General features: G+C 47.2%; 2 protein-coding genes and 4 long non-coding RNA genes across 6 annotated transcripts; 3 read left to right on the top strand and 3 right to left on the bottom strand.

The window, feature by feature from the left end:
- Positions 1-14,336: 14,336 nt before the first annotated feature.
- LOC135812632 (uncharacterized) lies at positions 14,337-16,293 on the top strand. The gene is made up of 3 exons (XR_010552884.1): positions 14,337-14,700; positions 14,793-14,957; positions 15,837-16,293. It is a non-coding gene; the product is annotated as an uncharacterized LOC135812632 (long non-coding RNA).
- Positions 16,294-42,065: 25,772 nt separating this feature from the next.
- Positions 42,066-42,671, top strand: LOC135812971 (uncharacterized). Its single transcript, XM_065326189.1, has one exon. The coding sequence runs from the start codon at positions 42,066-42,068 to the stop codon at positions 42,669-42,671; it is 606 nt and encodes a 201-aa protein (XP_065182261.1).
- Positions 42,672-51,457: 8,786 nt separating this feature from the next.
- Positions 51,458-53,951, bottom strand: LOC135811939 (uncharacterized). Its single transcript, XR_010552724.1, has 2 exons — positions 53,747-53,951; positions 51,458-52,326 (listed from the first exon to the last, which is right to left on the bottom strand). It is a non-coding gene; the product is annotated as an uncharacterized LOC135811939 (long non-coding RNA).
- A 6,277-nt stretch (positions 53,952-60,228) lies between these two features.
- On the top strand, positions 60,229-62,649 carry LOC135812969 (uncharacterized). Its single transcript, XM_065326188.1, has one exon. The coding sequence runs from the start codon at positions 60,229-60,231 to the stop codon at positions 62,647-62,649; it is 2,421 nt and encodes an 806-aa protein (XP_065182260.1).
- Positions 62,650-81,593: 18,944 nt separating this feature from the next.
- LOC135812631 (uncharacterized) lies at positions 81,594-101,795 on the bottom strand. Its single transcript, XR_010552883.1, has 3 exons — positions 101,480-101,795; positions 96,979-97,368; positions 81,594-81,775 (listed from the first exon to the last, which is right to left on the bottom strand). It is a non-coding gene; the product is annotated as an uncharacterized LOC135812631 (long non-coding RNA).
- A 14,975-nt stretch (positions 101,796-116,770) lies between these two features.
- On the bottom strand, positions 116,771-118,701 carry LOC135812630 (uncharacterized). The gene is made up of 2 exons (XR_010552882.1): positions 118,584-118,701; positions 116,771-117,509 (listed from the first exon to the last, which is right to left on the bottom strand). It is a non-coding gene; the product is annotated as an uncharacterized LOC135812630 (long non-coding RNA).
- Positions 118,702-128,688: the final 9,987 nt, after the last annotated feature.

The raw sequence follows: 128,688 nt of genomic DNA, 5'->3' as shown, positions 1-128,688 counted from the left end.
TAATCAGAATACGCTCAAATCTTGTGACTATTCCTAGTTTTGCTTCTCTTTCGTCTGCCATAGCCCATTGATTTCTAATTGGTGAGGTACCACAATGGCGAGTATGTATACCTAGAACGGCAAACCAGTGTCATTTGACACCTGGACTAAAAAAAGCCATTATTGCAGCTAGATGGAAACAATATGAACACATATCGAAGGAGTTGGCCATATTGAGTTGCTCGGATGCCAACGGACCGAAGAAAGGTCCATGGCCAGGAAAATTGCTGAATACAGGACGGAATATATGATCACATACAACCGTCGAGCGAGAATCGCGAATTTGTGGCGGGTAAACATTAGTGCACAGATTACACAAACACTCTTCAGCTAATGTCCTTGATACTGCTCATTCCCTGTCATTTTCCTGCAAATTACCCCAGAGGAGCAATCGCGGTGTGACGGCCAAAGAAACACTAGAATGGATGTAGCCTACTTCAAGTATTACCATGCATGAATCTGATGACCATGACAGCGAAATTGCCCACTTTATCTTCATTTGATAAATGTTCAAGTGTAGTGACCATTGGCAGTGGTGCATCTGTTCTGTCATATGAATGCGAATCGTACGGTCACAACACCTGAGGATCTTTGGATTCAGAATGTATTGAGGTTTACCAGCCTCCAGAGAGCGAACAAGGATCGCGTGATAGTCCAGACAAGGAATTGTCAGAAACAGTTGCAGGAGTGGTGGAGACCCCGAAATGGATAGTGTTGAGGAAGAGGAATCGAAACTCTGCAACCTGGAGATGGTACACCGCATTATCACAAGGATGGTCGTTTGTAGATAATCTTTTCTAACTACTTGACGAGCTAATAAGGTTCTTGAACCAAACCTCTTCCACCCCCACTTCAGGCTAAACGGGTAGGCAGCCACCGGGATTGCGTCTCTCTATCCATTGGCTCCGGATGCTGCAGAAGGTGACACTGATGCCCACAGCACCTCCTGGGGGCCGCAAGCGACATGGGTGAGCTGAGTAACCAAGAGCTCTGATTTAGCCCAAATAGCTACACCACCTCCTGCCTCATTTCTGTCTTTGCGAACTACTGTGTATCCAGTAACAAGTGTATCAGAGTCCAGAGTGCTTTGTCCATACTTCGTTTCCGTCAATACTGCGACATCAATGTTGTGTGTACGGACTGCGTGCTGCAGCTACCCAATTTTGTTGGACATAGTGAAGGCATTGGTGAGGAAAATACGAAGGTGTTTGGCCATTTTAGTGAGAATTCTAAGGCGGCAGTCGTCTCAGCGGTGGCGGCTGCATTGGCAGCTGGGGTTGTTCGCCTGAACTGCCGTTGCCTGTTTCCGAATCATCAGGAACTATGTCAGTGCCAGAGTCCATGGCTTCACCAGTACCGCTTACGCCAGGAGGCTCCCAGTTTGGTCCGTCAGAGGTGGTTGTTGTTGCCAGGGATCCCTCAGAGGCCAAGTTGCTGGTGGGGTGACCCTGTTGTGTGTTGCTGTCATCCTTGCTGTTGCCGCGGGGATTCTCGTCGTTGCCCTGGGAGCGGCTGACAAGATTGTCTCACCATTGGCGGACAGGCGTTATCTTCCCACCGGCTGCAGCATCGTCCGCATACCAGCCCTGTTTCGAATCAGGCACTGCAACTTTCTTGATTAGCGGGAGGACTCCAAGCGCGTATATGGGCTTGGCCGGAGGGTCACCCTGGGTGGTACCCTCGCACAATTGCAAGCACTCTCCATCAACCAATAGGCGGGATGGTTGGCGGTAGGTATTGATTACAGCTGGCACTATAGAGGGACAGAGGTGACGGATGTTCCGTAGGCAGGCTTCACGGTTAAGCCGGTTGAAAGCGTTCGAAGCATCGGCGAGATATTATGGCATCCGCATTCTCCTCACGGTAGACATCTTGCATCGCATGGATGGCAGCTTCAATGCCGCACTCCTGACCGGCACACAGTTGAAGGGTACCCGCTGCATCTTGTATATCTCTCCCAAACTGTCTGTTGATTGGGCAAATCGTACGAATGAATTACATGTAACGTGCGACGCCAATTGCCCGGTAGTGCTGCACACGCTGTATATGACTGGGAACAGGTTTTCCTTCTAAAGCTGATAATCAGCAGGACTGCTGCTGGCTTGGCCTAGCTGAAGCTCACATCTTGCTGCAATGGTGCAGCATATCTGTTAATTGGCTGCATGCATCCTGTTCTGCGGCGCAACATGTCCGGGTGCGGGTGCAGACTGGGACGAGTGCATAGGTTATTTTCATAGATGCTTCATCTACATGGGGTAGATAACTGTAATCTCCTCCTGGTGATGTATTTTCGTAGTAACCGTACTCCAGTCAGCTTCAGCCTGTGAAAGGCTACATCTTTCGCATCCATTCCGACTAATTTGTATGCACTGCTATGGTGGTTGCTATGGGTGTAATTTAAATTTGGCTTTATGGAATACCAAAAGTATTGGTCAAGTGATGGAAGATCTCTATTGGCTATCATCTCTGAAAATTTGAAAGACCCTCAACGAAAATGATTTTCACCTTTTTCTAGTTGGTTTTGAATTTCCCGGTTTTGTGCCCCGGGACTGCGGCAACACTGTTCCAGCAAAAGTGCCAACAAGGGCACTTCAAAAGACCATAACTTTTGAACGTCTGTCGGATTTAGGCAAACCTGATATATTTCCTGGCTAGTTTATCCTACTCCTTCCAATGAGACTAAAATCGAAGGGATCGGAACAACTTTCAAAAACGTCAGAACACCCAACTATGAGCTTATGCTCGTAAAGGAAATCTATAGTTGTCCAACACCTTACACCAGGAAAGCAGCTTCACGACAATCTTGGGAAGCGAGGAATCGATTCCACAACCGTATCTTATTGACATTCACTCCAAGGAAATCAAATTATTGGTGAAGATGCAGAAATTCGCTCCACACGACACCGGCACTCATTTGTTTGTCCGCGAAGTGGAGAAATTCAGGTCAAGTATATTCATATGGTGAAAGAGCGTAACGCATAATGTTTATTATTTTTTGAGCCGTATACTCTCTATTGCCCAGACTCAGATTTGATGGGGTCAGAGTGACGAGTATTCTCCTCATAAACACGCAAAGGGTTGATCATTTCCGGGTTTATGATGAGTACACTCTTTTCTCATCGAGGCAATGGAGAGTTCACGCTTCGCGTCTTTTCAACTTCGAACGTGAGAAAAACATGTTTTAAACTGCATTGTGGAAGCCTCGGAGTTGCTTGAGCTGAATTCTGTGCGTATCTGCTACCATCTACATGTAAGTCGGTATTTCGATTATGCTGAGAATTGACCGAGTTGAAATCCTTTTAACAAAACCTGGATGACAATGAAAGTATTGGTTTCGAGTGGTCGAAACCGAAATGGTAAAAATAGGTTAAAGTCCAGTGTCCAGGTGGATGGTTTGTGGAATGATTCTCTACTGTTAGTAGTGACTGCGCTGTTTACATGTGGAATTCACCAAAACCCTTAGATAGATAATTTGGTGCTAAGCATACTGCGCGCGCGTTACTGGTATTCTCTGGTATAGAGAATTTGTTATCTACATTATAGGGGTTAAAATGCACGTTATTTCCAACGTGACGCGCAGTTTCACGTCAAATTTGGCGTAAAACTTCGACGTGAGCTTCAGGTCACTCGCGTTGTTTTTCGACGCACGAGCTAAATAACGCGAGCTAAACTTTCACATCAAGTCAGAAATACCGAGCATCTTAGCCTCTCCTTAGCCTCTCCGTTGTATGTACCCCAACCGTCATGATTACTAGGCATATGCGGGTAATGCCAGCAGAAAAATTGTCAGAATTAGGTACTTTTTCTGGTAAGTTTCATGCATGTTTGGTATGTGGATAAAGAAATAGAGCAGAATTCGAGGAATTGCCCGCTATAAGGTTTGTATGGTTCTGCCAACTTCACTGATTTTCCAGCAGAATCTGCAACCTTTTCAAGCATTATCCGCACACCACTAATGAGGACAACGTGTCTTACAGTGCACGACTGGGCTGGCAACACTGCTCTCCATAGTAGCAGCTACAGGTTATACATCTGAAATTGTCAGTGTTCACATCACACTTGTTATTCACTCAAACCTAGTAATTCTGAACAAATACCAACCTTGGATTATGACAGAGATAGTGGTAGATATTGCCTGGGTGGCATTTACACATCTGTCAATCACGCTTTGTGGACGTGATGGAGTTGAACCCATTCCAATACAATCAAAGTTTGTAGTGTACGATGTCGTACAGGTTACACTGAAGGTAACACCTGATGTATCACTTTCTGTAAACACAATCTGAGCATCATTCTGTTGGAAGCTGAACGTTGAGTTCACCATAGTGGCAGGCATAGTTGTCTGTATCATCTGTGAGTCCGGAGATAATGTTGAGCTCCAAGATGCGTTGAGAGGAAAGTTTCCACTTGATATACATGGTATGTTGTGAGAAGCACCCGTGTTGGTCAATGTCAGTGATGCAGGGGATGGTTCTGTATGAACTTGTTGAGCTGTGGAAAAAGGACACATGGAAGCAGTAATAAATTGACAGTACAGTCGATTATGGACCTGAGAAAACCAAATACACAACCGGGCGTGCATTGACGGGAAAAACCGCTTCCTGTAGCATTACGGGATGTTTGCAGAAGAAGCCCCAGCCAGCCAGTGGTGCATACAGATGGGGTGAGCATGCAAGCCCTCACGCCTGAAAAACTACTCTCTGAGACAAAAGACTTTGAAGGGCAGAAACTTCGATCAATGATTTGTCGAAGATACTATTTCAAGTAAGGTGGGAAAGAAATTGCATTGCAAATCAGACATTCACGCTTGCCCCGTCACCAGGAAAACATTTTCTGGTACGAAACGTGGAATAGGGTCTTGGTATTTGCACAGGGCAGTACGTGAAGAATCTTTCCTCTAGAAATGCAGTGGAACCACGCTTACACATACACACCTGCACCCGTGGGCGCATACAATAAAAAACAACATACAAACATAATATTATACATTCACTCCAACACACCACCCCACGTCCAAAATCACCTAGACACGTACCCAAGTGCACACTCTCACACACTTATGCTCACAATCATCCTCTCTCTCTCTCACGCACACACCATTGGACCATTGGACGCCTATCGCCGGAGGCGATGATTGCAATGCTTCAGCAGAAGCCATAGCAACTTGTGCTGGAATTGCACAATTGAACAGGTTCCCAGGCTGAAGAATTGACCACCACTATTAAGCCTAGTCTACACCAAACAGCTTTGAAGTGATTTTTCTGGCCAGTGAATCCCTACTTTTTGGTCCTTTTTATATTTTTTACCGCACGCACATCACACCACATACTCCGACATGGACTGGCTGTTGGTAACCACCCAGGAGAATGAAAGAAAAGTCAGTAAGAGTCTAAGAAAGAGAAGAAAGACATCTGTGACCATAATCGTCGGGAATCGAACCCGCAACCTATCGATTGGAAATCGCTGCACATGCCACTGCACCATAAATAGGGGACGCTCACACTCTCTCACACACACACACACAATATATGCAAGTACACAAACTCATACCTCACACCTATAACACCTTCGCGCTGCCCTCTGGGAGACTCAAACACCATACACCCACACTCACCCATACATGCACATGATGTCTGCTCATATTCACGCTGACATACACTTTGAAATCATGCTCTGTCATAGACGCAATGTACAGGTGAACACTTCCACTCGACACACACGTGCACACATAATTATACATACTGTAAACGTCTCACTTAATCAGCTGAGGAATACTCGTCTGTTTCTTAGTAAAGAAAGTTGCACAAGGTGTGCAACTGATAGGCGTGCACAAGCTGTGCAGTGACAGACGCGTACATAGGTGTGCAGTGACAGGCGCATACATAGGTGTGCATTGATAGGAAGGCAGAATAAGGTGTAACGGTTACACCATCCCCCTCCTCTAGATTGTGCAAAACACAAGAGAATGAAATACTTAAGAACACAAGTGGAGCAATGTTTCTTCCGGACTCGTCCTTGAGAACATTCTCTGGCTCCCAGCTTGTCTCATCATAACTCTTCCACTTAACCAAAACTCGCGTGTGCCTTTGCATACTCGGTGATCCAAGATTTCCTCAACAATGTACCCTGTGTTGCCGTCCAAATCGGTTGTAGGCGGCTGAGGCGGCTGGGTGACTCTGGGTGACTGGGTTACTCTGGATGACTCTGGGACTTGGTGACTCCATGACTCTGGGTGACTGGGTGACTGGGTGAATGCATGACTTGGTGACTGCGCGACTCTGGGTGACTTGGTGACTCCATGACTTGGTGACTTGGTGACTCTGTGACTTGGTGACTCAGGGCAACTGGGCAACTGGATAACTGGGTAACTGGGAAACTGGGTAACTGGGCAACTGGGTTACTGGGTCAGAGCAATCAAGCGCCTTACTGGTTGAGATTGGTTTTCCATCGAATGTTACCTGATTGGTACGGAAGTTGACATCGGGGTTATACCTGGTAAGCCAGGGCTTTCCGAGTATTACGTCATACATGTACTTGGCAAGTGAAAACACTCTGAAGGCCTGGTGGTCACTGAAGTCTACAACAACAATATCGAGTGTTTCCGTGACACCTGACATCTGACATGACGTGCCGTTAGCCAGGGAAGCATTCAGGACTTCGGAGCTGGATTTTGTTGGGAGTTGGTGCTGACGAACGAAAGCGTCGGATATCAGATCGTGAGTGGACCCAGAATCGATCAGCATAGTTGCGTCGCGACCGTTAATCATCCCAACAACCCGCAACAGTTCGTGCTCTTTGTCGACGACGACATTGCCGAGGTGTACATTTTCAATAATTCCAGGTTGCAGCGGGTTGCAGTCCAGTTCATCGTCATCAATGTCGCAGTACGCAGGTTCTTCCACGACCAGGCCAGCAAACCTGTTGTGAACGGTGATCGGAGTCGGTTCTGAAGGTACCCTTTGTCGCGCCAGCAAACGCACCGAACTGACTGACGCCCAGCGTTTGGGTGACCTTGTCCTGGGCAGTTCCGTGCAATGTATGGCGAAAGACCACTCCTTTAACCGGTTTGCCTAGCCACCGAACACTGGAGGCTCCTTCGTACTAGGCCCACGTCTCGATGTAGGCCGATTCTGGTTGACCGCGGCTCCGATACCCTTCCAAGGAGTCACAGGTACTGTTGTTAGCGTTGGACCGTTGGCTAATAGCCTAGCAACCCGCAGCAGTTCCCGAATAGCGGCGAAAACCAGTAAACTGAGTACCAGGAACGATAAGACAGCAGACGTCAGAAGGAACCAGTGCAAACGGAAGATAACAATCGAGAACCATCCTCAGCTACCAATGTAAACGTCTCACTTAGTCAGCTGAGGAATAATCGTCTCTTTATTAGTAAAGAAGCAGTTTTATACAGTAAGTAGAATAACAGGTGCCAAGGTTAAGTAAGTGCTAGAAGTTGCACAAGGTGTGCATCTGATAGGCGCGCACAAGCGCGCAAGCTGTGCAGTGATAGGCGAGTTCATAGGTGTGCAGTGACAGTCGCGTACATAGGTGTGCAGTGATAGGCGCGTACATAGGTGTGCAGTGATAGGCGCGTACATAGGTGAGCAGTGATAGGAGCGTACATAGGTGACCAGTGATATGCGAGTACATAGGTGAGCAGTGATAGGAAGGCAGAAGAAGGTGTAACGGTTACACATACTGTACCCCTAACATGTTGTTGGTTGGCAGTATGTAGCAAGGTAGAGAACAAGGTGTTCAGAAACAGTGACCTTTCTACAACCATCCACGGTTTGTAGAGCCCCTGTCGGTTGCGACCATCTGAACCGAATGGGTTTTAGTGTAACAGTGTTACCTGCTGTTCACACTCCTATCCCCTCTATCCACGGCCCTTCGGCCTATCACCTACCATCCCGCCTATCTAGTTGACACCTTTACATCATATATAACCCTGTGCAGTACGAATAAAGATGATTCTTTTCCTCAACCCGCAGTAGCCGGTTACACTGGTAGCAGAGAGGATGATTTCCATCGACCTGACTAGTACTGGCCTTCCGGTCCTGCTGACCGTCATCGCCGTGACAGCGTACCTGGCTCTACAAGAGTTGCGACGGCTCGTGGCCGCCATCACTCCAACTCCTGCGACACCATTTCAAGTCCCATCCAGCCCAGGGCTAAGCACCAGAGAACACCCTCGCGATAATATTACCAAGCGCCATGTCAAGGAGCCCCCAGCATTTCACGGTGAGGCAGATTTGTTTCGGGAGTGGGTATTTAGCATGGACTTAGCTATAAAAGCCATAGGATTTGCGACACAGGAGGAAGAAGTTACTTATGCCTCGAGTTTTCTTGTGGGCAATGCCCGCCTATGGCTTATTTCGAACATGTAGGCTGGGGCCATTTGAGGCGTGAAGTACTCAAGGAGCATCCGACAACACTGTCGAAGGCTATACAAGCAGAACTGACCGTAACGGCCGAGAATCGACACCAACCAGATGGCATAGCTGCAGGATCACCAAATATCCGAAGACCAACCAGACTGTCGCCAGAAGACCGTAATCGCTTGATGAGTGCTGGCAGATGTTTCGCTTGCCGACAGCAGGGACATTTAGCCCGAGATTGCCCGCGAGTTCACCACCACCCAAACTCTGGACGCCAGTGGCAGCGGTGCGATCACTGGCGCTGAGAAGAGCACCACCCTGTCCCACTGCCGCTCCAATCGCCACGAAGAATCGCTTCAGTGACTTATTGGTTGACGAAGTCGATTGCGGAGAAGATGAGCCTGCCGCGGATGTTGCTGCTGCTACCGCTACTAGTTGTGTTGATTCCAAAAAACATGTTAAGAAGAGCCGCGAAGCGCACGTCGGCAGTGTCGTCGCTGAAAAAGAGAACGAGCTACTACGGGTGGAAGCCAAACTGTACGGCCGTGCAGCGACAGTGTTGATCGACTGTGGATCAACCCACGACTTCATTTCTGAGGTGTTCGTCCGAAGACACAAGGTGCCAACAGAGTTGGGATCGGAATTACTGAAAGTCACATTAGCGGATGGAAAAACGAGCTCACACGCTATGGAGACCACGAATGCCATAGATGTTGTTGTCAGCGACTCCAAGGAGAAACAGCAGTTTACCGTCTTTCCCCTCGCCCGCTACGACGCGATATTGGGCAGGCCCTGGTTCACTAGGAACAACCCACGAATCAATTTCCGGACCAACGAAATAATCGTGGACGGGAATGGCCTGCCAAGTGCACCTTCTCAGGACAAGGACGGAGACTCGCAAATCGAAAACATGTTCATTTCTGGCTGTCAGGCTAGTCATGCGCTCAGAAACGGCGAACAAGGTTTCCTAGCATGGGTCACAGCTGAGGATGACTCCGGTCTTGATCCACCTCTGAGTATCCCCAACTCTAACAAGCCCGAAGTTGCTGACTTGCTTCGTGAGTATTCCGATGTCTTTCCTGATGAACTGCCGGAAGCACTTCCACCTGAAAGATCCGTAGATCATGAGATTCGGCTTGAAGAGGGTGCACCGCCGCCGTCACGTCCAGCCTATCGTCTCCCCAAGCCTGAAATGGACGAGTTGAAGTCGCAACTGGAGCAACTACTCGCAAAGGGTTTTGTTGAGCCTAGTAAGTCCCCGTATGGCGCACCCGTGTTCTTCGTAAAAAAGGCAGATGGCAGTTTGCGCATGGTATGCGACTGGAGGGATCTTAACAAAATTACTGTGAAGAATACGGCTTGCCTGCCCAATGTGGATGATCTATTTGACACAGTCCAGGGGAACACGTATTTCACGTATTTCACGAAGCTCGATTTAAGATCAGGGTACAATCAGATCCGTATTCAGAAGAACGATGTCGAGAAAACGGCCATCAATACACCGTTTGGGCAATATCAATTCCGGGTAATGGGTTTCGGCCTGACTAATGCACCGGCCACATTTCAGACTCTGATGAACAGCATCCTCCGCCCGTACTTACGAGATTTTGTAGTTGTGTTTCTGGATGACATTCTCATATTCAGCAGATCGTGGTCAGAGCATCTAAGCCATGTGCGGACGGTGCTGGACGTGCTCAGGAAGAACCAACTGCTCTGCAAGTTATCGAAGTGCGAATTCGGCGCTTCGGAAGTTCTGTTCTTGGGGCATTACATCAACGGCTCTCATATTTCACCTGACCCGAAGAAGGTGAACGCTGTCCGGACGTGGCCCAGTCCATCGAGCATCACTGAGCAACAACGTGATGCATTAGACATTGCCCGTGATGCCTCAGTGGCCGCTCAAGCACGCCAGGCGCTGTACGCAGACCGTGGAAGGGTTCCCAGCCAGTTAAAGGTTGGTGATATGGAGCTTGTTTATAAGGACTTCTTGCTAACGCCAGAGGCCCGTCTTCAACCGTCCCGGAAGCTGCGGCCAAGGTGGTTTGGGCCCTACCGCGTGCAGGCAAAGATTAGCTCAAACGCATATCGTTTGGAGCTTCCTCGCACGATTCGTTGCCATCCCGTCTTCAACATTACTGCCTTGCGGCGGTATGAGGAAAACGCTATTCCTGGCAGAGAGCAACCTCCACCACCATCATTCACTGACCTCGATGGAAACACACGGTTCATGGTCGAAGAAATTCTTGATCACCGAGAACGTAGGGGCAGCGAGAGGACCTGGTCCATTGGCAGGGCTATCCTGTCGACGAAGCTACATGGGAACCCGCAACTAATTTGCGCGATGAGTCTGACAGAGACATTGTGTTTTTAAGACGTTATTCAAATTCAAGGAATCTTCACTGATATTGCAGCTGAGTTAACTTCTGGAATTCCATTGCACTGCATTCTGTGTAATTTTCCTCGCGATTTGACTGTTGGGTTCTCGACTTATTCCGCTTATCCACATGCAGATTTACCTACTTGAGTTGCTCGTAGAACCCAATGCTTCCTTTAGGGGAGTGGGATGGTGTAACAGTGTTACCTGCTGTTCACACTCCTATCCCCTCTATCCACGGCCCTTCGGCCTATCACCTACCATCCCGCCTATCTAGTTGACACCTTTACATCATATATAACCCTGTGCAGTACGAATAAAGATGATTCTTTTCCTAAACCCGCAGTAGCCGGTTACACTTAGACCCGGTTTTGACCCTCTCTGTACTAGACTTCTCCTAACATCAGTCTTGTATTCTATGATCGCTCCCGGATGTCTTCTTGATACTCATAAAAACAGTGGCTATTGCTATCCTCGATAATTGTTAATATAGCTATGAATAGGATGAAGGCCGCAGACATCACGCAACTACGTTATTTGTTTGACATTTATTACTGTGTATTTTATAACAAAAATATTATTGAAAACCCAGAATCGATGATGTCTGCGGCCTTCATCCTATTCATAGCTATATTAAAATTATTATCTCCAAGTAGATTATTTCAATAATTGTTCTTCCTTTGTAACTCTTTTTTCTTCCAACTTCAACATTTTTGAACAAAACAAATTCGCAAGGTCAAATCTAATACCATACTGTACCCTCCACAGAACCCTCACTTTTGCACCGAGGACAGTCACCTTTACTCATACGCATGCGACTCACAGCAGGCAGGAAAAGTGGGTTGGTCTAAGACCATGATTGAGATACGAGAGGTACCAGGTTGAAGTCCTGCTTGGAAGCAGAAGGATTTTTTCCAACCGTGCTGCGACCAACAGTTAAAGGGGAACTACACCCAAAAATCAAAACTTCATGGTCCGTAGAGTTTTGCACGCTGAGTCGAATGGTGAAGGTCCCACTTCGATCCGACCAAGCGTTCTTGAGATATATCAGTTTGCAATTGTCCTTTTCGGGTCCGTGCCGTGACGTCATTGAGACTTGGTGATCCTTTGGCCAGATCCAGAAACACTGGGATTTCGCATCTTCTTTCTGTTTGTCCATGGAAGAAGAGGGTATTTGTGTCATCATGGCTTCTGGCTGTGTTGTTGGCTACTATAATCTTACTGGTAACCCCCCTGGGATGAACCTGCACCAATTTCCGAAGGCTTGTGCCTCGCACAGGCCGAGCAGTGCACCATAGCAGCTATCAAGCGGCATAATTATTTGCTTGACAATTTCGGGACTACAATGTAAATCCTTCGCGTGTGTTCCAGCCATTTGGCAGAGGAGGATTTTCAGGAGGAATATTATGCACTCATCCGATGCGGACGCTGGTGGATGAAACTGTGGTGTGTCCTTTTTCGCACGCCACACTGTGAAGCGTCAGTCGAAAAGCGGAGGTGAGTGCAATATTTCAAAAACACTAGCTACTGTATGTAGTTCTTTCTTTTCCAAAGCATTTGTAGAATTGTTTTGGACTACATCAGTACGAAATGTGAAGCTTTCCGAAACCGGCTTAATGAGGTGGACGGCAGTAGATCTCCTGTTTCCCTAGGCTATTGCGTGCGATCGATGAACCTGTCTGCGATTGCTGTTCTTGATTTTACAGGAAGAAGATCAAGAGCGGCTGTACCATCGGTCGCAGTGACTCACTGTTGAGCTACGACCACTGCCACCGCCCCAAGGTTATATGAAGGACTGTTTACAGCGCCAGCGCCTCTAGCTGGCATGTTTTTTTCCTGTATAAACACACAGTATGTACTGCTGATAAGCTACATCACGCAATGACCCGCAGTTCAAGGAGAGAAGATAGTCCACATACCAGCAACAGTGTACACCTATTCGGGAACTCGTTGGGTTTTCTCAGTATGGATGCAGATGAGAGCCAGACATTATTATTATTGTGTGTATGCGTGCAAGCGCGTGAGTGTGTGTGTATGCGTGCAAGCGCGCGAATGTGTGTGTGCGCGCACGCGCGTGAGTGTTTGCGCGCACGCGCGTGAGTGTGTGCGCGCACGCGCGTGAGTGTGTGCGCGCACGCGCGTGAGTGTGTGCGCGCCCGCGCGTGAGAGTGTGCGTGGGCGCGCCCGTGAGTGTGTTTGCGTGCACGCGCGTAAGAGACAGACATTATTATTATTGTGTGTGTGGGTGCACACGCGTGAGTGTGTGTGTTTGCGCGCACGCGCGTGAGAGACAGACATTATTATTATTGTGTGTGGGGGTGCACGCGCGTGAGTGTGTGCGCGCGCACGCACGTGACACTGAGTGTGTGTGCGCGCACTTGCGTGAGTGTGTGTGTGTGCGCGCACATGCGTGTGCTTTTGTGTAATGTAATATAACATTCCAAAGATATTCATGTCATCTATTCTGTGTTCTCCTTTATGTCATTCTCTCCCCCTTACGGGAGGGACATGGAATGACAAGTAGTAGATGCATTGCCGTTAGTGATCCTGAGGAATGTGTGCGTGTGCAACCAAGTGCATGAGTGCGCGCATGTGTGCGTGCACGAGCATGTGCACAGGCACTTGTATGCTTATGCAGTCGTGTGCGCACGCGCTTGTGAAATTGCGTGTCTGCGTGCGTGAGCATGTGTGACTACTATACTATGTGCCGACCAAGGTGAGCACACGTGCGTGCGTGTGGGGCGCAGGCGGATATGTGCACACATTTTAGAATGATAATCAAGAAGGACAGCTGTTCCGGTAATGCAGTCATGAGACACCACAGTAGGGCAAAACGCACTCAATATGCTACTGTGCTGCTGCTGCTAGAGTGCACAGCGTAATTGTTGGTGCACAGCTACGTGAAATACAAGAGAACGTCTCAGCATTCTGTAAAGACTAAGTGATAATGCAAAAGGTGAGAATGAATTTCGCCACAATACGAATTGAGGTGCAGGCCACTTGTGTGAGATAAAGCACAAGTGAACCGATACACATTGCACGACTGGCACGGAGATAATACTAGCCATGTTACGCAGCAAACTCCATGTACAGGAGTACGAGTGAGGAGACTATTGATCTGAGTACTGTGCGAATACAAAATTTCACACAATTTTCGATATGAAGAGAACGATTCGATTTGTGAGCATTACGTAGGACTATACTGTGAAACACTTACGGATTGTCAGGCTTGTCTGAGCTGCTTTGGCTGCCGCTTCATTTCGAAATAGCCCAGCCAACCGGTTGCCAGATGTTGCTGATGGAGAGCGACTTCTCCAATTGCAGTAATTTCTGCTTCATCCACATTTAGAGTCCGAATGGAAGCCACCGCCATGTCCTTTCCTGAAAATTTCGGCTCATGCCCGAAGCCAAACATTTTCAGCTCAGGCTCTGAGCTTTCAAGCTCGTCTGATACGTCGGAATCGCTCATGGTGAGGACGTCTTTGTCAGAACTATGGGGCTGTTAAGTGATGACGTCACAGTTCCTTCGATACGCATAGCAACGATCCCACTGGGGACAAACAAAAGTAGCGTCGTCTCCACCGAACCAGTTGTCAGTGGCAACATATAGGAATCGTGTACATTTCTTCGTTTCTTCTTTGCTGTTTTCAGTGAGTGTTTTGTTTTCTCTTTGTCCTTGATCTCGACGGCGTTGTCGTGCTTTATTACCTTACTGAGACATCTCTTGTGACTGTAGCCAGTGTCACGGAGGATTTTATAGGCGTGACGAGGTAGATCGCCGAGATCGAGCGTGAAAAACGCTCTGCATTAGTAGCTCCTGTAGAATGTCTTCTGGGATGGCGTATCCATGGTCAACAAAGCCAAGGTGCAAGACAGCATAAGAGATCGTGTAAACGATGTGAACTCCAAAAGGTAAGCTCCTGAACAAGTGGAAAGATATGTGTATTTACAAACTCTCTCTTCATCCATCGATTGCCGCTATGCATTGCATTTTGTCTTCACAGATAATCTGGACAAATAAATTATATTGTAACTGGAGAGTGCAGTCGTGCTTGGGGCCCATCCCAATGTCATCACATGGCTGTGGTGACTAGTGTATACCTGGGAGAAGTTTCCTCAACTGAGACGGAGTGTAGATGGATGGATTATGAGAAATGCGAAGATGTGGAGTAAGTTGTGTCGAAGAAATGTGTAATAAAATAAAATTTACTTTACACTCAAACATACACTGTACATGTACATGTAACATCATGATAATGATTCCATCTTCATTATCTCCGCAACAGGTACGCCATACGCACCGAATACATGGTGTGTGTGCACGTGCGCGCGTACATGCACACACTCTCATGCGTGGCCGAGTTGGCCGGATGAACAGACCACGCATTTGCACGAGGTGTCCGTCATGTTATTGGAGTGCTGTACTTTATGACTCGGGCGTAGGAGGGGTTTTGGAAGTGGTACGACCGAAGGTCGGTGCGGCGGAAGGCCGTGTTGGAGGGGGTCCGCCCCCCCCCCCGGGAAATTTTGTAAAAGACACAAAATCCTGCGTTCTGGGAACTTCTGGCACACTTCTGGCGCAGTGTGCAGTAGAGTCGAGTACAGTACTCAGTACGACTGCAGATGCATAACAGATCTACGAGTACGAGTCTAGAAAAGGTCTGATGCGCATATGCAAATATCGCCGGATCCTGATTTTTTATTACGGTTTTGCACGTTCCAGACGGACCACACTTTTCGAAAAGTGGTGCGGCCATGATAGTACCAGTCGTAGCGGGTGCTACGCCCCTGTGACTTTATTCCAAAATAGTATGTCGTGCCCCTGTCAAATGGAGTTTGTGTCTATGCTCCGCGGGTATCGGGCCATGACGCCACACTGCAGTCAGCGCTGGAATTAACATAGTACTTCATGGATTATTTTAACTAATTTCCTTTGCGTTTACTTTGTTGAGTCCGTGGTTTCATTTCTGTGTTCTGTTATGATTGGCCTCTGGAAATAATCGGAGTGGATGTCATTTTTTGTCATATGTGTGTGCCTTGTGCAACAGGTTCAAGGCTAGATGCACTTCACATTCGGCGTGGGATCTCGGCGTCTGGGACCTGATAACGTCTTGGTTGGATGGGTGATCAAGGATGATACTACTCGGCACACCAATGTACATGTCAATGTAGTTTTTACTTTTTCAGAGCTGCACTATTTACGTCTTGATGCTTACTTCGGTGCTAGTGTCGTGTCCGTGTGTTGCTACAATGTCATTATCTGTATTGTATTCCGTCTGCTTATACATGTGTCTTTATGAAGTGTTTGCCGTGGCGGCGATGTGTCTTGTCGATCAATAGTGTTGTGAAACCTATCACTATTCTTGCTTTGCTGGCTACTCGCTCGCTCCGCGCCGTGCACGCTACTAGGTCTTGTAGTATATAGCTCGATGCTTTGCATCGATCGCTGGTTGTTGTTCTTGTTGCTTCTCTGTTGTTTGAGCTTGGTCCTAGAGTGAAGCTTTGGTCTTCTTGTGTGGTGAGGGTGAGGAATGGGTATCTGGACTCCTGGTATATTTCCGTAAAGAACCTGGAATTATAGAATCCTGAGAGTATGTCTGGCCCACTCCCCGGTCATGACATTAGCGTGTTTCCCCCGGATTATTTCTATCATCCTGCGTGTTCTTGGGCTGAGCGAGCACATGCACGAGTGTGCAGCTATAACCCTGTGTATCTTTGGTTACACTTTGTTCTGCAATGCATGTACCTTGTAACAGTCTGTGCTTGCACTGCTTTGTGTGGCCTGCGTATTTCAGGACTATTCAGTGCATCAGACCCAGGTTGGTTTGGTTTCCGGATGATCTCTTGTTGCGTCGCTCTGTGTTTTGTATTAATCAATTTTTGGGCTTGAGAATTGAGCTGGTGTGTGGTTCCCAATATGAAAACATCATGCTGGTGCTCTGTGTTTCGATTATCGACTGTCCGATCAGTCACGATTCATTACCAGAACGGTCAATACTGTAGTCTCTTCACGTGTTTGTGTTTTCGCCGGGGGAATTAGCGGTGACGTTGCACATAGAACGGCAGTGTTGCATCACTGGACGACCCTGCCTCTGCATCTGACTTCACTTCCCCAGGATCTGGTGCAGATACACCAGACAGTCAATTCCTGTAAACACGCAAACAGCAAAAGAAGAGATCCCGCAAATCAGGAAAAACCATTGCGGAAAATATCGAGTAGATCATACACCATTCAATAATCTGGAGTAATTACAGTGAGACAAACACTTCAAAACAGTGCTCTCTCTCTCTCTCTCTCTCTCCATCCTTCCAAAATACCCTGTAACAATTCCCTGGAATTATTTTATTTTATATTCTCAGGACATCATTCTGAACAACTTCTTCCATGGGTCTTCAATCACCACGGAGGGCGAGAATACAGCTAAGTCAGGGCAGTCTACGAGAGGTACTTAGGTGCGGGCTGTCATGGATATCGAGGCTGATATTGTGCCAGCGTGAGGGCAGAGACAGAAAGAAGACACTGATTTCTTGAACAACTCACCTTCATATAATCGAATCCACAGGGAGCGCTCGTACTTTGATCCATCAGGAGGCGAAGAATCTTCAAAGCACTCTCAAACAGGGAGTTTTACAGTGGGCAGCCAATTTCACAGCCATTATGAAGGCCCTCGACGACTACAGGAGATTTGTAGAGGAAAGAACAAGGAGTAAAGAGCGACAACAATCGTTTGGCGAAAAAGCAAAGAAAAACTACTCTCTCTCCAGTCATTTAGATGCTGTTGCCCTTCACAACTGGTTCCATCCAGAGGACGCGACTTTTGTTTGTCCCCAGTGCTCTCCGTTGCTATGCGTATCGAAGGGGCCGTGACGTCACACTTAACAGCCCCATTCCTTTCACATACCAAAATACCTGTACTTCTGAGCTTGGCCCAAGCAAGCGAGTCTCAATGACGTAGAAGGGCGTGTTGGGGGTGTGTCGCGGCCGCATGACGTCATGGCGCGTCCCCCGGAAGTACAATTTAAACCGAAGATATCTCAGGAACGCTTGATCGGATCGAAGTGGGACCTTCACCATTCGACTCAGCGTCCAAAACTCTACGGACCATGAAGTTTTGATTTTTGGGTGTAGTTCCCCTTTAATTGGGAACTCGTGGCCTGGCATGAGTAATACATGGATGTGGCAAATGGGATCGAGGCCTTTGGCCTCTGGTTGGTGGATCTGATCTATCCTCCCCCACCGTTTAGGAGCCGCATCTGACGCCTGATCATGGGGTGTTGGCGTCCCACGGAAGCGGAAAGGTGGTTCTTGACCAGGGAAGCGTAAGACTCCTTGTTCTAGACCTGCCCGGTACGCGAATCCCGTCGAATTTATTTTTTTAATGCACACCACACATTCACCTATACTCACTGCACACTCAACTACGCACGCACACAGTGGCACATGCATGCACATGCTTCACCACGCACCTACACGGATAAATAATTATGCAAACACAAACAAACAAACACCCACACAAACACACCCACAACGCCACAAGCATACACACATGCACAGACGCCCAAATATGGCATGGTAGAGATGTGCTCTGCAATCATGCTCGTACATTAGTTTTGTAGCTATGTGACTACTCCGTCAGCGTGAATGTGAGCAGGCATCATGTGCATGTATGGATGAGTGTCACTGTTAATGTATGGTGTCTGGGTCACCCAGTGGGCGGCATGAAGGTGTTCAGTGTACGTGTGAGTTTGTGTGCGTGTGTGTGTGTTTGGGAGGGATGTGATGGTGAATATATGTAGGACTCAGTGAGCAGTCACGTCTCGATGACCGATCACGATCCCCGTGACCAATCAAACAGTCACAAATCCCCGAAGAGCAGTCATAAAGTCACACACCAGTTTGAATCCCGATGACCAGTCAGAAACAGCCGCGACTTTCTCTGTGAACGGTCACAGGATCCACGTCAAAATATTACGACTCAACTGTAGGCATTCACGCGTACTTTTTTTTCCTTCACAGGTTTCACAAGTGAGCAAGAAAGATTTCGATCAACTCTCGATCTCCGCGTAGTTTACTTGTAGCTCGAGTCTGGTGTGTGTGGGCTCCTCTCCAAAACGAAGGGTGGTCGAAAATCTTGCAGGCTTCAGATAGAATCTCTTTTGAGAGGACGTTCTGGCTAGTAGGTTGTGCTATTCATCATATTTGAAGAACAAACTTCGTCGTTCAGAAAATCTATTTCGGAATATTTTCAGTCATGTAATTTTTGCATGCCGATCTTGCTAGAGCAGAGACTGACTTCAACTGATCCAGCATGCAAGCAGCACTCGATTTGTGTTTTTGGAGAGGATGGGTGACAAGATTACGGAGTCAGAAGTGGACATCGTCGACGATGCAGAGACGAAAATATAATGAAGATGGAAATGAAAATATGTTCATTTCCAAGAAGGTACTGAGTACATCAAGCACTTTCGTGTGTGTAGCTCTGTCTTTCTTGTGGAAGACTCCACAGAAAAACAATGTCCAGCTTGTTGAAACTGAAACTGCCTCTCAGTTGAAGTCGTTCAGGAAGACATCTATTCAAGACATCATTGATCCATTCTCAAGAACCATCGTAAGAAATTAAATCAAGTCAAGTTTATCGATAAGAATGGCGAACTAGACCAGAGAAGTGTGAGTGTCTTGTTTTGACTGCAGGAAACTGTATTTCAATATTCTGGCTCAACGTAGTGCTTACGCAGTTTACTGCTTCGAACACATCTTCATTTCTACTCCCAAAATAACTCTGTAAAATTTATTGATGCAACATTAATCATCATGCACCATGGTCTTTATCGTTGTGCTGCTATAACGTGTATAAGTACAGTTGCGCTCGGTGAAATCCGGCCCGAAGTGCATAACTGGCGCCCAGTACTGATGCGGCCCTTGACGCCCTCAAGTAGTTGTACAAGACTGTCAAGTGCTATGCTATTGTAGTGTGCGCGTGTGCCGTATGAACTGGGCATGTGCTGTACTAATACGCATGCACGCTTACACCAAAGTGTAAACAACCGCGCCAAACAAAGACAAGTGTAACATTCATTTCAGTTCAGCACAAGTAAAGAAGACGGAGATCGTTTCGAAGCAGTTTATTTCATACACAGAACAGCAGGGCTTCAATATTTTGTGTGGCCACCGTCAGCTTCGATTAGGGCTTCAACACGACGTGACATTGACTCCACGTATGGGGAAACCGTGTCAGGACCCAAAGAGTCCCACTCCAGTTGCAGTGCCTGCACCAGCTGGTCAGCATTCTCGCAGCAATGTGGAATTATTCTCTTCTTGAGAAGAGTGCACACATTCTCCATTGGATTCATGTCCGGCGAGCAGGGAGGTTGAAACAGGATGTTGGGTACTCCGCTATCGATATATCAAGAAGATCCTGCTGTGCTTGAGTGAAGTGAATGAAAGAAATAATATATTTTGAACTGTTTTTAGCATGCAACACGTGCACTCCGAACTTTTACACGAGGTGCGTACAGTTGAGTTCATACACACAAATCGCCAGTGATGTAATGGGAGCTGGCTTTGCGGCGCCGGCTTTGCACTTCGGGCCGGATTTCACCGAGCGCAACTGTACATGCATACGAGTACTGTGTACCGTTTACTGTCTCCTTGTCAGTGTTTTTGGGCGATCCTCCACACCTTCATTTGTCTTCCAATTATTAATTTTATGGAAATATTCACTCACTTCAACTTCTTTTGATTGCTGGTGCGAATGTAGCCTGCGATGCCTGCTTGTTAGTGAGAGTGCACCAGACATGTATCGATATGTATGTCTGACGAGATGTTCTTGAACTGGCATGCTGCGTTGCTTAGATAAGGTTTAGAATTGGGTGCTCAATGGCCTGGAGGAATTAATCATGTTTGCGGTCAGTATCACCAAGAGTACGGTTCTTCCGTCTACGCATCTCTTCTTGGCTTGTGGATTGGTTGAAAAGAGATAAAATAATAATACAGAAGTACTTGTGTCCAAGTGTCGTCATGAAAACTAGTTCTACTTCCGTAACTTTGTCCGCAAGGTCACGTGAATCTAGCTGGTAGTCCCGCTGCCTATTTGTGTGTGTGTGTGTGTGTGTGTGTGTGTGTGTGTGTGTGTGTGTGTGTGTGTGTGTGTGTGAGTGTGTCCCATATGGTGCAGTGGTATGTGCAGCGATTTCCAATCGATAGGTTGCGGGTTCGATTCCCGACGATTATGGTCACACACGTCTTTCTTCTCTTTCTCAGACTCTTCCTGACTTTTCTTTCATTCTCCTGGGTGGTTACCAACAGCCAGTGTATGCCGGAGTATGTGGTGTGGTGTGTGTGTAGAAAAAGAAAAAAAGAAAAAAAGAAAAAAATGGAAAAATGAAAAATAGGGATTCACTGGCCAGAAAAAGTCACTTCAAACAGCTGTGTGGTGGATACCAGGCTAAAAATAGTGGCGGTCAATTCATCAGCCTTGCAAGCTGTTGGATGGTGTAATCCCAGCACAAGTTGCTATGTCTAAAACATAGCTGTTCGCTATCATCGCTCCCGCGATGGGCATGTCTGAGGTCTGAGGTGTGTGAGTAAGTCTGCGCGCGCATGTGTGTGTGTGTGTGTGTGCATGCGTGAGAAAGAGAGTGTGTGTGTGTGTGCGAGAGAGAGGGAGAGAGAGAATGTGTGTGTGTGTGTGTGTGTGTGTGTGTGTGTGTGTGTGTGTGTGGATGTGTGTGTGTGTGGATGTGTGTGTGTGTGTGTGTGTGTGGATGTGTGTGTGTGGATGTGTGTGTGTGTCTCAAACTCTCTCTTCTACTCTTCCCCTGTCTCGGGGGGCGCCGTGGCCAAGCATTTGGCAGCTGTACACCAGGCCAGGTGTGTGTGTGTGTGTGTGTGTGTGTGTGTGTGTGTGTGTGTGTGTGTGTGTGTGTGTGTGTGTGTGTGTGTGTGTGTGTGTGTGGATGTTTGTGTGTGTGTATGTGTGTGTGTGTGTGGATGTGTGTTTGTGTGTCTCAAACTCTCTCTTCTACTCTCCCCCTGTCTCGGGGGCGGCGTGGCTAAGCATTTGGCAGCTGTACACCAGGCCAGGTGTGTGTGTGTGTGTGTGATGTGGAGAATGAATGACATAATTATGTGCGTGTGTGTGTGAGAGAGAGATTTAGAGAATGAGTGTGTGTGTGTGTGTGTGCGCGCGCGTGTGAGTGTATGTGAGAAAAGGGAGAGAGTGTGGGTGTATGTGGGTGTAATGGTGTGGGCATGTGTGGTCCCCAGCTCTATTCTATGTCATTCACGCTGGAACTGCTGCTGCTGCATAGCCCCAAGTCTGAAGACTTGGCAACTTCACGCCTGCACCTGACTCTTGCACTATAATACCCGTCGCCTATGATACCCCTTAGAATTTCCCACCTAACCCCTTGCACCCCCTTATGTTCAGGCTGCCCGTTTAGGAGCCATCAGTTGCCTGACGATCGTAGTAATACGTGAAACTCAGAGTTGTGACAAAGCCTCCAATCTCTCTTGTAATACAGATATACCTATATTCTGCCTGTGACTACTCACAGAGAAATGTCTCATTTCTTGTTGGATGAGAGCAACGAAGTAAACAAGAAATGCTGTTCTTTTCGAAACGCGAGTGCACAGTCCAGAGTTCACGGACTGTGCTGGGAGTGTGGTACGCACTGGCTGCACAGTGCGGAGTTGCAGCATGCACATGAAGGTGCATGCTGGTCTGAAGACAGTGTTCTTTTTGTTCTTGCACTGCTGCTGTACAGTTGCGAATTTTCGCTGCGTGTGCTTTTCTCTTCGTTTCTTTAGTGTAATCTGTCTGATCATGCCTGGACGTGGACGATCCTCCACCCCAAGAGGCCGGAGCAGGTCCTCCAGGGGAGGTAGTTTGCCTGCCTCAGCAAGCAGACCTGAAGTAAGCAGCTCCGACAGTGGAGCCGAACCGAACGCCCAACTGCAGGAGCAGCAGTTGAGGATCGGCGCCCTAGAATCGGCGCTGGCCAAGGAACGGTCAAGCCGCCGTCGTCGTCGGTCCCCATCGTCGTCGGCATCATCCTCATCATCATCCTCATCTTCCCCCTGTTCGTCTCCGTCGTCATCCCCGTCTTCATCGTCATCTCCCGAGTCTCGCCGTCGTCGCAAAAAATCAAAAAAGGCCAAAAACTCGAGAAGTCGTTCCGCGTGTCCCCAGTCAACCTCGTCGAGGTGGTGGAAGAACCCCTCGTACGAGAGACAGTACGAGACAAACGCTGCTGTGCTGGAAGAGCTCGGCGAAGTGCGTGCTGCTCTAGGGAAGAGGAAGGTGGACAGGGCAAGGCGAGCCACCAAGCAAGGTGAGAACTTGTTGCGGGATAGGCAAGAGTGGCTGGTCATTGCAGATGCACACGGGCACGAGGCAGCCAAAACGTTTGCAGAGGGTGGCGAGATGCTGGGGATTGTCGGGTGCCCGCAGAAAAGGAAAAGGCTAATGGCAGCCATCCAATCCCCCCCTGCGCCAAAAGCCAAGCAGCCCTTTCTCCCCCGCACTGCGTCCCAGTCGGCCAAGGGGTGGGGTGCCCACAATGCAAACTTGCATGCCACCATTGCGGCGAAACAGGCCACTACATTCGCGTGTGTCCCCGCCGGCAAGCAGCTAGCCAGCCGCGAAATGCCTGAACCCTGTGCAGCTGACGACTATGATATGTCATTTCAAAGCAATGAATTAGATGCTGAAACCTATTCTATGTTGCATAGCGTGGATGGGGAGTTCGGAGGGGACCGGGACAGGGTGGTCATTGGCAGTCTAAAGAAAAACGTGCAGTTCTGGGAAGAAATCGGAGCACCAAAGTTAGTACTTGAAGTAATCAATAATGGATACACGCTGCCGTTTGTTAGATTGCCAAGGCCCAGGTGGTCAGACAACCACAAAAGTACACATGAGTTTCCAGATTTTGTCGGGGAGGCCATTTCAGATATGCGTTCTCGCGGTTGTATTAAAGAGGTTAACAGAGACCAAGTGTCAGTGTGTAGCCCGTTGGGAGTGGTGGATAATGGGAAGAAGCTGAGGCTTATTCTGGACCTAAGGTACCTCAACAAACACCTGGCTAAATTCAAGTTCAAACTGGAAGATTTGAAGGTGGTGGCAGATGTATATGAGAAGAACGATTTCTTGGTTACATTCGACTTGAAGAGTGGCTACCACCACATTGCTATAGCAGAAAGCCACTGGAGGTATCTTGGTTTCAGTTGGGTAACCCCCCAGGGAAAAGCAGCATACTATACGTTTTGCGTCTTGCCGTTTGGTTTGTCAACCGCCCCTTACATTTTTACAAAGGTAACCAGGGTGCTAGTGCGTCGTTGGAGGGCAATGGGTATACGTTGCCAACTGTACATGGACGATGGGTCGGGAGGACATGCTTCCAAAGCAGGTGCTCACAAGGTAGCAAATCAAATGAAGAAAGATCTCCAAAACGCAGGATTTGTAGCTAATGAAAAGAAATGCCGTTGGGAGCCCTCTCAGGTTGTAGAGATGTTGGGTATGGTGGTTGACCTACGCGTTGGAGCCATCCGAGCCTCCGAAAAGCGTGTTAAAAAGCTTAAGTCGATGCTCAGCACAATGTCAGGTAGCAGGCAACCATCAGCTAAGCTGGTAGCAAGGATGACTGGAATGATAATGTCCATGTCGCTGGCCCTGGGCCAGATTTGCAGGCTGAGGACTAGAGCATTCTACCACATGATCCTATTGAGGAAGTCATGGGCAGCTCAAACAGTTTGGTCAAAGGAGGCAATTGATGACCTGAAGTTCTGGAAAGAATCTTTTGACAAATTGCATGGCCAGCCTTTCTGGAAGAAGGACCCACGTGTTGTAGTTATCTGTTGGTCAGATGCCAGCGACACTGGCTGGGGAGGTTTCATGGAGGGGAGGTTGGGTGTGCATGTTGCGAAGGGTGAATGGCCAGGTGAAATCAAAGAAAAGAGACTAAGTTCTACTTGGCGTGAGCTTAGGGCTGTTAAGCTTGTTCTGGAGTCATTGGCACCAAAGATTGCTGGGAAGGCTTGCATACATCGCACAGACAACCAGGCAGCGGCACACATTATCGAAAACGGTAGCCGCAAAGAGCATTTGCAAGAGAAAGCTATGGCAATACACAAATTGTGCAGGCGTTTTAGCGTGAGGATTAGGGCAGAATGGGTACCTCGGGAAGAGAACGAGCTGGCTGATTATTATTCGAAGGTTGTTGACCAAGACGATTGGCAATTGAACCCTGCATTATTCCGCGAAATGGAGGGGAGATGGGGCCCCTACAGCCTAGATTGTTTTGCCAGTTTTAAGACTAAGCAGCTCAGTAAGTACTGCTCCCGGTGGTGGAACCCAGAGTGCTTTGCGATTGATGCGTTCACAGTGGATTGGTCCATTGAAAGGGTGTGGATGGTTCCCCCTATCTACCTTATTTCACGTACAATCGATATGCTGCTAGCATGCAGAACCCATGGCACTCTTGTTGTACCAGAGTGGCGGTCAGCCCCATGGTGGCCAAAATTGCATGACGGAGCTGCGTGGTACGGATTTGTGAAAGAGTGCGTGTGGTTGCCAAAGGATGAGAATACATTCTTGCAGGGGTCATGCCCATGGAATTTGTTTGGTTACGGCATGCCGAAGTCCGAGATCATTGCTTTGAAATTGTGCGCAGTTAGTGGCTGTGATTGCTGACAGCATACCTGGCGCGTGTTTGTATGCGGGAGAGCCTGAGTATGTCTGACGGTGCATGAAATGAGAGCTTGCGGAAGTTTGCCTCCATGCTACAGGTGCGGTAGGGCAAGTGCTATAGGCACACATACAGCTATAAGCTCCCCGGTTAACACGTACAGATGTATCAACTAGAAGTTGCACCCAGAGCACTAGCTTCGCAAAGAGGTGAGTCCATGAGTTAAGTGTGCTAGCCAGAATTTAGAGAACACCATAGGTACGCACGTAATGTTGCACGGGCGAGCGGCCTCCAGGCGCTTTGTAATCGTTGTTATGAGAGAGGTGTAGAAGAGCGATTGGAGCACTTGCCGAGGATGTCACTACAGCTATGATGACAGGCAATGTTGAAGTATCGTTGTATTCGTTTTCATGTTCGTCACCGTGGTCTGGGTGGCCACACATTGAATTTAATATTTTGTCGATGGTTACATGTGACATTAAGCGTCCGTTTGCATTGTTTCTGTGTGGTGTGTATGTTGCGAGTGGTGCATACGGTCATGCACGGAGTTGTGCTACAGGCATACATGGACACTACAGGTGTTAACCCGAGCAGCAGGCATGATAAGGGTGAAAGCTACAGGCTTACAATTATGACTCAAGGTGCTGCGGCAGAGCCAGCCGAGCGCGGACGCTACAAGCAATCGAGCTAAGGGGGAGGAGGCAGTCAGTGGCGCAGAAGTGATCATGCTGTTCTCCGACTGTGTGCTACAGGCAAGTCAAGTCAACAGCCAGAACGCATGTCTCGCTGCTTGGCAGTCTATATGCCGCCAGCTATGCTTTGTGCTTCTTGGAGCAGCTGTTGCTGCGACCCTGCAGTTCTATTGTTGTTGTTGTGGTGTGTACGAGAGAGTCGAAAAGAAATGTCTCATTTCTTGTTGGATGAGAGCAACGAAGTAAACAAGAAATGCTGTTCTTTTCGAAACGCGAGTGCACAGTCCAGAGTTCACGGACTGTGCTGGGAGTGTGGTACGCACTGGCTGCACAGTGCGGAGTTGCAGCATGCACATGAAGGTGCATGCTGGTCTGAAGACAGTGTTCTTTTTGTTCTTGCACTGCTGCTGTACAGTTGCGAATCCCACCCGCCCACCCAATTGGATAGCCATTGCTAGATATGTATGTGCATATGGATTTATTGGCTGAGTAAGCAGTAGTGCGTGTATGTGGCGAGCATGTTTCCGTGTGTGGGCCAATTTCAGATAATTCTGTATTAAGGTAGCACATTGGCTTTTTTTTTTAGACTGGCCCATTTGGGGTTATTCAGCATCTCCACCATTGTCGCTGGCGGCAATTCCCATTAATCAGTGCACTAGGCCGTGGTGAACGCATTTCGATCGGAAGTTCATGTATCCATTGTCCCATGGCTTGGATCGCTTGCTGTCTTGCGTTGTTTTCCTTTTGTTATGCTAAAGTGATGTGTACCAGGCTGCCATGATTATGTTTAAATGCTGTGTGCCTGTGGCATAGTAATATTAATACACATGCGGTGCAAGAATTGGAGCAGCTGTTGCTGCGACCCTGCAGTTCTATTGTTGTTGTTGTGGTGTGTACGAGAGAGTCGAAAAGAAAGAGTGGTCACAACTGTACATTCCGCATGGAATTATAGTGGTTACAACTGTATTCTGTGACCGCTCATAGGGTATTATAGTTTCCACAACAAATCCTGCAGTACGAAGCACCCTGCGAGCAGTCACGAACTGTGTACTTTACACATGTACATGTATGGTGATTTGTGACTGGTCATGGGGCATTGTGACTGGTAAACTATTTTGTGACTGGTCATGGGGGGTTTGTGACTGCTTGACTGGTCACGGGGACCGTGATTGGTCACGGGGCCTTGACTGGTCACTGAGTCCTACATATATTTTGTGTGCGTAGGAGTATGTGCGTGTGTGAGTGTGTGCCTATTTTGGGCTTGTGGGTGTTGGAGTGAGTGTAAGTATTATTGTTTTTGTTTTGTCATTCATTGCACGCGCACGCGCGCGTGCGTGTATGTGCATGTGTGGGAGTGTGTGTGCGTGTGAGTACACAGATATACGAGGTCCCCACTGTATTCCTCAGGCAATGATTCTTCACTTACTTTCCTGTGCATATACATTTGTAACAAGGCATTAATCCCCGTTTCAGACCGGAAAAAGTATAGCCTGATGAAGCGTGAAACTCTGAGTTGAAAAAAACGTTGCACCTTACTTGTAAGGAAGTTCTGCCCTTCCGGGTACTTTGTGTGTGGAGGGGAATTATCCTGTTTTGTTAAATGTTATTATGTCGTTGTGCTACTTACAATAGTGTGTTTTCTGTAACCAGGAGCTATTTCAAACTGTTCTCTGTTGTAGTCGAGGGACTTGTCTACAGTAACGATTACCGTGACTAGGCGTCATTGCAATGAGGGTTTCTTTCGAATTGCAGTCTTTGTATTTGTGTGTTAAAGAAAAAGTCACCTGTTTACCATAAGCATTATACAAATTGAACAAGACCTCACGTGGCTCACATATTGAGCTAAGCATTCCTTTGGTTTGTATCTGGACACACCACCATTCCTGTCGCTGGACTGCCTATCCAATCGAACAAGGAAAACGATTGCTACGAAATGTGAATGCCACTATAGAGATCTACTAGCACAAAATGGAACCTGGCATTTGTAGTGCATGGCTCACATTCCCATGGTATTAAAAATATCAGGAACTGGGAGATCACGCTTTTTATGCCGACTTGCGCTCCTCACTTGAAATGAAAACGACATCCAGTGTGCACGAAAATTCTATCAAACCGTCCACTCCACAAACCTGCAAGAAAGTACCACTCGTGCTCAACACGCAGTGTTTCGGGGAACTAATCAGCTGAGTTTTAGTAGACTAAGGACATTTGTGCTCCAAGAGCACTGCATTATCATGACTGTATTGCTCCACGAGCCTAAACACGGTAAGAGATTTATTGAGACTTCTGTGATTTTGTGTGTGTTGTAATTTTATGAATTAACATTACATGTACTCCTTGTTTTGAATGTATGTTGCGGATTTGGAGCATACCTGTACTTCCTATACTTACCGATGCCATTTGCTGTTGTCCTTAGTCATCTGCGTTGTTCCTGACTATCTGGCTCTCTCTCTTCCTTTGGTTGTTGCTGCTGGTTGGCTCTCTAATCCTTGGTGTATGCGTCGAGTGTTCGTTCATTCTTTTACTTGTTTATTAGAGAGTTTACCCTTCACGTTTTTTCCATTTTTGAACGTGATGTCTCATGGTGAAAAGGCGCATCTCACGTTGCAAAGTGAGCTTTCAACGTGACAGAAGTCCAACTCTCGGGAAAAATGCGATTCAACGCATTTTTTCTCACTTTCCAAACTTAAACCACGTGAAGCGTAAACTCTCTAATGTCCATCTCTACGCCAAACCATTCTGCGCTCTGTGTCCTGGTGTTAATTTCCTTGATTATTCGGATAATATCCGAATAATCAAGGATTATTTCGGATATTTAAGGATTAAGGATTATTTCGAACAATCCGTGCATCGCATGCGGTCTTTGCTCAAAATGGCAATTGACAACAATGATCTCAGGAGAGGAAAATCAGTTCGAAAACTGTTCATTGTTGACGTCAGCATGGATAAATGGTGTGCAGCATGCTTTGAAAATGTACTCCTTGCGTCTTATTGCAACCAAGAGTGCCGCAACTCGTCTGGTACATTGATTGCGTCATATGCAACCTCGTGCTCATGGAGGAGGCTTTCTGTTGCTCGGGCGCCTGGTACACCTTGCATGCATTAGAAAAAAGAAGCCGGTTTGTACTTACCTACAATGTTGAGTTGATATGTCTGTTGAGAGTTCTGTGTAGCTGTTCTGCAATGGTACAGTCCAGTGTATGACGTGTTCAGTATAGGATGTGCTGTGGCGTTCACTGGTACACCAGCAAATCCTGAGAAAGTACCTGTCTCAGCCAACACTAGACTACGATCAGTCTTCTCCAGTCGAATGAATGGTCCTGATCCACTGGTCACAATACACGTAGGTAAGTAGTCTGTAACATTGACTGTAGGTTGTCCATCACCAAATGTCACTAGGTATGCTGCTGTTGATTGTCCTGTACCACTAGCAGTGAGAATGACAACTTGACCTGCATGAGGATACACAACAGTACAGTGTTACAATACTAGCTCATTACATCACTAACACTGGGACTAGGTACTGGGAAAACAATACTTTATATGCCACTATATATGAATATATCTGTAAAAAATCAAGTAAATCCTTAGGAATTCTCTCCCCCCACCGCTCCTACCTCCCACGTTCTTGCAAGCTTCTTTTTTATTTAGCCTACCTTCGCCCAATATTTGATTCTGCAGACACGTCTTGGGTTGGGTTATCCTCTTCCGTTGCTGCAAAGCTTGAAATACATCACAAGAAAATCCTTAAAATTCTCTTCCGTCAACCCCGCATGCTCTCATCATCCGCCCTTTATAAAATCGCTCACACAACCCCGTTATCACATGGACGCAGTGCACACCTGGCTTCTCTTGTCCATTCTATTAAGCTTGAGTTGTGCCCACCTCTTCTCATGTGTTTGAATTGGTTCTATTCTCTAAGAACTAGAAACTCGCTCTTACTCCCTAAGTGTAACTCATCCACTCTTTTGCGCTCCCCTCTCTTTATTGCTTATTCTGTTTGGCTCACTCTACCCAGAGAAGTTAAGGACCTGACCTCACTCCGCCTGTTTAAGATCCGTGCCGCCCCTTATTTACTACGACATACATACCCACAGTCAACTGGGAACTTGTGGCCAGGCACAAGGGGTACATGGATGCAGCTAATGGGGTCGCTTTCGGCACTTGTGCCAGTGGTTGTGAGACTTACCCACTCACCCCCACCGTTAGGCGCTGCATCTGCCGCTAGGGTTTATCGGGTGTTAGCGGCCGTCGTGAGTTCCCTTCGGGAACGGATACGATAATTTACTTTTTTACTTTCATAGCTCATTATCCACATGTCCTTTGTGTCTCTGTGTTTTTCACTGTTTTTATTTGACATTATCTTTCTTTACGGAGTTGTTGTTGCTGTTCGTTTTGCTACTCTTTCTTTTCCCCTCCCCTTATTTCTATTTATCGCCGTGGTTGGCAATCACCCACTCTCGTAACATTGGCCGGTGTTTCCGCCGAGTCTTGAGATGTTCTAATAAATAATAATAATATTATAACCATTGGGGAAGGAAATGAAAGATACTAAGTCTTTATAAACAAAAAAGTGAGATCTGGTGCTTAAACCACACCTAACTGTCGAAACGGCGTATACGCGTATACGCCCTCCTAGAAACCATTCTCAGAGAGCGGAAATTTAGGAAAAAGATTGATTTTTCATTCCCCATGTGTATGTATCTGTATGGCGCATAGCCCATGTACGCCAAACGATATCCATAATATAGCCATTTAGTATAATTATAAGTTAGTGCCTGGCACATAGGCTATGTCACAGCGACTGTTCTCACCATCACATCTCCAATGTACGTGATGCTGCTCTGGACCTTTTACATCATCAACACATCTTTGAGGTTCTTAAGAACCTGAACAGTATATTCCTTCTTAGTGAGTGAATAGTTTGTGTAACAATTCATATGTTTTCTTTTAGGTATAAGGGAGATTCCACCGTCCTATCAAGTACATTGCCAGAGGCGCAATAGCCACGTTTGCTACATTTAATCACCTTACAGCGAGGCCGCTGCTATGAGGGAATCGACAAGCATTTGCGTTCCTGGAGAGAATACCTGGACAAATTTCAGCTCGCCTCCACTATGATTTGCGTCAGCTCTGACACAACGGAATAGAAGGAAAGCCCATTTGCACCGAAACTGGCTCAAAGACCGTACAAATGAGTCTGCGCATCAAGCCTTCCGCAGCCCACCGTGCGTATTCCCTTCTGAATCGTCGGTTGAAGGAAACCCACTTTGTTCACCAGTTTGCTGCAACTCGACATGATGTCCGTGCTTAGTTGAAGATCATTTTAAAACCGTCTTCTTGGCCGCCAGAAGCCAACTGGCACCCTGCCAGTGGACGTACCTGCTCTGACGTAACTTTTAAAGGCCAAGTCTGTGAAATATCGTCTGCCCTTGCTTCAACATACCAGATCCCGAGTAGACCATGTAGGGAATCTGCAGTAGTCACATTCCGACCCGTCACAGGGATTGTGCAGAAGCTCCTGGAAAGAGTTAATGTTTGGAAGGCAACAGGCTCAGATGGTGTACCAGCTGCTATCCTCAAAGCCAATCACAACTACCTCGCAGCAACCCTGAGAGATATCTTTAATGAGTCGCTAACTACTGGAGTATTTCCCAGCCCTTACAAACTTGCTAACATCGGCTCTGTATTTAAGACAGGAGACCGAAGTGATCCAACCAAGTATCGTCCCATCTAACTCCTTCCGATAGCCTCCTAGCTACTGGACCGAATTTTATATGACCAGCTTCACCAATATATCAGGACACCTCGTGGTAACAATGAGCAATTCGTGTACCGTCAATCGTACCCATGTGAAGACGCACTGGATGTTTGCATTGACAGTTGGCAACATTCTCTAGACAATAGTAATGTTGTAGCGGTGGCGATGTTGGACCTCAGTAAAGGTTTTGACTGTGTTCAGCATGACAAACTTCTCCTAGACCCCCACGCGTGTGGTATAGGTGGTAAAGCCCTGGCCTGGCTTTGCAGCGTCCTGAACTTAATCAGCGAGTTTCTGCACTCCAGGGAACTCAAATTAAACACGCCAAAGACTCAGTTTCTTGTCCTGCGGAGGCCTACGGTGCAGCATCCCGTCAGTTGCAATTCTGTAGCACTGTGGTTGAAAAATCATCTTGTGCTAAGTATCTTGGCATCATGATTTATAATAGATTGACATTCCATCAGCAAGTTGATGCACTTCGAAAGTAGGTCAGTGCAAAAGTGAATGCATTTCGGCGTTGCCGCACCATGTTGACCAATGCAGCAGTCTACACTGGAATATGCAAGCAATGCTTAGGTACACAGTCTGCGACAACATGAAACGGCAGTGGTGGTGAGGCCTGGGCAGATCGACCGACTGTGGGTCTCGGGGTCAGCTCTGGGCAGACGCAACGGAAGGGAGGGGGGTGGGGGTGGGGGGGTGGTAGCTTAGGAGATAAGTGGATGAAGCCAGCCTGATCATAGTATGTAAATCTTAAACAATAGTGCGGTGCACCTGTGCAGAGGAAAGGCATCAAGGAAACGATCTTCGTGCATAACTTATAATTTTGTGAGCTAGGGCACATCATACACACACACACATATGCGCAGGTTCAAATAGGAGATCCCCCTGATAAGCGTTTGCGGGCGTTGGGTGATCCTGAAATAAAGATTAAATAGAGACTTAGTCAGAGGGAAACATATTAGCGCACGAACAGACTACAACAACGCCAAGTTGCACAGGCACCGACCAGGAGCCCATCGGATCAGGTAGCGCAGAATAACCATATCCCCAGTACTAGTAAGTGTGAACCCAACCAGCGTGATTCACACAACCCATCAGCTGTGAAAATTGATTCTGCAATAACTACACATCTGATCATGTCTCCTTCTGGCCTGAAGGGGACATGATCAGATTTTAAACTAGCTTCGTCTCTTCGTGTGCTAATAATATTACTAAAGATATTATTATCATACACTCACATAAACGCCACATAACAACGACGCCCACACACAATTTGACCATTTGACGCCCATCGCCGGAGGCAATGATAGCGATGCTACAGCAGACGCCATGGCAGCTTGTGCTGGGATTGCACCATTCAACAGCTTGCAAGGCTGAAGAATTGACCACCATTAACCCTTATCCGTCCGACAAAATCGCTGCGCAGGCCCAAATTGCAATCCGCCTGGTCTACACCACACAGCTATAAAGTGGTTCTTTCTGGCCAGTGAATCCCGACTTTTGGTCCTTTTCATTTTTTACCCGCACACACATCACACCACATACTCCGGCATGCACTAGCTGTTGGTAATCGCCCGGGAGAATGAAAGAAAAGTCAGGAAGAGTCTGAGAAAGAGAAAAAGACGTGTGTGCCCATAATCGTCGGGAATCAAATCCGCAACCTTTAGATTGGAAATCGCTGCACATACCACTGCACTATATTCGTATTTGTATTCTATCATATTTAAGGATTTCCCAAAGGCTTTGGGCCTGTCGAGGGGATCTCCTGCAAGAAGAATGAAATGACAACTTTATGTAGAGGGAGCAGTTATTCGAGGATAGGCTAAGGAAATAGATCGAGGCATACAAAATCTGGTAATTAAGGAGTTGGGATACCGTCAGTGTAATGACTATATCGGCGAAATGCTGATAGAGAGAATGCTTGAATTTGGGGAGGCTGGTTATAGAGGTAAGAGGAGGCGGCAGGCAATTCCATAGCATTGCAGCTTTGTTGGAAAAGAGGGAAGAAAAACGCACACCGTGAAAATTGATGTTAAGTTTGTTAGGTATATGACACACACACACACACACGCACACGCACACACACATAATTATACACACACACAAACACATACACACACACCCGTATGCGCTTGCACACAAACGCATACTCATTCATAATACTTGCGCGCGGACTCCGTCTCTCACATTAACGTCCACAAACAACCACGCCGAATCCTTACAGCCGGTCGGTCGCCCCATCCCAGTGGCTCGAGTGGACGCTGCACTTAAAGGACTACAATCTTATCTGGTTGGGATGATCCAGGAGGTGTTGGCGAAGTAACTGGTTCCAGGTTTCCAACACTCCTTCAGGGAACGACCGGCGGATCTTGTTGCGTGAATTGGCTGGGATATCAGACTGCAGCTGGTAGTGGTGGCCCGCTGCCACGTGCGCCTGCTGCCTGGTGTTGGCAAGATGTTGGTCGTGGTCTAGTACGGCTTGGGAGGGGGGCATTCGGGTAAGCATCAGTGGGTCTCTAAGGCAATAGATTTTATTAAGATAGCAGAGACCATTCACTTTGCGCCGGAGTTCGAAGCTTGGCAGATATGCGCCTTCACCGATAAGATGCAGGGCTCTCCGCTGTACAGCATTGAGTTGGACCAGCACCGTCTGAGAAGCACCTATCCAGATTAGCATGCCATGCTCTAAGATTCTAACATTGGGCAAAGCCGTTGTAGACCGTGAGTCAGCAGCCAGGGTCAGGCACTGCTGAGGCCTTCTTCAGGAAGCCCAGTCGTTGTGTAGCGCGCCGGATTGACTGTCGAATTTGCTGGCAGAATGTCAGTTGTTTGGCTATCCCGGGTAGCTTCAGGCACTGAGTTTCAGGAACCGTTTTACCTACACAGGAATGTAACTGGAGGGCAATCCCAGGGCCGGCGGTGGTGGCTGACGTGGAATATGAAGTGCTGTGTGTTTTACAATCAGTGCGCTCAGGTGCAGAACAGTTCTATCAACTTACTGGCTAGCACAATGCCGGCATTCAACATAGTATGCAAGATGACTGAGTTGGTGGGTTGGTAGAACGTCCTTCGGCCCCGTGAACGCACGCATCGTTGTGTAGACGGGGTCGAAGTTTACTGCATAGAAGTTTTGTTTTACAACTGAGGGGATTTCACGCGACACGTTGATTGACTCCTTTCCATTCCATGGCAAACATAAACAATACCGGACATCGAGTAGGTCCGATCGTCATTTCGTTAGGTGTTGGACTTGTTCACCAATACTTGTGCAAAATATGGTCCGTGTCGCCATTCTTTGTAAACACCGAGCTGAGAAATTCAAGGTCAGCCGCAAGTTTGCTAGGGGAGTAAATGCGCTTGGCTCAGTCGTCGAGGCTCAGGACTAAGTTTACTTTGTACTGCCAGGAGCAATACGAGTTCGAATGCGATATACTGTCCAGTGAACGTGGGTTTTCGATAAACAGAAGTCACCGTTTCACAGTCAGTTTCCTCGACAAGTAATAATAATAAAAATAATAATAATAATAACACCATTGCGCGTAATGGAACATTAATATTGTGCAACACTAATGTTCGGTCCGCTGCTGTCTCTTGATGAATCATTCCGTTTTTCTAGTTCAGTATCATTAGTTGTACAAGTACCTCACGAAATGACAATTGATTGGACTGCGCATGTTTGCAAGTGAACAGTGTAGAAGAATGGAGATTATTCAACATGTCGAGAAAGACTTCACTATCATGCTTGGTGTTGAAATATGTAAACGAGTCATCAACAAAACGAACATAGAGATCTGGCCACATCGATGCACCCATTTTGGCTCCACAAAAGCCATCCAAAATATTCGCCAGTACAGGACCGAGCGGGGAACCCATAGCGACACCGTCCGTCTCCTTGTACATAATGTTGTTGAATGAGATCCCGACGCTTGTAGTAATCTACTGGTGATCAGTAGAATGTTGTGTTAGTCTTGCCTTCTCGGGCCAGACGTTTTGTCACTAGCGTTGTTTCATACTTGAATTTTGACTCCTGGAAGTGTTTCATTGTCATCTGCATATAAACCCGCTATTCTCTGCTTCCCTCCTCGTCCCAATAGTGACTTGTCTGTATTAAGTCCCTCGCCTTTCACGTTCCCTGATGACCGTACCTGTCTCTCAATAGCCGATCAGCACAAACCCCTTGGGATTATCCTGGATCAGCATCTGTCCTTTGATCCCCACATTACGTACCTGGAGAAACGTGCAAGTACTATTGTTGGCTTTCTCTCCTCTCACTTATCTCATTTCCCCGTGATTGACGTTTAATGCTTTATAAATGCTATGTTCTGCTTGTATTTGACTACTGTTCCTCCATTTGGGCTGGCATCAGCACATCGTTCACGAATCGTCTCGAAGTCACACATCGTCGCTTAATTCGTGCTGTCTTTGCTATTCCCCGTTCGACGCCCTCTCATATTGTCTATACTATCGCATCCAGCTGCCCTCTCTCTAACAGGCTCAGACTTTCGCCATGTAAACTTATTCGTACAATTCGTCTTGGTCTTGCTCCACCTCATGTTTTGTCCAAGCTCAACTTGTATCATCAGTCCTCAGCTACCCGAAACTCTCTCTGCTTCCCTAACTCTCGCACAGCCACTCTTCTTAAGTCCCCTCTATTTTTGGCATGATTATACACATTGGTCGTTGCTGTCACAAGACCTCAAGACTTGCCAAAGACTTTTCATCTTCTTTCTTATACATTTACATGTATGTTGGACTCAGAAGAGCGTCCAGCCCCTATATAGAGTCCATTGGTCCAAAATCCACTGTACAGAGTCCAAACTTGGAATCAACTGTGAGCTCAAAGTTTAGATGGACATCACTCCCTGTATAGAGTCCATTGGCTTCACCCCTATATAGAGTCCATTGGTCCAAAATCAACTGAATGGAGTCCAAACTTTGAAATCAACTATAAGGAGTCGTTATGTGGACAACATTCCCTGTAAAAAGTTCAGCCAATTAGGCATCCCCTATCCAGAGTTCGAAATTAGACATAGGATCTGCTGTAAGCAGTGAATATTAACCAGAAAACGGCCTCTCCCTTTAATCCTTTACATCATTCACTTCTCAAGATAAAAAATAAGTATTAAGGTGCCACTGCAGCCACTTCATTACATGAAAAACCCTTCGAACACCATCCTCAAATCAAGTGGTCTCTTCGCAGACGCTGCAGATTACAATATCTCAATCATGCAGTGTTGCCAAATTATTGTGCACGCACACACACATGCACACACCCACACAACGCCAAGAAAATACCTATAAAAAAAACAAGAATCAAAAGAGAATAATGGAGAGCCCAGGATTAATTATTTGTTTTCAAATTATTGCGCGCCCGCACACACACACACACAAACTTATACAACGCAAAGAAAACACCAAGAAAAGAGAAGAGACACAATACACACGCAACTCCAACAGCCATGCAAACGTCCACCCATTTACACGTAAAGTCAAGAGGGATAACAAATAATTATACGAAACGAATGCATAGGGGGACGGGTACACGCACGTTTACATACACGTAATAGTGTAAGAGAGTAACATAGTGCAGTGGTCACTGAGCATAATACTAGCACATGCTGAGAGCGCAATAGCAAGCTTCACCATTGCTCATGGCCATGCAAATGTTCAGCAGCACTCAGTTCCGCAAACGTCTGAAGATCAGCACACCTGCAACAAATAGATAGCGCAAGGATACGCTTATTACCGTAATGATGCATGGGAGCACACAACTACCAAGTTCTCAACGAATGTGATGCTCAATGAAAATCAATCCACTCAAAGACCTGTGAACAGGTGACGGTGGGGACAATAATCTATTAGTAATACTGTAGCGTATAGCGTATTCCCGTACGTTAGTATATTCCCGTACGTTACTGTATTCCCGTACGTTCGCATATCCCCGTACGTTTAACTGTATTCCCATACGTTAGCGTATTCCCGTACATTAGCGTACAGAGTCTGCCTTTGCATAAAAGCTACTGCTCACGATTCTTTTATTGCCAGTTAGTTAATTTAGTAGCCAGTCAGCTAATTTAGTAGCCAGTTAGTTAATTTAGTTACCAATCAGTTAATTTCGTTGCCAGTACATTTCAATTGCCAATTACAGTGTGTTCACTGAGACCCTTGTGCATTCTTGCCTCCGAGAGACTGCGGCCCGCTACAATACGAGGAATACGATCGTTTGTACACACTCAAGACGCACAGACACACCAACATACATGTAGTGTACACAGTGTTTCACTTCACTGCAACTAAATTGAAATTAGATGATTTGAACAATCTGTACAGCGTTGGCGTCAGTCAGTCTTCTCCAAGATGGAAATGCAATGATTTGTTGTCACGAGGCAGTTTCACGGACACAATGTCATGTTCGTTAATTCAAAACGGATACTTCAGGGAATACGAGTATTAGCTTGAGAAGCTTTTTCTTGTCATTGGCATACAAGCAATTCTCCTCCTACTACTAGTACACTGGCACTGCGTTTGTGGATCCCATTGTATTTGACATCATACTAGAGGAAGAGTGTCGTGGAGTTTCACATAATTATCGCAGGGATAAAAATACATTTCGCATGAAATAATTATAATAATATTAAATGATAGCTAGACGATCGTATACGATTGATGCAAAGTCCTTGCAGTCCTTGAGGACTATTACGAAGTGGTTACTTTTAGGGCATTCATTCAAGCAACATCAAACAAACGCGATACGCTCCTTGAAAACGGAAAAAATTCAAGCATAACAACAGAAAAGCAGACCAATCGAAACGAGTAAAAGCTTCCTTACCTCAGTCATCGTCCTGCCATGTAGTTGGACAGCCTTTTGACACGGTGGTACAGGCAGCGCTTGCCCAGTCAAACAGGGGTAGACTTTTGGCGTCGAACGAACGAGAGTGTCAGTGTATGTGACTCGTAAGATTGGAAATGTGCTGAACTTTTCTCTTTCTCCGCTTTCTGCTTTCATCCCTCGCTCTGATGAAACCGTTCAAACGTCTTACTGGCAGCAATGGCCAGCCAAACAGGGGATCCTTGTGGCGTCGAACGAAAGAGAGTGTCAGTGTACCTGACTCGTCAGATTTGAACTGTGCTGAACTTTTCTTGTTCTGCAATTTCTGCTTTCATCCCGCGCACTGATGAAACGTCTTCAGAGTACCACAAGACGCTTTCCAGATTTGATTTTGAACGTCTCCTTATCCTCCGTGGTTACCTCGAGACAGATTACTGTCAGCAACTGCACAGCAGAACTGGCAGCCATGGCTGAAGTGAAGAAAGGAATGCGCTGCCACGAGGCAAGCAAAACTGAAGATGTGTTTGTTCTCTTTCGGGAACAACACACAGGACGGCGTGACTGGATAAACTGGACTCCTGGACTGTGAATAGGGGACTTGTAGAAAAGTGTACTCCTTATAGAGGATTGCGCGGCAGGATGAAGCTGATCGAAACTGAGTGGACTCCTGGACTCTGTATAGTGGATTGTGGACCAATGGACTCTATATAGGATGCTGGACATCATATAGTGCATGGACTCTATACTGAGTCCTACATGTATGTCTACACCTTTTCTTTTGTTGATTTGGCCATGGTTGGGTATCACCCCTCTCTCAGTCAATATTGGCATTGCTTGCCACGAGATGATGATGCAATAATAATAATAATAATCTTTCACGCACATGGTATCCTGCAATAATGCCCTATGTTACTTATTTGGGCGTTGGTTAGGTGTTATTTATCACTATAATAATAATTTATACCCTTAGCTATGCAGAAGACGTTACTTCAGTAACGTCTGGCGCTAGCTAGGGTCCACACAGCTTTAATTTGGTGTTTGTTTGTTTGTGTGTTTGTGTCATGCCTGGCGCTATCCCGTATCTGTCCCGTACCGTACCATACCATCAAACACAGCTGGCCACATACAGCTGGTCGCAATATTTAAATAGGGCTTTCAAACGCAAGATCATAACGTGAAGCAACTTGGAAGAATGAGTATGAATGCGAAGTGTATGGCGGAATGCATGTAGGGCGATAGTGCGGGTTCGAATCCCATGTAATGCCGAAAAAATAGGTGAATTGAAAAATTTATAACATCCTTTTTCTTTTTTTGCCGTCATCAAGGCGGTAGACATCAGCAGCATCTTTGTATCCTTGTGCAAAAAATCTTCCTAGCCCAAGTCCCGAAACATATTGCCAAGTACAACTGGTTTGTTACCACTAGACCAACACGCAATGCCTTATCACTGCCCCGAGCTAGTTCCTCTCTGTTTTTGAAATCCCCTTTCTTCTCAGCATACTCCCTTTGGTCTAACCTGCCTACTAGCATTAAGACATGCCAGGATATCAGGAAATTCAAAGTCCAGCTTTCCACACTGTCTCATCCGAAGTGATCCCATGTATTACTAATGTGCCTCCCTTTCTTTTTCTCTCCCTATCTCCTTTCCCTCTCTGACAGCATCTTTCTTTTTCTCCCTTTTAGCTTGCCGTGGTTGGCTATCACCTGACCTCTCATGTTTATTGGCAGTCTTCGGAGGGGCCAGGAGATGTTGAATAAATAAATAAATAAATAGACGGTGTCTTATTACCCTCGACCATACCTGTCCCGTACATGTCCAGTGCCTGTCCCGTACCTATCCCTACCGTACCGTACAATCAAAGACGGCTGGCCACAATGCATGTTCAAATAGGGCTTTCAAATACAAGATCATAACGTAAAGCAACTTGGAAGAATTAGTATGTATGCGAAGTGTATCGGGGGATGCATGCAGGGCGATAGTGCGGGTTCGAATCCCAGGTTATGTCTAAAAACAAAAAGTAGAAACTTATAAGGATTTATAACATCCCTATGCTTTTTTTGTCTAGGTCATCAAGGCAAAAAAGCATATCGTAGGGCCCTGAGCTTCCAAGCTCTCTCGTTAAAGTATGTGTTGCATGTGTTGTATGTTCAGTAGTAGAACGATGCTTCCTGATGATCGTTGTGTGAAAGCTAGTTCGATGCATTTTTCATCGTTCCTATTTTTGTTCTGCATATTCTATTTACTTCATAGTTATTTCTTTGCCTATCACCACTTTCTCCAGAATCCGTTTGTGACATATCAATAGAGCCCTCGTAATATGAAACTTCAGCTGATTCTGTTTCTTGCCATCCTTAAACCTTTGTCACCTCGCCGAGTGTTCAAATTACCAGCTGTTTTGTGATTATTAGTAAAAGTATAAAATTAATGAATAAGTTATTACCTTCCGCAGCTTGGTTCTCCAACCAAATACATACTACCATGAGGCAGCACGCTGTACAGTGAGTAAATCGAAAAATAGGAACATTCAAAAGTAATTAGTAACATTCAGTATTCCATGCTATATGTGTTGCCGTCACCTGACAGCGAACCGTGAATGCCTGAACTTATTGTTATACATGTCCAGTATGAGCAGGTGGGAAAGATGTGACACACAGAGTCTAGGTCCTAGTAGTAGGACAAACTACTTCCAGGGCGGTATTATGACAATGTAAACGTGTCTTCAGCGCATCACCCAGGTTATCTACCTGTGTCTGTGTAAAGGTATTTGTATTGTATTGTATTATTTTACTTGGGCATTCCCAACAGACCCTTACGTCTTCTTATAGGGTGCCCAAGATGAATGAATTTGCTAAGTTTCTGGCGAAATGAATTGGGGATATGACTTGTTCGAAGGGATTCGGTAAGCGCATTGAAGCGGCCAGCACCAAAGAATGAAATTAAAGTAATCAATACTAATCAAAACTGTCGATACATCTTATTCTTCTGACACGCAGAACTCACTGGCTTGTCTGTTTGAGCACTCCAGCAAGTTAGATTCAGACCTTTTATAAATCTGGGTGTGGAAACATTATTTGCAATGTCATTGTTCTCAAGTTTGGCCTCATTGTCTCTGTGATGCTCTGATCAATGTGTTCGTGAATCATTTTTTTAAATTACTGTATGTGCGAGTATACCGGTAATGTTAGTGAAAATGTGCTGGAGAGGATACAGCCAGCGGTTGATCAGTACATGGCTACATCCCAAAGTGCTTTTCGCCGTGGCCGCAGCAAAAGTGATGTGGTGCGGTGCCATAGATGGCTATGCAGTATGACGCAGCGATTCAATACGTCCATCCACATATTGGGAATTGACACTGTCCGCCGCGATGTCCTGATGAGGATCCTTGAATCCTTCCTCCAAGAAAGTGAGCTCCGAATGATCCGTATACTGTTGACTGAAACCTGGCTTGAACCTCGTGTGAAAGGTGCATCGAAACGCTCCTTCAAGACAAATGTCGGAGTCTCTCAAGGGGACAGTCTCTCTCCAGTGCTTTTCACCATTTACCTGGAGGCTGCTCTCCGGGACCTACGACAGGAGCTGCCTTCTCGCCCTGCTGTGGACAATGACCTGCCGCTGGATATCGCATACTCGGACGATGTTGATTTTGTGAGCCGGGTTGAGACGTTTCTCAGTGAAGTTGAACAACAGGGTCCAGCAGTTCTTGCGAGATGGAACCTGAACGTTAATCCCTCCAAGACAGAGCATACCACCGTCGCCCGATTTCCCGAAAGGAACCAAGAAACGTGGCGTACTGTCCGCAAACTAGGCTCCCTCCTGGGTGACGCCGAAGATGCTGCTCGGAGGCGTCAACTGGCCGCCGCCGCCTTCAACTCACTCCTCAAGATCTGGACCCGGAGGAAGGTCTTCGGCTGAGGCTCTACAACGCCTACGTCATCCCAGTCCTTACCTACAACTGCGGCACTTGGGGCCTACCGATGTCGGAGCTCGCGCGAATGGATTCGTTCCACTGGACCCAGCTGAGGAGCATCATCGACATGCGGTACCCTAAACGAATTAGCAATGACACTCTGTATAAGCGCTGCGGAGCTGTCCCCATCAGCGAGATTTTTTTAATTTATTTTTTTACAAGATAACCACAAACCATCTTGGTGCAAACGCCGGCAAAAACGCACAGAGATGCGCATAGCGATGGCAGCCGAAGGAGTGGAGGCGGGGCAAGAGCAACTAAACCGACCAGGGGTCTCGGCCTCAGCACTGCTCATGCGCGCCAAACAGAAAAATACGAAAATAGAAAAATGAGCAGGAGCACTGCAGAGCAAATGTGAAGTAAGGGTGGCAGCACGGTTACGGAATGTTGTTCAATGAGAGGAAAAAAGTTGAGGTTCAGGTACACCATACAATGACTGCATACGCCCAGCAGCAGGTATCCGAAATCATACACACACATACGCGCGCGTTCACACACACACGCACAGCCACGCACACACACACGGAAGTATTACACACGTACTATACACACACACAAACACACACTGTGACACATACAAGTACTATACACACAAACACACACAAACACACGCACACACATACACACACATACAAACTATACACACACGCACACACACACGCATGCATACGAATGCATGCACACACACAGCCACACACACACACACACACACACACACACACAAACACACACACACACACACACACAGATAATCACAGGTGCGTAGAGGCGCAATGCCAGTCAGCAGATCGCAGATACTTATGAACGTCTTCTTTGAACTACTGGAGGTAAGGTAGAGTAGGTGGTGCTGTGATGAGCTCTGGAGGAAGGCGATTCCACTCCTCAATGATGGCGGACGGAAATGATCGCTGTACGCTGTTGCGTGAGATGATCACAAGGCAGCGCTACAGTCGCGCTGGCCATATCTTTCGTTTGGCCCCAACTGCTCCTCCACAGTTGGCAGTTGGTTTGGTAACGGTCTTGCAGACGGAACTGTTATCATGGCATGGAATTACCCACCACCAGCCGCTAGATGTTGACGCAGTCCGCACAATGGCAGCGGACCGACAGGCATGGCGTGGAGCCCGCCCCACCTAACAGGACTGACCAGACATGTTGTATGCATATTCTATACTTTGGATGAAGTTTTCCATTAGTCATATTGGTGTTGTTGCTAACGGCTTTTGTTGACGTCACTTCTGTCATTTCATTGTATCGTATTACTCTTCAGACATCAATCCTGAATGGCATAAGCGATAGTGGCACCCCGCCACCTACGCGGACATGCTTTTAATAAGATTAATAATTATTGGAAACTCGTGGCCTGGCACGAGAAGAACATGGATGCAGTGAATGGGATTTTTGGTCTTTGACCACTTTCTGGTCAGCTGATCTATTCACCTCCCACCGCTTTAGAAGCTGCATCTGCGCCTTGATCCTTGATGGGTGGTGGCGTTCCTACGGATGCGGATAACTCGGCTTCCAGCCGAGACTCACGCGAACCGTGAATTTTTTATATTTTTTATACCGGTATCATCATTATTTTTCGATTCTCGAAACAAATTCTGTCCCTTCACCTAAATGTACATGCAGGAACGCATGCTCATGTGATGTCACATATCCTGAGGCATATTTCATCACACGAATATGTCCCATAATAGTTTTTGATGAGACCAGGATAGGTAAGTTAGCAAAATGCATTGTCCACCTCCCCAATCTATGCCCGTCAGTTGTTCAGCGGCATCCAACAAATCGTCCAATCGCACCGCCAGGAAATAATGACTCACCTCTAAAACCCGTATGCACGCCAATGGCTTTGCGTCTCCATTCCACTCTGTACGCACTATATACAACAAAGCTAATACGAGTTACAAGCAGCTGCAAGTCATCACAGAAATATGGTTCTTACTAAATTTCATTCTCCGGCAACGCATTTCTTTCCAAGGCGTCCAGGAACCGTCGGGCGATTTGCCAAACACATCGAACGCCAGTCAAAGTCTACCTGAGTACAGTGTATGCTCATGTCAGCTGGTTGGCAACTGGATTCCATCTGTCCCTGACACCCCCCTGGGTCTAATGAGCTTCTGCCTGACAGATTTGTGTGAGGCACGGGCAGCCGCGCAGGTACATTCCAAACAAATCTCTTATAGTATAGAGATAGTACTATTAGTACAGAAGGAGTTTGAAAGCTGTCCAGCACTACTGGTGTACTTGAGTATATATTCGATATGAAAAGGAGTAGTATACATCACTTGGATGATGCGAGTAGCTCAATAGGACGCTCGTGCTGATTACCCATACATGGCGACAGTAACAGCAGCGAGCAAGTCTGCTGTGGCGAACAGTACTGCCCCGATTGAATCGAAACTCTGAATGGCAGATCACTAGCCACAGGGAAGTCCATATGTATAATTATACTCTCGTAAGATGTTCATGATCCTTAGCTCACTCCACTGAGTACACTCCACTCAGATCACCTGATGAGCCTGTATATTGACGACGTAGTTGGCTGTCCGCACATTGGACATGAACATTTAGATTTTCGTGTAGTGTTGCAGCGATGTAATGTTGCTAGCATTTACGCATACCTGGATCGTGTCTAATGCCTAATGGCAGATATACGCAACGTTGACGGCAGGTCTGGAACTCAACTTTTTCCAAGTCTAGAACTACATGTAGATTTGAGAAGCTGGTGGAACCACATGACAGATAGTTCACACCCCTGTTGTCAGTTGTTCACACACAAGTCGTGAACAACTACGATTCCATCCCGCGACAGCGCGTGCACTACAGCGCGAGGCATTTCAGCGCGACCACTTCAGCATACCACTTCCCATAATTATGAGGGTGCGAGCCTGCACCTAGGTTAGGTGAAGAGACGGAATTTGTTTCGAGAGTCGAAAAAATAATGAGGATACCGGGTATATACTCGCACATAATAAAAAGAAATGATTCAAGAACACATCGATTAGAGCATCACACAGACGATGAGGCCGAATTTGATATCAATGACATTGACAATAATGGTTCCTAACCCAGATTTATATTAGGCCTGAATCTAACTTGCTGGAGTGCTCAAACAGACAAGCCAGTGAGTTCTGCGTGTCAGAAGAACAAGATGTATCGACATTTTTATTAGTATTGATTACCTTTTCACAGACACGGCATTTCAGCGCGAGGAGGTGTGTCACTATCGCTATAATTATAATGCGTTTTGCCAAACACGAAAATCAGCACCATCTGACAACGATGGAGAAGGAATCATGAAAATTAATATGGATCTCCGTTATGTTACCTATATTTCCGTGCCACTAGGTTTCATATGCACGTACTTACAGGTGGGAAGGTTTTGAAAAAAGCATGTCGCCTGGTACAAACACATAAAATACAGCTCCGGATAATGAGCGCTTGACGTGAACATAGTACACAAGCCAAGAATGCAAGAGTGTATTGTTTTGTCGGGTACTATCTCTTACTACTGTGCGTGCTGGTATCAAAGTGAGAATTCCACCCGATTTTCCGTTATGCCCAGAAAACGCTCCACAAACGTTTCCACCACAATGTTTAATAGTAGCTCCTGCTCTTTCTCAACTCGCAGGCTTTTTACTTTTTTTAGCTGGGGAAGTTCACCCTAAAGTCAAAATCAGATAATAATTATTATGCTATTGAGAAACATCAGCCGAGTCAAATGGTGTATGTCTCATCTTCATCCTGTGACTATAACCCGAGAAGTACGCAGCTGAAAGATCACTTAGATCCCCTGTTTTTGGCGCCACCAAGGCGTCACGGAACCGTGACATCAAAGAGATAGAGGAGCTCCTGGAGCTCGGAAGTTTTACATGGAGTTGGACGGAGAAAAAAGTGAAGACGTGAATGTCCAAGGCAGAAACAGTATGAGCGGAGACGATTCAGGGTAGGTCTAGCTCCTTGTCAGGAGATGACAGTGAATCCGAGGAGAGCGAGTTGGAAGCCAGTGATGTCCTCGCATACGCGAAGAAACCTGAATATTCCGAGGATGAGATCATGGAGATGGCGAGTGCGGAGAAAGTTGGTGTAAATGCTGCCGAAGCTGCAGCGGCTGCTGCCGACACTGACCTTGCTGTTTGCTTAGAGGAATGCTGGACAACTGCCGATCGCGTAGGCACTATGTCCTGGTGTCAATGTGGCAAATGCGCCGTTCAGTGATTGTGGAACGACTGCATTTTCTGCAAAGATGTTCAGGAATCGACAGCGATTGGTGAGTGTGGCTGCAGTACTTGCACCTCACAGTTCGAGGAAGGCTGCAGCAACCAGCATGCATTGTATACTGCGCTGCGCGGCTATTTGAACACGATCCATCAGCCGGCTGGATCGAAGCCATCCGAATTTGAAAACCTGTAGGTGCTAATAGTTTAATACTGTCAAGAATGTTGTATTGCAGAAATATATTTTCTCATCAACAAAATGCTGTTCCCTAGGGCAAAGATATAGCCAGGTTATTTTTCGTCAAAAATAATTGTGTTGTAGTGTTCTGCTGTTGCACTGAAATTACGCTGACATGTGAGACTAACAACAGGAAGTTCTACTCTTTTGTTCCCCACTGCAGCTCGTACCGTTATGCAGCATACTGACAATACATATGGCTGGTATTCGGGAAACTAGGGCGAGGTGTCCGATAATGAACACCATCATGTGCAGTTTCAGCTATAAGGCAGAAGTACCCTAATGCTGAATGAATTCTCTTCGTACATGTAATTGGTTATTGTGTGCAAATACTAGCCGGAAATGCTGTACATCTTTTCTAAGAATTTGTATATTATCTTGTCATAATAAAAAATAATAAAAATAACAGTTTAGCACACGGAGAAGCACTATCAAATAAATCTGCAAGACAAAAGTTCTTTCAAATCCTGAATTTCGTACATCGAGTCATTTCATATTTTAATATGGCCCGGGTTGTTATTGAATTAATATACAGATGCCATGCAAATTACATTGGCGAAAGCTCATTGCTACAAATCTCAGTGGGTTTATATTTTCAGGTGAACCATACCATGGATTGGCAGAAGCAACAGATGATGGCCAGACACACTGGCCTGAATAAGGGATGCAGCAGAGGAGAGACTAGAACGTACCAAAATCATACTCCCACCGTACTTTATTATATACATACACTTGAAGTAGTCTGTCTGTCAAATAAGGATAAATTCGGTCAAACTGCGACATATGCGTTGCAAACAGGGGGCTTTCCCATCGTGGTGTTCGTGTGGATTTTACTTGGTGCTCAATGCAGGCTTGTGTTCCGCATTCTGCCGTGGCAATACAGCTACTGGCAGTTTGCGCGTCTCCAATAAAGGCTGAGGCGTTTGCGTGCTTGAGGCCATCCTACCATACGACCAAGGTCTGTGTGCATGCATTAGGAGATGTCATACCATCGTGTGGACTCACTGCGCAGGCAACTGGAGACAGAAATGCTGCGGCGTACGGCTCAGCATAGGCTTAAGCTAGGATCTTACTCGCAGAATACAAACAGCCCACAGTGACAATGCAATACAATAAAGACCCTCTTGAAATCGAATCTTACCAAGCGTAGAACAGTAGTAGTGACATGTAAAGAGAAAAGCGCCTATAAGTTACTAGTTATGACTAGTAGTCCACCAAGGTAACGAGAAAACGTACAGTCAGATAGTACGACAACAAGGCTTGAAGGAAAGTCGGGAAACACTGAGCAAAATATTCTACAGAACTGCTAATAAGGCTCTATGCAAAAAGGTGAAGAAGTGACGACAGTTAAAGGATTGCAAAAAGCAGAACCAGCTGAAGCATTATCTTCACGAAGGTTTTATTGAAATATCACGAAAAAAGAAATACCTGTGATGAAAATGCAATGTGAATAACAATAGCAGGAACATGTAAAGGTTTTTTAAAAATCACTATTAGTCACTAGTTATGACTAACAGTTCACCATGGTAACGAGGTAATATACAGTCAGATAGTGGGACAACAAGGCACAAAACTGACAAGGATATTGAAACATTCGACGACCTGACACCTAGCTCCAACACATCTATGAATCTACATCACATCACATCACAATAATTATACCGTGTCGCAGCTCCGTTCTTCGCATGTTTCCACATCCTTGTCAGTCATAATTTCTCATTAGTAGTAACGCATAGGACGTTTTCTCTTTAAAAAATGATAGTCGAAGTAGGAGCGACGGGAATATAAGAATGCATCGAACAAGCCTTCGCACGACGCTCTTAAGAGAGCATGTCTGAGAATACCAAAGTATGTGTGCAAGTGGATCTCTCCGATTTCGCTCATAATTTGCAGGTAGGTTGCCTTTGGGGTGTGGATCGACTGTGCAAAGCCCTTGAAAAAGTTTCTGAAGGGAACCTTGAAATTTGCATACCCCTCAAAAATGGCCGAAATATCACATTATTTATGGGTCAAGAAACGAGTCACGCCACAGCGTATACGAACAAGCTATGAACAAAACTCCATCAAGCCAACATTGCCTCACCTTAGAAGAGTTCCTGGAGCAGTACCGCTTAGCCACGCCAGCATCCCAGAAGACGAGGTCCATCACCCCCTGACGCCACAAATGATCGTCTTGAAAATAGCCAATTTACAAGCGCTGGCAAAACAGCCAGCTACGTCCTCAATTGGCCAGAACTATACACCGGCAGATAGTAGAACACCTCTTCTAGCGCTGAGGACATGTCTCCCATCTTCCTTTTGGGGTTTTCTTGAAATAAACGTTTTTGAATTTTTCCACTCGACCATGCTGAAATACGGCCAAAGTCATACCTGCGCAGGAAAGCTCGCCCCTCCGCGACGTCTCCTCAGCAATTTCTACTCCAACACTACTCCCAAGGCCGCAGAACAAAGTATAGTGTTGACTCTGACAAGGAAAAGCAGCGGTGATCACTTGTCACTCCAAACGACAAGCTTCTCCTTGCGCCACGAATAATTTTTTGTGCGACTGTTGATGCAAAAGTGACTGAAGGCCTGAGCGCAGTTTTTGAATTTTGTTGCAAGATGCACGGTGAGATCGCTTGCTCTGTGACGTAGGATGACGCTTCCTGCATCACGATACGCGGCCAATGATCGTGAAAGTGCCTGGAACGCTACTCGGAACAGACCATGATGGCAGAGGTAACTGGATGAGCTTCATTTCCTGCGTGAACTGCTGAGTACCCCAACAAACTGTCCTAGGAGTGTTGCAATGGCAGCAAGCCGTTGAAATATGCCCTGTACAGCATGGAGAGTTATTCATCTTTCACACTTACCTCCTGCAATCCCGAACATAGTCCAACAGTAAAAGTCCCTTGTTTTCATGTCGATGCTCGACAAAAGCGGCTAGCTCGGTTCCTGTGTTGACTGGCACGCGAGTAGCACTGACTGCACGCACTTGTCGCGTGAACTGCATGAGAGATTTCTTACGTCATAAAGAATGTGATTTCATCATCATTTCACTGGTCTTCGACCTACATGGTCAGGGAAAGTCCCGGTCCGTAGGCCTACAACACTCCCAGCGTGTTCTTGAGCGCAGAAACAACACAAGTGGGATCACTTCCAGACCAGGGAGTCGTATAGACCCGGGAGGCGACACGCGCATCACTTGTGCACAACCATGATCGACTCAACGATTCAAAATATTACGACCTGCTCGGTGTGGGACAAGTCCGTACATAGGTCATAGCGCGCGGGAAATCCGTACATAGCGCGTCGTCTTCGTCCTTTCGCTGAACAATTGTGGTCAGACTTTCGATCTCCATTGCCGAAATACAGCCATCTGTGGCCATCGCTGAGGAGTTCACTAATAAAGGGTCTTGTTCACTGGCTTACTCACCGGCTTTGCACTGCCACTCGAACTCTGAGGCACTTTGACCACCTAAGATGAGGTAATCCTTTCTTTACAAATTGCCTCAATATTTTCTCACCTTTAGGGCAATGAAGTAATTTTTTTCCTCTTGACTAACTTCGACCGACCAAGTTGCCCTGTCCCAGTGATCTACAATACTTATATTGCACATTTGTGAAATATTGGACCTATCCAGATAAACGAAATGACTTATATTCGAAATTACATTTTCCAAAGTTTTCCTTCACAAATAGTCTCAATTTGTTCTCACCTTTAGGGCAATGAAGTAATTTTTTTCCTCGTGACTAACTTCGACAGACCAAGTTGCCCTGTCCCAGTGATCTACAATACTTATATTGCACATTTGTGAAATATTGGACCTATCCAGATAAACGAAATGACTTTTATTCGAAATTACATTTTCCAAAGTTTTCCTTCACAAATAGTCCCAATTTCTTCTCACCTTTAGGGCAATGAAGTCAATTTTTCTTCAGGACTAACATCGGCTAACAAAGTGGCGCTGTCCCAGTGATCTACAATACTTATAATCATTGCACATGTGAAATATTGGGAGTCACAGAGTGAGGAAATGGCCTAAATTGAAACTTGAACTGTTCTGCCAAGTTTTATGCAGTGAACGCAGGGCTGAGAGCCCGCAAGAGCCATCCCGGAAGATCTTGTGCGCCACCAACCGAACCTTCGGTGAATGTTCACAAGGTTAGAAGCTCGCACAGATAACACACATTGGATGCTAGTAGTAATACAATGTACTCAGGAATGTGTGCAAATACGACAGAATTAATTCCAAATAAAGTCAACAATAGCTGCCTCAACACAGTGCTATCAACCTTCCGTATTTTCCATATTTGTACGGAAAATCACTACTTCGTCCGCGCTATGGATTTTGAGAAAAATGTACGGAAAATTGAACGGGATTGATCAGTATGTATAAGCATTGTAAGTGCAAGCTGAGCGATGAAAAGAAGAGAACCGAGTGGAAAGAAAACGCTGCAGTGGAGAGTCCTTAGAAAAGACTTAAAAAATATCAATAATATCGCTGCACGAGATCATCCTTATAAGTTATAATGTCAGCTGATCGTACTGTGGTTGATTCATACGGCGGTAAATACACACCTGCCTACACACGCTTTCTAAACTGAAAAGTTATTCTGGCACAGAGCTCTCCTTCCCGCCACCACCACCATCATCAGTTCGCGTCTGGCGCCTAGTCGATGCAGGGTGAGTGGTGTCCGACATAGCAGGCTGGTACATCAGGTAGCGTATGGCGCATAGCAGATGACACAGCAACAACATAGCTTGATTGCGACGTACCTTTCGTCCCGGCTGGACTCATCACGCAATCTTCTTCTTAGATGTCTTCACAAGGAGCTTGACTCGGGAGAATGAAGTTGAAGACTCCACTGCAACTGCACTTATGGTTGGTTCATATGGTGGTAAATACACACCTGGCAATATGGGGGTAAATACACGCCTGCCCAGACACCCTCTCTAAACTGCAAAGTTATTCTGGCACAGAGCTCTCCTTCTCACCACCACCACCACCATCAGTTCGCGCCTGGCGCCTAGTCGGTGCATGGTTAGCGGTATCCGACATAGCAGGCTGGCACATCAGGTAACGCATGGCACATAGAAGATGGCAACGACATAGCTTGATTGCGACGTACATTTCGTTCTCTTGGTTGTACTGTAGCCTGAAAAAGGAAATAAGACAATGCATCCACATGACACAGACAAGTAATTACTGTTACAAATAATGCATACTGCTTGATAACAGAGAAAGAAAGTCAGTGGTCACACAAGTTTTTGGTCGTCCCTGAAACGAAGATCGTTCCGGGGGGGGGGGGGGGGGGGGGGGGGGAGCTAAAATCTCAGTCGACTGACGCTATGCATACACATGTACATGCATGCGATTTTCGTCGTCCATTCATTTCGGAGGGTGGAGAGGAGGTCCGAGTACGAAATGAATGTTTTTTTCAGGGATGACCCCTTATTGCTTTCGCGATGACCCCTTATTGCATCAATTTATCGTCTGACCTGCGCAAATGAGTCCCACTTTTATTATGTTGGGTCCAGATTTCAAGACTCGTGAAGTTCGAGGCGAAAAGCAGGCCGATGAAGGGACGCCAGTAATTCAGTCTAGTCCGGTGTCATGGAGAGGGGCCGATGAACCGGCAACAAGAGAATTCAATACGCATGCTACTCTTCAGTTCATTGCTGGGGAAGACTACTCAAGCCCACGTCACTCCGGCAATTCAACGTACAAATCACCAGCAACACTTGCAAACGTATTCCTACCAGCTGACCAGCAAGTTACCAACCATCAGCTCTTCAAATAATTTCAACTTAACAAAGAGAGGAGATGGACAGATCGGAAAGTATCGTGGCAAGCTCAGGACAACACACTTCCGGCCCTATGTAACAACAGTGGAAAGTGCGTGCCATGGTATATTTTCGAAGGCATATCAAGAACCAGCTAATGTGGACTGGGAGTCCATTTGCATCGTCCGATCAGCTGCTACAAGTGCCGTGAGCCAATGGCAAACACGTTTGACAGAGACTACTACCTCTACTGAATGCAACTTTGGCATGGCAGAGATCTACAAGCACGTTATCTTATCTATCAATAGAGTTGTATCCTCGTATGACTATGTGAAGTGTGAGGTCGTACTGTACTGCAGACGCGTCTACGACCTGGTTGGAAATGTACGCAACAGTTCCCACCCTCTTGACCAGAGATCGCACACACCCAAGGGTTTTGATGGGTTTGTACGACTCCCAGCTCTTGACTTTTGTTGGGTGTACGAGACGCACGCACAGTTTTCTTAGGGTGAGTACTTTTTCATGTAGTACTGAATGCGGCAAGCAGGATTCGCCCATCCGCCCCTCCCCAAATGGATCTACTCGAATGGTTCCGGAGGTAGGGGTGCTCTGGCGGCATTTAACGACATACACAAGCGCGCACACACGCCCACAATATACACACGCACGCACACACATACACACGAACGCACGCTATGTCGCACGTCTTGGGCATGGCTTCGTGAATACAAATAATAATTTAATGTTATAATTTATAGGATCCAAATGTTAGAGCAGCTTTACAAAACCTACCGCTCAATACCGGATCATCTTGTGATAGCTTCCTTGCAACACCCATGACTTGACCCCACTTCGTCTTGACGTCGGGAAATCGTTCACACCGGAGTTGGGACACGACTCATTGAAATCCAGGCCTATCTGCAGCTGGGAGCAGGACAGAGCTGATGGACGTCAGCAGCGGCTGTAGAACAACCATAAACGAGTCTTCTTTCTCCGCAGTCAGCTTCTTGCCTTCTGTGGGTTTTTAGCGGCTGGGATTCGGAACGCTCTGTAGAAACCATTGAACAAGTACTGCACTCTATCAACCCACAAGTATTTCTTCCAATTCATGATTATTCGCAACTTTTTATGCAGTACGCGCACCAGATCAGAAGCCGCTAAGTAGCAAGGTTGAAAGTTTCAAGACAAATTGAAAAATATAATATTAGAAAATTAGAATTCAAACCATACCTGTGGCCCAAGCCAATACAGACTGAGCGTTCACGCGAAGAGAACGTAGATCTACGTCAGGTGAGGTTTCCTTAGGATCAGGAGGTGATTCTTGACCCGGATCTGGATCGCGATCAGCAGCACTCTCTGCCTCAATCACGATCATCAGATGCAACTAATTACTTGGAAAAGTAGTTCATTCTTCTTCTTCTTTTCGAGCTACGATTTCCCACGATCCTATCGATCCTGCACGTGTCCGTTCCCCAAGGAGTGCACTCCCAAAGTCCCATGGCATAAGTACGCGGAGTAGTTGGTTTATAACTCAGGGCATGCACCGGGGATATCTGAGGGAAAAGTGGGAGAAAGTGCCGCGAGTCAATCATAGTCGGCCCGGAAGGCCTCGTGTCGCCTCCCGGGTCTATACGGCTCCCTGTTCCAGACCAACGGGCGTTCAAGGCGAGTAACAAGCGCACTTGACGAAGGTGACTCTGAAATCTCGTGAGCCGTGGGCCACGCGACTTGGCATTCTTGCGTCACAAGGCACGTGGTTTCACCGTGCATCTTGCAATAAAATTCAAAAACTGCGCTCAGGCCTTCAGTCACTTTTGCATCAACAGTCGCACAAAAAATTATTCGTGGCGCAAGGAGAAGCTTGTCGTTTGGAGTGACAAGTGATCACCGCTGCTTTTCCTTGTCAGAGTCAAAACTACACTTTGTTCTGCGGCCTTGGGAGTAGTTTTGGAGTAGAAATTGCTGAGGAGACGTCGCGACGGGGCGAGCTTTCCTGCGCAGGTATGACTTTGGCCGTATTTCAGCATGGTCGAGTGGAAAAATTCAAAAAAGTTTATTTCAAGAAAACCCCAAAAGGAAGATGGGAGACATGTCCTCAGCGCTAGAAGAGGTGTTCTACTATCTGCCGGTGTATAGTTCTGGCCAATTGAGGACGTAGCTGGCTGTTTTGCCAGCGCTTGTAAATTGGCTATTTTCAAGACGATCATTTGTGGCGTCAGGGGGTGATGGACCTCGTCTTCTGGGATGCTGGCGTGGCTAAGCGGTACTGCTCCAGGAACTCTTCTAAGGTGAGGCAATGTTGGCTTGATGGAGTTTTGTTCATAGCTTGTTCGTATACGCTGTGGCGTGACTCGTTTCTAGACCCATAAATAATGTGATATTTCGGCCATTTTTGAGGGGTATGCAAATTTCAAGGTTCCCTTCAGAAACTTTTTCAAGGGCTTTGCACAGTCGATCCACACCCCAAAGGCAACCTACCTGCAAATTTTGAGCGAAATCAGAGAGATCCACTTGCACACATACTTTGGTATTCTCAGACATGCTCTCTTAAGAAGCAACGTTGTACTGATTAACAATTGCAAAACTGACCATTATAAAGAATGTATAGCGAAAATTGCAAATGAACAATACTAAAAAAGAATCACAACGTATTCTTGCGAGATACTTCTATACGTCTGTTATATAATTCTTATACAGATACGATAGACTATGGTGGAGAGCCATGAACTAATTTATAAGGCGAAAAGAGGACCCAAGAGCTACATATAACGCTATAATATCCACCACCACCAGTTACTTCAATCAGATCGAACACATTGCACGACACTGACCAACGATACTGACTATCAGCTCTCGTATGTCTTGGATGTACCCTCCAACAGTCTTTATGTTTGAAAGGTTCTAAGTAATAATAAAGTTTGCACGTCCGCGTTACCACTGGCAATACAATTCCGTTCAGAAACACAACCACTGTCAACCAGCTTAGGAATTTTCGCATGTGCCAGGCCACCACCATGCCTGTGATACCAGGGTGGTAGATGCAGCGCCTAGCGGCGAGGTTGAGGTGGTAAGTCTCACAACCAATGCCCGACAAGGGGGCTAACCTCGTTAGCTGCATCCATGTTACCCTCACTCCGAGTAATGAGTACCCAGTTGACGGTGGGTGTCGGCGCAGTTGACTGCATGTAAAGTGGTTCACGAATGCATCAGCGCATTTGCTAGCACAGTACATGCTTCCTGCTTCCAGCGCGGGTCTCGAACTCGGGACCTTGTGATTCGCAGGCAAGCCCACAACCACTCGGCCAAAGCGCTGGTTTGAAAGGTTATAAGTCATTTTTTTAATATATATTTATATTGGGAACACAGCCCTACAAAGAGACATGTGGAGACAAACATAAGGAAAGGAAGGTGACCGCAACCAAGACAAGCACATGCTGAAAGTCTCAACTGTGAAGGATCTATCTTTGAATCTTTAGAACCGCCCAAGTTGTGTGGTATGTTGCTATGCGTCCTTGAATTGTGGTTTGACCGTTTAGTCTGATGGTCTTGCCAGTATCGTTTTCAACCTACATGTACATCCGCCAATGTCTTAGGAGTCTTATTGGATATAAAAGCGTAACTTGTAGGTCTTTAGTCCTGTTTCTCCTTACATAGACCAAATATATCAGATGAAGAAAAAACTACAAACTCAAGCTATTCCTCGCCAATATCATCCATAAGGATTATGAAATTCATGAACCAGTTGTCGGGCATTCCGAATACAAATGAATTACAAGCAACCAGACCAAATGAAACATAGGTAGCATCACAGGGGTGATAATCATTACATCTAGGTGACGAACTAAGCGAAGACTGTATTCACAAGAACAGGTAAGGAAAAGTGAAAGAGAAAAAGAGAAGGTAAGAAGTGAGACAAGAAGACCACACACTGTGTAAAAAAACACCAAATGGACTCTACACTAACTAGTGGGGTCAGGAGTGTTAGTAAACAACTTACTTGAGAGATACACACAGGGAAAGCTGGGTGTGGTCCTCGAAAGAGTGATCAAGCTTCATACAAAAGAAAAGAATGGGATACGGAGCTTGGGTTGGCTGTGACTCAGATCATCAGACAGCAAAGATTACAAAACCTCAATGAATGTTCTTGATATAGTGTTGTAAGGTGCTAGTGGTATCAGAGAACTTAAGGGCAAATAAAGTCAAGCGCTGATTCTATGCATATACCTGCAAGATCCGCGCCAGACATCAGGTGTAATCCTGGTTTATGTAACTGGAGATGTGAAGTTAGATAGGTAGAATTTGTTCTCATGTCTGCACTTGGCTACTAGCTCCAATCGCTTGTTGATGTTCACCCTTCTGTTAGCATGCATGATCTCCAGCTTCTCACGCAGACAGCGAAGGCAGCGCTTGGTGGCATTGGAGTATGCTGGGGCTTGGGTGACAACTGACCAACTGATGCTGTACCCGGCATTCCTGCGCTTCAGGTCCCAGATGTGCTTCGACAACTCGGTACTCTTCGCCATTCGCTTATGCCTCATTGACGTCATGTGTCCGTCGTATCGCTTCTTTAACGTCATTTTCGTTAGGCCGATGTACTCTTTTCTAACTTGAGATATATTACATTTTTCTCGCTCCACATACACCGACATAACGACATGGACCCAGACACTAGAGGCAGGAGCACACAGAGTGAGGGTAGTAGGCCGCAGCCAGATGGGAACCGGAATATAGAAGAAAACTAGGAGCAATCACAGGGGACAGACGCCAGGAGGAAGGAATTAGTACATTCATCTAATAAAAATAAGCCAGGACAAGCACCACTTGGGACCGTCAGATTAATTTCTCTGGACCGAGCCCGCCGGAAAAAAACCCTCGCGCCGACTAACGCACGAATGGGGGAAAAAACCGGGTGTATAACCCCAAGTGGCAAGATGCCAGCATAAAAACAGGCACAACATATCTACAGCCAAGAAAGAAATGGAAAAGATGGGCAGACATGAAGGGTGGGAGAGTGTGGACACTGGTGAGACACAAAAACTGACTGAAGGCGCCAAGCAAAAAAAACAACAACAAAAAGAGAAAGCATCAGATTCCATATTCGCAAGAAAAATAATTTTGTTGCGCGAGAAATCATTTCTCCCCTCCCTCGCTCCACTCGGCCGGCGAGAAATAAAACTTCTTTTGTTTACGCAAAGGTGGCTGGGTAGTTTAAACATTATAAATAGCTTCAAACACGTTCAGATGGAAGAGACCTCGAGAACGATCTCGTCCATAGCTTGAGATTTGTAGTTTATATTTCCCTCGTAAGTTTCCTGCCTCCAAGAAAGTTGTACTTCATATGTGATAATATACCGTACTCGCCTGAATACTACCCATGGGGGACAATGTGTTCAATTTGCATCACAGATTGTGCTCCATGAGAGGACACTATTCAAGAGAGGGCACTGTTCAAGAGAGGGCACTTTTCAAGAGAGGGTACAATTCAAGAGAGGGTACAATTCTACAGAGGGCACTATTCAACAGAGGGCACTATTCAAGAGAGTTCACTTTTTAAGAGTGGGTACGATTCAAGAGAGGGCACTATTCAAGAGAGGACACTATTCAAGACAGGGCACAATTCAAGAGATGGCATTTTTTCAATGCTGGTAAATGTGGGCCATCCAGCATCAAAACAAAGACAGGAAAGAAATAAACGAGCCCAACGTTTACTATATACAATCCCGACTCTCATCGTTCCTATTATTGTAGCTAAGAATAGGATGAAGGCCGAAGACATCAAACAACAACGTTACTTGTTCGACATGAACGTGTATTTTTATGACAATAATATTGAAACGCAGAATCGATTTTCTCGTTCCTATCATCAGTGGGGAAAACACGGAACTAAAGGGTACAAACCAATGAAACTGAAGTTAAGTAGTGGAAAGGTGATAAAGAAAAGTAAATTATCGTATCCGTTCCCGAAGTGAATTCACGACGGCCGCTAACACCTGATAAACCCTAGCGGCAGATGCAGCGCCTAACAGTGGGGGTGAGTGGGCAAGTCTTACAACCACTGGCACAAGTGCCGAAAACGACCCCATTAGCTGCATCCATGTCACGGCTGTTTTTTTGCGCGATTTTGGCCCATTTAATATGGCGGCCGAGAACGCGTAAAAATTCATGATTTTCGTCCAGGAATTGCTTTAGACAGCTAAGTATTCCACAGACTTCGCCACTTTTCGTCTCCAATCAGCTTGGTTTGCCCTGAGTTTTCGATTTTTCGGCTTTGCCTTTCCCTCAGCTCTGCGTACATGCCGCGCGACCACTGCTTCGATTTGTTTCCTTGTCTCTGGAGGACGTTTGTTTTCCTCTCCTGGGACGTTCGTCGTGCAGAATTTGAGCCAACGTTTGTGCCCCAAATAGTATCCCCAGAATTGAGTATCGTTTAGATAATTTGGAATCGGGTAGGTAAGTGTCCGTTCTGGTGCTGTAGAAAATTTCGTTCCGTGACGTGCATCAATTCCGTGTGACTTGCGTTTGCAATATTCCCACACTTTTGGTATTTCCCACACTTACTGGATCGTAACTGCAATTGTGTTACTCTCCAGTTGTTGTGAGGACGTAGAGTGATCATGGATGAGCATAAATCGCTGCTGCAAGAAGTCTGCCGAGTCGGTGGCAGAAAGTTTTCCTGTTTCAAGCAGTCTACTAGATATAGTGTGGAAAAATATAGTGATCTGCTGAAATCTGTACATGGCATTGATATCTCGAAAGATTTCCCAGACATCCACCCACCATACATCTGTATTTTGTGCGAGCGAGCCCTAAAGAGAGCCAGTAGAAAGGCAGAACATTGTGGAGGTGGCTGTGGACCTGTCACCAAATGGGAGCCACACCATCGCACAAACTGCTCTGTGTGTGCAAGCCAGAAAAAAAGGGGCGCAAGCGCGCACCATGCAAAACCAAAAACAGCATTGCGAGGTGCCGCACTCCTGACAGCACCCAGCCACCAGAGTGATGATGGATCACCTACACACGCAGCCGGCAGCAGTGTAAGTGGTCTAGATATCAGTGCAGAATGCATACAATCCAGAGCAGCGCGACAACATCGTGCAATACTGCCGCTTGACAGGGACAGATTTTTGGACAGAAATGCGGTGCAAATTTGCATCATTTGTCAGAATGCCGCAGACGGTATCCTGGAAACAGCATGCTGCAATGAGCTGAGTTGTGCAGAGTGCATAAGCGAATGGCTCAGCACGAATAACACATGCAAGTCTTGCAGCGCTGACATGGCTGCATCATCGATGCGCACGCCCAGCATTAGTCTAGCCAGGGTTGTCAGCAGCCAGTCCATACACTGCGACCTCCACGAGCCATCGCTACGTGGATGTCCTGAAGTCGTGCCGCTGCATGACTTGCAACGTCATTGCAACATGTGCCCGTTCAATCCCGCAGAGACGCCATCATGTAGCACAGCACGTAGCCCGCCGCCGAGCACGACACCTATCCGCTCAGTGCGCCCATCGTCAACAGTGGCTGAGGTTCTAAGTGCTTCTCCGTCGAAGTTGAAGGGCAATGTGGCAACCAACCTCACTGCACGTCTGGCCAGGGCTAGGGCAGAGGGTGGCAGGCTGGAGGTGAAAACTGGCGAGGGAGGCAGGGGCAAACCGCAAGTTTACAAGCTAACACCAGAGTGCAGTGTACCGTCAACCGATGCGTATGCCTCAACACTCAAACGCCGCGCTGCTGAGCTGACCCGAATTGCTGAGTCCGTTTGTGGTGGATCGGATGGAGCTCGAGTGCAAATGATTGCTGGGCTGAAGCGGCTCTCATCAGCTGCACAGGAGGAGCTCTTGCAGGAAGCTGGCTTGAAGTGTAGTTCACCTTCGCCTGGCACCGCGCTGGCCATCAAGGCAGACCTCCGACTGCCATGGAGCCAATTGAGGAAGCTGCGGCAGTGGCTCAAGGTCTTCGGAGTAAAGTTGGAGTCTGAGCGTTCTATACGAGAGTTCATCGCGAAGACGCTGCCCAGCTACACCGCTACAGAGCTGCCGATGTCGAAGCGGAATGGCGATGTCTCCATGGCTGCCACTGTATTTTTTCCGGACCTTGTCGCTGTTGTCATGCACTTCCTCGACATCCTCAATGAGAGTGACAGCTTGACATGGCATTCAGGCACGATTCCACAGTCCGAAGTATGGCTCAAGATTGGCGGTGATCACGGAGGAGGCAACTTTAAGTTAAGTTTGCAGATCGCCAACGTACTAGCACCGAACGCAACGCACAACACCATTCCACTGTGCATATTCGAGGAGAAAGACACTCCGGCCAATTTGAAGACTGCTCTTGGACAGTATGCTCTACAGATGGAGCATTTGCAAAGCACGGTATGGAACGGCAGGCAGCTGAGAGTGTACATGTTCGGCGACTACGAATTTCAGACTATGAACTACGGGCTGTCAGGTTCTGGCGGACTGCGTCCATGCTTGCACTGTTTGTGTCCGAAGAAGGAGATGGCCAATCCAAGTGATGAAAGAACAGATGCGCATAGACAGGCACGCACACTGACTACATTGGCTGATGATTACGGCAGATTTTCTGAAGCTGGCTCGCAGATATCACAGGCAAAGCACTATAACAATGTCATTCGTCCGTGCATATTGCCAGTGCGCGTCGAAAATGCAATCATCCCGGTGCTGCATCTCGACTTGGGCATCTACACATGGATGTTTGAAGCCCTTGTGAAGGACCTGCAGGAACTGGATTCGAAGCTTGCTTCGAAATGCAATGCTGACACCAACGATGCTGGTACATTCACCAAGTTGTGTTCCCTCCACGAGAAACTCCGCTGCGCACAGTTGCAACTTGACCAAGCCGTCAACGAACAGCAAATGGTCCAACAACAGATGCAATTTGTAGCTCTCCACATCCAGAACCAAGCGGAACAGGCGTTACTGGAATTGGTGACTACTCTACAGCAAACATGTCAGGCAGCAGTTACGAAGACCCAGCAACACACTTCGACTGTCGACGCCTTGAAGGACGAAATTGCCAAGCTATGCCGCAGTAAGGACTTCAGTGGCCCATGCGTAGCCTCTGCGGAGCCTGTTCTCCAACACCACAAGATTGAACGTCAAGTGTACCACGGTGGTGCTTTCATCGGCAATCACGTCCACCAAGCCTTGAAGCCCACCGTGGTCGCTGCCATCAGCCATGCTCACGTACCAGTCATCACGTCCAGGTGTCCAGTCCTGGCGGAGGAGGCCCAAACAATAGCATCTTTACACGAGAATCTGATGAACAGCTACGCTTCTTGTCGAGCTACCTTCAGTCACAGCCAGGCAGTTTCAGCAGACGAGATGGATAAGCTGGAGTCTGAAGTTCGGCGCTTCTTGAGTATGTGCAGAAGACACGTTGTGGCACGGCGACTTGGAAACATCACGCCGAAACTTCACCTGTTAGAGAATCATACGGTGCCGCTCATCAGGAAACTTGGCGTTGGTCTGGGCCTGCTCGCGGAGCAAGGGGCAGAGAGCTTGCACGCCAGTCTCAACACCCTCAATGCCATCTATAAAAACATACCAGGAGACCTCGCCAGGCTGAAAGTTGTCGCCGAGCAGCATCTGCTAACAACCACCAAAGAAGCCAGTACGCTGGCTCCTCGTCCACAGAAGAGGAAAGCCGAGGACCAAGGTCCGGTCTCCTCGTAAACAGGTAAGAAGACAGCGTGGTGACAGCAATGTCTGTCTTCGTGTTTTGTATTTCCAACGCTCCAAAGAAAAACATTTGGAGCACCAGATCATGCTCCTCTTTCAAATTTTCAAACGATCTTCAACTGTTTGCGTTTTTTGTGTCGAATCATACTGAAAACCAACTTGGTTTTGTCACTATTCACAAGAATTTACCGATTCGCATCGAGTTTCCAAAACTTCTCTAAAACCCGGTGGAACGACGCCATATTGTAATCTGGTCAGCCGCGGACAGCCGTGATGTACCCCTTGTGCCTGGCCACAAGAAAGGTGATAGAATAACCACATAACATCGTGATACAAGTGCAGTAAAACCAAGTTTCACGACTAAACTTCCATTTCATTGTTTTATATCCTTTTGTTACTTATTTTTCCCCACTGATGATAGGAACGAGAAAAACCATTCTGGGTTTCATTATTATAGTTATGAAAATACACATACATGTCGAACAAGTAACGTAGTTGCGTGATATCTACGGCCATCATCGTATTCATAACTATATTAAAAAATAATTATGTTCTCCTCGTAGATTATTTGTATGTTCCCATTATGGTTATTGACATTACATTCCCATCACATTCGTTTTATTTCTTTGTCCATCATCACTTTCTCAAGACTATGTTCAGGACATCTCAATAAAACATTCATGAGATTGCGCTTGAGGTTGTTCTGTTTATTGCAATCCCAAAAGCCCTATGCAACAATCATATTCTTTTTTACGTGTATTTGGAAAAACACATCTGGAAAAAGGATAGAATTATGAACCAGTTGTACACGAGAAACGTGAGAAATAATGGCGGGATAAAAATTGAGAGGAAAGGACGAGGTAAAGTGTGTGTATGCATATGAAGTAGATCTCAGAATATTGGAAAAGAAGAAACAACATTACAAGTTACTTGATGGAGAACAATCTACATTATAAGTACTACTAATAACCCTGGAAAGGTGCTAACGCGATTAATTGCAAATTTAGTTTGGGGGTAGTCATGGGAGTGTGCTGAGCCTAGCTATGAATGAGTTGTGTGCTGCGCTGAGAACAACATGAGTTGAAGGCATACATTAGAATAGATAGATTAGCGTTTGAGCAGCAAGGAAAAAAGCCACGGTTGAAAGTCGATCGCTGACTGCTTTGGGAGCACGCCCCCAGAGCAACATAATACAAAGATTGAATGAGAATAAAGGAGGCGTTGGAGAATACGTTGTGGTTACTAACACCCCTGCAATCGCCACGCAAAGTGCTCATTCGCTACCCCAGCCATGTTTTGCTTGGAATAAAACTATCAAAAACTAAATACCAAACTGAGGAATTGCAAAAAAAACCGATTGAGAAAATCGGTGCGACTGGGTAGAAATTCAAGAATGTATACTGAGATGAATTGTGCTGAGGCAAAACAATAGGCACAGAACACAGAGAAGCACACCCAACTACAGAAAATGTTGAAAATGCGCGGAATCAGTGAGTTACTGTGGGCAAACCAATTCATACTGTGGTTGCGGGGAGGATTCTACAACACCATAAGCATCACTTTTAGTGAGGGAACTCTCCGCAATGTCAGCGTCTTCATATGCTGTATTTTGTGTCTGACCTGGATCTTCGGTCTTGACCGGTTTGCTTAGTATCTTACGATGGACTATTATGGCCACCATCATCATTGCTATCATCCCAAATAACATTCCGCCAACAACACCGCCGATCACAGTGCCAAGTGTGTATAACATCTGGGTTTGATTTTCCGCTGTAGGTGAGAGAACACAGCACATTTTACGTTCCAACATCTACAGATACTGTACGTGCATTCTATCCTAAATGGTTGTTTGCCTGGACACAGTTCTATGATCTATGGTTTTGCATTACTTGCTGAGAAACTGGAGATCCTGGAAGCAGACAAAACGGTCAACATCAATAAAAGGTCGGAGTTGGTGTCGAAATGCAGACACGAGAACAAGTATTACTTGTCCAGATTCTCACCATCAGTTACGTGAGTTTTTTGACATGGCGCAACCTGCACCAGGTTTGGCGCCATGGTGCTTTCTCTCTCCCTCTTCACTCTTGCTGTGGTCTTGCGCTACCGTCGCTATCGCCTTTAATGACTCGGTAACACTGCCCTGTTATCGCCTCTATTCTCACCTTTATCCGTTAACTCTCACAAAACAACTCAATACCATTGTCCCAATGCCACGTCTTCACTTCGCACATATGCACTAACTTCCACACTAGCATCAAATATCTAGGCCTGCTCGTAGAGAATTCGATAGTGAATGCTGCTGTCTGATGATCGCTCGATGCGTGAAACTTTAAGTTACAGCTAACACAGCCTTTCGCCTCTGTTATGTGTGTATACTGCTCTGTACATTCGTACATTGAGCACTCTACCTCGAGCTTCCAGGACCGGCCTTGTTTGTGCCTAGCTCCCCTTTGGGTTGAGCACTCTTCTTGGTTGCTCGTGCCCTAACGGAGAATGGATCGACCAAGGTTGTTCAGCATTGACTACTCGATGAAGAACATCCCTCTGCCTACTGAGCGGACCTACAAGCTGAAACTGGTAGAGATGACTGAAAAGCTCATCAAGCGAATGAGATGGAGGGCGTTTTTCTTTATCAAGGGCAAAGATGAACAGGACAGTTGCCAGGAGGAAACCTATGGATTCAAGACCAGAAACTGCCCGCCGCAGATAGACGACATGATCGAGTTCGAGAAGGACCTATGGAGTATGGTAGAAAACGTCAAGTTCCGCCGCGTTAACGACTCGCTGCAAGAAAGGATGAGAGAGGACCTGTCAAGGATCCGGAGATCCGATGACATGCTAGTCGCGGCGGATAAAACAAGGAATCTGTACTCGGTGGACACAGATCTTTACAGTAAGCTACTGACAGATAACGTGACCAAGCACTATCGGCATGCACCTGACCACATCTACGACGACGTCAATGCCGAAGCCAAGCAGATCGCAGAGGATCTCAACATAGCTCACCGGTCCGAAACAATGGCGAGGAAAGATGCTTACATCACATTAAAAGACCACAAAGAAAACTTTCAGCAAAGCACTCCATGCCGGCTGATCAACCCTGCAAAAAGCGACATTGGCCGAGTCAGTAAAAGCATCATGGAGAGAATTGTCCAGACAGTACGATCAGAACTCAACATCAATTCGTGGAAAAATACAACAGCAGTGATCGAGTGGTTCCGAAGATTAGAAAACAAATCCACATGCTCGTTTATCTGTTTTGATATTGCAGAATTTTACCCATCCATATCCGAGGACCTACTCGGACAAGCGCTCACTTTCGCCACACAGTACACGGACATTACGCAGCAGGATAAGGAAATCGTCATGCACTCGCGGAAGTCCCTGCTTTTCAACAGTGATCGGGAGTGGATGAAGAAAGACGGGAGAGGACTTTTCGACGTGACCATGGGCTGCTTCGACGGTGCAGAAGTCTGCGAACTGGTCGGCACATATGCTCTGTCAAAGCTATCGGAGGAGTTCGACAGCGCAGACATCGGATTGTACCGCGATGATGGACTAGCGGTGATCAGAGATGCGACGGGCAGTACAGCAGACCACGCCAGAAAAACCATATGCCAGATTTTCACGAATCTCGGTTTGAAACTGACCATCAGCGCTGGCATGAAGACGGTAGATTTCCTGGATGTGACACTGGATTTGTCAACAGGGAAATACCAACCATACCGGAAGCCGAACAACAAGCCCGTCTATGTCCACCAACTTTCCAATCACCCACCGGCCATCATCCAACAATTGCCAAAGACAATCAGCAGACGACTAACAGACATATCAAGTGACCGACACATATTTGAGGAATCGGCACCAGCGTACAACGATGCCCTCAGAGAGAGTGGATACGTGGAACGAGTCGAGTACATGGAAGAGAGGAAGGAGGAGACAGGACGAAGAAAGAGAAATAGGCGGCGCAACATCACTTGGTACAACCCACCCTTTAGCAAGAACGTGGCCACAGACATCGCACACAAATTCCTCCGACTCCTCGACACACACTTTCCTCACGGCTGCCGATTGCGTCAGATATTTAACCGCAACAACGTCAAAGTTAGCTATTCATGTATGCCGAATATGTCCGCAATAGTCAAATCCCACAACAACCATGTTCAAAGGAAGAGACAAACACAGGACAAGAACGTCCCCGACAAACGATGCAACTGCCGAGACAAAAGCACCTGCCCAATGGACGGCGACTGCCAAGTACGATGCATCGTGTACAAGGCAACAGTCCAGCACACCGGAAGAGAGCAGCGGCACGAGTACCTCGGCCTAACGGAACCACCCTTTAAACAGAGATACAACAACCACATGAGCACGACGAGGCATGAGAGGATGGAAAAAAGCACGGAGCTGTCCAAGTGCATATGGAAGCTCAAGCGGAAGAACACTCCGCACTCTGTGAAATGGGCCGTCGTCACCAAGGCCCAGGCCTACTCGAACGCGACCAAGCGGTGTCCCCTATGCCTTGCTGAGAAACTGGAGATCCTGGAAGCAGACAAAACGGTCAACATCAATAAAAGGTCGGAGTTGGTGTCGAAATGCAGACACGAGAACAAGTATTACTTGTCCAGATTCTCACCGTCAGTTACGTGAGTTTTTCGACATGGCGCAACCTGCACCAGGTTTGGCGCCATGGTGCTTTCTCTCTCCCTCTTCACTCTTGCTGTGGTCTTGCGCTACCGTCGCTATCGCCTTTAATGACTCGGTAACACTGCCCTGTTATCGCCTCTATTCTCACCTTTATCCGTTAACTCTCACAAAACAACTCAATACCATTGTCCCAATGCCACGTCTTCACTTCGCACATATGCACTAACTTCCACACTAGCATCAAATATCTAGGCCTGCTCGTAGAGAATTCGATAGTGAATGCTGCTGTCTGATGATCGCTCGATGCGTGAAACTTTAAGTTACAGCTAACACAGCCTTTCGCCTCTGTTGTGTGTGTATACTGCTCTGTACATTCGTACATTGAGCACTCTACCTCGAGCTTCCAGGACCGGCCTTGTTTGTGCATTACAAAGTATATCTTTCGAAGTGAAAAACATGTCATGGGAACTGGATGGAAGATCTGAACATGCTGCGTTCATGTTTTGCGCTCGAATTGTAGAGAACACACCTAGCAAAATGGTGATGCATACACGCCTTCCGCCACCTTATTAAATTAATATAGTACTCTATATTTCCACGATAGCCCAAGGCCAATAAGCAACATAATATTATTACGATCGGTTCCTCGGGATGTTCACCAATATCTGACAACCACACCAAAAATGGCAGTGGATGCGCTCTGCCTGATGTTGAATGTTCCCGGCTGCCTCTGTGTGTAGACTTAGGGCATAGTTAATGCCCTGCTGAAGGGTCGGATAATGCACCTGTCTCAATGCCATCAAAGGAAGGTACATCCTCCAACCTTACCATGCGATACTGCCATCCATGCCTATAATAAGGTCATTCGATGGCGACAAAATCTTCATGATCTGCGCCCAATGAGACTTTTGTTCGGGTGCTCTCTACGGAACTACGAAAATTCAATTGGTTGTGATTCCTGGTATAGGTTCTCCATACTGCCCTCTTTATCACTACAACGCGTAGGGCGTTCCCCTGCAGCCAAGAATTGCGGCAAACACTTGGAGTGCTCCCTTGGGTTATGGAAAGATGGACATTTTAACGAGCTCCTCGACGAGAGCGACACGATCCAGCGCGGCTTAAAGGGCAGAACTGGTCATAGGGTTCGCTTTGATGAGGGTCGACCACGCCAGTTTTGTAAACATATGTCTGAGAGCAGAGTTACATAAGCCGTTCATATGCTCAGCTTGGAACCGTTGAGCACGCACAGAATGACAGTGTCAGATTTGACATTTTTCTCAGAACAAAAAAAGTTTTTTGTAGATGAATTGCGCGCAGGCTGTGAGCATAATAACTGTGTTACAGCGATCACACTCACATTGTTACACCATCCCCATCTCCCATAGCATGGCTACTTAAACGTACTTGAAGTACATGTATCTGAGAATATATCAGAAAACTCTAACTGCAGCAAAATGTGTAAACCTGCCAAATTATGCTCCAAATTTGCAACCAACATATTACGTCACTGTGCAGCATACTCCGCCTCAGCCTAGGTGTCACATACAGTATTCACAGAGCTCTCGTCCTGTAGGCTGTCCGAGCGTACAACGTCATTAGCTATTTCCTCACGTTTCATTCCATGTACGTCGCATCGTTACGTTGCTCTTCTCCTGCCCGGCTTGGGTCACCTCCGTTGCTGGTCCTTGTTACCCAGCTTGAGGCTCTTCACTTCTGGTGATTCATGACGCGTCAGGTGGTTGGAGCTGCGGAGGTTGAACCATCCTCTGCTACCAGTGTAACCGTTCAGCATGCACAGAAGAATGGTGTTGTTAAATTTGGCATTGTTCTTGGAACAAAAAATGTTATTAATTTTATAGATGTATTGCGCTAACAGTCCGTAGTCGAACAGTAAGCGGGCGCATAACAGCTGTGACGCAGCACTCGCAGTCACACCGTTGCATAGCTATTGCGGGCAGGAGCAGTCTGATTCGCCAGTGAGCGGCACTGATTAAGTGGTTGGTGATATTCTGCGTCAGACACACGCTGCGCCTGCTGTGCCAAGTCTGGATGTGTTGCTTGCAGGACTTGATAAAGTAAACAGTCCTGGCGGGCCGCGGATCGGCTGGCCGTCTAGTTTGGACTCTGGCGCATGTCGCAGAATGTGTACTTGCTATAAAGGTGCTTAGACCCACTTACATATAGGTGCCGTTACTTCCAGCGAGATCCAGTTGTGGTGGTTGTTGCGGAGACACGTCCCCACACTTCACGTACAACCTAAGACGGGGGTGGGGGAGCCCCAAGTTAAAGTGAGGGCTTCATCCCACCGGCATGTGTGGATGAACAGGAAGTGTGAGTTACGAAGTCAGAAGAAAGTGTTCAACCGTCTCTGATGGGATGATTGCTACACCTTAGCTCTGTGGTTAGAGAATCGCTGGCCTCAAGCGAAGATCCCTGGTTCGAGTCCTGGTGGCGAGTTTGGTTACAGTCAATGTTTTCTTCAGACTTTTCCCATTTGTGTCTTTTCCTCAAAGCATCGAATACTAGTAGTTGATTTTCAAAACTTGTTTTCATTTCAATACTACGGGTTTTGTGTCTCCTCGACGATGTTTTAAAACAATCGAGTACTACTTCTACAACATGCTATCCTCAATTCATTTGAGATTGTACATACCGCTAGTTGTCGTGCAGCATTCACGTGTTGATCCAGTTGTTGATCCAGGTGTAGATCCAGGTGTTGATTCAGGTGTTGATCCAGGTGTTGATCCAGGTGTTGATCCAGGTGTAGATCCAGGTGTTGATGCAGGTGTTGATCCAGGTGTTGATGCAGGTGTTGATCCAGGTGTTGATTGTGGTGTTGAACTGACTGAAAAATAAAAAACGACCATGTACAGTAACACACGACAATGGCATAAACATTAGATATTCAGAGAAATAATCACCGTCCACAACACAGCCAGAGAGACTAACAGGTCCACCATTGGTTTTAAAGCTGTTCCTAAGTCCTTCAGTATGCATGTCCATGAATTTGCCCTCTGAACCATCGACAAAGTTATTGGCCAGTCAAAGTCGTATCAAGAACCACAGGCATCGCTTCACCACCTCAGCAATACGTCAGGCGAAGTCGTGACTGACGTTCGGCGTCCACATGTCCTCTCACCTCACCACGGGCGACACGCCGAGTCCAGTCTTTTTTGCTTGAAACCATTTTCCCCAACCCAAGTGACGAAGCTGCTCGCCCAGTTTGACGCAAACAAAGCTACGAGAGAGTGACGGTGTACCGGGATTAGTCCTTTAAATGACCTGTTCCACGCTTGCCCTTTCCTTGAGTGACTTATTTAACGAGTTCTTGAGATCAGGGAATATGCCAGCTGCATTCAAGCACTGTTATGTTTCTCCCCTTTTCAAAGTGGGGACACCGACCGTCGCCAGTACTTATAGTCCGATACCTCTCATTCCGTTCGTGTCTCGCCTACAGTCCATTAACTTTAACCGTCATATAAATTTCACCCATTGAAACGCCGAACGAAATTTCAACTTTGCGAGGTCATAACTTTAGTTGTACTCACTCGATTGTTATAATCCTGGGCTCGTTGGAACGCTCTGGACGAGACCAGCACGATTATACCACATTCTTCGCCTCAGCAGTCACACAACCAGCGCTGAAACGCAGCGACGTCGTCTCAACGCAAGGCATGCAAATGACAAGTTCAAAACTCCGCCATGGCCGTCTCCTTCATCGAAGAGTGTTCCAATTTTTTTGAGAGCATTTCGTGAGGAATACGTTGGTCGCGAGCAACAGTCACAGAGCGCGTGAAGAAATGGGAAATCCCGTTACGAAGTCAACCGCGCGCCCAGCGCAGCGGAAGTGACAAGCATGCAGTACTCAGCGCTTGATAACTCTGCTCCACTACATCGTAGCTCAACGCGGATTTCTGCAACAGAAAGCCTGGACAATTCGCGACCGAATCGATAGTAAATTTTCTATCGTGGGTAAAAAATCATTCCAGTGCGAGTATTTCAAATGATGGGTCGAATTCGACCGACAAATGTATTGTCTGACGGTTAAAGGGTTTAAGAAAAAGATGTACTTCTAGCTTTCGGCCATAAATGGGTCAAACTTTGAGTTTTTTTAGGATTTTTCTGCAATCCTCTATGTAATCCTCTTCAAATTATGTTTCTGAAGTTGTTTTGTCCAAAAACCAAGCCATAACAAGAATAGGAGTTCGGCCAGGTTTTGTCCCAAAAGCACTGAATTGGGGAAAGCCATAACAAAATCCAGGCTGTTTGACCCCGCCTGCAACAGTTCATCGTGCAGTTCAGGTACCCTTTTTGGACCCTTTTTCAAATTTAAAATTTCGAAGCACTGCCCTGTATACGATGAAATCAAGAAATATCCTCAAGTATGGGAGCTCACCAGAGCCAGGGCCCATCTTTTTATGAATGAACTGTAGTTCACATTCAACGGGGGGGGGGGGGGGGGGGACTGGACGCCACAAAAGGATCGACGGGAAGCAACAGGACGATCTGATAGCGTCCAATGTGAACACCATGAACGGGAACGAAATCTTACTACTTTGTGAATCGGGAAGCGACGGGAAAAGTTCGATAATTTCAACTCTTCTTACTGTAGACGGGCGTACACGGGGACGCAAGCGTACAAAACCCCTTCTTTCTGAGTATGAACACGAGACTGCGTCGCGCGCCAACTACTCCCGATTCGCATTTGGACGTTTTTAGCATTTTGAACACGGCGCTTCCCCTGATAACTCGCAGAATTGCTAATAGAACTTCATTTGAATTTCAGCAAGATTAGATCTAATGTAACTTATGGTATTTACTATTTAAGGATAGTTTAAGAGCGTGACAGACAGAACTGTTTATCATTTCCTGGGGTTATTATTTGAATGGCACGACTTTCAGGGCTACTTTTTTGTTTTCATGAAAAATTGGTATTGAGAACTCGATTCCGCTTCATTCAAGGAGTAAAATTGAAAAGAAGTCCTGAAAAATTAGAAATCTGGTCCGAAAATCACCCCTTCGTGGACCATGCCTTATGACCCGTACCGTTGGCTGTTGAACAGACTGCAGCACGCGTCGTACGAATCGTACAAGATTTTGCCGCTCACCCCAGCCGTCCCGACAGCCCCCAACGTCCTGTAACATCAGCGTTGCATCGAATGAGCACTAGGCTTAAGAGAAATTTGTCAAGGACCAACTGGACAAATACCTCAACGACAAAAGCTCCCTACCACGCAATTTGCATACAGCTCAGGTCACTGGACGGAGGATGCCCTTGTTTTTTGTTTTGTTTTTTTTACTACGTTCACATAACCAGCTCGAAAAGAATAAGGAAAGACAATGGTACGGAGACTAGGACAAACGTGACAACTAATGAGCAGGGGCTGCACCGAGACGCAGCAGTGATGGTGGGGCATTGATGACTCTGCCGACCTGAGGTCTCGGCGTCACGGCCAAAAACACGCACCAAAAACAATGAAAAAAGAAGAAGATAGAGCTGTACAGGTGAGAAAGATGCAAAACCCAAGGCTTAACACGAGCGATTGTGGGGGAGAAACTGTCTTAGCGTCATACTATTCATAGGGAATCGACTGCCCAGAGCCAGTTTGTGCTGCGAAGATGGCGGTAAACATTCGTTTTGAATGATTGCATTCTCTTGCTGTGGGAGGCTGGGATAGGAGAGCGGCAGGGAGGGAGTTCCAATCGCTGATGCTGCAGTGTGGGAACGAGCGCTTCAGTGCCAGCGGGGCAGATGCAGGCAGCTGGTGTTGGAGCTGGTGGTCATGGCCACTGACAGCACCGTGCTCGCTGCGAGTTCTGGGGTTGGTAGAGATGATGTGGCGCGGTGGCAACACAGAGAGCAGCTGCGGAGGACCAGGCAAGTAGTGCAGCTTGTACAGGCAGGCAAGCGAGGCAACAGTGCGGCGGATGGCCAGGCTGGGTAGGTGTGCCCCAGGGCCGATAGCATGAAGCGCGCGGCGCTGAACATTGTTCAGACGCTGGAGGTGACTCTGCGCAGCTCCCATCCATACAAGAGGCGCATACTCCATGACTGGTCGTACGAACGCCTTGTATACGGTCGTCCGGCCGGCGGGGGTGAGTATGTGGGCGGCTCTGTTTAGGACCCCAAGCCGTTGGCGTGCACGGGTGGCTACGGAGCGTAGGTGATCGCTGAAGGTCAACTTGGCGTCCACCTTCACACCAAGGAGGGTGATGGTGGTTGTCTCGGGCACCAGTGTGCCATCAAACAGGAGTGGGGGGGAGATCTAAGCCGGTACGTCTGAGGGTGGCTGTCATGGCCTGGGATTTGGTCGGTTCAAACATCACTTTCCATGTACGACCCCACTCGTGCAGTCGGTCAACGGGCACCTGCAGTGACTGCGCGGCCACTGTTGGGGTCTGCTGGGAGGTGACTAAGCTGTACAAAGTTGTATCATCAGCATAGGCTTCCAAGCTGGCGCCGTCAGCGAGAACATCTAGCGCGTCGTTGACGTAGGCCAGGAAAAGCGTTGGTCCAAGGATGCTTCCCTGGGGGACTCCAGCGGAGGTCGTATACCTAGATGACGTCCGCCCTCCAACGAGGCACTGTAGGGAACGGGTGTCCAGGTATGACGCCAGCCATCTCTGAAGCGGACCATCTATGCCTAGGCTACGTACCTTGTGGAGGAGGCCGACATGCGAGACACGATCAAACGCTCCTGCGATGTCCACAGCAAGGATACGAGCCGCCCCTCCACAGCCCACAGCGCTTGCCCAGGCAGTTTGGAGAGCTTGCAAAGCGTCCGATGTTCCGAGGCCTCTGCGAAATCCGAACTGGTGCGACGTGAGCAGATGATGGTCTTCAAAATAGTATACGATGTGTCTGTTTACAAGAGTTTCCATTACTTTCGAGATTATGCACAGTAAGGATACGGGCCTGTAGTTCTTAAGGGTTGAGCGGGAAGATCGCTTGTGGATCGGAACCACGTTGGCCGTCTTCCACATCCTAGGTTGCACTCCAGACCGGAAGCATAAAGCAAATAACTTGGACAGTGGCTCTGCGAGCTCATGAGCACATTCCTTAAGGACGCGAGCAGAAATACCGTCAGGCCCGGTAGCCTTGGAGACGTCGAGCCTTGCCAGGAGGCGGCGGACAGCCTGTGGGCGGAAGCGGATGGATCGAAGAGGTGGAGCCTCTGAGGGAGCAGGGTCCGGTAGGTCAGCCTCCACAAGGTCCGGACCGGCAACGCTACATTTCTTCGAGAAGAAGCGAGCGAATGCCTCTGCTTTCTCTGAGCTCGTTGCCCACTCGCGGCCGTCAGAGTCGACAACTAGGGGAATTTCGGGCTGTGTGCGGTTGCCAGCAGCGTTCTTCAACTTCGTCCACCACTGTTTGTCTCTGAGGGACCCAGTTGAGAGGCTGCGACGGAGGCTGTCCTCCTTTGCACGTCGTGATCGGAACTGGGTGGCGATCGCTACAGTCACGGAATCGGTGAATGCCTGCTGAAGTGCTGGGTCATAAGGGTGTTTTCTCCAGTCGCGCCAGCGCTTCTCCTTCTCCCTCTCGGTCTGGGTGCATTCAGGCGTCTACCATACCGGATCGGAAGGCCTCGTTTCCAGGACTTTGGATGGGACAAACTGTGCAACAGCTGCAGTAATCGAAGCGGTAACCTGCTCACAGGAAGTTTCTGGGTCCTCCGTGATGATATCACCCCATTCCACGTTGCGAAGGTGCGCCCTGAGGCGATCCCAGTCTACCCTGTTGTAGCGAAATACTGTTCGCTTAACAGGGGGTTCACGTCTAGGGAGCACGGAAGAAAAGTCTGACAGTACAACTGCATGGTCAGATCGACCGAGGGGCGGAATTACACGTGTAGTTACTGGGGACGTGAACGTTGACATTATGAGATCTAGCGGGTTGTCTCCACGAGTCGGTACTGTGACATGCTGGACAAGAAGATGGGCAGCGCAGGTATCTTCGAGAGCCTCGCCTGCATGCGTAGTTTTCGAGCTGTTCAGCCAAGCCCGGTTGTGCACGTTAAAATAGCCAGCTAGGATGATGTGGGAGCCCTGGTGTCTAGCTTCTGGGAGGATGTTGTCGAGATGATCGATTAAGGTAAGATCGCCAGGGGCACAGGACCCCGGCCGATACACTGCTCCCAAGACGGTGCGGAGACCTGGGGCCAGCTGGAGAGAAACCCAGATGATCTCATGTGCGGGGGACATGAGTTCAGGGATGAGCATGGAGGGGAGTGACGAGTTCACCCAGATGGCTACCCCTCCCCCATGTGCCATTCTGTCCAACCGAAGTGGTGAGCTGTATCCGGGGAAGCTAATGTCAGAGGGAAGCACTTTCTCCGCAGTGAACTTCGTTTCTGTCACAATTGCTTTGTGCGAGCACTGGACCGATGGAAGGACGCAATGTTCCAGAGGAGAACTACTGTCATTGTCATGATTGATATTTTGACCGAGTCCAACCTCGACGCCTCATCACAGAACTGCATTCACTGGGTTTTTTATGGTATGATCTTAGACTGTTTCATCAGCTACTTGTAGGGCAGTCGCCAACGGATAAAAGTAGGCAGAAGGCTATCTCAAGAAGCGTCCAGCAACAGAGGTGTGCCACAAGCAATTGTCATCGGTCCGCTTCTGTGTGTTTTGTACACTCACGCTATAAATGAAGTTCTTCCCGCCATTATCCATCAGGAGTTTGCTGACGATATCGTCATTGACTTTCCACCCTCAGAGCCATTGTTCCTTTTTCAGAGGCTCTTGTAAAGCATCACAAAGCTCGATAAATCGCCGGAGGAACTCGGTGTCCTCCTTGACAAGAGAAAAATCCGAATCATGTTCGTAAAGCCACGAGCGCAGCCACCGCCGCTTTGTCTCGCCCGCTGTAATAGGGATAATATTTGCTACGGTGGCCTCAGCAAGTTACCTTGGTGTTCCCATCGATGACGACGTGAACTGGCATTCCCATATCCCGTAGATACTCTCCGAAGGCAGCGAGCCGGCTGGCGCGGCGTGGGGATACGCTGAGTCTTCATGCTCGGCGGATTTGGTAAGGGTGCTTCGCCGCATACTCCCTCTACCCCTCCCTCACTGCTCCGCGCAGTCTTGTGATTGCATAATCCCGTTGCCACCCAGCTCCTGCGCAAGACACTTCGGTTATCCACCATTGAACAGCTCTGCCGTCAGAAAGTCATTGTATTCGTCTTCCTTTGTTCACACTATACTGGCAAGATACTGGCGCAAGGTGTGAACATTCAACTAACTCACATACGTGATAAATCAAAACAAAGGGCATGAATGGAGGTGCAGAATGAACCCTACACGACACAACTATCACAATTTGCAAAGTCAATCAGAATGAGAAGAAGCGTATAGATGCTAACCCTGCATTGCAGATCTGGATGGATACGTTGCTTCAGAATCCCACACTTCTCAACTATGCCACACCCCAGCAGCCTTCCTTTCACCTACCACTGGATGAATATTCAATGTTCGAGGTTCGTGAAGTATTTGCCTCTTGCACTTAGCATTTTTCAGATAATGAAGTTGGACGTCCGTGATGATTTGTTGGCTTTCGCATGGCGTATACTTTTCACCTACATTTTTCTCCGCCCAGTACTCTTTGTGACGTGTAATCCAGCGCAACCTACTCCTGTATACCTCTCCCTCTCATTATGATAGTTGTGTCGTGTAGGCTTTATAACACCTCTATTCTGCATTATAATTAGTTTTGATTTGTCACATATGTGAGTTAGTTGAGCGTTGACAATCAACGTGGCACGTAGCAGTGAGTTCAAATTCTGCGATTGGCGGTAATGTCGAAAACACGGTGCAGTGGAAGAGGGGTGGATCACTATGCCAACCGAAAGTGCCTTCCCCATCATTGCCCTTGCCGCCACTGGAACCACCACCAGTGCTATTGGTGGCTGGAGTTGGGGTGGAGTCGTCAAAAGCCACAGTACCACCAATCACAAAACTGAACCCATTTCTTTGGCACAATATCCGGTTGTCCGGGCACCGCAACTCACTTCGTTCGAACAGAGACTGTGGAGGTCTCCTGCGAATTACTCAATGGAGATTTATTCAAGGAATGGTCAAAGCCCAGGGAGAGCAGCGAAGGAAAACATAAACCAGGAGCAAAGCGAAACACAATTTCGAGGCGCTGATAAGCTACAAACAGAGATGCGTGGAAGACGTATCAGGGAGACTGACTGGCGTTGAAGATGCGTTGGATGACGATGCGGCGGATGACGGCGAAGCCGATGACGACGAGGCGGCTGGTGATGGCGATTGAACGGACGTTGGGGAGCCAGGCGGAAGGGAAGGTGATTGAGCTGATAAGGGTGAAGTTCGTAAGAAGTCAGCTATGTACTTGCATTTTGTTATCACGTCCCGATTGTGTGAGTGTGTATGGTGATTCCTATTTCTCCGTAAAGTGTCATGCCCGTTATTTACAGCAGCTGGAGGGCCTGGAAGCTATTCGTATTCGGACGCAAAAGCCTGATCTTTGTAAGCAAAAAGAGCATGTTGTAGCACTTAGGTTATTTTCGTGAGTCTACACCCCTTGTTTATGATTTTTTTTCTGCACTTTCGAGGTCCATTTTTCATGCTCACTTGTCACACTTACATTTTTTCTTTTTTGTAGGTCCCACTTTTGTAATACTTCCGTGTCATGTGTAAGACTCACTTGGATTTTTAATCTTTGCTTTTTGGCTTGATCACTTTAGTTGCTGCCAGGTTAGGCCTTTTTTGTGCCGCGCTGATGAGTTCTCAAGGACGAAGCAGTTCTGTCCGCATATTGAGTATTTGAATAATTTTTATTATTTAAAGGATTTTCCAAAGGCATATCCCGTAATCAACAACCTTAGTAGCCTCTATCAGGTTGGACACCTATTTCTCTGTGTTGGGCGGAAGAGTTCAGTAAGGATGAGACAGTGCTGTTCGCAGATTGATTTATTCTAACATCTAGAAAGCTAGGGCTATCGTCCTTGTCTAATTATTTCTGTTATTTTGCAGGACACTGACCAACGGTACTGACGTTCTACACCTAACTGGCAATCAGCTCTAGCACATCTTGGAAGGTTCTAAGTTATAGAAATAATATAAGGAGGGGAAGGTGAGCGCAACCAAGATAAGCACGGGCTGAAAATATCAGCTGTGAAGGACGTTGGCGGATGTACACGTACGTCGATGATGATACTGGCAAGACCTTTGGACAACACGGTCAAATCACGATTCAAGGACGGAAAGCAACTTTACACGGAACTGTTGTGGCGCAAAGATGCCAAGATCAATTAAAGGGAAAGGTATGCGAGCAGGAATCATGCAAAACTGAACGCCTGAATAATATCTTGGGCCTTGGTTGCTTGGTCCTTTTTCTTTTCTAGAAATTTATCTTTGGCTCTCCATCCGGGTCAAATCTTGCACACCTGATTAGCCATCCTTATCTGTACGGCGAAACAATCATCCTGTGCTGCATGTTGTTTCTGCTTATTGTCCTTCTAAATTGTCAAAGTCAACGTTCAGTGCTGTTTTATTGGGGCGTTCGGATTTCCTTGGTCCTTTTTTCTTTTCAATAAATTCATCCTTGGCTCTCCATCAGAGTCCATAGTGTGTTTTCAAAATGATTCGGTGCATTCAGTGCAAGTGCAGGGTTAGACAACAAAAAGAATAGAACGTACCCATGGTAGTGGCTGGATCCGTAGGAATAACTGCAAAATATAACGGAGACAGATGCACACACACAGATACCAGCACACAGACACCAGCACACAAAGCGCATGCGTTATAAACAGAAAGACATAAGAATGCTATGTCTTTCTGTTTCATATAATTATTACAGGGTGCGACATATCTCTCGGCCGATGTATAAAATGTTTATATCACCTCAACCACTACACTGCGCTCTCAGCCGACTAGACCCTCCTGCACACAACCATACCCACTGCAAGGACATTTCTATTGACGGTATTAATAACTTGTATTTCTTCACACACTTTTACCTAATACATGGCTCATCAGTGAAGGCTAATCGAAGTGGAGTAGAATATACATAACCAAACTGCTGTGAGGTTTTTCACACCGACTTCTCATAATTATACATTGGCAGTCTTCTGACGAGCCAGGAGATGTTGAATTAATAATAATAATAATAATAAGTATCTATTATTGCACGATTAAAGAGGTCAATATATGAAATATAGAACGAGTAAAAGACCGAGGTCCCCCGAGGTCTTTTACGAGGTCTATATTTCATATATTGACCGATTATGAGGGCAATAATAGATTTATCACGACAAAGCATACCTAAAACTGCTTTTGCTTTGCTATAGGAAGAAAGGAATACTATTGTTATAGTATAATAGTATGTACATATGCCGTTTACATTGGACATTACTTCTGTGTAAACCGAAGTTTTCAGTTGTCTCTTGTAGTATGTTCCCCAAGTTCTTTGACTGAGAATCTGACAGTTTGGGTTCAAATTCCAGCACTTGGCTTCAGATTTTTCTTCTTTCAGTTCTGATTTTTTTCTAAGTTGAGGAAAAAGTTCTAAGTCCTCGGGCTAAGTGGTCAATAATAAGTGGTCAATATAAGCGGTCAATATATGCTGATATTTGACCGCTTAGAGATCACAAGTTTCTGTGGGGGTCAATAATAAGAGAGTGATAATAACATACAAAGATGAACATTACAGTGTTATGCCCCAGGGGCTGCTGGGGCTATCGACGTCGCGGGTCGTGAGGTGAGTTTTCAGGCTTTCATGGCGATTTCACAAGTGCACTACACCGACTCTTACTAGTTACACAGTACACTGATTCTGACACATTAGTTCTGCATTGAAAGTGATTTTCCTAAGGGTGTGCTGACTCAAATAATATAATCCTAATTTTCGGGCCAGGCCTTCAGGAGTATTGATAGTATTAGATAAAGATTTTCCGCGCTGAATGTCTGACGCTGCATGCATGTCCCATGCGCGTCAACAGTACTTCACACTTTCCTTTTCCCACACTACCACCTCAGCTATGCCTAACCTTGGCAAGATGGTAGTGTAGTCCATGTTCCATTAGCTTGGCACGTCACTGAAGACGGCATTGAGATAGTATCGAAACCAAGCGTACATGACACAGTAATGCCACTGCCAGTAGTACTCTTGGGTATAGTCATCACTGTTGTTGAGTTTAACTCTGGACAATGTGTTGCTGTGCATAGAACCAAAATACCAAAGAAAACAGATCCATGCATACCGAAAGACCAAATGGAAAGCGAACTCCAATATCAACAGAGTTATCTTTTGGCAGAGGCCATGGTCAATAAACGGATATTGCTCCGAATTCTGATGATCTTGTTATAACTCAGAGGTATAATTATAGCTCTCGCGTTAAGTATTAAGACAGCTGAAACGGACCGTGTTCATTTGAGTGGATTTCTTGGTATATAGTCTCCACATGACTGGTATCAATTCCCAGTGGTACAGCTGTGTTCAGTGACGAATTGGAGCAATAATCTACTTCTTACAATGCCATGAAACAATTGGCTCACGCCACTGCACAATAACTTAGATATTGACATTAGTGGTCACCAGCGTTCTGTATTCACCATACCACATGCTATAGCATATCTTTTGAAACGCAAGAATCGGGTTTGTGCTATAAGAGGGCAAGGCACTTACAGTGCCATGAAAAAAGGGGAGAAATAACACCTGTAACGAAGCGACACTAAGAACTACTTTAAGTAGTAATACAGAAGACCAAGTGTGTGAACAAAGTCGAAACCAAAATAGGCGCTAACTGTCACAGGATAAATCTAAAACATCAACAACATGGATAAGTGAGAAAATATCTGCGCAGGGCTGGCGAAACAAACCAATACTTGAACAATTTTAAATGAAGGAACTTACGTTGACATTTGCCCATGGTCCACTGGAGGTTTTGTCCACAAATACAGTTGACCGCTGCCGTTCCCGCTACATGATGACAATCCACCACATCAGTGTCATTGCAATTCAAGATGCACCCTGGAGGGAAGAAATGGTATTATATTACCTTCGACCTTGTAATGATGGACTTTGGCTTCAGGTGACATCCTCCATCGAATTTTGCAGCCCCGTCAATTGACGATACTCTAAAAATCTAACCGTCTAACAAGGCGATGCCGAAGGCCGAACCTAGAAGGCGCTGACAGGCTTTGACTACAAGGGCCAAATGTGAATGTTTGTTTGTTTGGAACTGACACTGGATATTCCTTAAATATTTGGGTTTTCCTTGCGTAACTGGTGTACTTCGAGGTAAAGACTTACTTTCACACAATGGTTGACTTGGTTGCCACCTTCCATTGCCCTGGCATGTAGACTGGGTTATTTCCATTCTATTGTTAGACAGAAAACCTTCTATGCATTCGATGGATACTGTGGTACCTGGTAGTGTGTTGAAACTGGCAACAGGCTTGTAATTGAACTTGCTGTCAGTGAGAGTAGGACATTGCGCTGTGAACAAAGAGACAACATTCAATGCAGTTACTCACAATAAGTAAACATCCCACAACTAAAACCATTACTATGATGATCCATAGAGATAGAAACAGACAATATTTTGGTAATTACACGGAACATGGGTATGCCCAGACCTGGTGCACTTGTCCATGTTCTGTTGAAAACTAATTATTCACAGATTTCAATAGGACATAGGACAAGAATATGTGACAATTTGATGAAACCTGCAAAACGAATAACAACCGATGACAGGAAAACAACAACTTTTGGAATGGGAGAGCATGTACGGTTTTGCAAGAAGTGTGCTCGGTGTGCGTGGGCAATTGTCATGGAGAGATGACCATCAGTACATTCACCCAGTTATCCGACATGTTAGCCCACGTTATGTAGAAGGTGATGGAAGTTGAAGATTCTCAATAGCTTCAGCTGCAATGCCAGCAACCGAACAGCAGCAAATATTAGCAGCTAGTGCAGTGCCAGAGGTTACCTTACTTTGTTCAGTTTATCTCTGGATGAATCCCCCTTGGCCACGCTCGTACGTGGCACAGGTGATGACAAATGGCTCAGTATGCCTAGAAAGTGGCCAGGTGTTGTGCATTTCCGATAGCACTCTCAACCATGTCAGTTACTAGCTCTATACTCAACATACAATACGTGTGAACATCAGTGCTGTGCATTGTGATCTGCATGCATTTCTGACATGTACATTTGACTTCATAGTCTAATATCTTCAAAATGTACCCTTGAAGTTCATTACAGTCTACTACAGTCTAAGCAAGCGGGATATAGATTATGATAGATGTCTCATGCTTGTACAAACTCAAAACACGACGGCATCAGTGAGTCAGATACAAGGGTCATGACGTATAAATGCATGTATATTCTGTCCTCCGACTCCTGACATACAACGGAGGTAAACGGCTGTGTAGCATGCGTGCCTGATTTCAATCGGTCACATTATTGCAGAGCACTTCAAGATTCACGCGCGGACGGGCAGCAAATGCCACGTAGATGAACTAGATGGCCCAGAATCTGCGAAAACCAGGCTTAGGGTGAAAATCATTTTTTTGAGAAAAATGATGTTTTGTAAAAAGGTTGTGTCGCATGGACGATCGAGTGCAGTGAAGTGGAACCAAAGAGAATCTCGCTTGTTTGAAGAAGTAGCAGTCATGGCAGGAAGGGTTTCAGCAGTCAGGGAAGTCAAAGGGCTTCCGGTAGAATATTCCCTGCTAGCATGCTACTCCTCTAGTCACAACGAAGAGTTTTTGAACTGATCGAACGGATTCCATCTCCTACACTCAGGGATGGCGAAATTTCTGCGCTAGCTGCTACTTGCGGAAAATGGTGAAAACATCGTCTCCAGTTAGAGTCGTGATGGCGATAGCGAGGAGAACCTGGACGACATCGATCCAGCCAATCGAAGTACGGAGATACTAGCTGTTTCTGGGCCTCATGCAAAGGGAGCACGCTGATGTGTGTCTATATTCATTACGTCATAGTTGTACTGCATGCACGCACACACACAGATTAGTTGAGTGTGCTTCTTTTTCCTGTTGTTCTTTCTCATGACATGTTTTGTTTCTGTTCCCAAGTCTTCACGAATAAATAGTAACGTATCATGGCGCAGTGAACTTGTTCTTTCCTGTGTCCGTGCCTTGTGTCCGCACCTTGTAGTGTTTGCACGGGCCCAGTTGTTTTTCCGTATGAAGTAGTAGTTTCCGCGATCGAAACTCTGTCTCAGTTGAATTATTTTAGTAGTGTATTTGTTCGTACTCGTGGACGAGTGACTAATCGTAATGGAACAATCACAGGACGATACCGGATTTGACCTGTCCTCCGCGACCGAGCGACAGCAGGAATCTCAAATGGGTGTCCTGATGAAATTTATGGAGCAGCAGATGCGTGCAGCTGAGGCTCGTGATAAGGCGATGCAAGATCTGTTCAAGAATGTTCAGAGCAGGTCGCTATCACCATCGCAGCATCAGTTCACTCCGCAGCCCTCAGCACCAGCTCAGTCCACCTCGCAGACCTCAGCACCACGGCCAGTGAACAGTGTTTCCTGCCCACACTTATTGTCGTCTGCGACGCTGGCTGATTTTCACTCCTTCGTTGAAAGCTGGAGAGATTTTAGTGTTTGCCAGCATTTGGCCAGCCAGGCTCGTGAGGCCAGCGTGGCAACACTCCGTCAGTGTTTCGATGAGGAGCTGCGACGTTTTATCCGAGAGGATTTATTTTTGCATACCAGCTTCAGCTGACGTCGACCTGATGCTGGAGCGCATTCAGGCGTATATCAGACGGCAACGTAATCCACTGTTGGACCGCATAGAGTTTTACCAGCGTGTCCAGCAAGCTAGAGAATCATTTGATACGTTTTACACAGCCCTGTGTGAACTACAAAGTGCATGCGACTTCTTGTCACACAGCCTATGTGGAACGTGTGATGCTCGCTGCTGTGCGCAGTGCAAAGGCCTCGGCCGTACACTCAAGGAGGAATCTCTGCGCGACCGCGTCGTAATTGGTGTGCGGAACGATGAGACGCGACACAAGTTGCTCGCAACTCATGGTCTCACGCTCGACCAGGCTGTCACCCTCTGTCGGACGGAGGAAGCAGCATACCACACCAAGGCACACATGCCCAGTCCTGGCCTCCAGGCAAGTGCTGCCAAGCAGTCGGCGTACAAGCAGCAGAAACGTCACAAGCCAGCTGACTCTAAGCCAAGTGAGACATCAAGTGCGGCCAAGTCCACTTGTCCAAATTGTGGTCGTTGTGACCACACGAAATCTTTATGTTCTGCCAAGGGCAAGAAGTGCAACTCCTGTCATGGCATTGGGCATTTTCAGCGAATGTGCAAAAGCCAGAAACAGCCGAAGACTAGCTCTGCTGCCAAGCTTGGACAGCTGAAGCTACAGCGTGCGCCTCGCGTGGACCGTCGCACAGTACCTGTTTCGACCATGCTGCAAACAGAGGATCAGCCATCCCAACTGTCCTGGACACCAGACACAGGCAGTGACGTTGATGCCATTGGCGAGGAGCACCTCACGCAGATCGGTGGGTTCGTCGAGAACTTAGATGACGACCACGACTGTGTGCAGGCTGTGACCGGTGAGCCGCTACGCAACCTGGGCAAAATACGTGCGACTCTACGAGTCGGTGAGACGCAGCATGAAACCGTCATTCATGTGTACAAGGGTCTACACGATGCCCTGCTGTCTCATACCTCATTGCGTGCGCTGAAGTTTCTCCCACCTGATTGGCCAGTCCAATTCACTGCTGAACACGAGGGTGCATCTTCACCCAAGATCTGTGCAGCTGTTTCGTCATGCGCTCATCCTAGTGATGCTAAGTTCGCGCGGACACGTGAGCAGCTCCTGCAAGAGTTCGCTGACGTTTTCTCGGATTCCGGTCTGAAGCCAATGGAAGGTCCGCCAATGGAAATTGAGCTACAGAACGATTCTAAGCCTTCCTGTGTGTACACTGCTCGACCAATACCGTATGCGTTCCGTGACCAGATCAAGACTCAGCTCGACGGCGTGGTCAGCGACGGGATTATTGAACCAGTGACGGAGCCCAGTGAATGGTGCCATCCGATTGTCATAGTAGACAAGAAGGGCAGCACTGAGAAGCGCCTCACAGTTGACTTCAAGCGGCTGAACGACCAAGTCCGTCGTCCCGCGCATCCCGTACATACGGCACCTGACGTTGTCTCTGGAGTTGGCTCTGCTAAGTTCTTTACGAAGCTCGATGCAAGGCTTGGCTACTGGCAGATTCCTCTCAGTGACACTGCTCAGGAATTCACCACGTTTATCACCCCGTACGGCAGATATCGTTATCTACGAAACCCGCAGGGTCTAATATCTGCTGGGGATGAGTTCAACCGGCGCACTGACGCTGCGTTCTCTGCCATCCCGCGTCTTGGCAAGGTAGTCGATGATTGCCTAGCGTACGATGACGACTTTCTGTCGCATGTCAGCCACGTGCGCGAGATTCTGCTCTGCGCCAGGGAGCATGGTATCACGTTCAGCCCCGCCAAGTTTGTGTTCGGTACGCAACGTGTCCATTTCTGCGGCTACAACGTCACGCCTGATGGCTGGGTCGTCGACGATGATAAGACGTCCGGTATTCGCCAGTTTCCAGTACCCGCCAACAGAACTGATCTCCGTTCGTTCCTCGGTCTAGTGAACCAATGTGGCGAGAACTCGCCACATCTAGCCGAGTTGACCAATCCTCTGCGTGGCCTGCTCAAGACCTCCCGTGAGTTCATGTGGGACGCTAGCCACACTGCAGCGTTTGAACGGACACAGGAAGCTCTCTTGTCTCCTTCGGTTCTCGCATTCTATCAAGTTGGTCAAGACCTCCGGCTTGAAACCGATGCATCCGCTCTAAGAGGTCTCGGATTCGTGCTTTGGCAAAAGCAGAATGATCAGTGGCGTATTATTCAGTGTGGATCCCGCTACCTGTCTGATGCTGAAACACGTTATGCTGTCATCGAGTTGGAAATGCTCGCTGTAGTATGGGCCGTGCGCAAATGCCGCATCTACCTGTCTGGTGCGCCATTTGAAGTCGTCACCGACCACAAGCCCCTGATTCCGATCATCAACTCATATTCGTTGGATCAGATCGAGAACCCGCGTCTTCTACGATTACGTCTCAAGCTCCAAGCCTATCAGCTGCAGGCATCTTGGCGAAAAGGTTCTGAAAATGCCTTCGCCGATGCACTGTCCCGGAATCCTGTTGGCATTCCTTCCACCACTGATGAGCTTGGTGAAGCCCCGTCGCTTCATTGCCGCAGCATTCAGATCTGCATGGTGCACTCGCACACTGAGCCGAATGCGAATCTCAAGGTTGCAGAGCTGCGGGAAGCTGCAGCTGCAGATACCACGTACCAGTCATTGATTGAGTGTATCTTGACTGGATTCCCTGATCGCCAGCAGAAGTTGCCTGCTCCGTTACGTGCGTACTGGAATGGACGTGAGCATCCCTCCGTCGACCATGGCATTGTGTTGAAGGGCAACCGCATTGTTGTTCCTGAATCATTGCGTGCTCAGGTATTGCACAACCTCCACGCTTCACACCAAGGCCTAGTGCGTACTAAGTCTCGTGCGCGTCAGCTTGTATACTGGTCCGGTATCACCAAGGACATTGATACACTCGTTCGTTCTTGTCCTGCTTGCCGCGAACACCAGTCGTCCCAGCCAGCTGAGCCCCTGCTGAACGACCGCACCCCGACACTACCGTTTGAATGTGCATCTACCGATTTGTTCACTTGTCAAGGTCACGACTTTCTTGTGTATGCAGATCGTTTGACCGGTTGGCCCTGTGTCGCGCGTACTGGCCGCACCACCTCATCGCATGACGTGATACTAGCATTCCGTCGCTGGTTCTCTGATGTTGGTGTTCCTGCTGTGCTGTGTACAGATGGTGGTCCCCAGTTCTCCTCGCATAAGTTTGCTGAGTTTTGTAAGCGCTGGCAGGTAAACCATGTCATGTCCTCTCCCCACTACCCGCAGAGTAATGGGCACGCCGAAGCTGCTGTCAAAGCCATGAAGCGTCTTATCACCAAGACAACCGTGAATGGCAATCTTGACACAGATGACTTCCGCCGAGGGCTACTGGAATGGCGAAACACACCTGGCTCCTCTGGTCAGAGCCCCGCTGAGCTCCTATATGGCCGCTCTCTCCAGTCATTCGTCATTGCACATTGGAAGGAGTTTGATTCATCCTGGCTCTCCAAAGCGACGACACGTGATGAGACTGCCATGCCATCCGACGATGCCGTCACAGACAAGTCGTCAACTCGTCGCTTGTTGCCGCAGCTCCGCCTCGGCACCCACGTGGATGTTCAGCATCCGCGCACCAAGCAGTGGTCTATTCGTGGGGTCATTGTTGCTGTCGGTAATCATCGGGACTACCTAGTGAAGTTGCCGAGTGGTCGCATTTATTGGCGGAACCGCAGATTCCTGTGTCCGTATCGCCCACTTGTGCCTGCACCGCTCGTTGTCCAACCGGCTGCTGCTGACGCCTCTTCCCCGCCGCCGCCGTCCCGCCGCAGCGCACGTCAGCGCAAGCCACCCCAGCGTTTAAACATTGGTTCGCATCATGGACAGGCCTATGATTGACACTCTTGATCACTAATGTCAATTTCTGCTGTCTCTGCTTTGTTGTTTTCATTCTTCATTTTGTTTTATTTATGATAGATGTTGCTGTCACAGGTTTCGCAACATCTCGAAGGGGCGTGATGTGTATCTATATTCATTACGTCATAGTTGTACTGCATGCACGCACACACACAGATTAGTTGAGTGTGCTTCTTTTTCCTGTTGTTCTTTCTCATGACATGTTTTGTTTCTGTTCCCAAGTCTTCACGAATAAATAGTAACGTATCACACGCGCAGCGGAGCTCATACGTTTGCAGCAAGTTCACGAGGAAAATGGCTTGAAGCGCAGTGTGAAAACGGTTTTGAATTGAAGTCCTTGGGGATGAAGTGCTACTGAATGCCAGGAGAATGAGCGAGCAGATCGAGAGGCCCCCACTCGAGACGTTCCTCGCTGGACAGCTAGCTGCAAGGGATTGTACGGCGTGCTGATATTTCACTTGCTGGTCAGCACCAAGCAGATACTGCAGCACGCCAGCACACTATGCGCTTACTATGAACCATGATGAACAGCGGAACAGTTTGAAAAGGCTGTGTTCTTGCTTGTTTCTGAACAGGTGTACTAGATTCACCCTTCAAAAGGTGGCATCTCAACTGGAGTCAGGTTTCCTTGTGGTGTGTAGCGCCAGAGCATGCCAGTACATGTATTCAGCCCCAGAATGTGCTGGGTGCACTGTACTAGTGAGGAGCATACAAAATTCATGCAGAACTGTGCATGGCCACTACAGCCTGCAGCACCAAGCTCAAGGGGCCACAACAAGCCTGCCCCCACATGCCTACCTTGTCATGTCGCCTAAACAAAAATCATCCATGTCTCTTCCTTCAGTCTGGTGGATCTCTCTTCATTTCTTTTCTGTGATAACAATTTTGTGTTTTTTTGGATTTTTTAACACAATACCGTGGTGTGTTTGAGATGCTTTTAATACCACTATGAGTCGACCCACACCTGTAATATTTTGTTTCCTGACCCCCCATGCCCAATAGAAGCTGAAAATGGGAAAAGTCATTTTGTGAAATTTCACCCTAAGCCTGGTTTTCACAGATTCTGAGCCAGATGCTGTTTACATTGCCAAAACTACAGCCCAAACTTTGTAGACAGAAGGAATTTGTAACGAAACTAGTGCTATTTTGACCTCTCGCCTCTCTGTTATACTTTTTGTACTTGTTGGTGCAACTCACAGAGTAAATCATCCTGTGTATGTTACATCACAATTTTTCCGCCGATATGCTGTATTTAGGAAATTTCACTTCTCAAATCCAAACTCCAAAAAACGGTCTCTTTACACCGACTAAAATTTAAATTTACATTACACCAAATTTTCGGGCCTGGCCAATGATAAGGGTTATGAATGACAAAATGTTAATTGCAAACTAGTAGGTACTTATTGAACTACTAAATATGAAGACAACAACTAATGACACCGAAACACTGGGACAGTTAACGTGTTGGTGTGAATACGTTAGGTGACGATTAATAATAATAATAATAATAATTTGAAACTCGGATGTTGAGCCATAAATATATGTAAAAGAGAAAAGGACATATGGATACGAGTTAAGAGTAACTCTCCATCACTGTGACATGATACTATATACAGTCAGAAAGTGCAATAACTAGGCACAAAACTGACAGAGTACTGAGACATTCGACGTCCTGACACCTAACTTCAACACATCTCCGTAAGGGGTGTCAGGACGTCGAATGTCTCAGTACTCTGTCAGTTTTGTGCCTAGTTATTGCACTTTCTGACTGTATATAGTATCATGTCACAGTGATGGAGAGTTACTCTTAACTCGTATCCATATGTCCTTTTCTCTTTTACATATATTTATGGCTCAACATCCGAGTTTCAAATTGCACACCTGATGAGCCGTCACGAACCATACGGCGAAACGTACGTCGTGTGAAACAACTTGTTTTGTAGTCAACTAGTCCATCACAATGTCATGCATGAGGAGTACTGTAGGAGTTTGGCTTTCGGCTTGTACAATTCGTTTTCGCAAAGCTTCCCTTTCTTTACTTATCTTTGATATTTATGACCCACCCAAGTTGGGTGGTGTGCTGCTTTGCTGCTTCGAATTGTAGTTAGACCGCTTTGTCAAAATCGTACTGGTCTCGTCATCGTCCAGTAACAATCGACATTCTTTGTTCCGTTGGGACTGTAGCTTTTGCTCGTTTTCGTTGCGCTTGCCTTCCCCTCTTTGGTCTTTCCATAACCTTGAACCTTCCAAGTTGGAAGGCTGTCGGTTAGCGCTACGGAGATGTGTTGAAGTTAGGTGTCAGGACGTCGAATGTCTCAGTACTCTGTCAGTTTTGTGCCTAGTTATTGCACTTTCTGACTGTATATAGTATCATGTCACAGTGATGGAGAGTTACTCTTAACTCGTATCCATATGTCCTTTTCTCTTTTACATAATAATAATAATAATACGAAATAGTGGTTGCGACTTCGGCGATGATTTGTAAGAAAGGGTTTGCTCCCCACACCGGAGCTCGCGCTATTCCGCCGACTTTACTTGACACTTGACTGACTCACGACTGCCATCCAGAGCACACGAGAAGTCCATCGAACCTTCGACTCGGCAAACCTGCAAGAAAGCACCACTCCCTGCTCAATACACAGTGTTTCGGGGAATTCACCCCTCATCAGTTGAGCTTGAGTAGGCTGAGGAAAATTGTGGTGTTTATCGCGCTGGAAGCGGAGCGTCTCTGTAAGTTTGTATCCCTGGTGATGTTTGTGCCTGGAGAGCACTATATAAATGGTGCTCTTCAGGCACAATCTTCCTCAGCCTACTCAGGCTCAACTGATGAGGGGTGAATTCCCCGAAACACTGTGTATTGAGCAGGGAGTGGTGCTTTCTTGCAGGTTTGCCGAGTCGAAGGTTCGATGGACTTCTCGTGTGCTCTGGATGGCAGTCGTGAGTCAGTCAAGTGTCAAGTAAAGTCGGCGGAATAGCGCGAGCTTCGGTGTGGGGAGCAAACCCTTTCTTACAAATCATCGCCGAAGTCGCAACCACTACTTCGTACTGTTGTGCCCAGCGCGGGCTTGCGACTAGTTGGTTTGGAGGTGACAGCGTTGCGAATGACCGAGGGTCCTCGACGTCTGTCTCACCGTCCAGGAGCGACACTGACTCACGCTGCTATCTGGTGTTCACGAGGTGTTTATCGCGCTGGAAGCGGAGCGTCTCGGTAAGTTTGTATCCCTGGTGATGTTTGTGCCTGGAGAGCACTATATAAATGGTGCTCTTCAGGCACAATCTTCCTCAGCCTACTCAAGCTCAACTGATGAGGGGTGAATTCCCCGAAACACTGTGTATTGAGCAGGGAGTGGTGCTTTCTTGCAGGTTTGCCGAGTCGAAGGTTCGATGGACTTCTCGTGTGCTCTGAATGGCAGTCGTGAGTCAGTCAAGTAAAGTCGGCGGAATAGCGCGAGCCCCGGTGTGGGGAGCAAACCCTTTCTTAATAATAATAATAATAGTTACAGTTCGCATGTCACTGATGGAAGGATCCATGGGCTTAACGCATCTGTCAACGAAATGATTACGAAACGATTATGAAGAAAGTAATTGCAGGTGATGTATGTCTCATTGGTAACGTGTGTTTGTGTTGGGGAGTGGGGGACTTCAATTCATCTCATTGGACATGTGCGAATACAGAGAGATACATTGTCTTACCACATTTACGACATGCCGGATTTTCGTCATTTGGATAGCCCAGTTGGCATCAGGACGGTCGGGAGGCACCGGTAGTAGCATAGGGTCTTAGCAGTGGTTGTAGCAGTTCAGTGTAACAGGTAGCAGTAGTAGTGTGGTGCCTGTAGTCGTAGGCCTACTTTTTTTGACATGGGCGAGCCGACAGGCGAGCCGACAAAACTGCTCTGCTCTCTGCCTGGTATCGAGCAAAATGTGGCCAGCTTGCTGCAGACTCTGACAACCTTTGTCAGCGAGTCGAGAGACCGGGAGAGGCGCCTCCTACGACGCTTAGATGAGCTCTCTGCACAAATCGTGGAGTTGAGGGCGGAGGTTCGGGTCTCCCTTGAAAAGAAGTCCGCCATTACAGCCGTGGATTCCTCCTCGGAGCTGCTCGGCGGTACCCATACTCTCAACAGCCAGCGTACACGACGTACCCGTACCAAAGGCAACCATGCAAGCAAGCAGCAGCATGATCTGCAGGATCAGGAAACAACTGGAGCGCACATGGCGGCCGTATCCCTTAGCGGCACTTTCGAAAAAGTGATCGAGGACAGTGGCCCTCAGGCACGGAGTGCTCGGACGCAGATGACTTTCCGCAGCATAAAGGACGTCGATCTGGACACATGCCAGGCAAGCCCAACGCAACCCCTGCATTGGACTTGGAGGCCATCCAGGATGATTCTTGGCAGTTGGTGGCTCAAGAGCCTCACCGCAAGAATCGAGTAGTTGTCTTTATTGGCAATCTTAGTGCCCAGTGCAATGACCAACGGCTAAGCGAGTTCATCACAACACGCTCCACCGCAGTACACCAGTCAGTTGACGTTCATGATTGCAATGTCCGTGAAAACAAGTAGGGAATGATGACAGGAAGAGTAACCATTGATGCTGATGCCCTCCCCACAGTCACCTCTGTAAACATTTGGCCTAGACCACTGTTTGCGAGGGAGTGGACATTTCATGAAAAAACGTCATGGGCCAGTGCCAGGAAAGGGAAATGGACAGTCTGGGCTGTTGAAGAAGTCAGGCAAGGACTCAGCCACTCACAGCTCCGACCTGACACCATTGCCTCCCGACCGCAAGCGGCGGCATGGGGATTCATCTGACTCCGGCAGCCCACTGCTCAAGAAACAGGCCAAAAACCACCAGCAGCAAGAGTCTGCCGAGCAACAACAACTGAATGCAGACAGCCAACAATCATGAAGCTCCTCCTGACCAATGCAGGCGGGCTGCTGTCCAAGTTCGGAGAGTTTCAGCATACCCTGTTGCTCTCAGGTGCGGATGTTGCCATAGTGACTGAGACGAAACTAACAGTGGATAAAATGCAGTGCATCTATGATCCCGGGATACTGTGGCCCGATTCGCCGAGACCGAACAGAACACGGAGGTGGCGTTGGAGTCTGGATCAAAGCCGGCATCGCGTACCAGCATCTGGATCAGTACCAGTCTGCTGAATTCGAAACAGCGTGGCTCACCGTTGGCCAGTGCAACAGCAAAACTGTCATAGGTGCAGCCTATCGCCCTGGTTCCTGCGCTGACAATGATCTGGCTCTACTCGAGCACTTAGACCAAAACATAGATACCATGCGGCAGCGTGGTAAGCACATGATTCTGGCTGGAGATTTTAATGTTCACAGCACGCCCTGGCTTGGCAGCTCTCGAACGACAATCGCAGGGGAGTTCTTGGAAGAAATCAGTGCAACACACTGTCTTGTCCAGCACGTGACCCAGCCAACCCGTGGGCCAAACACATTGGATCTCGTCTTGTCCGACTTTCCTGGCACTGTCCACACAGCAGTATCATCTCCCATCGGTTGTTCTGACCACTGTGTAGTATTGTCTAACTTTCAGGAATTCACTCCTGTACTGGAGCGGCCAACAAGCAGGAAAGTATGGCGTTATGGCCAAGCAGACTGGGGCAGACTGAGGGAACATTTCCGCAGCTTTGACTGGGCTGCTGTCGTCTGCGATGACCCCGAGCTTGCATGTGAACAACTCACAACTGTAATTCTGGATGGAATGGACACGTTTATACCATCTAAGACCCTGACAGTACGAACGACGGACCCTTGTTGGTGGACACCTGAGTGCAGCACTGTAGTACTTGTACAAGCAAAGACTCGTGGATGGAAACGGTGGCGTCAGCACCCCGATGATGGAGATTTGCGAGCTTCATTCATCGACCTAGTGGCCCGAACAGCTGCTATTTTGCTGCGTGCCCAATCATCACATGATGCTCGTGTCAATGCTAAGCTCAGCTCAGGCTCACTTAACGACAAGCAATGGTGGTCCAACATGAAGAGAGCTGCTGGGATGGAACGTGCCTCTGAGATACCTCTTCTGAAAGACACCGACGGCACTGAGTATCCAACTCGCCAAAGCAAGGCCGATTGCCTCGCCAGGTACTACTCCCAGAAGTGTAACCTTGCAGATGCTGACATCTCTCCAGACGATCTGCCAGAAATGCAGCATTTGGACCGCCATGGTCTTGACCGCATCCATTTCCGGCTTGCTGATGTACGCCGCCGTCTAGCAAAGCTGAATACATCGAAGGCAATAGGACCTGACACTATTCCAGCAAGAGTCCTAGCTCAGTGTTCCAGTGAGCTTGCAGAACCAGTCACCGAACTGTTCTCACTCTGCTTTCGCCACGGTGTTCAGCCTGCCAAATGGAAGCTGGCACATGTGGTTCCAGTCTTCAAGAAGAACCCCCGCTCGGATCCCATGAACTCCCTGCTAGTCTCACTACTATCCATCCTGTCAAAAGTAATGGAGAGTATAATAAACAAGCAGCTCGTGAATTATCTGGAGCGTTTCAATATTCTGCTCAACAGTCAATATGGCTTTCGGCAAGGAAGAGGCACGTGCGACATCCTCACTGCTTTGCACACTGAGTGGGTCAAGACTGTCAGCGATGGAGGGTACGCTCACATGATGGCGGTGGTCATAGCAGGAGCAATTGATCGGGTATCACACTCTGGACTGATTTTCAAAGCCAAGAACGTTGGCATTGGCGGCTGCCTGCTGCACTGGCTGAAGGATTACCTCCTCAACCGCGAACTATCAGTCCTGGTCCACGGTGAATCAGCCTCCCCGGCGCCCATAACAGCAGGTGTGCCCCAAGGCAGTATCCTTGGCCCGACACTTTTCCTCTTGTATGTGTCTGACCTGGATCAGTGCCTCTCTCCCGAGACACGACTAAGTTCATTTGCAGACGACACAACTCTCTACAGCCTCATCCGCACGCAGGACAATATGAATGACATGACTGCCGACTTGCAATCCAGCCTCAAGCGTCTTGAAGAGTGGGGAGAACGCTGGCGCATCAGATTCGAGCCCTCTAAATCGCAACAGCTGCTGATGACTACGAAAGTCACACACCCTGCTGTCCCTGACAACAAGTTTGGAGGTATCGCGGTTCCGGAAGCCAACACCATCAAACTTCTTGGAGTGACATTTGACGCCAAGCTGTCATTCCGGGATCACTTGCACTCAATTGCGACACGTGGCTGCCAGAGACTGTGTGTTCTCCGTCGGGCTTGCCGGGTGTTAGATTACCATGGCCGGCTTTGTGCGTACAAGGGATTTGTGCGACCCATCTTTGAGTATGCTCTTGTGGATGGGAGATGCATCCAGCCACCTCGCCTGACTCGACCGCGTGCAGAAACGTGCAATGGCCATTATTGGCCCTTGTGCCCTTCTCCAAAGCCTGTGCCACCGCCGGATTGTCTCTGGGCTGGTATACCTGTACAAGCTCCAGTTCATCCCAGGACCACCCCAGCTCACCGCCATGACCCCCCCCCTCCAGTCAACCATGTAGAAGCTCGGCGCACCCGGAGTCAACCCCCTCCTGGCCAGCAGCACCATGTGCAGCTGCAGCAAGTCCTGGACAGGAGAGCACCTGCCTATGCTTCTCGCTCCTTCCCGTTTTCTGTAATCTCAGTATGGAACAGCTTGCCAAGCGAAATTGTAAGGGCTCCACTCAGCTTGAAGCGGCTCCACACGTTCAAAGAAGATGTTCATAAGTGCCTCACACACCAACACTGGCTGATGGCTACCGACTTCTACGGATGAACTCTTGATTGTGGCACCGGTCATGTTCCTTGGCTCGGCTATGCTAATAATATTGGGCTTCATTTACCTGTTATTATTAGTTTGTTTTGTTTGTTCTGATTTCTTGATTTTCCACCCGGTTTAGTTTTATTTGAATTATTTTCTGGTGCAGCTTTAGCGCTATGTGGTTTATGATTTCCCTTTTTCTTAATTTCGTATTAGCGCTTTTGGGCGTCATTATTTTCTTCTCATTATTTCGCACCAAATTAGTATTTCTGTCGCACCGGGTATTCTCTAGCTTCTATTTGTGTTGCAGTTGTTCTTGTGCCACCCCCCCCCCCCACCCATTTTTCGATGCCTAGTTGCAACGCTGTCGCCGAGACCTTAGGTCGGTTGAGTTGCTCCCAGCACATCAGCACGTCGTCCCTACATCCCCTATGTTTTGTCCTTTTCCTCGTTTCTTTTTGTTCTCCACCTGTTTTCCAGGAGGGCTGTGTCAATAGTAAAATATAAATGAAATAAAAAATAAAAATGCCGTAGCAACAGAATTACATATACGCGTGTAGAATATCACCTACATCCAGCCTGCGCACTAATCACTAACCCATAATCCCTTCCTTGCATTGTTGGTGTGTGTATGTGTGTGGTTGTCTGTGTGTGTGTCTGTGTTTGTAGCGGTGTGTATGTGTTTGTGTGTGGGTGTGTGTGTGTGTGCATTAGGTACTAAGATTTGTCGGCTAAGAGCCCTCTGAGGAGTAGAAGAGGAGGAGAGATTGTTGATATGCTGTATAAACTATTAATGGACATCGTTGTGCTTTGTCACATTATCACCATGTACAGATTTAAAAAGTAAAGTTTGTTTCTTTCTCTCTTTTATTTGAATTCGTTTACTTGAGTACTAGTACGAAAGGCCTCATCAGAGGCGACTGGCTTCGTCTCTTCGTGTGCCAATATATCCTTATTGTTAAAGTACTACTTGTATAACCTTAACGCTATTGGCCTAACCTGAAATGACCGCAAGCCGAAATTTCCTGCATTTTGTGTGTGCATCGTTCGATTTTTCATCGCAGCATTGAATCAACGTGACCAGTTGTGACTTTACTCTGCTTTTTCTTTGGCTCATTCTTTGGTAAACGTTCGCTCCAATTCCGGAACGTCTTGGAGTGCATGAATGGGCTTTCGACTGCAGCCCACAGTGGTGGTCAAATGTTTAACATGACTGATTGTTTAGTTGTCATTGCCCACATCACACTAGTTATTGGCTCAAAACAAGTAGTCCCTGAACAAGTAACGTTACCAACCTTGAACAGTGACAGAGACAGTGGTAGATATTGCCTGGGCGGCATTCGCACATCTGTCAATGACACTTTGTGGCCGTGATGGAGTTGATCCCATTCCAGTACAATCAAAGTTTGTAGTGTACGATGTTGTACAGATGACATTGAAGGTAAGACCTGATGTATCACTTTCTGTAAACACAATCTGGGAATCATTTCCCCGGAAGCTGAACATAGAATCCACCATATTCGTATGTGTCACCGTCTGTATCTTCTTTGAGTCCAGAGATAATGTTGAGCTCCAAGACACGTTGAGAGGAAAGTTTCCACTTGACCTGCATGGAATGGTGTACGAAACACCAGAGTAGGGCAATGTCAGTGATGTAGGTGATATTCCAGACCGAACTTGTTGAGCTGTACGAGAAGGACACAAGGGTACAATATTGAAATGTATGATGAGACTGATCAGGCGAGAACTGTCTTCAGGCCACCTTAAAAGACCAACGCAGAGCTGGGCGTGCTTTAACAGCAAAGCTATTCTTGTAGCGTGAAGAAATAATTGCAGAAATAGTTACAGCCAATGGCGTGTACAAATGATGGTGCGAGTTCGAGACCAAGCCCTTGGCGACTAGAAAACGACCCTCTGAGAGAAAGTACTTTGGAAGGCGGATACCTGGATCAGTGAATAGTCCACGAAGTAATTACAAGTAACGTCGAGCACATTTCTTTTCCATCTCACAGGTTCACGCTTGCGTGGTGATCAGGAAATATTCTGGTATGAATAATGCACAGGAAAGTACATGTAAGTGACGAATCTTTGCGCGAGGAAGACAGTGCAAACCGCGCATATACATGGTCTCACACCTGCTACCACTCTCACACAGTGTGTGACACACACGCACATACACATACACACATGCACCCGCGCATGCCATAACAACAACAAACAAACATATACTCACACTCTTTCCAACGCACTACCGCACGCCCACACTCAGGCACACATGTGCACACTCCCACGCACATACGCAAACACTCCGCCTCACACACACACACACACACACACGCGCGCGTGCGCGTCCGCGTACGCACACACACACACACATACAAGTACACAAACTCACACCTACAAAGGTCAAAAAGAATGGTTCCACCAATTATGTATACATACGTTGCTACGCTGCGTTTCATGCACGTAGCTAAATGCTAAGGCAATCATCAGACAACCAATACTTTTGTCGCGGGATAGCTTGTTCTTATTGTGGGGGATACGCATGGACATGTAGAGTAGGTGTGGGTTATCAATGCAGGGCATGCATGGGAAGAGCGAGTGATAAGAATTACATCACTGGATGGGCATGCGCAGTAGGCGCGAACTATGTATGGAGCGTGCAGAGGCGGAGAAACCACCAGGCAGGATAAGGGTAAGCCATTGGGGCACTGGGCAGGGGGTGTGATGTGTGGCGGTGGAAGCACGCTGTGGTGTCCACATTCAACAGCCGCGGGTATTCAAACTCACACCTATGTTAAACACCTTCAAGCTGCCCACTGGGAAACTTAAACACAATACATCCACACTTATCCATACATACATTTGATATCTGCTATATTCATCATGTACATGATTGTATGGATCAGTGTCACTGCGAATGTATGGTGTCTGAGTCACCCATTGGGCAGCGTGAAGGTGTTAAGCGGGGTGTGAGTTTGGCTTTTGTGTGTGGCGGTGGGGTGGGGAGGAGATGGGTAGGTGAGGATGAGTGTGTGCGTCTGTATATGTGTGCGGGGGGGGGGGGGGGGAGCGCGTACGTATCCGTGCGTGACTGTGGAGGTGTGCGTGTTGTTGAATGGTGTATTCCCAGCACAAGTTAGTTGCTATGTCTAACATTGCTGTTCGCTATCATCGCTTCCGCGATGGGCAGGTCTGAGGTGAGGTGGGTGTTGGAGTGAGTGTTAGTATGTGTTTGTGTATGTGCGTGTGTGAGAGTAGGTGCAGGTGTGAGTGCACATATATGAAAGGTTCCCACTGTATTCCAAACGCAATGATTCTTCAGTTACTTTCCTGTGCATATACATTTGTAACAAGACATTATTCCTCGTTTCAGACCAGAATAAGTATAGCCAGATGATCTTGAAAGTGTGAAACTCTGAGTTGCAATAAAGTTACCATCATACTTGTAAGGAAGCTGTGCCCTTCCGTTTACTTTGTGCGTAGAGGGGAATTATCCTGTTTTGTAGAATATTATTATGTCGGTGTGTTACTTACAAGAATGTGTTGTTCTCTAACCAGGCTCTAGTTCTAACTGTTGTCTGTTGTTGTCTAGGGTCTAGTCTAAAGTAACGGTAGCCGTCACTAGCCGTCATTGCAATGAGGGTCTCTTTCGAATTGCATTTTTTGCATTTTTGTGTCTATGAAAAAGTCACGTCTTGAGCATATTCATTATATTCATTAAACAAGATCTCCCGTGGCTCACATATTCAGCACATCATTCCTATGGTTTGTATCTGGACACGCCACTGTGTCTGTCGCTGAACTGCCTATGTACTCGAACAAGGAACACGATTGCTATTACCGTAAAGTACCGCCAGAGCGCCCCACCATCTCGTCCTTTCGTGGCCGCCTTGTGGAGGTGGATTTCTGTCTGTAGGTCATACGACACGGACCTTGTACAAACATTGCACATTGTGCAGTCAATCCGTACCCAGTTGACCTTCGAGCGCCACATAAAAGCATACCAAGTGTGACCTTAGTACACGAAGGTTCTCACATCGTACAAACTTAGTAGCATTCTGCCATACCATTTTCTTCCCTTGGTTGTAAAATCAAGGTGGGGCGCTCTCGCGAGACGGGGCGCTCTGGCGGTACTTTACGGTACATGTCAATGACTCTACAGACATCAACAAAATAGGACTTTCGGAAACGGTGCCAGTCATTTGTAGTATGTGGCTCGCATTATCCGCACGTGGTTTTATATCAGCAATTGGGAGATCACGCTGTTCATGCGAACTTGAATCACTACTTGACAGACGACATCCAGCTTACACAAGAATTCTATCGAACCTTCCACTCACCACACCTGCACGAAAAGTACCACTCCTACTGAACACGCAGTGTTTCGGGGAACTACCCCTCATCAGCTGAGTTTTAGTACGCTAATGGGATGTGTCCTCCGACAGCACAGCAATATCATGACAGTAATGCTTAACGAGCCTAAACATCTTAGGAGGATTTGTTGAGAGTTTGGTGTGTTGTTATTCTATGAATTTACAGCACATGTACTGCTTGTTTTGAATGTATGTTGTCGAGTTGGAACATATTTGATTTCCTATTCTTACCGCTGCCAGTTGCTATCATCTGCATTGTTTCTGACTATCTGGCTCTCTCTTCCTTTGATTATTGTTGCTAGTTGCTCGTTTGACATGTTCTCTCTAATCCTTGGTGGGTACGTCGATTGTTCGATCATTCTTTTACTTGTTTTTTAACGAGTTTGCGGTTCACTTTTTTTCAATTTCGAACGTGAGACCTCAAGGTCAAATTGGAGCATCTCACGTTGCAACGTCAGATTTCAACGCGACAGAGGGCCAACTCATGGTGAAAAATGCGATTCAACACAGGTTTTTCTCATGTTCGAAATTGAACCACGTGAAGCATAAACGTTCTAATGTCGATCTCTTCGCCGAACTACTTTGCGCTCTGCGCCTGTTGTTAGTTTTTAGAATAATCGGATATTTCGAACAATCCTTGCAAACCATGCGATATATGTTGAAAATGGCAATTGAAAAAAATGATCTCAGGAAAGGGAAATCAGTTCTAAAACTTATACAAAAGAGAAAGACCAAGGAACTTCAAGTTACGCTGTACTGCAGTTCCTTGGTCAAGCCGTTTGGAAAGCTGTGCGAGGTCAGGAGGCCGGAGTACTGTTGTACGGTGAAAGGCTCGAGAATATTCTTCATGCTTTGTTTCTTCGTGATCGTACAGTGCTAAAACTAGTCATTGTTGTCTTCAGCATGGAGAATTGTAATTTAACGGCATGCTCATGACTCCAGCCAAGAAATACAATGTCATGTAATCGTAGGGGTGGGGGGGGGGGGGAGGGCAGAGGAAACATACATTTCACCCCTTTTTCCATGTTCCACTATTTCCTTGTCACACAAAATGCAACTTGCAAGTGCGCAGAGCATCCGAAACAACCGATCTGTGGCAGCACTTTCGAGGTTTGTACTAAAAACTCGAAAAATGACTAGGGATGTGCCCCCTTACTCTTCTCTGGCTAGAACCTTGAAGTTTTAATATACTCCGGGCGCCCTAGAGCAACCAAGACAAGAGTGCGCCAACTCGCCTGTTACATTGCTTGCGTCCTACGCGACGTCATGCACCTGGAGGAGGTTCTCCTTTCCTCGGGCATCTCCTAGTAAACCACTGCTCTATTTCTCTTCACCTTGCATGCATCAGTAGCCATACTGTAGGGTATAGAGTCAAAGCTGGACATTATTCCACACGATGAAGAAGTCGGTTTGTGCTTACCTACAATGTTGAGTTGATATGTCTGTGTAGAGTTGTGATCCACTGTTCTGCAATGGTACAGTCCAGTGTATGAAGTGTCCAGTATAGGATGTGCTGTGGCGTTCACTGGTACACCAGCAAATCCTGAGAAAGTACCTGTCTCACCCAAGACTAGACTACCATCAGTCTTCTCTAGTCGAATGAATGATCCTGATCCACTGGTCACAATACATACAGGTAAGTAACTGGTAACATCGGCTGTAGGTTGTCCATCACCAAATGTCACTGTGAATGCTGCTGTTGATTGTCCTGTACCACCAGCAGTGAGAATGACAACTTGACCTGCATGAGCACACACAACAGTACAGTGTCACAATACTAGCTCAATACATCACTAACACTGGGACTAGGTACAATCTACTGGGAAAACAATACTTCATGTACCGCTTTACAATCACTGGGGAAGGAAATGAAAGATACTGTATACAAAACAAAAGCAGAAAACTGGTGCTTAAACCATACCTGACTGCCAAAACGGCGTTATATATACACCCTCCCAAAAAAAAACACTTTCTGAGCGTGAAAATTCAGAAAAAGCTTCTTTATTCACCATGTTTCTGTTTGCTCGTGGCGAATAGTCGATGCAGGGAAGGCCATACCCAAATGTTTAGTTAGTACGTAGGTTTGTGCCTTGCACATAGGACCAGCGACTGTTCTCACCATAGTTTCTCCATTGTAAGTGATGCTGGGCTGGGCTTTTCACATCATCAACACACAGAAACATAGTTCGCAGATGCGATACTCTTCAAATACTGGGATCAAGGAATTCAAACGCTGAGAGCCAGTTACTATTCACAACGATGTCACCTCCAACAACTAGTCACTCGCCCGTCTGAGCGACAACTATGCGAACTTAGAAGTTGGCACCTCGGCGGTTATAGTGATGAATTTGGTCGCTCCAACGAGGAACATGCTTACTGTCGAATTTGACACTTGGCTGACCCATGACTGCCATCCGGGGGACACGTGAAGCATGTCGCACTTTCCACTCGGATAACCTGAAAGCGCTACTCCCTGCTCAATACACAGTGTTTCGGGGAATTCGTCCCTTATTAGTTGAATGGAATGAGCGATCTTCTAAAAGTTGAGGACCCTACTCCTTATTTAAAAGAGTCAATGTCTGTAACGAGCAAATGTCAATTATTCCTTGAATGGATTTCATTATTCCTTGGATGGATTTCATTCATCCTTGAATATTGTGCAAAATCAACACGTCGACTAAAATACGCACGGAGAGAAAGTATAAGAACAAGGGGCCAATGCTGCTCACAACAATTTTGCCCAGAAACACGAATGTTCACACAGCAATTCAAGTTACCTAGTAATGTTTAGCCATCTGACTTTTGACTGACAAGTAGATGAGTCCCTGGAGCGAATCGATCAATTCAGCCTGTCCAATAGCGAACCTTACGAATGCCATTTTTAAGGGTCTGTAGCAGCGACATTGCGTCCTAATATTTCGTGTAGACCACCACCGTGGTCTGCTACAACATATTCCCAAACACCAACAAGTTGTCGTGATGGTTATCCACTAAAATGTACGTGAGGAAATAATCAAATTTCCAACTCTCCAATGGCGATGCAGCAGCCGAATCCATTAGCGTGGTAGGAAAGCACACACGGATTGCCTCCATACGCCTTGTCGCTATGCTAGCAGCACTGGGACATCGTGGAAATAATCCCTACTCTCGTAGAATCTCTCTTTTAGCCGCGAAAAAGCTTCACCTTCTTAACAGCAACCTAACATGACAGAAGAAGAAGAAGGAAGAACTGGTCCACAACAAATCATCAAGGACTGCAACAGTAGCGAAAGTAGACCCTGAAATTTCTAGTGTACTGGCCAGCCATGGTGACATGTTGCCATGTTGTTGCATTGGCTGACTGAATGTGATCTTGTTACATTGGTGAACAATTGGGACGCCGCGGGTGCAGTTGCATGGATCACCTGGAAGAGACAAGGGCGTTTCGACTCCCTATGTTCGGTCAGCCAAATAGGTCTTAAACCAGGCGAGAACCTTGTCTCCAAAGCCATAATCAAATAGTTCAGAGCCTAGGAGTGTGTGATCCACACAGTTGAACACCTTACATAATTATGCTATCTGCAAAAGTCATGAGTTTCTTGTAGATATTGTGAGCTATTCTTCCACGGTACTGTGCGCTTAGTTTATCACCTATTTGAGGCTCTTAAAAGAACCGGAAGTGTGTGCTCCTTGTTGGTAATAAAATAGTCCTTTTGAAGCCTCTTGCACAACCAAGTGGATCAGTCAAAGCATTAAGGCAACACTTCCGTGCTATATTCTGTGATCCTGCTCTGGAGTCATCTAGACTCTTACGGACAGAGGAAGACCTTAAAACCCCTATAAAGCAGACAGAGGTACATTATATTATTAGAAGCTTCTCCGCGTTGGCATCAATGCAATGGAGATATACACAGCATGTATAGCTTTCGCATAAGCCGAAGCGACAACAGCCAAACAGGATATTGATGGCGATATAAAACATATGCGATATAAAACGCGTGACGAAAATAGAATACAATTAAAACAAGCAAATGAGCAGCTCAACCGAGTTGAATTTGAACTTGCTGATCATTATCAGGGTTCATCTGTGAGCAGCAACATATCTCTCCAGGATACGGCCGCTGAGGTAGGTCCACGCCCCGCGATTCTGGGCGATGCTCCTCAGCTCCTCAAGATCTGCCGAGGTCTTGAGGGTCCTCCCAACCAGCTCGAGATCGTGTCTGAGCACGACCGGCAGAGTTGTGCGCGGCCTGCCCCTCCAGGTAGGCTCAGTGGATGGCTTGAAGTAGGAGCACATTGACAGGTTCGCCGGTGCACTCTGATCCAGCCGCAGCACGTGCCCAAACAGATGCCAGCGGGCTCCCAGGATCGAGATACCAAGTGGTGTTGAGTTTGTCCTCTTGTACAGGGTGTTATTCTTGATCTTAGCTGGGTACCGTATGCCAATAACTTTCCGCAGTTGTTGTCTGTGGAACGCATCAACTCTATGCATAGTGGTGCCAGTGAGGCCCCAAGTCCCGTTGTTGTAGCACAGGACCGGTAAGACGAATGCCTTGTATAGCCGTACTCTCAGCGATTCGTTTACAATGGAACCTCGTATCCATAATACCCAGAGCCGGTGCAGGGCAGCTGTGGCGAGTTGCATTCTCCGCGCAGAATCCTCGTGGTCACCAATGAGGGAGCCCAGCTTCCTAGTGAGGCGCCATTCCTCGCACACTCTGTCGTTCAGCCGTGTGATGTTTGTGAGTTCTGTTTTAGATTCATTGATGTTGAGGTCCCAGGCTTTGAGGCACTTTGCAATGTCGGGCAGGAGCTCTTGAATACGTTTGCAGTCAGACGATAGGAAGTCGACATCGTCGGCGTACTCTGTATCAGTTGGCAAGCCGAGCCTGACATCTAGGTCGGGTCTTGCGCAGATAATCTGTCTCACCTCCCGAAGCGCTGCCTCCAGGTAGATAACGAATAGGGCAGGTGATAGTGAGTCACCCTGTGGTGTGCCTCGGGTGGTCTGGAACTGCTCGCTCTTCCCTCCAGGTAGCCGGACCTCAAGGGACGTGTTCCTGAGTAGGTAGGAGATAATGGTGACCTCATCGTTCTCAAGGAAGCTAGCTAATATAGTGAGCAAACGGTGCCTGGATATTGTGTCGAACGCTTTCGACATGTCTATGCCGAGCACGCCAAATGATTCCTTCACTCGCTGGCACCGTGCCGCGATCCATCTGTAGGACCAAACAACATCAGCCGTACTCCTACCACTGCGGAAGCCACTCTGGTTCGGAGACAGGAACGTGTTGACTGCATGCCTGATGCGATTTAGGGCAATGATGGACAGCACTTTCCGAAGTGCAGTGAGAAGCACAATGGGCCTCAGGTTAGATGGAGGACCTTTAGGCTTCCCAGGCTTCTGAAGTGGGACGAGAGTTCCATGGCCAACCGACAGCGGATCACCACAGTTGATGGCACGTGTGTATAGATCGGCAAGGTGACGGTGAAGTGGTGCTGGGCCATATTTTATAAGTTCAGCAGGTAGGTCGTCGGGTCCAATCGCTCTGCCGTTATTTAGGCGTCGTGCTGCTGACCTGACTTCTACCTCGCTTATCGGTATCCCAAGAGGTTTGTTCTCTTGGTGTAGAGGTGCGCAGGTGGAATCAGCGAAGGCTGCTGAGAAGTGATTTCTGATTATTGAAGCTGACTCCATCGGGCGAAGGACCAGTTTCCCGCTGGCATCATTCACCACTATCGGCGACTGCTTTTTGCGCTGCAGTAGATGCACAGCACGGAACATCTGGGCTCCGTCTTTTTGATTTTCAATTTCACGAGCTTTTTCATCTAGATGGCTGGCTGCATTTGCACAGGCGTGTTGTCGGATCATGTGGGAGAGTTTGTTGCGCTGTTGCTTTAGGATGCTAACTTCATCGGCATTCTTTTCATCACGGATCCGGTGTCTCAGTCGACGCTTCTCACAGGACATTTTTAGCGTGTCGGCGTCCATGATCCACTTTCCACCTCTCTTCCTGGGTGCAGCAACGCCCAGAGTGTTCCGCGCTGCTGTAATCACCGTTTGACGAATACCATTCCAGGTAGTTGATGGGCAATTAGTGTTGTCGAGCCGGTTGCCGGTGAGAGAGGATTCCAGCTCATCACAATACCTCCTTCGCATGGTTGGGTCCGAGAGGCCACCAACCAGTATTCTTTGGCTGGCACGCTGTTTCTTACCGTGCTCAACAGAGCTCCACACATGGCGTATGCGAGAGAGATCGAGTCTTGCAACCACTAGTCGGTGATCAGACTCCACCAGCGTACCAGAATATGACCGGCTGTCTACAAGTAGCTGTCGTTGTCGATGAAGACAGAATATATAATCTATTTGATTGTATATAGGGATAGACACACCATCTTGAGGTCCTTTTCTCCAGCCAGTCCATGTTGCTTGGTGCCGCGCTGGATGCTGAAACGCAGTGTTGCAAGCGAAGAGATGATGTGCGTCGCAGAAGTCGGCCAGGACAGCTCCGCTAAAATTCCGTCGCCCGCGTCCGTAGTGTCCTATGCACCGATACTGAGAACTCATTCCACCAAGCTTGGCGTTGAAGTCTCCCGAAATTAGAATAACTGAGGAGGAATGTACCTTACTGAGAGCCGTGCCAAGCGATGAGTAGAAGTCCTCCAAACAGCCATGGTCTTGTGCGACTTTCGCTGAGGTCGGAGCTTAAGTGTTGACGATGGAGATAAAGCACACACGAATCTGCAGAACTGCAACACGGTCCGACTCGCTCCAAACCCGATGCACCCGCTCCCAGAGCGAGCGATGAATGCAGAACCCCAGGCCATAATGTCGGGAGTCTGAAGGGAGGCAGAATATTCGGTAGTCGCCAATAACATCGTCAAATCCATTTTGAATTTTCGTCTCTTGCAAGCTACAAATTTGAACGTCGTAGCTCTGCAAATCGGAAGCCAGCTGTTGCTTCTTTATGCCTGATGATAGGCCGCGAACGTTGAAGGTACTGACAGTTAGTTTAGACCATTGTCGCGTCGAGGAAGACATGAACTCCAAGGAGCTAGAGGTGCGTCACTACCTCATTCCAAAAACAGAAAATAAAAAGAGGTACATGCCGCAGGTAAGCGCTTGAACAGATGGACCAGATGGGATACCTGCTGAACGTATCAAATATGGAACACCAGCACGGTTCTCAAACATTGCCACTACCGTAAAATCCAGCCAGCGCCCCCCCGTCTCTCCCATCCGCCCCTCTCTGACTTCTTGCCAGGGACGTGATTGATTGTATCCTCGTATCACTCTATCACAGTCTGTATTGCCGTACTGTAATGCAGACGCGTGCTCGACCCCATTGGAAATGTACGCAACAGTGCCCAACCTCTTGACCAGGAATTGCACAAACCCTGAGTTTTGACTGGTCTGTTCCACTCCTGGCTCTTGACCTTTGGTCGGTGTACGAGATGCACGAACAGTTTTCGTAGGGCGAGTATTTTCATGTAGTTCTGAATGCGGCAAGTAGGACTAGCCTATCCGCCCCTCCCCACCTGAACCTACTCGAAGCGTCGAGGAGGTAGGGGCGCTCTGGCGGGATTTTACGGTACATTCAATAATTATGCCAAAGACAAATCACTCAAACTAGGCGATGGACTACTGATCCCGATACCAAAGCCGGGAAAGAAAAGAGGTCCTCCTGGAAATGTAAGGCCAGTCACCCTGTTGAACACCCTACGTAAACTTCTTTCATTGGTCATCCTGACAAGGATCAAGCAAGCTATCAACGAGTACTTGTCGCTGAATCAGAGCGGGTTCCGGTCTGGGAGAAGTACTGGAGACGTGGTATATAGCTATCAGTGGTTATCAGCAAGATGCCAACGGGTTGCGTCGGAGATATCAATCTTATGGATTGATATGTCAAAGGCATTTGACACTATATCAAGGGCCAGGCTGATCGATATACTGTCATCAGTCATTGATCATTATGAGCTGCACATCATGCGGTGCCTTCTGGCAGACACCACAATAAAAAGCTGAATAACATTCTCAGCCAACCATTAGTCAAACATAATGGACCCCACAAGGTGATTCTCTATCGCCAGTCCTGTTTACTGTCTACCTCGAGGCTGCATTGAAGTTGATTCGAGAGCAACTCTCACCGCGACCAGCATTGGATATTCAGCTTCAATTGCCTAATGAAACAGCGTACGCGGATGACGTAGACTTCATCAGCACCAGCCTACAATATTTGCACCACAATCAACCCATACTATCATCGGAATACAATTTAAAAATGAATGAAGCCAAAACCGAATATACTTCAATTAAAAGAGAAAAGGACAGAGTAGACGAGTGATGGCGGAACACGGTCAAACTAGGATCGATGCTTGGAGTGGAGGAAGATATCAGTCGGAGAAAACGTCTAGCAACATGCACCCTACATCAGCTGTGGGTGATATGGCTAAGAGGTAACCATGCCCGTGAACCCCTTCGGATCAGGTTATACAGCAGCTTTATTCTTCCAATACTTCTTTATAAATGCGGAACATGGAGCCTGACAGAGACTCAAGAAAAGAAACTTGACTCGTTCCACCGCCAGCAGTTACGAGCAGTCATAGGGGTCAAATATCCCCGTATAATACGCAATGAAGCACTGTACAAGGGCACTGGCTCCAAGCCACTCAGCATAATCATCCAGTCTGCTAGGTGGAGAATGCTTGGCCACATGCTTCGACTAGACACCTCATCCCCGGTCCAGTCGGTCCAGTAGGCTATGTCAGCATACTTTCAGGCAGGAAGCTCAGGGTTCCGAGGCCACCCAAGAACAACCCTCCCGCGAACTATCAACAACGACCTGAAAAATTCCACATCCACAAACTCCCTCACGTCACACGAGGATCTAGTTGCACTGAGGCAGCTCGCCCAGGATCGTCGAAAGTGAAAGGAACTAATGTGAGCTGTGTGAAGTGGCTGAAGTTATACAGTTACACTAGACACTCTACCAATTGTATCAACAATTATGATAATTAACATGTCATATCAAATGCTGCAGAGGTCTATCCAGAAACGGCAATATGCTGGTCCTGGCCTGCAGATCTGCAACTACAATCAGTTTCTGCTTTGCAATAATAACGGATTAGTCCCCTTTGTCGATTGATGGATCAATCAGTACCAACGCATTCGTAAATCCGATTAGTAACTTCGGCTCTTTTCTTTGTTTTTGTTTTTGTTCAAGTTTTGAACTGTATGTTTAACTCATTGAATTTCTTTGTCTTCGGATGAGCTTTCTTTTTTATGGCTGCTCAAGCGAAAGCTATATACCTGCTTTATGCAGGTTGATGCCAACGCGAACAGGCAAAATAATAATTTTAATTCCCGTAGCTATGCAGAAGACGTTACTTCAGTAACGTCTGGCGCTAGCCAGGGTCCACACAGCTTTAAATTGGTGTTTGTGTTTGTGTCACGCCTGGCGCTATCCCGTATTTCTCCCGTACCGTACCGTACCAGCAAAGACAGCTGGCCACAATATTTTTATTTGTTTGTGCCATCGACATGCCTGGCGCTATCCCGTACCTGTCCCGTACCATCAAGAGTACGGTACCATCAAGAGAATGAGTATATATGCGAAGTGTATCGGGGGAATGCATTCAGACCAGTAACATTTTGTGTGGATTTGTGTGCGAGGCCGATATCCCACTAGCAGGCTGGCTGGGCCGCCTGTCGACCAGCCCGGGAATGGCATGTAGGCCGAAAGCATAATAATTATAACGTCTATACAGTCGTGTAGATGTATAGCAGGGAGTCATATTATGTAAACGACTCCCTGCTGTATGGGGAGATTTTCTGGAAAGAAATACGAAGTAGGAAGACGAGTAAATGCAATCCGATTGGATGTTAGTTGCCGTCAGTATGATAATAAGAAGAAGAAGAACGCCCGTGATCAGCAGAGTCAGCGCCTGGGGCCAGGAAACGTCAGGACCGACATCCCGTCGACTCCAGAACGCCCGTGATCGGAAGAGTCAGCGCCGGTCCCATAGCTATGCAGAAGACGTTACTTCAGTAACTCATTGAAACGTGTTTGCAATACAATTATGTAGCTAATAAAAGGAAAAAGCATTTCCATCAGTTCTAACAACATGCACGATGAGCTAGGCAACAAAGCATAGCGCAGGGCCCTGAGCTTCTAAGCTCTCTCGTTAAACAAGTCATATGTTTTCTTATAATAGTATTTATAAAGGAGTCTGAGGCAAAGTCCATTGCGGACACTCTGAACAAACAGTTCGTCCTCCCGGCCTTCCCGACAATCCGAACTGGGTTATCCCGCCCCTGCACCCAGCTCCAGAGCTGGGCGCTCCACTGCTGGAGGTCTTTACAACAACTGGTGTGGTCCGCAAACAACTGAAACGTTTTAAGAGCTGCAAGTCTCTTGGAAAAGACGGTATTCCAAATGAAGTCCTTAAAGGGGCACTCCGGATTCATTTTCGACGCCGAGTTTTCGATGCCAAGACGAAGGTAGGTGAAAGAGAAGACCCCTCGAACATTAACGAGTCTCCAGAAGCGATCGAGTCGAGCAGGAAGACGACTTTTGAATTTCGTCGAGCGAGCGCTGATGACGTAATGAGGGCTTGCCAGTGGAGATGCACCTGAGCACATACATTTCACAATACTTTTGGCCAATTTTCAATCGAAGAGGAGGTTGTTTGCTATGTTCTCCCAACGTCGTGAGCGATCCCGTCTTCTATACCCTTCCAGGTACCCTGAAGGTCCTCCAGAGGAGAATTTATCTCCAGCAAAGCGTTGTTGATCCGCTAAATTCGTCTCGAGACATATTCACCCAGTGCAGTGCTGATAAATGTAGAATGTTGAATCTGTGATAATTGTCGACGATGTAGAGAGAGGCTGATAGCCGCTGTCGCAGGGAGAGTGAAGCTGCTGGAAGTAACAACGGGGACCCCGTTTGTATCACCTGAACAACCAGAGGCTTCAAAGCAGCTGGACCAAATCGGAGAATGCCTCGTTGCTTTTCGTGAATATTCCGCCGACATGAATAACTACAAGTATACTGGTGAGTTTTTATCTTGTTTTGTTCGTACGCTAGTACCCTGGCCTGGAATTGTCGTTAACAAATTCCTATTCCCTGGCGTTTTCTTAACATTCCGTGTAGTACTGAATACGTGATCAAGTATTCTATTTGGGTAGATGTGGAATTTGGACATGTATTTTATAAAAAAATTCTATTTTCCAAATACTGAAATCGAGCGTTTGTAGAGAAATGGTTGCCCAATAAAAACGAAATTGATTCTGCAGTTCTACAACTTGTAGTTGTACTGAAATCCAGTCGAAGTAAAAATGATTCTTCATGACAGTTGGGGTCAATGAAATCTGATCCCAGGCAGGCATAACGAATGGTGACGCCTGCCAACCCGGGAACGAATGCCCATTTGGTCGGGGATACCAAAGTACTCGAAAGTGGTGCGTGTTTCAATATTGCATTTGGAAGTTTTATATGGTCTCTGGTCAATGCATCATACGATAGCCAGCATGAATTGCAGGCCTCGAACGCAACTCAGACCAGACTTGGCAGTTCCCTAAGTTAGATGCTTTATAATTCCATGGCCCCAGCTGTAGTTATAGATAGGTTTTTTTGCACATTATTCTTATAGTCGATAGGTTTATACTGATGGCCACAAACAACGGCAGTTCAAACTTCACTGATGTGTTCTTGAGCTGAGAGATTTCTCTCCGCTGTTTCTGTTGTGCACACAGGTCTGTCAAATATGCTTTCACCGTATTGGGTATGGTATCTGCTCTGAGAAGGGAATCGCTGGAGCTACAGTCCAACTATACAGGCTTTCAAGAAACAGAGAGAAGCCATCATTGCAAGCTGATACCTGATGTGTACCGACAGAATTCTCTCGAGATATCTTACGGACTACGTCTGGTGTATACTTCATAGTACTCCTTCGAATACTGTCTAGAATCAAGTCGACTGAAACAAGTTCAAACAACTCTGGCTTCAAACGAGCCGCCGATTAGACAAACAAAACATTCTTTCATATACTAGAGCACGCTGACTACGCACGACCTATTCCTAACGATTGCCACCGCTTATAATTATGATGTAGAGTGCTGATTGGAATGTGCTCACAATCTCAACAATTCAGTGCTTTAATTATTTGAACAATGTGTTAGAAATTATTCCACTTTTCCTTCCATGAATGTTGTATCCACATATAATCCACAGGGCTGCAAAGTTTCAGAGTTCTCAGTGTATCCAACAAAATTATTTCAAATACAGTGAAATTGTTCGTGGACATTATAGCGTAACTTGTAGTTCCCTGGTGCTTTTCTTTGCTATAAATTAATCCTTTGCTCTCTAGCCGCCGGCCAATCTAAAAGTGAAATTGTTAGTTCATATTTATAATGTGAGTATGTGGGAGGGAGGTTGAACATATTTCTCTATAAGGGACCTGCAACTGTAATACCACAGTACAGTAGGCGGCAAATATGTAGAAAACAGAAATGCATGTTCCCATCATTGTACATGGATGGGCCCAGCAGGCCGAAGCTATCAGCCAGAACAGGATTTACAAGCACCTAGAGTTCTTGAGCTATTCCAGTATTCTCCGTGAGCTGTCCCATTCCACAATGGTTCGTGTCACCATTATTTCTGGTAGTATCCGTGTGCATAATTCCAAGACCATCTCGGATTCTTCAGCTATTTGTGCCTCGGCAAAAGACAAGGCTTGAGTCGGTCACTGGGGCTGTCAAACTTCCCACCACAAAGAACTTCAATTTCTCATCTGTTTCAAGTATATGTACTGACATGACTTGACCATGCTTCATCCACAGCTGGGCGAAGTTTGTGGCGTTGAATTCCACAGCGCACCTTCTTGCTGCCATGCATGAGTATGTTGAGAGAAGTGAACATATTTCTACTAAGAAACAACAGCCACTGAAGAGAATAGCAATAGCCTTGTGTGAATTTCCTGCAGGTACACGTTGTTGGTAGGTCTACTGGTCGGTCTCCATATCGTCAAGTTCAGAAATCACCCGTACTACACATCTTGTAGAAGGGATCTTGATCGAATACGTTTCTGGTCATAAAATTCACTAAACTCAGGGAGAGACAAATAGTCAGTACTCCCCGATTCCGTCAAGCTGGTTTGAAGTCTGGATGCTCATGTGATGCTAACAAGCTCCCCGTTGTTACTTCTAGCAGCTTCACTCTCCCTGCGACAGCGGCTATCAACCTCTCTCTCCATCGTTGACAATTATCACAGATTCAACATTCTACATTTATCAGCCCTGCACTGGGTGAATATGTCTCGAGACGAATTTAGCGGATCAGCAACGCTTAAAAGTAAAGTAAATTATCGTATCCGTTCCCGAAGGGAACTCACGACGGCCGCTAACACCCGATAAACCCTAGCGGCAGATGCAGCGCCTAACGGTGGGGGTGAGTGGGTAAGTCTCACAACCACTGGCACAAGTGCCGAAAGCGACCCCATTAGCTGCATCCATGTACCCCTTGTGCCTGGCCACAAGTTCCCAGTTGACTGTGGGTAGCAGCACGGCTGGAAAAACCGCTCCCAGGCAGGACTTGAACCAGGTACCTCTCGTATCTCAATCATGGTCTTTGACCAACCCACTGTGCCTGCCTGGTCAACAACGCTTTGCTGGAGATAAATTCTCCTCTGGAGGATCTTCAGGGTACCTGGAAGGGTATAGGAGACGGGATCGCTCACGACGTTGAGAGAACATAGAAAAAACCTCCTCTTCGATTGAAAATTGGCCAAAAAGTACGTGAAATGTATGTGCGCAGATGCATTTCCACTGGCAAGCTAATCCCTCATTACGTCATCAGCGCTCGCTCGGCGAAATTCAAAAGTCGTCTTCCTGCTCGACTCGATCGCTTCTGGAGACTCATTCTTGTTCGAGGGGTCTTCTCTTTCACCAACCTTCGTCTTGGCATCGAAAACTCGGCGTCGAAAATGAAGCCGGAGTGCCCCTTTAAACTGCTGGTGCCTTCCTTGTCGTATCCCCTGTGCTTGCTCCTCAACTTGTCGTATCGTGCAGGAGTCTTCCCATCTGCGTGGAAATCTGCAACGCTCCCAAGCTGTTAATTACAGGCCCATCTCCCTCCTACCGACTATATCTAAGGTCTAAGAACGCATCTTCTATGAATCTCTCTACCATCATGTCACCCCTGCCCTCTCCTCTGCACAATCCGGCTTCTGTCGTGGCGACTCAACTACTTTGCAATTGACACCCTTAATCCAGGATATTTACGGACATCGTAACCTGAAGAAGCATGTAGGTCTTGTCTTTTTTGATCTATCAAGAGCGTTTGACACAGTCTGGCATCGAGGCCTACTGGCTAAGCCCGAGTCTATTTTTCTAGTACGTGGTACAGCTCTGCAGTGGCTGTCGTCATGTTTGTCGTCCCGTCATCAAACTGTCCGTGTCTCTGTTTCCTTGTCCAATCATTTACATGTAGTGTCTGGTGTTCCACAGGGGTACCTACTGGGTCCACTCCTTTTCCTAACTTATGTGAACGATCCGCCCTCTCTAGTTCCAGACGTCAACCTTTTTCCTGATGACACTGCACTGTTGTGCTCTGACAGCTCGCCGTCCAACCTCGTTACCTCCAGGCAGACCGGCATTAACTCCACCATAGCCTGGATGGAAGCTTGGAAGCTGAGGCCCAATATATCAACGACTCGAAGACCGAAGCAATGTTCATCAGCCCATCGCCGCCCACTCAGCCGTTGCACTTTCCATGAGCCAATGCTAACGTTAAAATTGTTCATGAACACAAACACCTTGGTGTTATTTTCGACAGCCATCAAGCGACCTAGCTCCTCCCTTGGCATGTTGCAACCTCACTGCCACCATTTAAATGACCATTGCCGAAAATTGTTCTTTACGTCGTATATTCTACCGATATGTAGAGGATATAACCCGAGTCACAGGGTTATACCGGCTGAATATAAATCCCGACTGCGATAGCAGGAGGGATTTATATGAGGGTACGGTATAACCCGACTACGAGGGTCATATCCTACTTATGCCAGGTACCCCTACGCATTTCCAGAACAACGAACCTATTTGGAGATCTCCTACATCATGCAGTACATGAAAATCTTCTGGTGGTTATCAGTTGTCAGTTGATAGAATGGTCGAGCAAGGTCAGAAGGAGATTCCTCCGTGGATGTTTGGTATAAGATTTCCTTTCAGTTCCAGTGCATATTGTAGCATCTTCATGACCTTGTCTTGAGTCGTGAGCGGTGCGGAAGTCGACTGAATTGCTGCGGTGCTGGAGTTTGTCGTTGAATCAAACTACCATCACTAGTTAGATTACAGCTTGGACTCTTTGGGAGTAAGTGTTACTATAATTATGGTACAGTGCTGATTTTCACATGCGGCATCTCATAATCAGTTTTGCTTGCAAGTAGATGCATTTGCATACACTGTTTTGTATCACATTTCAATCCAATCTATTGTAGCCTTTTCCAATCGGGTTGAAGTACATGTACACTGGTATTATAAACTTATTTACGAAGGAGACAGTCCGTTGATGATCTTCAACTCTTCGAAGTACAATGTACATTGCTGACCCATTCGGGATACTTCGTGGTTATTCGACGTTCTTTATCCTCAGATTCAGTATAACAGAATACTCTGTAGACGAATTCCAGGTCATTCTTCTTTTCCATTGTGTACTGTTCCTCGTCAGTGTGCCGTTCTGTGTGGAGTGTACACGTGCATGTGGTGTCCGTTGTGTCTGTTTATGTATGGTCCGTGCGCTGGAGTACTGCCGCCGTACAAGTAATAGTTCACTGCCTTTCAGGCAGTGAACATATACGGTGGCAGTGCCCTAGCGTACGTACCATGCACCGGGATTTATATTCTATATAAATCCCGCGCGGGATTTATACTGGCCAATATAACCATGGCTAGACGAGCGCTGATTGGCTGAAAACAGGCCCTCCGTACCGTACCATGGTATAATGTGCCATTGCCGGATAATGATTTGGCCATAGTATAATTATCCATATAAAAATCGCTCTGTGAGCGGTTCTGAAAAACCTTTACTGGTACTGCCCCGTCGTAAAAGTAAGAAATTAGAACTGGAGCATTTTCCCCCCAAATGCGAACAGATCCACCTACATCGCGAATGACGGGACCCGAACGCACCAGTAGCACGAGGTCGGGAGGGCACAGGGTGACACCACCACTACAGTGCAGTACATTGCACATCGTATCAGTGGCAGTGTATTGCTAGTACACGTACAATTATCGACGACCATGGCCAACGTCCCCATCTGCATCCACAGCTAGGAACCTCGTGCTACTGGTGCGTTCGGGTCCCGTCATTCGCGATGTAGGTGGATCTGTTCGCATTTGGGGGGAAAATGCTCCAGTTCTAATTTCTTACTTTTACGACGGGGCAGTACCAGTAAAGGTTTTTCAGAACCGCTCACAGAGCGATTTTTATATGGATAATTTCAGTTCTTTTTCCGTTCCCTCCCCACCCCAACCCCGAAGGTGAACATGATGAGCACGCGCGCGATGTACTGTATGTAGCCATGAGACTGCAATAACACACTGATACATACCAGCCCTCCCCACCTCGCTACCCCGCACACAGATACACAAACACGCGGGTGCACACGGCACACGCATGTAGCCACGCACACATACACACATGCACACGACACAAACAGGAAATTCTTCATGTATAATGCCATGCAAAGCAGTGGCCACCGTACTTCAGGAAGTCAGATGTGAAACAAAATAATTCAACTACAGTCAACTTCGATAATAACGACTGCGGATATAACGACAATTCGCGAATAACGACAGAATTTCCATGCCCAGAGCAAAGTCCCATCCAACTGTAATACAATCATATAATGGGACTTCGGGTATAACGACACTTCGCGAATAAGGACACTTTTCTGATGCCCGGCCGATTGTCGTTATACGTGAAGTTGACTGTACAATGTGTAGACAAGCTGACGGCCAAAGCACAACATAGCAAACATGACATTTGCTCAAGGATTGCAGTTTGCAGACCACGCCATGGAAGCAGCGAATACAGATTGTAATATCATACAAAGTGACAAGCAAGGAAGTGGCCACCATACACCAGAAACTTGCAGAAAGTCACATATCCAACAGATAGAGAAGTGAACAGCAATCTGGTACAGCCCACACAAGACAAAGCTGACCTGATACTCGTCCCAGGATCGTAAGTGGCTGATCCTTTTCAATGCATAACATGCAGGTGTACGTTACACGCATGACAAAATCTGACCGTGTCGCCAGCACACAATGTCATCACAAGTATACCCCACAACTTACACACATGCACAGTAGAAGCACAATGAAAGCAATGGAAAAGTACGATGTGGTTGCTGAAGCATCTTCACACTTCAAATTCAGACTTCAATGTGGTCGTCACAGGATGATATACCTGCAAGATACAAGTGATGCAGAAAGAAAGCAGAAGGTCATGAGGTAGGCTATGAGACACGACAAACGGGTCACTTACATGTATGTTCAGGGCTAGTGCACTCACATGCAGAATTATCATATTCGAGCATTTCCCAAACTGAGAAGTGCAATGAAATCCACTTGCATGCAGAGGAGCAATTTTGCAGTGTGATGCGTAATTCGACACGATCTGCGATGCTGCGTGCGATGCAAACTCGCGCAAAATATCATTCACAGAATGACTGCAAGAGGTCAGCGATGCGACAACGCCCTGCTGACATGTGTCTCAAAGCTCAACAAGAACCTGCGTTTGTCACCATGGCACTCGCATAGCCGGTACAACTGGTACAAATGTGGAAGCAATTCATGAGTTTTTCGTCTCGCCTCCTCAGATAACCACTGCAAGGCTGCGACGACAACCTTCGGCCTGACAAGGTGCGTCCAGACAATCTTCGCAAGATGTTTAGACAAGGTGCTTACAGACAATCTTCGCACTGGTTGGTACACAGTTCACTATGATGTTTGTATTGTCAGCACACAAGTCATGCATGAGATGCGGGTTGTCGTCAATTGGCAATGGAAGGTGGAGTATTTTGTTCGTGGCACCTCACTCGCTTTGAATGCGGTCGACTGACATGCTTTGTGTCTAGCTTGTAACATGTCTGGAAGGGTTCCACTTTTTGAATGAGTAATTTTTCGAATGAATTTAGTCGCGACAAGCACTGGGGTACAGGGTGAAGGTGCAAGTCATTGAGAACGCAAGATGGCGGCGTGCTCTCTTTCTTCACGTACAGTTTGCAAACCCTGCAAATGAACATGGCGTCTGTAGCGTGCGACTGTACACCATTATTAACTATTGGCAAGATATACACACACACCTTAAACGTAACGAACTACAAGAATAGAGTGAGTACAGTGCGCTGTCGACCTGATAACGTGTTGGAAGATAACAGGTATACCGCCGGTCCCACCGTAGGTCTACCCTTCATCATTCCTCATTCACCATCGCGCGATATCATGGCACACACTGGCAACATATCAAGGGATGCCTTACCGTCGCCTATAGGGGACGTCTTCGCAGCAATGTTTTTCGTCCTGCGCATACAGTCCGCCGACGCGACAGAGTTTACGGGCCCGTTCCAGTTGTAGAAGACATTCGATTCATCGGGCCAGTGCAGCAACATGGCCGTGGGCACACAGGGGCAGAGGAAAGACATTGTGAGTGGACAAGAAATATGCAGTGGCAAGTACCATGAATGTCAAGTTCTCATTTCTAATTGAGCTATTACTTACAGTGCTGCCATTGCTCGCTCGTCCTGATTCCTCCTCGTTCGTCTGTGTCCACTTCTGCCGTTCTCCTCCCCGTCACAGCGTCAGGTCAGTGCATTCTCATTAATTTCTCAATGGCACTTTTCGGGACGGGGTACGATGCGGCCAAAGGCCTAGAGCGGACGTCTTTGCAGCAATATTTTTCGTCGGCGGACGGGACAGCGTTTACGGGGCCGTTCCAGTTGCAGAAGACATTCATCAATGACACTTTGCGGTACGGGGGTACCGGAAGGAGTTCGCACCATGTCTCCAAAGGCCTAGAACGGACGTCTCTGCAGCAATATATTTCGTCCTGCGCATTCAGCCCGCCGACGCGACAGCGTTTACGGGGTCGTTCCACTTGCAAAAGACATTCATCGATCATCAATGGCACTTTGCGGTACGGGGGTGCCGGAAGGAGTTCCCACTATGTCTCCAAAGGCCTAGAGCGGAGGTCTTTGCAGCAATTCTTTTTGCCCTGCGCATTCAGTCCGCCTACGCGACAGCGTTTCCGGGGCGTTCCAGGTGCAGAAGACATTCATCAATGGCACTTTGCGGTACGGGGTACGGAAAGGGGCCTCCTTGTTCCACTTCGTCGACTTCTGCAGTTCTCCTTCCCGTGAGGGGTACCGAAAGGGGCCTCCTCGTTCGTCTTCGTCGACTTCTGCATTGCACATTGGCACAAAGCAGACCGCTGACAGGGTTACGTGTCAACAAAATAACAACAACGTGTCGACCACGTGTATAGCGGTACACTCAGCGGTACACTAATTCTCGTGCCATTCTCGTGTCACAAAACTGGAACATCGAGTACCAGTATGGAAAGGCTTCAGACAGGAAGCCTTTCCAATGTGCCATTGCCGGATAAGGATTTGGCCATAGTATGATGTGCCATTGCCGGACAAAGTAATCAGTAGTGCATGTATACCACGACTGTGCATGCTGCTTTAAGTTGATCTTGCTCTGTTTCTTGACATGGAGTCTGTGTGAGAGTTGCTCAGGCAGACAACCACAGAGCTCTACAACCAGTACTTGGTTTGGCGTGCCGTCATTCGGCACAAGCAACAATATCTAACAAAATAGACGCCCAGAGTTTGGAAACTGTAGGTGTTTTACAACTTTGAAGAGTGAGACTAGATCGTCTGAGATATCATGTTTGTGTGCAATAGGAAAGATGGGTTAGGCCTGAGCATTGATTACAATACCAAGTATGTATAAACTGGTGGTGATGGGATTGGTCATAGGTAACTATTGAGTGACAGTTGTCTTACTTGACACAGCAGCCAACATAACATTGGTCTCTGGGTTACTATAACTCATTTAATCAAGACGGTTAAATGCACTTTTGAGATGTTAGAAACCAGGAGGGTGTGTGGAGCGGGAACAGGCACTATTCAAAAGAAGACTGCATGCAGTGCTTTGGAAAGAATTTCTGTTCTGTTGGGTTGTGATGTCGATAGGGAGTGAGTTGTAGAGGGTGAGGGAGCTGTTGATGGGGGAATATCGGTTCCTGTTTGTGCGTGCCAGTCTTGTGCAGTAGGTCCTTGTCTATCAAAGGGTATAAGTTTGGTGATGACGTTGCGGTGCAAGATGTGGTTGTTGCGAGTGTGGTGGGGAGGTGTGGTGGTGGATGTCTCATGCTGGTAGGGCTTGCTTAATAAGGAGTCGTGACCTAAGGGTTTGAAGCTGAGCATGAGGGAGGGGGGAACTGTGGTGAACGGCTGCAAAAAGGGGAAACCGAAGGCAGATGCGTATAGAATGACGCTGAATTCTCTCCAGTGTGTCCCACTGTTGCTGTGCCATATCCAAGAACGGATCGGATGTGTGTTGTGTATATTATGAATAACCTGCAAACTTCCATTGTGCCACCTGACCTGTGGAGTTGTAGTAGTGTTTTTTTGGCTCTGTTGATAGTGCCTATAGTGGTTGACCTGCAGCAGCAGAGTCACGTGGTGTGTGATATGGATGCTGTGGTGGGGTTGGAAGGAAAGGACAACGGGTTACGTGGTGTTGGCCAGGAGATGACAATCCTTCAACCATCGTCCTGCTAAGCGGCACGTTGGAGGAATGCAGGAGATAGGTCCCTCGTGTAGTGTGTTGCAATGGGTGCCGTGTCATCGGCCAACTGACTGCATTTGGTGCGCAAGTCTGTACATGCTGGGGGGGGGGGGGGGGGAGGTCGATCGTATACACCAGGAACCCAAGACGCAGTAGGACAGAGCCCTGGGGTACTCCAGCTGGAATGGATTCACACGACCACAAAGCGGAACCAACCTTGACGCATTGTCGGCGGCGAGTCGGGTAGCGTGTGAACCAGTTCAGGGCAATGCCACGGACACCAAGGTGCTTGAGTTTGGTCAGGAGGTCAGCATGCCAGACACGGTCAAAAGTCTTTGACCAATCAAAGACGCACGCCAAGACTGCCTGACTGGGTGAAGGGTACAGTTTGTGTATAGTCAATTGAGGTTATCAGATTTCTTTTGGTTATGCAGTGATGGACACGCTCAAGCAGCACTGCCAACTCGAGCTGTATTCTTAGCACCCAAAGGGGCCGAGGGACAGAGTGAGACAATTCTGCTCTGGGATTTCAATGACAAAGAGAAGCCTCAGCACCGCTTCATCCCATATATTTGAAAATTCCTCTGATTGGTTTGCGGTAGTCCAGCATACTTACCTTTCTTCTGAAGCCAATAAAAAGTGAAGAATTCTCATTCTTGTGATTTCAGCATCCTGTCCCCTGTTAGATTCCTCTCTTGGTTATGATTACAATGCTTCATTCTCCAATGCCTATGGAACTGTTTTGGGTATTTCATGTCGTGCTGGCTTTACTGTGGATGCTAGTATGAGTTCCATTGACACAATAACATGTCAAGCTAATAGAATGTGGACACCTCTTCCGACTTGCACAGGTATGTATGTACAGTAATATACATGTCCTTTGTACCTCTGGAACACCGTCGGGTCTAGATTACCAACAAGTACACACACACATACACACACACATACACATACACATACACATACATGCACACACAAACATACACACACGCACACACACACACACACACACACACACACACACACACACACACACACACACCTTACTTCCTTCCTTCCTTCTACAACTGCCATGACTGGCTATGTGGCCCCATACGGGGCAGACCAGCAGACGTGTTGTCCACCGGGCGGGGAACGCCATACTCAGCGCGCGCGCGGGCCGCGCGAACAGCGTTACACTTGTGCCTCGCAATATCCTGCGGCCGACAAAAACTGCGGGCACAAGTGTCACAGATGAGGGGCTTCGCCACAGGCTCCATTCGGGACTGGACAATAGCGTCGACAGCATCACGGCAGGTGACCCACCATCCCTGTCGATCTTGGATGATGTCACCAAGCTGCTCCAGGGGAACGCCTACAGCCATCAAGCTGCACTTTGCGGAGTCCTTCCAGCGCTTGCGGGGTCCATGCGGTGGACGTTTGGAGGATAACGCGCCATACAGCAGCTGATGAGGGATCCGATCTTGCATGCGGGACACGTGGCCAAGCCATCGAAGTCGGCGGACTCTAACTTTATCCGCGATCTCCTCCATATCGCCCACATCCTGCGAACCTGGAGAGAGGAGATGTGCTCCTCGATCTGCCGGCCACGATTTATCTTCAGGACGGAGCGCACGCACTGCAGGTGAAAGGACTCCAGGCGACGGACATCACGCTGCCTGACGGTCAAACTCTCAGATCCATAAAGAAGGACCGCCAGGACAGTCACTCCATACACAATGCGCTTGATGGCGATGCTGAAGTCATCACTGTCGAACACCGACTCCCGCAGTGTACAGAACGCACCCGATGCAGCAGCAACTCGCCGAGACACATCAAATGAGCTCCGGGCGTCTGGCGTAACATGACAACCGAGGTAACACACACACAAACACACACACGCACACACGCACACACACACTTACATACACACACACACATACATACACACACACAGAGTACACACACACACACACAAACATACACACACACAGTACACACACACACACATACACACATACACACACACACACACACGTAAAGTTAATAGTACACTGTGTTAAGATTCTGCCAGGAATGCTGTCATTTTTAATGGGCTTGGTAGTCAGTCAATGCTGAACGAGGTTAATGGGCTGATCACAGTTTTGATGACAAGAGAGGCATGGTTGGTGGTGGTGGAGCTGGTTATGTGCAAGCAGCTGGCAGGGCTAGCATTGGCAGAGTCTGACATTGTCGTTGTAATGTGGTGGTTTACCCTCCAATGTGCATATTTGTAGGCATGCTGATTGTGCATGCGGTTGTTTCAACTGGGAGCTGAGGTGCATTATCTGCTGTTTTGCATGGTAAAGTTCTGTGTGTAGTTTTCACATCTCTGCCTGCAATACCTTGTTTTATAGACAAACTGTGTGAAGCTTTGACATGCACACCATATTGATACTGGCCTCGGACAGTTCTTTTTTGGATGTACCAACTGCTCCACCACATTACTCAAGTAACGTCTTTTGCATTACTACAGGAATACAGTGCTTTTCACCCTAAGCTGGGCTTCCGCAGCAGTTGGACAATATTGCGTTGGCCTCCATTCATTAGCTTGCCTGTTCTTCTAAGAAAATCAATCCTTCTTTTTTCTACAGACGTGGATGAGTGTTTGACCAAGTGTTCCGACAGCAGTATTTCTCAGTGCCAGAACACTATGGGAAGTTTTACATGTACATGTAACATGGGATACAGGTTTAATGGAACCAACTGCATTGGTAAGCGTGTAACTCTTTTGAATGTCTTTAACGTGCATGCGTTTGACACTCCCCCCCCCCCCTCCCACCCCCGTCAAACGGTCAAAATAGAGGTTCTCAAAATTCAGTACGGTATATGCCCTAGCTCCGAACTGCATGGATGCAAATTCCGTTGCTCCTCATTAATCGGACTTTCAGAGCATGACTAAGCTGTTGTTTTCCACTAGTTTCCACGTATGGTAAATCTGAAGTAGTGGACATAGTATGTCTGACGATCTATCTAATGCCCACCTTGCCATCCTCGGCTTTGACGAACTTCGTGACCTGGCCAAGAAAAATGAAATCTCGGTCACCAGCAATATTAACCGTGCTGCCATGGTCCGCCTGCTACGCCAACACGGGATCGGTAATGCAGGTCAGTCACATGTACATACTAGTAGTAATAGTCAAGCAAGTGCTGGCATTGATGAGTTGGCCAAGACAGTGCAGGAACTACTTCGCCAGATGTCCGCCATTGTAGACCTGAAAGCGGAAGTTGAGTCTCTCCGTTGCCAGCTAGCAGACGTTAGTTCAAAATCACAAACCCGCGCACCTTTCCCGCCCACCCAACCTACCGGTATGCCTTTTGATCACCATGAACCTACATGTACGAGTAGTTCCCCATCCGATCCACAGCATTTGAATTCCACCGTAGCACCAGCTCCACGTTCACAGCAGCAGCATTTGAATCCCAACGCACCCGTACAGTTTGAACAGAGACTCACAAACACTTGTCCGCTCTACAGCGCCCAACTGATGAGCCTACCACACCGTAGTACTCCACCGCCATCATTCCAACGTCCAGCTGACCAAACACCCACACCGTCCACGCACAGTTCAGTCACATCATACTTCCACAAGACAAAGAAGTCTTTTTGCTGTCGTGCCCTCAACTCGCACTCGGGGAGGCCAAAGCAACTTGCTTGTGGTCCCACCTGCTAGCACTGCTCGTTCTGCTAAGCGCCTAACGCACGCTGGAGCCATTATGTGGAATAGATTGCCACCAGCAGCAAAATGTTCAAATAGGTATTTGGATTTTAAATCTCAAGCCTTGCAGTATATATTATCAGCGACATAGGTTTTCCAATGCTTACTGGCTTGATATCTGTTCGTTGCAACCAACCTTCCGTCATTTTTCCTTTCTCTTTTTCTCTTGTATCTACTTTTTTCCACAATATCCTTTAACATGTTATTCACAGTGGGTCCAATGTTATTAGGCATTTTGCCTGTTTTGATTTCCACTATAAATAAAGTATACAACAACAACACAACAAGTCAACACAGGGTCTCCTACGCAGTGGTTCCCGTGTAAGGTGCAAAGCGCTCCACGTCAGCAACATAGACAGCGGCTGCCATGCTGAGGCAATAGCTAAGTGGTGCGCAAACAAAGATGTTCACATCATCAAATGCTCCGTGGCTGAAACACGCTATTTTGGACTGGCTTATGCCCATGTTGTGATTCCTGAAGAGCACTTCACCACGGTCCAACGTGATGATTTCTGGCCTGCCTCCGTACGTGTTCGCGAATGGCGTTTCTCCTCTGACAGTGTAGGTAAATGAGCAGTGCATGCATCCTAAATCCCAACGCTCTCCCCTTCAACCCACACCCTCCAACTACTTCAACCGTTTCCTCGAGCCTGGACTCTACACTAAATGTTTTTGCACAGCCCTTCTATCCTATCTCCAGCTCCTCTAACCATTCTACTCAATCTTCTTCCCACGTGTCTGTTGCGGTGATAAATGCACGCTCAATAAACAACAAACTCGGTGAACTCTCCATCCTTTGTAATGCCAAGAAGCCTGACATTATCTGCATCACCGAAACTTGGCTCACCACCAACCATACCTTACACTTGCCGAACTATGCAGTATTCCGCCGTGACCGACCGCAAACTCCCTCTAACCCTGACCCCTTCAGAGGCTATGGGGGTGTTGCCATCCTGGTGCTCACTACCGCCTTCAACAAAGTGAGAGAGATTCACTCATTTCGCCAACAGAACTTTGAAGCAATTGCTGTTGAAGCTACTCCCATAGGTTCATCCCAACCACTGTCGTTTGCCTGCTTGTATAGACCCCCTAACCAGCACGCTGCTGACCTACAATACTCTGCGGACTGCTCTCATTAAGCTACCTGCTCCATCATCTACCATTGTAACTGGTGATTTTAATGCCCATTGCCAGAGCTGGTGTGCCTCCGACTCAACATCTGCTGCAGGCTCTGCCTTGTGTAACCTTTTTCGCTCCATAGCACTGTCTCAACTTGTTACGTTCCCCACCCATCTTACATCCAATGGGCCCCGTGGCTGCCTGGACCTGGTCGCCACAAACATTCCCGAGAGGTTCACATCCATTGAATCCCTGAGCCCCCTGGGTGCCTCCGATCACTTAATCGTCCTCGGCAGGCTCTCCATAGCTAAAGACATAGCACAGTCTCGAGAGTCCACATCTGACACTGCACCGCCTCGCTTCAGCCATCACTTGCTCACTCAATCGCAATGGGAAGGCGTCAATGCTGAAATTGCCGCAACTCACTGGAGTGACCTTTTATGCGGCCTTGATATTGATACAGCCGTTTCCAACTTCTCATCTGTCCTGGAATCGCCTCTCTCAGTCTGCTCTTCTCACCGCGATCACCAGTCAACCACCAGAAACCGAAGCTGCCCTTCACGCCAGGATCCACCATGGATGACACCAGTGCTCAGGGCAGGCATTAAGAGAAAGCATGACCTCTACAGCATCTATAAAAAATACCCTACCCCGTCCAATGCAATGCAGTACAAACGTCAGAGGAAATATAGCAAAAACGTTATCACGTGTAGCCCATAAAGAATACATCCAGGCCATTACTACTTCTCTCACCGACAGCCAGCGTCCATCACTTCACTCATTTATAAGAACTCTTCGTAAATCAGCATCGTCATTGGGCTCTAGTCCAACAGCAATCACACGGTCTGACCAAAGTTCCGCCACTGCGCCTCTTGATATTGCGGATGCTCTGAATGAGCAGTTTACCAGCTTCTGCGTTAAGGATAGACCTGAATGGTTAGTTCCTCCTATCCACCAAATACCTGTAGAGTCAACGTTCTGGAAATTCAATTGACTTCAAAACTGCCATGTTTCGAGCTACTTTTTGACAAATGCAGATTTTTTTGGTTTTATGAAGACTTAACTTGTGGAAAAAGAGAAAATCCTGAACAAAATCCAGACAATGAAAAATATCAATTGTGCACTCATAACCATGTATCAAACAATTAAAATGAAACAATTCCAGAACGTTTTCTTGTGACTATCATCAGTGGAACATCGTCACCTAGTAAGAATCACTAAAACAACCAGTTAGCTAGAGTAATATGGAAAGAAGCGTGAGAATGCAGCACTGCTAGCGGTTATGCATAACGCGTGTAGTGTGAACCTTTGCAGTGTATCTGAGAATGGTAGCAGTAGATGAATGTGGCAGCTGTGAGTGCGTGTGGACAAAAACTGGTGAGCGCGTATTATTTAAAAAAGTGTGAGTGCTACAACATTTTCTTTTTGCTTGCATAGCACAGGGTCACGTGTGCGAATATATACAGCTTCCAACACCTGTAACTGCTTAAAGAAACGTGCGGAACAAATACCACTAAACCAGGAATCGTCAAACATATATCACGATCAGTCACCACCGCCACACCAAGGTCGTTGACGCTGCAAATTCTTTTGAAAAGAAATGAAATCTCCAAATTTTCCCCAAGGGCGAAAATTTGGAGATTTCATTTATTTTCAAAAGAATTTGCAGCGTCAACGACCTTGGTGTGGTGGTGTTGACTGATCGTGATATGAATTGGCTGCAGTGGAGCCTCCGTGTTCTAAAACAAATCGTCAAACAACTTACGACAATCCGGACTGGACACCAAATGCTTGTAGATGGCAGACTTGCTCTTGTCGATGTCGAACTCCTCGTCAGTATCACTCTCATCCTCCACTTCCTGATCCTGCTCACCCTTGCTGTCTTCCTGACCATCCTGTTCAACCCCATCATCATCCTCCATCTCCATCTCCTCATGCCACCCGGCTTCTTTCTCCTTTACTTTCACCTGCCACTCCTGGTTCCGCCTTCTCAATTTTTTTCAGTCGTGCCTCCGCTAGTCTCTGGCTTCTCCTCAGATCCGTTTTCCTCCATTTTCGTTTCATTCTGGTGATCTTTCCGTTACCGCCGTCGGGTTTGTTAACGAACGATCGTCCGGCGGTCTCCCATGCCGTGGTGTTGTCGTCAAGAGTGACACTAGATTCATGTGCTGTGCTCCTGTCGATTCCGGTGTTGTATCCGTTCCTCGTTGTGTTGTATTACTGACAGGCGTAGTAGTAGGCAACGGGTGTTTTCGTGGCCTCCCATGCTTTGGCCTGCTTGCCCTGGCTGCTTTTGACAACAAGGACAATGGGACGTGTTGTTTGATACGTTCGGACAAGTGTTGAAGCGTCCTGCCAACATACCGACTACCGCACTGTCGGCATTCAAAATGATAAATGAGGTGACTCAAATGATGGGTCGGCAGGACGTCCTTCAACACCGTGAACGAACGTATCAGGGTGAAGACAGTTACTACATTCACTGCATAGTCTGTCTTCTGGACAATAGACTTGACAATACGACTGACCTTTGTCGACTCCGCGCCTTTCCAAGGCAAGCAAAGGAAAACACGACAAGGAGCCGGGCCGATTGTCAGTTCCTTACGGGGCGCATTGTTCGTGAGTAGTTTCGCTAACAGTGATGATGGATATCCGTTCTTAAGAAAGATAGAGTGAACGAAATCAAGTCCCGCTTGCAATTTACTCTCGGAGCAAATGCGTCTTGCCCTGTCAGCTAAGTTTTGGACTAGATTGGTCTTGTATTGCGAAAAGCAATATGAATCGTACATAATAATATTGACCAGTGAATTTGTATTCACCCATGCATATTGATGTGTGTGTGTGTGTGTGTGTGTGTGCATGTGCACATGTGTGCATGTGTACTTGTGTGTGTGTGTGTGTGTGTGTGCGCGTGCGCGTGTGCATGTGTACGTGTGT

This window comes from Sycon ciliatum, chromosome 3 (assembly GCF_964019385.1).
Source record: "Sycon ciliatum chromosome 3, ocSycCili1.1, whole genome shotgun sequence".
NCBI classification, from domain to species: Eukaryota; Metazoa; Porifera; class Calcarea; order Leucosolenida; family Sycettidae; genus Sycon; species Sycon ciliatum.
Note: the sequence above shows the minus strand (reverse complement) of the source record. Positions and strands in the feature narration are given on the sequence as shown.

Excerpts from the sequence above, each read along its gene's own strand:
- LOC135812971 (XM_065326189.1), top strand. The coding sequence starts at position 42,066 with ATGACGCAGCGATTCAATACGTCCATCCACATATTGGGAATTGACACT.
- LOC135812969 (XM_065326188.1), top strand. The coding sequence starts at position 60,229 with ATGGCTGCATCATCGATGCGCACGCCCAGCATTAGTCTAGCCAGGGTT.